A 119206-nucleotide genomic window follows, 5' to 3' on the forward strand; every position below is an offset into this window, starting at 1 on the left:
AAATCCCGCCTCAGGCACTTAATAATTACCTAGCTGTGTGGTCTTGGGCAAGTCACTTAACCCCATTGCCTTGTACAAAGCCTAAAAAAAAAATTGAAGATAACAAGCTTTGTTCTTCATTTAAATTTCCACAGTTCCTTCTCTGGATACAGATGGCATGCTCCAATTGTCCCTGATTATTGCACTGATGGAATAAGCAAGTACATTAAGGTTGATCATCACCCCATGTTATTGTTAGGATGTACAATGTTCTTCTAGTTCTACTCATCTCACTCAGCAGCAATTCATGCAAGTCAGATACTTAAGTCTTACTGAGCAGTGTGACCTTGGGCAAGTCATTTAACCTCATTGCCTTGAGAGAAAATAAAAACTAGAGGATAGAAACAGTAGAAGAAAACTCAATAAGGAACTGAGTCAAAATATCAAAAGGAAACAAGAAAGTTCAGATTTGAAGGACTTTCTGCAGTTATTATTTAAGATAAGGAAAATATAGAAATATATTTGTAGTATGGATTTGAGGCTAGCATAGCAAATTTCTGTCTCTAAAGGACCATTAGAAAGTTATTATGTGAGAAATATAAAATCCTCAAGATTCCTAAAAGAGAGGACTGAGAATATAAAACTACCACTTTAAATATTTGGCAGTAGACTAAATAAAAATAATAGACCCTTTAATTGAAGTACTAGTAGTGGCCCTTGGGAAAATTGAGGTTTTGAATGTTACCTTTAGTGATTGTAAATCCAGATCTAATTTAGTAGAAGTTTGTCCTGAAACTAAATTATAATGTGGTCTCATTTTCAGTGTTCTCCTATTAGGATAATTGCAGGAAATCAGAACTTAATGCAAAATACATCTGATATTTGCCACCAAAGCACTCTTGGAAAATACATGGATCAGAAAAACCCGAGTTCAAATCCAGTGACAGAAATAGATCAACTGGATAAGTTTGGGTAAGTCATTTTACTTATTTTCCTGGTTCATCTTAAAATGGGATAATGAAAACACTTACTTCCCAAGATTGTTGTGAGGATTGAATGTCATAATAATTGCAAAGTGATGAGCACAGCACTTCTCACTTGGTTAGCCTCTATTTCAGTTATCCTAATAGGTGTGATCATTCTATAAACAGTAAAGAAGCCCTGAACTGACCAAATTCAGTGATTTCCTATATGAGATAATTTGGAGATACATAAAACTGAACAGGTGTTGTTTGACATATTGTTTCATGTTTTAAATATGATATATGTCTAAATTTTGTTTCTAAATTTTCTTTTATTGTGAATTTGGGAAACTATTATATAAAAATGCTACTTAAACACATACTGAAGCACATTTATTATTATTATTATTGTTGTTGGCTGGGGGGGGGTTACAGGGCAAATGGGGTTGGGTGACTTGCTGGGCGTCCAAGGCCGGATTTGGGCTTGGGTGGTTGCTCCTGGTTCCAGGACCCATGCTCTGGCCGCCCCTACTATTATTATATTAATATTAATATTATTATTATTATTATTATTACCAATTTCATTTTATTTTGTTTTGGTTTTTGGCTTTTGTGGGGCAATGGCATTGGAGTGGCTTGCCCAGGGCCACATAGCTGGGTGATAGTTGGGCATCTGAGGCCAGATTTGGGCTTGGGTGGTTGCTCCTGGCTCCAGGGCCGGTGCTCTGTCTACTGCACCACCTGGCTGCCCCTCTTCTTATTATTATCTTTTTTATTTTTTTTCTCTTTATTGCTCATGAGGGTCTACATTTTGGGGGGAGTGGTATTATTAAAATTCTTAAACAAGAATATTTTAGTAATGTATAAAAACATCATTTGTACAAAAATAAAAATAAATTTTAAAATGCTACTTAAGAGTAGGATGCAATTATATCATTGGAAAATTTAACTCCTTTTTGAAATTATTCATTATGGTTTTTATAAGTTGTTGTGAAAAGACATCAAGTATTTAATTAGGTACAGTTTAAAAAGGAAAAATCATAATTACTTTGTGGGAAAAGTTTAAAGCAAACAGAGACCTTGTAAAATCTCATCTGTAAACTTGCTAGGTTCCTTGGCACCTTCTTCTTGGGCAAGGTCATAAACCCTTACCAGACCTGTGAAAGAACTTGCTAAATGTTGTGAAATTCAAAAACAATGAATGTTTACTAAGAATCTGGGATTCTCTTCCATCACACTAACCAGAGGTGGGTGGGTGACAGGAGGACTTGTAAGTTTGCTTATAGTATAGAAGTGATTTTATGATCATTTGTTAATATGAAAATTGTGAAATTATACCTAGAATAGTACACGTTGAAGTTATATCTTGAGTTAACATAATCTTAACAGATTCCAGTCTAAAAGATTTTGCCTTATGGGGTTAATATAAAATAACAAGAAATATAGATCTCTCTTAATTTAAAGACTTACAACAAATAACCAATGCTTGCACAGTCCCCTCTCACTTAAATCCAGCTGCCCCAGCCACTGCTGACCAGTTTGGGCAACACAGACCTTTCTTAAGGGGGTTAAGGGTTGGAGTAAACTGTCATATATTCATCTATGTGAATTCCAGAATGGAATTATTTTCTTAATTTTTCATGATTGATTTTTTACACCAGAAGAAAATAAAAGGGAGAAAAAACACATTGAGTGATTTTTTTAAAAGCCTAGTAAACTTTTTATTTTTGACTGTAATTATAATAACATGAGAAAGAACACTCTAGTCTGAAACTGTGATTAGTGAAACTTGCTATTTGAGGGAAAATCTCTTGGCACTGTAATTTGATAGTCTTTTAAATTTAAAATATAATTGAATTAACAAGTTAGTCAATCCACTATTCAAGGAAAATATGTCATGCACAAGGAATTGTGGTCTAAGAACTGCTACAGGTTTATGTCTCGGGCTAGGAATGTGAGGGACAACCATGCATAAGTGAAATTAAGAAACTCTTGGCTCTTCCAAAAATTAGCTATGATTCTTACCTGCAATGAAAAAGAACTAAGGAGATTTGATCCTGTGATATACCTATGGGAAGGCACTCAGGCCTGGGCCTAAATGAACAGTCTAGTCTGGATGTTGTTACAACCATATTCCTCTCCAAATTTTCATAGCAAATCTCTCTAACCACAGCATGTAAAACTTTTTTTATGGTGAATCTTCTTGTTACAATATCCCAGAACCTCTGAACTGTTAAAATTGGATACATGTTACCTTATTGGGTAGCCTACTTTTATGTTCTTTCTCTAGTTTGTTTATAAGCTCTGAACTGGTTTTTGCCATATGAACTAATAACTGGAAGCTCAATCCCAATTGGAATTTTTGGAATTTTACAAAATTATACCATCTTATCATTAGCAGGCTTTAGCAACATTAACTTGAGAATCTCCACAAGATTCCTGGAACCTGGAAATGGTCAAACAAATAACTCCACCACACCTGCCCTGATCCATCCGAAGATGTGTGAGAAACACAGGAAATGCTTGCCAGACATCTGAAGATTATGGACACCCTTATGTCAAGGACTAGATACCCTTAAAGCCTGTTATATTCGATTTCACTTCATCCTATTGTTACTTTGCTTGTTTTATTCGTTCTGTATGTGTTTTACATACTGTGACCAACATAATATTTCTGCTTGGATACTGATTGGGGAATTAAAAAAAAACACAACAAATTATAGACTTTTTTTTTGGTAGGGCAATGGGGTTAAGTGACTTGCCCAAAGTAACTTAGTGAAGTAATTGTTAAGATTTGAACTCCAGTCCTTCTGACTTCTGGGCTAGTGCTCCATCCACTGTGCCACCTAGCTGCTCCAAATTATTAAACTATTAATAGTCTCAAAGAGGGGAACTGGAGATGGAAAAATAATGAAAATTTCTCCATTTTGTGAAGTCCCTCCATCCTGTCCCTCAGGGTCCTGCCCCTTTTAATGGTCCAACAAGTGTGGCAACAGACAAAACTCCTACTAACTTTTATTAGTCACAACTTTTCCCAAAACATTGAGTACATCCTGGAGACATCTTCCTTATCCCTGTATATAAAAAAAACCATTTCCCACTCCCCATAATTGTAGTACCTTGAAGACTGCCTACATATGTGCCTTCCCCAAGTGATTGCTATAATAAGGTTTTTCTAATTTCCCCTCCAATTTTGAGGTCTAGATTTGACCCTACAAAACTAATAAATTGCCCTGTAAATGTCATATAATCCTATAACATAATCATCAGATGTCCTTATCAATTCTTAGAGATATTAACACATGCACACACGTGTAGAAATACATCACATTCAACAGCAAAACAAGATGGAATGGAGGAAGGGGTTAAGAGGGAGAGTAAATGTTGCCTCACCTCCAGGATGTCATGGTCCTCTTCAGAAGGAAGGACAAACAACCTATGTGAATAGTAAGAGCTGCCCCACTACTGACCAGTTTGGGCAACACAGAACGATCTTTCCTTCTTTCTTTCTTTCTTTCTTTCTTTCTTTCTCCCTCTCTCTCCCCTTACCTGCAGGTGCTTGGCCCAAAGGAATGCAAATTTTGATTGCTGAAACCTGGCAAGATACCTTGGGGTTTACGGGTTCCAAATCACTCTGGCCTCTCTTTGATTGGCCAACAATTGGTCTCAGGCCAAAGCCCACTTGGCTACAGTTTGGGCCCTGATTAGCTTAGAGTAAATGTAAGTAGCTTTTGTTTCTGTTTTGCCCAGAAACCCTGGGGGTCTTTCCCTCATAGGTTGATTTTTTTTTTTTTGGACTACACAAAATGGCTATTCTTTGCTTCTTTTCTTTCTCACCTGCCTTATTCACTGAATGGGTGTTTGCCTCAGTCAAACTGAGACTGGTTAAAGATTTTATCTTAAAAAAGGCCAAGGTCTCTCAATGCATCCAGGGCCATGTCCAGTTGTCCTGATCCATATCTGGCCCACTGGACCCAGATGGTTCTAAAAGTGACTTTACACAGCCCCCTCTCACTTAAATCCAATCCACTTGCATACTATGACATGGCATCCCTGATGTCATGGTCCTCTTCAAAAATGAAGAATAGAGACAGCTGGGTAGCCCCATGGATAGAGCACCAACCCTGGAGTCTGAGTTCAAATCCGACCTCAGACACTTAATAATTGCCTAGCTGTGTGACCTTGGGCAAGTCGCTTAACCCTCTTGCCTTAAAGAAATAAAATTTTTTTTAAAATGAAGGACAAACAATATCATGGAAGGAAAAGAAAAACAAACTAGAATCAAAGGATTCAATTAAGGAATAAACATATATATAATTTAATATAACCATTACTTATTATGTATTATATATATATATATAATCATGTTTATAAAATTGTTTAATATAATGTAGTTTTATATATTAATACTTAATAAAATTTATCTATAAATTCAAAACTATCTTTGCTTTCTTCTAAACTCCTATTTGTGGGTTATTTTAAATGTCAATGGTCTTTTTTCTGTTTTTTTAAAACATTATTAGACCACCTTTCCCTTCTACCCCTACCTATTAAAAATAAGGGGAAAATTCCTCTAAACAAACATAGCAAGCAAAATAACTATACTGTAAGCATGTCCAGAAACATGCCTCCTATATTATATATAATTTATTATCATATACATACTTTAAAATAAAATGAAATAGAAAAGATACATGATTTCATATTAAATCTTTTTTGTTCTATTCTGTACACAGAAATGCTCATTTTGGGGGCTCCTAAATTCATAATAAAATGGAATTTGGAAGTGTGTCAGCTTTAGGGGGAAAATGAGTTGTTTTGGAAATGAGATGCCCCTAGGATTTCCAGTCAGTATGAAATGTCCTAATATGCAATTGATGATGCAAGACTGGATCTCAGGGGAGAGACTCTGGTAGGACAGACACATAGATCGAAGTCATCTGCTTTGAAATAAATAAATCTAAGAAACCTGGTGAAGTCACAGAGTGAAGAAAGTTGAAAACCCAAGACAGAACCTTGAGACATACCCAGAGGTGGGGGGGGGGGGGGGAGAGGGGAGAAGGAAGGGAACAACACTGAATATAAATGATGACCCAGTAAAAGAGACTGAGGAACCATCAAATAGATAAAACTGAGAGAGAACAGTGTCTCAAAAAACCTGGATAGTATTCAGGATAGGGTAGTTAAATGCTGCAGGGGAATCAAGAATGAAGAATGAGAAGAGGCCATTAAGATTTGGCAATTAGGAGATCACTGAGAACTTTAAAGAGAATTGTTTTGATTGGAAACAATATAGGAAAAGGTTAGGCTGTGGGGGAGAAGTGGAAACAGAAAGGAAACAATTTTTTCTAGGGATTTGACTTGAAAGAGAAAAGAAATACAAGATAGCTATAAAGAATAGCAGTCCACCTTAGGGTTTTTGTTTGTTTTAAGGATTGAGGAGGCCTGAGTATATTTGTAGGCAGCAGGTAAAAAATCAGCAAGCTGAAGATTGAGGGGATGATTATAGGAATAATCTAATAGAGGAGACAGGAAGGGAAACAATGGGGATGGGATGGGAAGTGGAGAGGGGCTGGCTTTGATGAGGGTTAAGAACTTCATTATAGACTAAAGGATAAAATGGTGATAGGCATTGTAATGTAGAAAAGGAGCTCACAGGGAATGGTGTTTATTTTTTTAAAAATATAAAATATATTAAAATGGCATATATATAAAAAGTGGAAGGAAGGGCTAAGTGGGAGGCCGAGAGCATTATGGGAGGCTTGAGAAAGATTTACTGTGAAGAGTACAATAGAGAATCAAAGAACAAAAAGATTGCCTGCTGGAATGCCCAATTGAGATTAGATAAATCTGTCCAGGGCACTATCAATATAATTGTATGACTTTCTCCATTCAGTGGGATTTAAGTAAAATCAGCTGAGGCAGATGATGAGCTCAATCAAGGTTTGGAAATGGGCAAGGCAGGATCTTCGTCAGAACAAAAGGGCAAGGCATAATGAAGAGTGAAAAACTGAACTGGCTTTGAACAAGGGCCAGAGGAGTAAGGAGCAAAGTGAAGCCAGAGGCTAGCTCAGGAGAGGATGGAGAGGTAGAGGGACTAAGAAGTAACCTGCAAGATGTGGAGGAGACTTGGGCATAGACAGAGATGGAATTAAAATGGGCTACAATCGCATAGTAGAACTTCATTCTTCATTTTAGGAGGAATGGAAGAGAAAGGGTGTGATTTTCCCTTTCAGTTGCTGTGGCAGAGTAGTAGTTGGTCTAGGTCGTAGGAGTTGAGATGGAAAGACCAGGATGTTTAAAGGAAGCATTAACACAATGTTGAAATCCCCTAGGATAATCTCAGGAAAGACTGAACCACAAACTGAACTCAAAGGAGTGAGGAATGACTTGGAGGCCACTAGACAATGTCCACCAGAATCAATACTGGAGTCTGTTTGAATAGTAAACTTCAAAAGTGGGAAGAGAGGAAGAGGGTGAGGTTGGAGAGAAAGCCCCAGAGGGTAAGTCTGGAGGTAGGAACCTTTAGTGTTGAATCCCTCCCTAAGACCAGGGGTAAGAATGAATTAAGATGCAACCAATACTAGAAAGGATTTCGAGGGATCACAGTGGCATGTCTTTCCATAAAGGGGAAAAGATAATCACACTACAAAACAGCTCCCTTGGGCTATTTGGGGGTTAAGAAGATATCTGAGAGGGCTCATGGATCCCATGCATATTACCTGATGAGAAACAGCTTTTCCATGTCAAACAGACCTAATTGGAAGGAGACAAAAACCTCAAGGTGTAATATATCAGTTTTAACACTTATTTTTGGAATTTGGGTACACATTTTTATATTCTACCAAAAAAATGTGTAAAGTGTCTATGACCAGATTAGAAGCTCCACCAATGTTCTGACTGCTTACTGTGCATGATGCTGAAATTTAACTTCCATGTAACACATACAATATAAACTTTCCTAAATTTTCCTAAAGTTTCTGCCCCTACACTATTTTTTTTTATTTATCTAAGGCAATGGGGTTAAGTGACTTGCCCAAGGTCACAAAGCTAGGCAATTGTTAAGTGTCTGAGGTCACATTTGAACTCAGTTCCTCCTGACTTCAAGGTCAGTGCTCTATCCACTATGACACCTAACTGCCTCCCCCATACTAATTTTTACTTCTGTCACATGTGAAATGCATTTAAATTTCAGTTGCTATGGCTAATAACTGTTTTGTAAATAGAGGATTATGATGATAGGGCATAGGAGAAAAAGGGGTATGTCTAAGAACAAAAGAAAAGAATGGAAGACTCTTGGAAATAAATCAAACTGCTTCTGTTTACAAATTTAATTTTAATACTTGTTAATATTGAATAATAATACAGTGAAAATATATCCATTGAAAATAATCATGTAATACAACTGGCTCATAAGAATACAGGTTTTTTTAGCCCTAACTCCCTGAAATGACATGGATGGGAAGGCCTGAACTTCTCCAAGAAAACCCAGAAGTCAGTGGTAATCTCCCAAGGCAAAAAGAACAAAGACAACTTTGTAAGTTTGAAGAAAAATGCTAATGAAATTAGTAAAGAAAGGCATCAGGTGGGGCAAAAATCGAAGTGAATAAGAATACCAAGCCAAAGGGAGAGGTGGCTAGGTGGCAGTGGATAGAGCACCGGCCCTGGAGTCAGGAGTCCCCTAGTTCAAATCCGGCCTCAGACACTTACCTAGCTGTGTGGCCTTGGGCAAGCCACTTAACCCCATTTGCCTTGTAAAAACCTAAAAAAATATTTACCAAGCCAAAGGGAGAAAGAATGGTGGTATTCCCTGCCATCAATGAAACCCAGTCTTTAAATATTAAATTTTATTTTTGATGACTAGAAGAATAGGGCCAGAGTATCAATAAGAAACAGGGTTACCCCCTTATATACATCTCAATCTCACTTCCTCAAAAAAACAAACCAAAAATCCCTCATAACTCTCTTCATATAATTTCAGACCTCTCTAGACTAGAAAACAAATTATGTTTATAGGAAAATCAATCACTCTCTAGTGTTCCCTTTTCCACTGAGTTCCCTTTTCAGATTAAGGGGCAATTCTTTCCTTCTTGCCTGAACATTTCCCAACCCTAGCCCCACTCTCATTGGATTTTGTAATTCTGTGCACTAACCAGTTAAATACTGGTGAGATTTCAGATAGTCTCAAAGTGTAAAGAGTAGAAGACATTTCAAAGGGTCTCAAAGTGTGAAGAGTGCAATAGAGAATGAGATTTCAGATGGTCTCAAAAGTGTGACGAGTGCAATGGAGAATCAGAGAATAAAAGGAATGTCTTTACAAAGTCTAAATGACTGGCCCAGTGTTACACAGAAGAGTCCTAATGGGAGTTTGGAAGACAAATCTTTCTGATTCTAGTAACATATGATCTCTTAGGATTTGCTTCAGCTAAAAGCAGGCTTGAAATCTCTCCCCTAATTTTTACAAACATTGCTCTTGGGACAAGTTTCCTGATAGATGGAGGGAATTCTTGAGCCTGTTTACGAGCATGATGAAAACTCACCTTCAGAAAAGAAAATCTGTCATCAATCTCCCTCTCCACAATCATCAATGACACATTTGAGATCCCCTTAGCCAGATGTCTTTTATAATAATAGCTACAGAACTACAAAATCCATCATTACTTTACAATTTACTCTGCAATGTGGCTTTTCTGGTGTCGAGATAAGTTTGAGCTCCATCTGAACTTTTTCCCACATTTATCACATCTATAGGGTCTCTCTCGGGTATGAAATCTGTCATGCATAAGAAGTTGGGATTTCTTATGAAAGGCTTTCTCACACATGTTACATTTATAGACCCTTTCTCCAATATGAAATTTTTGATTTGAGCTAAGACTTGAGTTCTGAAAAAAAGTTTTTGTATTACCATTTTCATAGCTTTTCTCCCCAGGGTGTATTTTACAATGTAAGCTAAGAATTGAGGCACAGCTGAAGGACTGTCCACATTTATTACAGGTGTAAGGTTTTTCACGATGTCTTTGTTGGTGCTCAACAGATGTAGCGGTTTTACCATCCTGTTGATCTTCAAAGGGTTTCTCCCCACTGTGAATCAACTGATGATCCATTAGTCTGTCTTTTTGACTGAAGACTTTCCCACATTCTTGACATTTATGTTTTATACCAGTGTGATTTCTCTGATGCTGAGTGAAGTTTGATTTCCACCTGAAGGTTTTCCCACAGACACTACATTTATAAGGTTGTTCTCTAGTATGAAGTCTCTGATGTATATTAAGTGATGACTTCTGAGAAAAGGTTTTTCCACATTGACCACATTCATAGCAATTCTTCATAATGTGATTTTTCTGATGAGCTTTAAAAATATGAATCCTCTGATGTACAATAAGGTAAGGCTTACAACTGAAGGCTTTCCCACACTGACTGCACTCATAGGGCTTCTCCCCAGTGTGAATTCTCTGATGATCAATAAGGGTTCTTTTCCGAGTGAAAGCTTTCCCACATTCATTACATGTAAAAGATTTTTTTTCAGAATGGATATTATGATGTTGAATGTCAGTTTTGTGATGAAAAATTTTCTTTTGCTCATTACCTTCACTGTAGTTCTCCTCAGTATGGCTTCTTCGATGTCGAGCAAATCCTGAGCCCCACCTAAAGTCTTTCCCACAAATGTTACATTTATAAGGTTTCTTCTGGTTATGCGTTCTCTCGTGAAGAAAAAGGTATGACTTACGATTAAAAGCTTTCCCACAGTTAACACATTCATAGGGTTTCTCCCCAGTGTGAATTCTCTTGTGCTCAACAAGGCTCCTGTTTCTTGTAAAAGTTTTCCCACAGTCTTTGCATCTATAGGGTTTCTCCCCAGTATGAATTTTCTGGTGATCAAGAAGGGTTCTGTTTCTTGTAAAAGTTTTCCCACAGTCTTTGCATCTATAGGGTTTCTCCCCAGTGTGACTTCTCTGGTGATCAAAAAGGGTTCTGTTTCTTGTAAAAGTTTTCCCACATTCTTTGCACTTATAGCAGTTCTCCCCAGTATGAACTTTCCTAAGCTTATTAAATGCTGAGACATTCCTAAAAGTTCTACTATATCTATTAGTTATGTGACATTTCTTCCCAAAATGACCTCTTTGGTGAAAAATGTACTGGGACATTCCAATGAATTCTTCACCACATTCTTGGCATTCGTAGAGTTTTGTTCTACCATGAATTCTCCTATGTCGAGCAAAGTTTGAGCTCCACCTGAAGGTCTTCCCACACTCTTTACATTTATATGGTCTCTCGCGTGTATGAAGTCTTTGGTGGTGTTCGAGATGTGAGCGATGATTGAAGGATTTGTTACAATCTTTACATATATGCTTACCCTTAATTCTCTGAGCTTGACCAGGTCCTGAAGTATGACTGAACACTTGCTCAACTTCACATTTCAAGGATTTCTCTCCACTATGAATTTTCTGATGATGAAAAAGGTCTGAACTATCTCTAAAGGATTTGCTACACTTATCACATTTGAAGACTTTCCTTAGTTTGGGAATGCTTTGATGACTAACAAAGTTGGAGCTAAAATGTCTCTCAGAATTTTCACCTGTCTCCCCTGTAGTGGTTTTTATATCCTTTCCTTCCATGTACTTGAAATCTCTCTCCTCTTTCCTCATCATCTCCAGAGCTGAATTTCCCCCCTCCTTCTTCCCCTGGCTGCTGTATTCAAAAGACTCTTCAAAATGAGGCTGCTCAGGAACACTGGTCTGGAGACCTCCCAGTGATGATGCTTGAGAATCTTCTTTAGCAATCTCCCGTTTTATCATCAACTTCTTGTTCTCATCATGAGGTTCACCATCTAGCATAAAAGAAAAGTCAAGAATTGTCACTGATACACCAATAAAGGATGGACAAAGTATCAACTGATACAAAAATGTTCTGTATATATGCATGGATTCTTTTTTTGGAGGAGATGAAATCTGGACCTACGATTTTATTGACATAAAGAAACTCCCTCTCCCAAGGCAAATCACCAACTGTTTTGAATTAAATGACTTGCCTTGGGTCACAAAGCCAGTATGTGTCAGAGGCAGGGCTTAAACCCAAGTCTTCTAAATCCAAGGTTAGTTTCTCTAGTTTTTAGATAATACCAAAAAAAATAGCTTTACAATACGGGCAAAGGATAATAAAAACCATAGAAAGTTACCAGAGTTCAAATATTTTGGAAGGAAATTTATCATCAATAAGAATTACTGGGATAAGTAGATACCAGTATGGTAAAAAAATGAGATTCAATCCACATCTTACAAATTCAATTCAATCCAATAAACATTAAGGACCTACTGCATGATAGTCACAGTTACTAAATGCTGAGGATACAAAAGTAGGTAAAAGATAGCCTCTGCCCTCAAAGAGTTTACAATTCAATCATCGTATAAGACCATAAATTTCAAGTGGATATATAAGAGTTATTTATAGAATAATTTAGAAAAGAGAAATCTTATATAGATGTAACCTGGCAGCTTTCTTTTCAAAGGCTATAAGCTCCTGCCTCCCCAGTGGCTACAATTACTGAAGACTCAAAAAAAAAAAAAAGTCCCTGGCACTGGCAAACAGTTCAACATCAGAAATTGAAATGGTTTTCTTAGTGGAAAGAATATTTAAAAAGATATATTTACCACCTAATTGGCTACTGTACCATAAGGACCCCCCCCCCCCATTAGAATTAGCCCTATGAAGCATGGAATGAATTACAGGAATTGATACCCAGTGAAAGGAATAGAATCAAGAGAATGCTGTATACATTAATAACAACATTGTGAGCTGATCAACTTTAATGGATCCTCTCAGCAGTTCAGAGAGCTAGGACAACCCTGGGAGCCCAGCTATGTACAATGCTATCCCCACCCAGAGGAAAACAAAACAGAAACAAAAAAAAAAAAAACAACCCTACAGAATCTGAATGAACACTACATTCACTTTTTTTTTAGGTTTTTGCAAGGCAAATGGGGTTAAGTGGCTTGCCCAAGGCCACACAGCTAGGTAATTATTAAGTGTCTGAAGCTAGAATTGAACTCAGGTCCTTCTGACTCCAGGGTTGATGCTCTATCCACTGTGCCACCTAGCTACCCCACTACATTCACTTTTTTAAAATTTCTCTTATGTTTTTCTTTTCTATCTCATTGTTCTTTCTTTTCCCTTAATCCTAATTCTTCCTACAGAAAATGACTAATCTATAGACATGTTAAACACAAATGTATACATACAATATTTACCAGACTGTCTGCTGTTGAGGGAAGGGGGGAAGAAAGGGAGGGTGGAAGGAAATTATATAACTTAAAAATATGCATATGTATGTGGATATATATTGAAAAACTTTCTATAACATGTAATTGGAAAAACAAAATATCAATTAAAAAAGGACTGAGTTCTATGAGAGCAAGCAGGAATTGTCTTACGTTTTTGTTTATATACCCAGTTTTGCAAATGCTTTTCTTTTAAATTAGGTCAGGACCAAATACTTTTTCATTCTCTTGTTCAGTGGGAAAGGGTCAAGTAATATTAAAAATGGGTAAAAAGAGTTTGGAAAGAACAAGTCATACTCTGTGGTAAAGAGGAAGCACAGAAGACAAAGTGGGAGAAATATATACAGAAAATATGGAACAGGGATAACCAAGAGTTGATAAATAATAACATAAGGTATAATACAAGAATAATGAAAATGAACATTTCTTGATCACTTCAGAATATACAAAAAGTCTTTTATACAACATCTCCAGGTATTGCAATTGAACTGAGAAACTAAACATGAGCAAAGTTATTTATTGCCAGAGGCATCAGTTTGCAAACAAATCAGGGCTTTAACTCCTCAGTAAGCAAGAACACAAGGTGGGACTTAAAAGACTTCTTATAATATAGAGAATTTTTAAAAATAGTACAAAGTGAAGGTAGGACAAAGGATCTAGCCATCTAATGTCTACTGGTGGAAAGGATGAGCTTCTTCCTTGTTGCTAGGGAACACTGATTGGTTGTATCCACCTAATCCTGCCAGGATGGCTAGTGGTAGAGAGATAACAGATTTCCTGGTATCCACCTGTAGCCTGTTAAGAATAGCTAGTGGTGAAGAGATAAGAGGTTTCTTTGATATTAAGATAGCACAGGGATTTTTAGGAACATTGAACTTTTGCCCTTAACTCAGAGACAAAGAAAAATAACTTAGGTAGTTATACAAAAGGTCAAGAGATAACAAAATGAAATTAATTACAAAAAAGAATCAATTCCCCACTCTGAGAATGGAAGACCTACCTGCTTTCCAGCTTTCCCAGCAATCTTTGTCAAAGAGCTCATGAGATCTTTTCCCAAAAGAACTCCAAAGCTGGAATCTTTGTTTTTATGAAACAGTAGATTATTCTGATTATCTACTCCCTTGTGTTTTGTCAAATCACTTACAGTCATGTTAGACTCTTCACAACCCCACAACAACCCAGTAAGGTAGATAGTATAATTATCATTTGAGAGATCAAGAAACTAAATTTCAAAGGGGAACGAACAAGTTAGCCAGGTGTAGGGAGCTGGGTGAGAGCCAGATCTCAACAGCAAGTCCAGTGCTCTTTCCCCTATTGCTTCAGAGGCAAGACAGCAGGACCAATAAAAGAAATCAAGGGGGTTTTCCTTCTCACCTGCAGAAGTATCTCTTGGATGTTTGTGGACCAGGGCTTCCTGAAGGTTCCAAGATGCTTGCTCCAGATTGGAAATCAAAGCAGGTTTGGGAAATGGAATTGCTGCTGAAAGGAAAGGGAATGAAGGAGGATCAAGAAAGGAATTGCATCCCTCTGTCCCAGAGCTCCACTTCAACCCTCATTACCCAGCAAGCCTAAGAAGGCTTCTCAAGGAAAAGAAAGGGACCATGAAAATAGGCTGAACTATGCTACTATAAAGCAGAAGAACAAAAAAAGAACTAGCCAAGTTATACTTTTTCTTCAGATGGAGGAAGAAAATTGAAAATTCTCAGAGTGGGAAAATTTGCACTGGGAACACACAGATAAGTCTAAGAGATTATTAACCCCACAAAAACACCTTCTTTTACAAAAAGACCAAAAAGAATTGGAAAGTCAGGAGCAGGGACACTAAGAATGATATACACTGTAAGCTATAAAGAATTAACCTCTGTGAGAAATGTCTCCAGATTTCTATCTCACTACAAAGGGACCATGGAACAAGCCATGCTTGGCAACCCTGATGGGGGGGGGGGGGTCAGACCATGTGACCTTTGAACAATCTCTGGCAGCTTTAAGCAGAGAATGGTCAAGGGAAAGAGTCTTACCTAGAGAGGTCAAATTCCTGTAATTCTCTAGCATCACGTTCCTGTAGAGGGCCTGCTGATCAGGGGAGAGTTGTGCCCATTCTGTCTTACTGAAGTGGATGGCCACATCCTCAAATGTCACAGAGTCCTGAAACAAATCAATATTGTTGTCCCGTCATCCTCCCATCCACCAAAGGGCATGAGGAACAATATCAGTTTCAAAAGTAGGGAAGAGACACAGAAGAAAAGGTTTGGGATCCCACAAAAGATAACCAGTGCTGAAATGTCAAAAGGCTACTTGTTGTGGACACAGAAGTCTCAGGACAAGGGAAGGAGCTCCAGTGACAATCTCAGAACAAAGCTACAACTGACCTTTAACCTGGTTTCCAGAGATGTGGCCATCACCTGCTCTTCTGTGGTCCCTTCTTCAGGAACCACAGGTATTTGGGGAGCTGGAGGAACTAAAGAGGAAAAAAAGAAGCATGAGGGAGACCCCTTGCTCAGACAATTCCATCCCTCCACTAAAAACCCCAGATCAAAAGACATAAAGAAAAGCAAGAATAGCCTTTATTAAAGGTCTTAATTCTTTCTAAAATCAGAATCAGCTCTCAAGTCTACCCTATGTACATGGGAATGGTCCCTAAATTATGGGGGTGGGACAGTGTTTGGGGGTGGTATGAATCCAAGAAGCAAAAAAAAAAAAATGACCAATACAGCTAGTAACTAGCAAAACTGAGATTGAGACTCAAATCCAAATTCAAGTCCTTTGAACCAAACTAGTGCACAGGACTTACAGCTGGAAGAAGATTTTGAGAAAAAATACTTTTTTTTTTAACTGAGGCCCACAAAATTTAAGAGATTTTCCCCAAATTCACACAGAAACAGGATCCAAGCCCAGACCTTCTAGTGTGCTTCTGGCTCTCCAATATAGTTGAAATAACATACTCAAGAAGCTGAAAAGAAGATGATGAAAAGGCACAGCTATGTTTACATTAGACTCTTCTCTAGTTCAAGACTGTACTCAGGGAAACATTCTGGAAAGAAGTGCAGAAGGTCTGGGACAATGAAAGGCAAGGGGAAAAGAAGGAGCAACAGGTCAGTGGAGGTAGGATGCCAAGGGACATGAGTACCATCTGGGGGGTCCTGGAGGCAGAACATCCCAGTCTCATAAGCAGAATCCAAATGGGTCCTGGATGAGAAGTAACCCCTGAGGGATGGAATAGGAAGGGATTTCTGGGCTGCTCCCAGGGATGTGGTCCCCATCCACAGCACATCTTGAACCTGAACTCCAGCTGGGACCTAGAGACAAAGAGGAACAATTAGGGCTGTGCATTAATCATCATGGGAAGAAGAACCTGAATCTAAGAGAATACATCACCATCCCAGAGGGATACAGGAGAGAAAGGACAGGACTCAGAAATCCAGGAGGGGACATTCCAGATAGCACAGAAAGGAGAGGCATCAACCATGCTTAGGGAGTAATTAGGAGTAATCACATCGGCTTCCACTTCTAAGGCACTTGAAGAGTGGCCACGTGCTTTTTCCACAACCCCCTGGTGAGACTGGAGGCCTAGCCCTACCCTGCAGAGAGAACCAAGACAGCAGGGGACAAAGGACTGCCAGCTCCCCCTCCTCAAGACTGCCAAGCAGAGCTAGAAAAATGGACCAAAAAGCAACCCAAGAAAAAGTCACTACGAGTCCAGATCAGCATAGGGAGACAGAGAAGTCTGGGAATTGGGTCTGGCAGGGAGTATCCTGCACTGGAGCGAGAAGAGGTCCCAGACCCACAGCAGGCTGCCTGGTACCTCTGCCCCTGACCACCCAGGACTGGGTCACACACATCCAGGGCACCCAGAGGTGGCCTTCCAGGCTAAGGAATAGTCACAGCCCCTAAGTCCAGAAACAATTAGTAGCCGTGTGGCTTGACCATTAGGGCAGAATGAGGTTTCAGTTCAGGCTTCAAGTTCAGTCTGAAGTCTACAGAGACAAAACCAGGAATCCCACCCTAAAGTCACTGCCCAACTGGCTAAAAATGACCAAGTCCTGCAATGATCTACTGTCTCTTGAACCCAAACCCAGGTCAGGAACTTGCAGAGCTCATACCAGCAAGGAATGATCTGACTTTTGTCTCTAGATCAGACTACTCTGAAAGCACAGAAAGCTTGGGGGTCCTGGGGTCCTAAGAACACACTGCTTTGAGATTCTAGAAACCACAATACTCATAATCCCCCAAAACTAGCAACAGGACTAGTCTAGACTTTCCCTCCAGAAGTGGGAAAAACCCTGTCCTAACATAAAAAAGCTATTATGATGACTTACAAGAAGTAAATGACTCCCAAACAACTATAAGCAAAACCCTCAAAGAAAAACTAAAACTAAAACAAAAACAAACAACCCCCCCAAAAAAAATAGCATAGGCACAAGTTCAATTAGTATCCCTAGAAGAGATGCAGAATTGAAGAGGTTAAAAAAATGTTTTTATAAATGAAATGACAGCACAAGAGGAAAAAAATTAAGAACTATGGAATAAAGAATTAGAAAGGCTTGGCACAAGAGGTACAAAATCTTTCAAAAGCAACAAACTACTACCTAAAAATTAGAAGGCACCAAAATGAAGCCAATGATTCTGTGAGACAACAAGAAAAATTAAAGTCAAAAGACGCCCTAAAAAAGGAAGAAAATGTAGGTATCTCACAGTAAAAACAATTGACCTGGAAAACAAATTAAGGGAAAAGAAATTTAAGAATAATTAGATTATTTGAAAGCCATGCCAAAAAAAAGAAAAAAAGCCTTAGACACCATATTTCATTGAAAAACTGCCCAGATCCTCCTAGAATCAGAGGGCAAATTCAAAATAAAAAGAATCTGCTGGTCACCTCATGAAAATTTCAAAATGAAACTTCCCAAGAACATTATAGTCAATATTCAGGTTATAGAAAAAATACTGAAAGCAGACAGAAGTTGAATATTGAAGAACTACAGATAAGATCACATACAACTTAGTAGCCACCACTATGAAGAAATATAATTTTCTAGACAGTAAAGGATATAAGCTTACAGCCAAGAATACCTTACCCAGAAAAACTGAATATAATCATAGAGTTAAAAAAAAAGGATCTTCAATAATAAAACCAACAGAAATCATATAATTATCTCAATAGATGCTGAAAAAGCCTTTAACAAAATACGACATCCATTCCAATTAAAAACACTACAGAGTATAGGAATAAATGATCTTTTCCTTAAAATAATAAGCAGTATCTATGTAAAACCATCAACAAATATTATATGTAATAGGGATAAACTAGGAATATCTCCAATAAGATCAGGGGTGAAACAAGGATGCCCATTATTACCATTTCTATTCAATATAGTATCAGAAATGTTAGCTTTAATAATAAGAGAAGAAAAAGAAATTGAAAGAATCAGAATTAGCAATATGGAAGGAAAGCTTTCATTCTTTGCAAATGATAATGCTGCTCTACTTAGAGGACCAGAGAAAATCATCTAAAAAACTACTTAAAACAACAATTAACAAATTCAGCAGAGCAGCGGTAATGGATGAGTGGATTAGGATAGATTCAAAATAAACAGTAGTAAATGACTACAGTAATCTACTGTTTGACAAACCCAAAGATACTAGTTTCTGGGATAAGAACTCACTATCTGACAAAAATTGTTGGGAAAACTGGAAAATAGTTTGGTAAAAACTAGGCACAGACCCACATCTCAGACCTTATATCAAGATAAGGTCAAAATAGGTACAGATTTAGACATAAAGGGTGATAACCATAGATCAATTAACAGATCAAGAAATACTCTGTCAGATCTATGGAAAGGGGAGAAATTTATGCCCAAGCAAGAAATAGAATACATTATAAACTGCGAAGTGGATGATTTTGACTATATTCAATTAAATATGTTTTGCACCAATAAAACTAATGCTGCCAAGATTAGAAGGAAAACAGAAAGCTGGAAAACAATTTTTATAGCTAGGGATTCTGATAAAGGTCTCATTTCTAAAATATATAGAGAACTGAATCGAAATTATAAGGTTACAGGTCATTCCTTAAATGATAAATGGTCAAAGGATAGAAACAGGCAGTTTTCAAATGAAGAAATTAAAGCTATATATAATCATATGAAAAAAATGCTCCATATCATTACTGATTAGAGAAACACAAATTAAAATAAGTATGAGGTTCCATCTCACACCTATCAGATTGACTAAGATGATTAAAAGAAAAAAGCTATCAATGTTGGGAGAGGCTGTGGGAGGATTGGGGACACTAATACATTGTTAGTGAAGTTGTGAACAGATCCAACCATTCTGGAGAACAATATAGAACTATGCCCAAAAGGCAATAAAACTGATCATTCCCTTTGACCCAGTAATACTTATACTAGGCCTATATCCAGAAGAAATCATAAAAAATGGGAAAAGTCTCACATGTTCCAAAATATTTATAGCAGCTCTTTTTGTAGTGGCAAAGAATTGGAAATTAAGGGGATGCCCATCAATTGGGGAATGGCTGAACAAGTTATGGTACATGAATGTTATGAAATACTATTGTTCTATAAGAAACCATGAATGGAGCAGAACCAAGAGAACATTGTGCACATTAACAAAACATTGTGAGCTGGTCAACCTTGATTAGAAGCAGCTCCTTTCAGCAGTTCAGAGAACTAGGACAACTGTATTAGACCAGCTATGGACAATGTTATCCCCATCCAGAGGAAGAAAAATAAACAAAACAAAAAGCCCTACAGAATCTGAATAAACATTATTTTCACTTTTTTTGTTTTTGTTTTTGTTTTTTTGCAAGGCAATGGGGTTAAATGCTAAGGTAACAAAGCTAGGTAATTATTAAGTGTCTGAGGTCGCATTTGAACTCAGGTCCTCCTGATTCAGGGCTGGTACTCTATCCACTGTGCCACCTAACTGCTCCTACATTCACTTTTTAAAAATTTCTCTTATCTTTTTCTTTCCTATCTCATGGTTTTCTTTCTTTTCCCTTGATCCTAATTCCTCGTACAGAAATCTGTAAACATGTTAAATACAAATGTATATGTACAATGTTCACCTGATTGTTGACTGCTGAGGCTGAGGGAAGGCAAGTAAGAAGAGAGGGTGGAAGGAAATTATGTAACATAAAAATACATATATGAATGTGGATGAGTATTGAAAAACTTTCTATAAAGATTGGGGGAAAATTGTAAAACTCAAATAAAATCTTTAATAAAAAAAAGAAAAAGAAAAACTTTCTATAACATATAATTGGAAAAATAAAACATCAATATGAAAAAACCACCACCCTGAGGAGGTTAGCTACAGAACTTAGTAAATATATGTTGAATTTTTTAAAAAAATAGATCTTTAATGGATAAGAGAACTTTGAAGAATACCTAATGAAAAGAGCAGAACTATTCAAACACTGAAGTTCAAAAGAGCTAAAAGAAATATAAAAAGGAAAACAGGAATGGATAATGGACAAAACAATGATAAATTCCTTAAATTCTAATATGGGGAGATAATACATGTGTCTCCTCTGAATGCTAACATCATCAAGGGTTACTGAGTGGAACTGGAGAGAAGACTGAGACTTGGCTCTAATAAGACTTGGTGGTTTTAAAAGGACAGAAAGAGAGAATAGTAATAAATATCTTAGGGAAGGAAGGAAGGTTAGCAAAAATTATTTCCAATAATCAAGAGTAATAATTGCTAGGCAAATGTTAACTATGACTATTATTGGGAAAAATTCAAAAATGCCTCCAAAATTTGGAGGCTGATTATAAAAATGATGCTACTTCTTGGGGTTTTTTGGCAATACAACAGGGTCAAGTGACTTGTCCAAGTGAGGCTGGATTTGAATTCAGATCCTCCTGACTCCAGGGTCAGTAGCCTATCCACTGTGCCACCCAGCTGCCCCAATGATGCTACTTCTGATAGAAATAAGGGTGACATGGAAGATGAGAGGGCAATATATCAAAAGAGGAAGATGATGATGATAGCTGTCTGTTCTTAAAGATGACCATGACATCAGGGAAGTGATGCCATGATAAACAGTGAACTGGATTTGAGTGAGGGGAGCTGTGCTTAAGTCACAGCCTCACTTTCTCCTCCAGAGTCATCTGGGTCCAGTGGTTAGATAAGAATCAGGACAATTGAAGATGACAGTGGATGTGAGGCAATCAAGGTTAAGTGACCTGTCCAAGGTCACACAGATATTATCAAGTGTCTGACTCTAGATTTGAACTCTTGTCCTCCTGACTCCAAGGCCAGTGTTCTACACACTGTGCCACCTAGCTGCCCTGCTAACAATTAAAAAGTTTATAAATATGATGTCCTCACTGAACATGTTCTTATTCTACTCACTTATATTCATGGAGTTGGGATTGGAAATAAAGGCTTACTAACTAAACTGAAACTGTTTTCTTCAAAGTCACTAATGAGCTAGCTCTGCCAAATCTGAAGATCTTTTTTTAGTTCTCATCCATATTAACCTGATTCCTGCATTTGACTTTTCTGACTACCTTATCTGCCTAGATAATCTTTTATCTCTGGGATTCTGTGGCACCATTCTCTCCAGGTTCTTCTTTTTACTACTTTTCCACCTCCTTAACTGGCTTGTCATCTACAGCTCACACCCACAGTAAGGATGTGCTTCTATCCTGAGCTCTCTTCCCTTCTGTTTCTATACTGTTTCTCTTGATGACCTCATCACTTTCAACAGATTTAATTATCAATCTCTTTAGACTATCATCTCTTCAGTTCACAAAATTTTACATCTAGGCCAAGCCCCAGCTCTGGAACTTCAGTCCCATATTACCAAAAACTTGGAATATTTCAAGTTGGATGTTCTAGAGACATCTTAAACTCAACATGAATAAAGTAGAACTTACTATCTTTTCCCAAAACCTTCCCTCTTCAAAACTTCCCTATTTTCAAAGGCCCAGTGGTCTCCTAGGTTTATAAATTTGTTATCATTCTCAACTACTCAGTCTTTCTCACCCCACATAGCTAAATGACAACTGTCTTGTCATTTCAGACTTTGCAACATCTCCTGCATCTAATCTCTTCTCTCTACAATGCTTGGTGAGAAGGCCTCGCTGTCCATCATTTACAAGCTTCATAACCAACGTACTACCCTTGATTCCTCATTCTCCTTTAGTCAATATATCAATTAATTGGCTCAGGTTGACATTTCTACCTCTTCAAAGTCTTTCATATCTAACATTTCTTTGTATTAAAATAGCTATCACCTTAATTCAGACCTCAACCCTTCTTACTTATACTATTTAGCAGTTACCTCACTGATCTGTCACAAGACTTCCTGCATTTCATGCAAGTGTCAAAGCAGGTTTTCATAAGTGCAGATATGACTATGTCTCTTCTACTCAATTCCAGTGGCTCCCTACTTCCTCTAAGATCAAATATAAATCTCTAAGTTGAATTTGTTAAAGTCCTTTTCAATCTGGTCCCAACCTATCTTTTCAGGCTCCTTGAATATGACTCCTTCTCCTATGCTCTGTGATCCAGCCAAAGTGGCCCTTTCTCTGTTCTTTCACAGATGACACTCCACCCCCCCCATCCTCCATCTCTAGTCCCCAGGCATCCCAGAACCAGGAAATTCATGTCTAAAACACAGAATGACAGTGCCTGGGAAGCCAAATACCTAGAGGGATCTATGAAATCAACTGTCAACAATCTGTCTGACTTACAAGTCAGGCTGAACCTGTGAGACTAACAGTAAGAGATAAAGCGAACTAAGGCCAAAACCTAATTTGAGTCATGAAGAGAAAAATGAAAACCTAGTGATTTCTACAGAATATGGAACTTAGCCTGAGCAACCAACCCCTTGGACCAAACAAGAGATTTCCAAGCATTTTAATGAAAAAGCTAAAGTAGTATCTTTAAAATGCAAATCCTTATAGATATAAATTCAAGTTTGTCTATTGGAATGTTATATCCTAAACTTTCCTCTCTTTTAATCATGGTGGCTTCCAAGTGTTGGGTGATAAGAGTTCACTATTTGAGAAAAACTTCTAGAAAAAATGTAAAACAGGATGGCAGAAACTAGGCAAAGACCCATATCTCACACCCTATACTAAGATAGGGTCAAAATGAGTAGAGGATTTAGACTTAAAGGATGATATCATAAGTCAATTAGGAGAACTAGTAATATCTTGTCTATCAGATCTGTGAAAAGGGGAGGAGTTTATGACCCAACAAGAGATAGAGAACTTTAGAAAATGCAAAACAGATAACTTTGAGTAGGGGAAAGGAAGAGCAATAGGAGGTTGGAGGAGAGATAAAAAGGTTTAGAAGAGTTGCTGTGGAGAGTGGGATAGTGAGTTTATTGGAGAGATACAGCAGAATTAAAGTGCAGCAGTGAGGATCCAGTTGGGGATATTTAACATACATGTGTAGTGGACACAGTCAGAATGGTTGTGTGATTTTCTCTACAGGACATATGTTGATACAAAGGAATCTAAGACTGAGGATTGGCTAGGCATAATCACCAATATAAAGGGGTAAGGAATTCAAGAGTGGAACAGTGTGATGTTTTTGTCCTTCATTTTTTTTTTAAGGATTTTGCAAGGCAAATGGGGTTAAGTGGCTTGCCCAAGGCCACACGGCTAGGTAATTATTAAGTATCTGAGACCTGATTTGAACCCAGGTACTCCTGACTCCAGGGCCAGTGCTTTATCCACTGTGCCACCTAGCCGCCCCTTTGTCCTTCATTTTTGAAGAAGACCATGACATCAGGAATGTGATGCCATGACAAGCACATGATTTGAATTTGAGTAAGGGGGTACTATCCTAAGTCACCAGTCTCACTTTCTCCTCCAGAGCCACCTAGATCCAGGGGCCAGATATGAAGCAGGACAATTAGAGATGATCTTGGATGCAAGGCAATCAGGGTTAAGTGACTTGACCAAATTCACACAACTAATTAGTGTCTGAAACTGGATTCAAACTCCAGTCTTATTCCAAGGCCAGTTCTCTATGCAATGCACCCCTAGCTATCACAGGGACAATATAGAATTGAGTTAGTTCACCAAAAAGTCAAAATGGGGAAGAGATAGACTGGCTAGGGCAGGTGAGATGGCCTGAGAGAGAATTGAGTCAAGGGTCTAGAGATTATGCTGAGGATAAAGAATAGGGTTATGTAATGGAAGGTAGGAGGAGGGAAAGAGAAGCAGAATAGTAAGGCACAGGCCATGAAAATGCCCAAACCAAAAGAAAGATCAACAAAGTAAAAACTATGTTTTTGGGTTTTGACAACCTGATGGTAAACTGTCCCACCCGGGATACTTATCAGTTATGTGGGTCAATGCCATGTAGCTCTAGAGCTCTGGCAGAGGCTCCCAAATTTTCGTGTTTTAGTATACCCTTACCCACTCTTAGTGTTTCAGTAATTTTTTCAGTGTCTCTAGGTCAAAATTCTGTCTATTAAGTAGTTTGGTCAGAGATTTAAAATAAGTCTACTACCTGAAATCACCCTTATTGAGAGAAGCCACCATGGTGTTGCTAGTAGACAGAAGTTCTAAAGCTGTTTTTTCAATGTTCATTAAGTATATTTCAAAAGTAATTGCTTTCCTACTGTAATCTTATTTATTTTATGTATTTAAAAACATTATGAGAAGGGGTTCATATGCTTCACTAGACTGTCAACTCTGCTCTAAGATATTAAGAAAGTAGGAGTTTAAAGAAATGGATTTATAAAAAAAGAAACAAAAAAAAAGAAATGGATTTATAGACCACTCATTAAAATTTTCAAACAAGTAGTAAAGATGTAAATATCTTCATGTAAAGATGAAGGAAGGGATTATCCATTAAATTAGGTCATTCTGACAAAGCTGATCCTTCTGGGTAAAAAGATTGCTATTATTTGACTATGCATACTAGGGTTACATACTAGTTACTATGGTTTTGCTTTTTCTTTTCTTTTGGGGGTGAGGGAGTGTGAAAGTGGAAAAATATATGCTTGATAACTTTTTTAAAATAATTTTTAAATTAAAAGATAAATATGAGAGAATAGGTATGGAAATGCAAATTAAAGCATCTCTGAAGTACCACCTCACACCTTTCAGATTGGCTGATATGACCAGCAAGGATAATGATCAAAGTTGGAGGGAATGTGAGAAATCTGGGACACTAATGAATGCATTGTTGGCGAAGCTGTGAATTGATCCAACTTTTCTGAAGAGCATTTGGAATTATGTCCAAAGGGCAATGAAACTGTGCAATACCACTATTAGGTCTGTATCCTGAAGAGATCATGGAAAAGGGTAAAATTCCCATAAGTTATCTTATTATGTAATTTTGCTCTTATATTTTATGTTTTCCTTTAGGATATGATTTCTCTCTCAACACATTCAATTTTGATCAATGTATAGCATGGAAACAATGTAAAGACTATCAGACTGACTTCTGTGGGGGATGGAGGAAGGGAAGCAAGATTAGGGGGAAAGTTGTAAAATTGGGGGGGGGGATAAATAATTATTTTTTGAAAGTCCTGCATGTATAAGAATATTCATTGCAGCTCTGTTTGTGGTGGCAAAGAATCAGAAATTGAGTGAATGTCTATAAACTGGGGAATGGCTGAATAAATTGTGGGATATGTATGTGATGAAGCACCTATGTTCTATAAGAAATCCCAAGGGACAGGATTTCAGAAAAGCCTGTTAAGACTTGTGTGAATTGATACTGAATGAAGTGAGCAGAACCAGAACCAACTACACACTAACAACAACATGGGGTGATCAACCTTAATAGACTTGCTCATTCTATCAGTGCAATAACCAGGGACAATTTAAGGGGTTTTGGATGGAGAATGCCATCTGTATCCAAAGAACTTCGAAATTTAAACAAAGACCAAAGATTATTATCTTCAATTTTTAAAAGTTGTCTTTATGTATTACATAATTTTGCTATCTCTAATATTTTCTTTCTTCCTTTTGGATCCGTTTCTTCTCTCAACACACTCAATTTTGATCTATGCATATCATAAAAGCAAATGTAAAGACTATATCATATTGCCTTCTGTTGGGGGTGGAAGGGAGAGAGGGACAAAAAAAACTGTAAAATTCAAAACCTTGCAAAAAATTGTTTGGTAGAGACTACCTTCGTATGTAATTGGAAAACAAATAAAATATTTACAATAAAATAAAATGAACACTAAAAAAAAAAAGATAGATAATGGAAAATGAATGCTATCTAAGAGGAGCTCACAAAATTCCCCAAGGGAGTCAAATCTGCAACTGAACAAGGCAAATTGAAGGCAAAAAAATAAAAAATAAAATGCCCAAATCCACTAAATTCTTAAGGAACGGATGGAAATTCCTTAATTCTTGCTACTAAACTGGAAAAGTTTTCAGATTGTATCTATTCTTCAAGGCAAACTTCCCTAAGAGAGAGGAGTCATCACAAGTGAATTCTTCACCAGTGGATGAATATTTTTTTGGTCATAGCAATTCAGAGAGCTCAAGATTCATAGAAATAGTAAGCATTTGAGGCAAGGTTCTAGCTCAGATTTTCCTGTCTTCAAGTTCAGTAGACAAACTGGTGTCTCTTGGACTTCAGGCTTTGCAAGATTAGCATGCAAAGAATGGTTTTTATAGTTTTAATTGGTTGGAAAAAAAATCCAAAAAACTTTCACACGAAAATTTTGAGAATTTCAAATTTCAATATCCAAACAATTTATATTGGAACCCATTACTTCATTTGCTAACATAATGTTAGGGCAGCTAGGTGGCTTGGTGGATAGAGCACTGGCTTTGGAGTCAGGAGGATAGGAGTTCGAATCCAGGCTCCTACACTTGCCTACTAACTATGTGACCTTGGGTAAGTCACTTAACCCTGATTGCCTACTATCCAGGGCTATCTCCAGTGATCCTGATTCATATCTGGTTATCAGATGCAGATGGCTCTGGTGGAGAAAGTGAAACTGGTGATTTAGCACAGTACTCCCTCACTCAAATCCAATTCGCAGGCTTGTCATGGCCTCAGCTTCCTAATGTCATAATCTTCCTCAAAAATGAAGGACAAAACATTATTAGTCTATGACTCTTTTTGCACTACAATGGCAGTTTCCACAGAGACAAAGATTAAGAGCACTATAAATTGAAATAATCATTCCCAGATTTGAGAGTATTTCTTATGACTTTTTTTTGGTGAGGTCAATGGGGTTAAGTAGCTTACCCAAGTATTGAGTGTCTGAGGTTGGATTTGAACTCAGATTCTCTTGACTCTAGGGCCAGTGCTCTATCCACTGCCCTACCTTGTTGCCCCCTCTTAATGAATTCAGGTTAAATAGCTGAATTTTTCATAAGAAAAATTTTTACTGGAGGAGAGTCAAGATATAGTCGGTTTTATGACAACTAATGTCAAGCTATTTTATATACTTCCACAATTGTCAAATGCTAAAACAAGAAGCAAGATCTCTATTTCCATACAAATTTTCAGGAGCATATTTTCAGGACTCAAAACTACAAACCCCAGTAATGTTTTTAAACCTGATTACCAGTGCAAAACAAATTTCTGTATTTCAAAATCAATTTAATTGTGCAAACAAAACTAACTTTCAATTAAAGGTGATTAATCTGCAACCTAATAACTTGTTAATGGTGAAATTCTCTAAATGCCCTCCAAAGCTCAAGGAATGACATCAGGATTTGACAGTACCTATCTGGGTGAAGACATTTTCAAAGATGAAATATAATATGTAAAATCTCATTACAGATCAGCATTAACAGATGAATATTTGCAACGAATTTTGATAAGCAACACTAATTTGGAATCTCAATTAAGTGAATTGTAATTTCCCCCCCCCAGAAAAGACCATTTTTTGCATTAGTAGACCATTAGTGCAAAAATTTAAACAATTATCATATTTTAAATTTATCAATAAAAAAATTTGTTGCTTCCTGGCCTGAAAAATCTAAAATATTTAATATCTAACTTTTTATAGTTTGCCAGCATCTGCATTAACCAGGCTTCCTTTCTGAGAAACCTGAAAATCTTTAAAAGAAGGCTAAAACAAATTAAGAACAGCTAATTGAAGAATCACTGGACTCCAATAAAAGCTATGATTTAAAAAGAAAACAATACAAAAACAAAACCATGAATATTATTATACTATTTCAAGGAATCATAAATGAAAATTGTCCTGATTGAGAATAACTAAAGAGTAAGGTAAAGATAGGAAAAAATCCATGAATCATGTCCTGAAAGAAAACCCAAAAGGAAATCACTGGAAACGTGATGGTAAAAATACAGAACTTCTAGGTCAAAGGAAAAAAAAAACTGTCAGAAAAAAAGCAGTTCAAGTACCAAAAGACTACAGGATCACCCAAATCTAGGCAACAGCTTTCACAGACCAAGAGTAGATTCTGAAACAAAATATTCCATAAGGCAAAAGGTACAGGCTTACAGACAAGAGTTACACAGCCTGAAAAGCTGGGGGAAGGGAGGTAAGGGAGAGAGAAGAAGAGAAAATGTACTTTCAATGGAAAGAGATCTTAAAAGCATTCTTGATGAAAAAAAAGACTACAGCTAAGGAAATTTGAAGTACAAATGCAAGAATTAAGAAAAAACCCAGAAGGATAAACTTATTTGAACAATTAGAAGGGGCTCTATGTAGCATTAACATTATAGGAAGGTAAGAAGATAATGTGTATGCCTTTCAGATCTTGAAATAGTTAAAAAGACCAAGGACCTAGGGATGGATTAGTTCTTTTCTGAGGGTTTGAAGGGAGGAGAAAGAAATGAGGGTTAAAAAAAAAAAAGCACTAATAGTGAAAAGAAATAAGGGAAAAATTTACTATTTCTCATAATCAGGTACATGATAACAATAGTTAACATTTATATACTGTTTTAAGCATTACAAACCACTTAACAATTAATTCATTTTATCCTACCTAGACGAAAAGTGCTATTTTTAGCTCATTTTATAGCTAAAGAACTTGAGGCAAACAGAGGTTAAGTGACTCCCCCTAAGGAAAAAGAAAGTGCCCATCAATTGGAGAATGGCAAAATAAATTGTAGTCTATGCATATAATGGCATATTATTGTGCTAGAAGAGATGATTTCAGAGAATCCTGCATAGTTATGAAGTGAGCAGAACTAGTCAATTTATACAAGGATTTACTGCTAAGGAGGTCAATGAAAAGAAAGAAAGAGGAAAAAAAAGGCTCCAAATACATTAAAATACAGCAAAACTTTTTGTAGTAGCAAAAAACTGTGAACAAAATAGATGCAAATTAATTGGGAAAAATCTAAACCAAGGATTCCTAACCTGATATCCAAGAACTTGTTTTAATATTTTGATAACTATATATCAATATAATTAATTTATTTTTGTAATCCTATTGGAACTCTGATAAAAGATACATGGGTTCAGATTGCCAAAAGGGGTCCATGGTACAAAAAAGCTTAAGAACCTCTGTCACTAAATAAATTGCACTACATGTATGTGATGTAATGTTACTATGCTGTAAGAAACAATAAACATATATCAAGAAGTACAGAAAAATACATGAATTGATTTGAACAAAAGTAAACAGATACAATCATATTATGAATACTAGCAAAATAAACAGAAAGAACACCACAAAACAATAAGAAATGAATTTGGCAAAACTACAAAGAACAGAAATGAATTCAGAGTTATCAGAAGACAACTTGTTTCTTCCCCAATTCTTCGCAAAAAATTAAGGGGTTGATGGGGCTGTTAGATGTGCAGTGAATAGAGCACCAGCCCTGGAGTTAGGAGGACCTGAGTTCAAATTCTACCTCAGACACTTAATAATTACCTAACTGTGTGGCCTGGGGCAAATCACTCAACCCCATTGCCTTGCAAAAACAAAAAACAAAAAAATTAAGGTATTGGGTCCACAGGTATGAAATTCTTCATTTTTGGACATGACCGGTATATTCAAGTGTTTTACTTGACTATGTTTATTTGTTAAGCAGTTCTTCTTTGTTTACTCTTTCAGTTTTTAAATGGGGGTAGTGTTGTTAACAATAAGAGGGTCAATAAAAAGGGGGTGCAAAAAAAAAGAGGGTCAATAAAACTTTTTTTTAATATAGAGAAGAAAATTCAGAAGTAAACAAAGGCATGAAGGGCAATTTTGAAAAAATATTTGGAATTCAATGAAGTATACACTTTAAAAAAATAGTCAATAGTACAAAATAGAGCCTGATAATTTCCTATAGAATCCTGTTTGGGGGTTCTGCTATAGGAAGGAAATAGTAGGAATCTTTGGGAATGGATACTGAAAGAAAAGACATAACTCAGAATATTAGTAAAAGGGGGCAAGGCAGAGTAGAGGCCCCAAGTAGAAGAAGGAAAGCAAGGTTTACAGGGAGTAGAAACCCAAATCTTAGGACAGTGAGGACCTTATTTAGGATAACAAATGTGATGGGGCTAGTTTATTCAAAGACCTTTCCCCAAGCAAACTGAGTTCATCCATAATGAACAGTGACTAGATAACATTTTTCTACTGCACTTTGCATTTTATACAATGTTTTCCTTACAACCTGAGGAAAATAATAAGAGTATTCTCCTTATTCCATATATGAGAAAAATGAAGCTCAAAAGAGGCACCATAAAATCCCTGATTCTGAAGTCCAGATATTCTTTCTACCAAGTGCAGTAGGAGGCTTCCTCACTGCTAATGCAATTTGAGGTTGGCAATGGTGTGAGAACAAGATCAATTCTGTCATTTAATACAGTAGTTTGGAGCAAGAAGGGCAAGTTCTATCATGCTCCCAAGACCTGAGGGCTCAGGCTCTGACAGGAAAATAAATGGTATCAGATATGGCAATATCTCCCTCCTCTAGCCCTTCACCTCCTCCCCCTCCTCATGGACCTAGCCACCCTTCTCACCTCCCTTTCTTGTTCACTGAAGTAACTCTCCACATCTTTCACAAGGGCTACAGCCTCCTTCCCATTCTCTGGATGATGCAACAGAACCCAGGTCCGAATGTCCCCTGGCAGGATGGTCAGGAACTGTTCCAGCACCAGTCGCTCCAGAATCTCTTCCTTTGTGAGTATGTCTGGCCTCAGCCACCATCGGGAAAGCTCCTGGAGTCGGACCAGGGCCTCTTGGGGTCCAGAAGTATCTTGGTAGCGAAGCTGCCTAAAGAGCTGGCGGAAGAGTTCCTGGCCGGAGTTGATGTTTCTCTGCGGAGGAGAGTTCTGTCCCCAGTTATCATCTTTTTTCTTTTCTATTCGATGTTTCCCAGGACCCAGGGAAGTTTTCCCTCCTTTGGCAATCATAATCCTTCACAAAGGATGTCTTTCTCCAAAAGGAGATAAAACCCTTTTTCAACTTAAGGTTCCCAGAGCTTTCCCTTCAGTCTTTGATTGACAATGTCACCTACAGGAAACAGAAGTCAATGAACACAAGAAGTTATCAAATGGGAGAACTCAGAGTCAGGCATCACAGTGAAAGAAATGCAACATTCAAGACAATGCCTGACTCCCATTCTCCTCCAACATAGATTCCCTTTCCCACATAGAGACACATCATTCTAGAAAGGGAGAAAATTCTTTTTCCAGACAGAGTGAGAAAAATAGTGGGGGGCAAAACTAATGGATCAAAAGCCAAGAGGACCTGGGTTCAAATCTAACACTTCAGTTTCCTTGTTTGTAAAAAGAGGTGATGTCAGTGAACTTCCAACTTCCAATCTAGCTTTACATTAAATTCTGCTTTTTGGTTAGTGAATGGCTTCCATTAAACTTTTGACAATAACTACACAGGCCTATCTAGGTAAATCTATGGCAGGCACATACCCAGAACTTCAGCAGAAAAAGTCTTCTGATACAAATGTAATCCAATTCAACAAAAATATTTAAGTATCTTTTTACATGACAAGGCCCTCTGCTTGGTGAGGCGGAAGGCATACAAATGTTAAGTAGAATCTTGATCTTCCATTCGGAGCTCACATCCTTTATCTCTTCTGTTCTTTGTAACTAAATTGCTTGAAAAGGTCATTTACACAGATGCCTCCACTTTCCTCTCAATCATTTAATCTCTTTATAATCTGGCTTCCAAGTAAATCATTCCAAGAAACTGCTCTCTCCAAAGTTACTGATGATCTCTTCTTAGTTGCCAATCCAATGACTTTTTCTCAAACCTCATTCTCCTTGACTTTGATACCTTTGCTCACTCTCTCCTCCTAGATCCAGTGACACTGGTTTTCTGACAGTACCGAGAACAAGATACAAGAACAACCTCTCAGCTCCTGGTATCTTCTTGGTCTGTGCTACATGCTCCTAACAACTGATCTCCCTCGGACTTCCTTTAAGTACCAACTAAAATTCCATCTTCTATTTAATTCCAGTGTTGTTCCTCTGCCATTTCCTATGTATGCTGAATTTAGCTTGCTTTGTGAATATTTATTTGCATGTCTTCTATACCAGGAGATTGTAATCTCCTTGAGGGCAGGGACTGTCTTTTGCCTTTTCTTCTATCTATAATGCTTAACAGAATCTTTGGCTTTCGAGCTCTCTCAAGGTTTCATTTAATTTGGTATGAAGACCCAGAAAAATAAGCCACACAAAATTCTTGGAATCACCTGCTATTCTTGAATTAATGATAAATGTGTTTCTTCCACTGCAAAACATCTCATTTGCCAGGTCCATCAGAGATTACCCAAAAAATCTCTGGATCCAATCATAATGATGAATCAAGACCTTGGAAAGACTACAAGGGAGGTCATAATTCAGAGCTGGTAGAGATGCTAAAGATCATCTAAACTCTTAATTTTTAAAATGAGGAAACTGAGGAACAGAAATTAAAGATAACACAGTCAATGGTAGACAAGTTTCAAACTAGGGTATTTTGACTCCAAATCAGGGCTCCTACCATTACCCCATACTGACTCCAGTAGACATTAAACCTTGCTAAGGAAACAACTTATTCAATTCAACAACCATTTATCAAAGGTTTACTATGAAGGAGGCTCTAAGTTGGGCACTGATATCACAGGAAAATTCTAAAGCTCCATTAATTGCTTACTCAAATGAAAATGTACCAATTTATATATTTTACATGTCAAATACCATAATACATACAAATATTTCCTATGATCTCTCCTGTGAGCTTCAAATTTCACCAGTCTCCTGCTTTCTATCGATGGCACTGCCCTCCTGATCTATAAAATGAATACCAATTTCCATAACCTATTTTGAATTCACTTCAAAAGACTTTCTCCCATTACAGAACTATCTGCAGCAAACTCTTTAAAAGAAAAAAAGGCCTTTTTGTGAACCAAGACAAATAGAGAACAATACTTTCTTAGATAATTTATGTTTTCAGGTTTATCGAGTCTAAATGATTTTGATTCTTTGTGGTCTAGCCTGCTGTATTGATCTACTTTTCTATTTATTAACCAGGACCAAACTGTCTTCCCAGTACTTAACACAATGCTTTGCCTCTTTAAGTGTCTTCTCATTTCTTCCTTTATGACACTGGGATCTTAACTTTTTTGCTACCTTTTTTCATTATTTGCCATCACGTTCCATATCACGTGTTTCTCCAAATTTATTACCGTCTAGCTCAATAAAGTATTCCTTTGAAAGTTTGATCGGTGGAGCACTAAGTCTGTAAATTTTGGTGGCTCTTGTACCTCTTATTCTACTGGCAAAGCCCAGCTATGGCCACTGAATGTTCCTCCAGCTGTTTATATTATTCTTTATTACTGGGGGGGGGGGGGTAAAAGGGAGGGATTGGAGCTTACTCCGTCCCGGGGGCCCAAACTCAAGTTTTCAAAAGGGGATCAAACGGCCCCTCCTTGCAGCCCGGTGACCTGGCCCGTCCTCCCAGGCGCCAGCCTCCAGTCGGGGGCACGGGCCAGAGAAGCGCCCCCGGATCTGCTCCCACCGACCCGGCCCAGAACACAAAAAGGGCCCGTTCCCAGGTGCTGGATGTGCCCCCGGGCTGGCACGTGTAATGGGGGGCCCAGCCCAGGCTCACGCTTCACTTTCTTTTCCATTCAACCAGGCTCTGGTGGGGCAAAGTGAAAGGGCGGGGGGGGGGGGGGAGTGGGGCGGGGGGGGGGGGGGAGTGGGGCGAGGGGGGCTGGGGGGAGCCCCCCGCCCCTCGCACACTCACCACGCGACCCAGAGGCCCAGGGAACCGCGGTGCTCGGACCCGAAACCAGGCCCCGGTGCGAAAGCCGAGGCGGCGCCGCCAGAGTCCCCGCCCGGGGGCCTGGGCCGGGCTCACGCGCCGCTGGCCTGGGCCGGGGAGGCCCGAGAGGCCGGGCCGGGCCGGGGCGGGGCGGCGGGGCGGGCCGGGGCGGGGCCCCCTGTGCGGCTGTCCCGCCGAGTTTGGGGAAACTCTCTTCACTAGAAGTCTAGTTGGCAGAAAAACCACTTTTAAATGCGCTTTTCAAAGATGCCGCAGTGACTAGAGCCCCGGCCCTGGAGGCAGGAGGACCTGAGTTCAGATCCGGCCTCAGGCACTTCATTATGGCCTAGCTGTGTGGCCTGGGGCAGCCACTTAACCCCATTGCCTTGCAAAAGAAAAAGTGGAGCAGGGTGTGGAGCTCGCCCCAAACTTTCCATCTCGGGCACACTGAAAACAAGGCTAGTGCCTTCCCTCTCTTGACTCATCAGTGGGAGGAGAAGGATCACCCCAGTATCTTTGCTGGGGTCCCCAAGAGTGGGGGAGGACTCAAAGAGCCTTAAGGAGCACCGCAGCAACCGCTCTATCTGGGCCCTTTGTCTTCCCCTTGGTCGTCCCCGCTGGGCCTGCCCCTGTCTTCTGCCCTTCTCCGTGTTCTCCGTGTCTGTCACATGCATCAGGGCCCACAGTGGGAGACAGGAGGGGCACAGAGCTAGCAGGAGCCCAGGAGGGATGACAAACTTGGGCAAATTAGCCATGGATAAACTTCGTTGTTTGACTTTTTTGCAAGGCACTGGGAGAAAGTGACTTGCCCAAGCTCACACAGCTAAGTGATTATTAAGTATCTGAGGGCGCATTTGAACGCAGGTCCTCGGGCTCTATCCCGCTGTACCACCCAGCCACCCCAAAAACTTTTTTAAAATAAAGTTTATTTTGAACTTGTCAATCAACCAGAAGAGATATTCCCACACTCCAAAAAAAAAAAAAAGGACAGGAAAGAAGGACCGTATATGAAACCATGAAACTACCAAAATCCAATTTTTTTAAACATCTCAAATTTATCCACATTGCCCTTCTTGTATATGTCCCTACTGAACTTCCTTTTTTCAATGTTTTGGTGCTGGTATTTTCTTTCCTCTATCTTTGCTTTATGGGAAAATGGAGAATTCAATAGCTCAAAAGATACATGAGATGCACAGATTTAGAGATATCTATCCCCACTACAAATGTCCATATGGGCTGCTTTTTTTCCTTTAATTTTTTTCCAATTACATGTAAAAATAGTTTTCATCATTCATCTTTTTGTAAGATGGTGAGTTCCACAATTTTTCTCCCTCCCTTCATTCCCTCTCCTCTCCTCTTATCAGAGAATAATCTGATATAGGTTATAAATGTACAGCTATGTTAAACATAATTCCACATTAGTCATGTTGTGAATGAAGAATCAGAATAAAAGTGGGGAAAAATCATGAAGGGGAAAAATGTGATCTACATTTAGACTCCAAAGTTCTTTCTTTGGATGTGGATATTTTCATGTAGACTATTTGTGCCTGACCTATGGATTTAGTCTGATCAATCACAGCTGGATAAACTGTACCTTGACCCCAACATAATGATGTCATTATGGTCTTTTTCATGTACAAAGGACAACAATTATACTCTTTTTCTTTTCTTTTTTTGCAAGACAATGGGGTCAAGTGACTTGCCCAAGGTCACACAACTAAGTAAATATTAAGTGTCTGAGGCCAGACTCAGGTCCTCCTGACTCCAAGGCTGGTGCTCTATCCACTGTATCACCTAGCAGCCCAATATATTTGCTTCATTATCACTGTTCCCCAAAAACATTTTCATTACCCAAGGAAATGTTATCTCTTGTAACAAGAAAAACATGTCCATGTTGTATCAGTTGTGTGTAAAAATATATATCTCAATGCAGTCCTTCACCTGTCAACCAGTAGGAGGGAAGCATGTTTCATCATCAATCTTCTGGAGTAAGATTGGTCATTGCATTGGTCACATACATTCATTAAGTCTTTCAAATTTGTAATTCTGTACATAATAGTCATTCAATAAATTTTTCTCCTAGTCCTCACTTTACTGTACCACTTCCAGGTCTTCTTGCATTTCTCTGACTTTATCCATTTTTGTTATGTTTTACAACACAATAATATTCTATTATTCCACATTCTTTATTTAGCCACTCCCCAAATGATGAGTATTCTCCTATTTAGGGAATTTAGAGAATTTAGGGAATTTATTAATCTTGTTTGTATGAGGGAAGGACCCCTTTCCCTCCATCTCTGATCTCTTTGAAGGACTGATTATAAGACCAGAACTGGTATGACTGGGTCAAGGGTATTGTACAATTTAAAGAAAAGGTTAGATCAGTTCTGATAAATTTTGAAAATCAAGACAGCTTCCACACAGAAGCACAGTTGTTGATTTTTTTTCACACCTTATAAACAGGAACAAAGTAGATACAGAGTCTCTCATCTGGATACTGCAGTTTGTATCAGCAGAAGCCCTACAGGCCCACGAGCTTGTGTACATTCAGAAGGTAAGCAAAGATGCCAAGAGCTACATTCACCTTCCAACTATTGATCTGAGATTTAGCTAGCTGTAATAATAATTCATTCTTCAGGAAATCTCACCAGAATATGCATGAATTCTGCTCTTGGTATTGTGTCCACATTTAGTGGTGTGGGGATAATGATTACCATATAACTATTCATAAATATTCATTTAAAGAGCATTAGCTGATGAGTACTTGGGAATGGGTGACAGAGCCAGCTTATCTTTCCAGCCCTCAGAATTAACCTCATCTGGGGTTGGAGCCTTTTAGAATCCCTGGCTTTCCAGAAGAATTAGTCCAAGCACTTCATGAAGTACTTGTAACCCCATAACCCACTACCTCCAACTCCATACCCTACCTCCAGCTTCTAGTGCTTTCCTCTCAATTAGTGCTTCTGCCCCAGGAACTTTCCTGAGCTAAGATAAATGAGTTTTCTGCTCCTTTTAACTGGCCTTCCCTGCTAACAACTAACCACACAGGGGCAGCTAGGTGGCCCAGTGATCGTACATCGGCCCTGGAGTCAGGAGGACCTGAGTTCAAATTTGACCTCAGACACTTAATAATTACCTAGCTGTGTGATCTTGGGCAAGTCACTTAAGCCCATCACGTTGCATAAAAACAAAAAAACCCCAACTAATCATACAGCCTACTCTCAATTTCAAATTCTCCTCTAGGTGCTACTTTCTTCATGTAGAATGTAACTCCTTGAAGGCAGAGACTATTTTTCTTGTTTGCATCTATATTTAGTGATTTATATATAATAAATTATTTATATTTCTTCATATCTCTAAGGTAGGAGTTTTTATCCTTAGGGTTCAGGGATAAATTTCAGGGGAGGCTGTGAATCTGGATGGAGAAAAATGACATTTTTATTTTCTCTAATTTCTAACAAAAATTAGGCATTTCCTTCTATTACTTTTTTAAAAATCACATTATTTTTACACCCAAAGGGCAACAAAAATGTGCATACCCTTTGATCCAGCAATACCACTATTGGATCTATATCCTGAAGAGATGATGAAAAAGGGTAAAAACATCACTTGTACAAAAATATTCATATCGGCCCTGTTTGTGGTGGCAAAGAATTGGAAATCAAGTAAATGTCCTTCAATTGGGGAATGGCTTAGCAAACTGTGGTATATGAATGTCATGGAACACTATTGTTCTATCAGAAACCAGGAGGGATGGGAATTCAGGGAAGCCTGGAAAGATTTGCAGATGAGCAGAACCAGAAAAACACTGTACACCCTGACAGCAACATGTCCATCCTTGATGGACATGCTCATCCCTTCGGTGCAACAATCAGGGACAATTTGGGGTTATCTGTGAGGGAGAATACCATCTGTATCCAGAGAAAGAATTGTGGAGTTTGAACAAAGACTAAGGACTATTACCTTTAATTGGGGGGGGGGGGGGGGCTTATATCTTATTATGTAATCTTGCTATCTCTTATACCTTATTTTTTCTTCCTTAAGGATATGATTTCTCTCTCATCACATTCAATTTGGATCAGTGTATACCATGGAAACAATGTAAAGACTGGCAAATTGCCTTCTGTGGGGAGTGGGGGGAGGGAAGCAAGATTAGGAGGAAAATTGTAAAACTCAAAATAAATAAAATCTTTAAAAGGAAAAAAAAATCACATTATTTTGAAAGAGGGTTAATAAACTTCAACAAATTGCCAATGTGTCCATGATCTAAAGTTACTCTGAATATCTCTCTCTCCCCTCCCCAAATGATGAGTACTCTTTTTTTACTAACTTGCTAAATCAAAAAATGGCTATTATGAATGATTTTATAAATATGGGAAAAGGATCCTTTCCCACTTGCATTTAAGGAATATATAGCTATTTGACTAGAAAAGTAAATAGCTACTTCCTCTTCTGGATCGTGGGAGAAAGTAACTATTACCTTAGGCATTAACCTCCATTCCTTTCTCTAGAGAGGGAAAGGGGAAGAATACAAGCCTTTTAACAATTTCTAAAGAGAACAAAGACAGAAGGAATTGCTCCAGGCCACTGTTTCCACTAGAAGTTACTCAGATTTCTACTTCTTAAAACCTCTTCCCAGCAGCACTCCACACTGACTCATTCAGTGTCAAATATTCTTTTAAGTCTCAATTCATTTAATCTATTCTCTGCTTCGGGGGGAACTTAAATAATACATATCAATAAAAAATTTTCAATGATTTCTCTTGACCCTACAGATGAAAAATAATCTCCTAGTGTGTAACCCATGATAACTTCTCTCTCAGCCAGTTTCATATAAACAAATGAAATATATACAGACTATTAATGTATTAACTTAACCACAATGGTATCTTAACAATGACTTTTGAAACTAAGTAAACAGTAGTGAAAAAGAGACTAAAAAGAAACAGATAAACTTTGGAATTGATGCATGCTTTTCCCTAGAGGGAGAGGGAAAAGCAATGTTGCTACTATAATTCAAGGCAAAGATAACTACATTTTATGTTCTAAGGTTCAGGGTGGCCCTGAACTTTTCAGCTTCAATCTCTGTCCTTTCCTGAATATCTCACCCCTTGTTGTAGGTAATGGTGACAGTCATTCCAACAGTCCCCCTATTATCTCTTCATCTCAGTCTTACTTCAAAGAGACCTAATATTTTCTTCCTTCTAGTAGTCTTCAAAGTTGAAGTCACTTGGGCACAGAGACAGTGACAGGGACTGACTGCAGCTTCCTTGCCTCCACACACTATCACCTATGATGGGTCAGTCATTCATTGTGGAAGCATAGTGAGCTAGTCATGCTTAAACCCTTGGGGCTTCACTAGAGATTTCAGTTCTTCCCCTTCCTTCCAGTTACAATCACCACTGGTGCTTGGATCAGAATATGGGGCCAGGCTTTAGGTCTGTCATAGCCTTGAGATAAAGAATGAGAGCTTTCAGAAATGGGAAAAAGTCTATGGTCATTGGAATGTTTGGATGGGAGACACAGTTTTGGCTGTATTATCAAAGCAGATGAATGAAAGTAATGTGAAATCAGTTCTTAAAAATGGAACAGAGGAGTGGCTAGATGACTGGTCCTGGAGTCAGGAGAACCTGAGTTCAAATTCAGATTCAGACACTTAATAATTACCTAACTGTGTGACTTTGGGCAAGCCACTTAACCCCATTATCCCATTACCTTGCAAACTGCCCCCCAAAAAATAGAGCAGAACTCAATTGTGCCAGTTATGAGAGCCAATTGAAGCTTTCTTGGCAGATATGTGACTAAAGGAGATACACACACACACACACACACACACACACACACACACAGACTGTATATGTACAAGTGAGAATTATCTGCATAAAGATGACATTTTAACCTAAGATAAAATATGATAATAAAATAAACTGGTCATGTATTTGGTAGAAAGGGAGAAGAGCAATTTTGCTTATTCTAAACATGAAAATACATTTTATGTCTATCTGTTGACATGTCAATTTCATCAGTGGATTCTCTTGTGATATGGTACATTTTTGTTTTAACTGCTTTTTTGTTTCTTTATAGGGCAATCAGATTCATAGTTTTCTGCAATATATCTCTGTAAAGTTTTACAAATGTGTATGGATGCTAGAACAGTATACAAATGCCCTTGGCAGCAATCTCTTCTTGTCTAAGAAAAAAAGTCAAGAAGAAAACTAGATTAGGCAGTTTCCAGGTTCTTGTGACTTGGCAATTCATTGTGATGATCATTTCATATCAGTTAAACTTTTGGGGAATGTATTGATGATCAAGATTTTATTATTAGCCAAAATCAGCCTTCTTCCTACTTCTCTTATTAAAAAATCAATATTTAATAAGTTTTTAATTTCATCAAATAATTTGAATATTCTATTTTAAATGTTATATAAAATACCTTCTTGTCCTTCTATCTTCTAGTATGATGCTGATTTTTCCCTTTACAGACAGCTGATTACATCTCTAACATCAGGAACTAGTCATATCTCAGCTATTAAGGTATGATCAAATTTTTTGTGATGTTTGGTGTTTACCATGTCAATACCTTCTTCCCTTCTTTTGGAAGAGAGCCTTATAAACTTTTTTCAGTTATATTCAATTCTTTGTAACCCATTTTGATTTTGTTTAGTAAAGAAGCTGGATCAGTTTGTCATTTCCATCTTCAGTTCATTTTATATCTGAGGAACTGAGGCACATGTAGTTAAATGACTTGCCCAGAGTTCCATAACCACTAAGTGTCTGAGACCCTATTTGAACTCAGGAAGATGATTCTTCCTTACTTCAGGTTCAATACTCTGTCTACTGTATCATCTAGAATCCCAATATATAAATATGAACCTTCTACTTAATTGAAAGCCTTTTACTTCCTTTATTTTCCAATCCTGAATTATATGTTCCAACATATTATTCACCATCTTGCCATATGTCCAAGGTTGTATTGAAGTAGGTAGGTGTCAAAATACAGTTACACTTGATTTGGATGATGGAATGAGATTTTATATAGTGTTTCTTGGGGCAGCTAGGTGGCACAGAGTTAGGTAGGACCTGAGTTCAAATCCAACCTCAGACACTTAATAATTACTTAGCTGTGTGACCTTGGGTGAGTAACTTCACCCCATTGTCTTGCAGAAACAAAATAGATAGATATAGATATAGTATTTCCTCATTTGTTTGACCTTTGCAATATTTATTGGTACATAAACTGCAGCTTCTCCATAGCAGTCTTGCTTAAGTCATCTTGAGTACTTCAAGATAATATGCCCAAGTGTCCCATGCTGAAACTCATTGGATAAGCAACTTTGCTTTGCCTCTCAAAGGCATTTCCTCCACATAGTTACAATTTACCTTTGCTTTTTTGGTTTTATTGTGGAAATATAAAATAGTATGGTTCAGTTCTTCTAATAATATCTATTCATGTGTCAGAGAACAAAAACTTCACAATTAAGACTATGTGTAGTTAACATAATCTAAGAACTATTCAATTCCTAGCACTTCAGCCCTCTTCCTAGGAAGCAGAATAATGCAAACCCTAAGAACTGGATTTTAATCCTGACCCTGCCACTCTGTGACCCTAGGCAAGTCACTTAACCCAAATGAGGATTCATTTCTGTATCACTTAAAATATAAAACAGTGATGGAGGGAGGGAGAGAGAATTTGGAACTCAAAGCTTTTTTTTTTAACTGAATGTTAAAGGGGGGCTGCTAGGTGGCACAGTGGATAGAACATGGGACCTGGAGTCAGGAGTACCTGGATTCAAATCTGGCCTTAGACATTTAATAATTACCTAGCTGTGTGGCCTTGGGCAAGCCACTTAACCCCACTGCCTTGCAAAAAAAAAAAAAAAAATAACTACTAAAAAAATTGAGTGTTAAAAATGGTTTTTTACAGTTGGGGAATAATAAAATATTACATTTTTGAAAAATGTAAAATCATGAAGTTAGACCAGATAAATGCTTAAATTCCCTTCCACTCCTGGATCTATAATCCCATGTTTCTTTCCACTATTCATTCTGCTCTCAGTATTATAGTGGAAAAAAAAATATATATATATATATATATAGGCAATATTATAGTGGCAACAATCTTATGACCACATAAGATTAAAGACCATTTTGAATTTTTATTTCTTGGGTTGCCATGACCAAGGACTTTATCACTTAGTGACCAGGATACTGGCAGTGAGCCTCTCTGTTCCTAATTGGTTGGTACTCAGAGAATAGACTGTTTTTCACTAGGACCAAACTCATAACTATTGGCCTTTCATCACAGAGCTCAATAAATAATTGGATATGAGGAATGCAATATACTGTGGAGCTTAATCCTCTTAGAGATCACACCTTTTATAAATGTGAATTTCTGACATCCTAGTTTTCTAAGAAGAACTATGAATTTAGGTAACAAAGACTTGAACACTCAGAATAGGTACTGGATAGAAACCAACATACAACTTAAAAATGAACATGAGGGATTTTTTTGAAAGGAGATGTGGGTCATAGAATTTTAAAATGTTATATTAAGAAAAGACCATAGAGATCAACTAATTTTATTGTGGGTTTAGCAAGGATTGATCAACCCACTATTATTAAACCCTTTCTAGGTCCTAGGTATATTAAGACAAATAAATAAATAAAATGAAACAATCCCTACTTTCAAGAACCTTACATCCTATCAGGGAAAACAACATGTATGTTTTTACACATATATACATATATTTGTATATAAATAAAAAATAAATAAAAGGTAGCTAGGGAGGGCAACAATATTTGAGGGGATCAGGAAAAGCTTTGCATAAAAGGTCATCCTTGTATTGCCTCTTAGAGGAAGTGAAGGATTCTATGAAATAAGACTCTTTGAGATGGAAGTAGTGAGGGAGTACATTCTAGGGATGAGGGATGGCCAGGACAAACCCACTGAAACTGATGGAAAAAAAAAATTTCTGGGGTTTAGAGTGGAGTTGTTTTTTTAGTCATTTCAGACTCTTTGTGAGCCTATGTTGACTCCATGTGGGGTTTTCTTGGCAAAGAAATGCTACAATGGTTTGCCATTTCCTTTTCCAGCTCATTTTACAGATGAGGAATTGGAACAAATAAGGTTGCAGGACTTGCCCAGGATCACATTGAGAGCAAGTGTTTGAGGTAGAATTTGAACGCAAGTCTTCCTAACTCCAGGTTAGGCACTCAACCACTTAGCTGCCCCTAAAGTGGAGACTTGGTGTAAATTCCAATTCTGAAAAGTATTGGCAATGTGTTCACAGGCAAGCTACTTCATCTTTCTGACATTTTTTCCGATAAAAGTAATTTGTATTATTTATCCAGCTGGGTTGGTCTGAGAGAACTGAGGCAGCTAGGGAACATAGTAAATAGAGCACCAGCCCTGTAGTCAGGAGGACCTGAGTTCAAATCCAGCCTCAGACACTTAATAATTGCCTAGCTGTGTGAACTTGGGCAAGTCACTCTTAATCTCATTGCCTTAAATTAAAAAAAAAAATAAAGAACTATTGAATTGGAAATTATTGCAAAGGAGTAAATGGAAGCTTAGAGAAGTTCAGTTATAGTCACACAACTAACTATTAAAAGAGAGAGAGTCAAGACTGAATTTTAAGTCTTTTGAACTGAATCCCATGCTTTTTTATTTGCTACCTTTATTTTATTTTAGCTCAATATAAACAATTAGTGAGAAGTAGCAACTAAAAAATGTGAACTAATTCAAGTACATCATGCAGAAGGAAAATGACAGTCAATGCTTAGGCATACAGTATTCCTAACATTATTTTCAGCCCTGGGTATATTTTAGGAAAAACACTGACAAGGTAGAGCACCCTCAAAAATCCAATGAGGGGGTGGCTAGGTGGTGCAGTGGATAAAGTACTGGCCCTGGAGTCAGGTGTACCTGGGTTCAAATCTGGTCTCAAACACTTAATAATTACCTAGCTGTGTGGCCTTGGGCAAGCCACTTAACCCCATTTGCCTTGCAAAAAAAAACAAACAAACAAAAAAAAAAATCCAATGAGGATGGGGAAAGATTAGGAACCTTCCCAGAATGAAGGAATATGACAATTTACTGAAACCAAAAGAGTATAGATATCTCTATCTCTATCTCTATATTTATATAAACATATATATCTATATGATATCTATTTTCAAACATTTTGAAAAGCCATTATATGGATTTTGCTTGCAAATCATAGAGGGGCATATTTTGACTCAATTTTGGGGAAAAGTTCCTCCCACTTTGAGCTGTCCAAAAAATGGAATGGGATACCTTTGAGATAGTTCCCCACCACAAAGGTAATACCAAACTTTGCTAGAGGTGACTTTTTTTTTTTGCTCAGGGTCACACAGCCAGTGAGTGTATCTGAGGTCACATTTGAACTCAGGTCCTCTAACTTTAGAACTAATGCTCTATCCAGACTTTTTTAAATAAAATTTTGAGTTCTAAATTCTTTCTCTCCCTCTCTTTCTCCTCCCCCTTCGCAAAGAGAGTAAGAAATTTATCTATATTATATATGTGCAATCACATAAAATATATTCCTTATTAATGGATACAGGATTTAGACATAAAGGGCAATACCATAGATAAATTAATAGACCAAGAAATACTCTATCTAGCAGATGTATGGAAAGGGGACAAATTTATGACCAAAAAAGAAATAGAGTATATTATAAACCACAAAATGAATGATTTTGATTTATTTTGAATTAAAAAGTTTTTGCACTAATGAAATCAATGCTACCAAATTTAGAAGGAAAGCAAGAAAGCTGGGAAACAATCTTCACAACTAGGAGTTCCGATAAAGGAGTCATTTCTAAAATATATAGAGAACTGCATCAGATTTATAAGGTTGCAAGTCATTCCCCAATTAATAAATGGTCAAAGGATATGAACAGACTATTTTCTAATGAAGAAATTAAAGTTATATATAATCATATGAAAAAGTGCTCCAAATCATTATCGATTAGAGAAATGCAAATTAAAACAATTCTGAGGTATCACTTCACACCTATCAGATTGGCTAAGACAAAAAGGGAAAATGATCAATGTTGGAGAGGTTGTGGGAGGATTGAAGCATTAATGCATTGCTGGTGGAGCTGTGAACTAATCTAACCATTCTCGAGAGCAATATGTAACTATGCCCAAAGAGCAATAAAATTGATCATATCCTTTGATCCAGCAATTCCAATTCTAGGCCTATATCCAGAAGAAATCATAAAAAAATGGGAAAAGTTCCACATGTTCCAAAATATTCATAGGAGCTTTATTTGTAGTGGCAAAGAATTGGAAACTGAGGGGATGCCCATCAATTGGGGAATGGTTGAACAAGTTTTGATATATTAATATTATGTAATATTATTGTTCTATAGAAATCATAAATGGTAGAATTCCAGAGAAGCATGGAATGAATTACAGGATCTGATGCTGAGTGAAGGGAATTGTGAGATGATCACCCTTAAAGGATGGAGCTCCTCTCAACAGTTCAGAGAGCTAGGGCAACCATATTAGATCAGCTATGGGCAATGTTATTCCCATCCAGAGGAAGAAAAACAAAATAAAACAAAACAAAATCCTTCAGAATCTGATGAACATTACATTCATTTTTTAAAATTTATTTTGTATTTCTTTCCTTTAATCCTAATTTCTAATACCAAAAATGAATAATCTGCAAACATGTTTAGCATGTTTATCTAAAATATAACATAAATATAACACAAATGTATATATACAATATTCTCCTGATGGTTTGCTGCTGAGGTAAGGGGGGTGGGAAGGGAATTATGTTACTTAAAAATATATATATATAGACAAATGTATAGACAAAAACACAAAGAAATAGAAAAAATAGTATGCTTCAATCAGCATTCAAATTCCATCAGTTATTTTAAAAATAACTTTCAATTAGACATTCTACAGAAACATAAAGTAGGCAGACAAAAGAACTTTAGTGGTTGCTGTCCTATTTCTAACATTTGTCAATTTGGACATTTGTGTTTCACTGTTGGTGAAGTTGTGAACTGATCCAGCCATCCTGGAGAGCAATCTGGAATTATGTCCAAAGAGTAATAAATTTATCATACCCTTTGACTTAGCAATACCAATGCTAGGACTGGATCCCCAAAAAATCATAAAGAACAGGAAAAGTCTCACATGTTCAAAAATATTTATAGCAGTTCTTTTTGTAGGGGCAAAGAATTGGAAATTGAGGAGATACCCATCAATTGGGGAATGACTCAACAAGTTGTGGTACATGAATGTGATGGAGTACTAATGTTCTTTAAGAAATCATGAGTGGTTGAATTTTCAAGAAACCTGGAAAGACTTGCATGAACTGATGCTGAGTGAAGTGGGAAGGACCAAGAGAACAATGTCCATATTAATAACATTGTGAGATGATCAACTATGATAGATAAACTCCTCTAAGTATCTCTCAGTGATCAAGGACAATTCTGAGAGAAACGCTATGGATAACACATAAAGAACATCTAAAGAAAAAGCTGTGGAGTCTGAGCAAAGTATACTATAGTCACATTTTAAAAATTTCTTTGGGTTTTTCCTTTCTTTCTCACACTTTTTTCTTTCCCTTAGTTCTAATTCTTCTTTTACAATATGACTAACACTATTCCACATGTATAATTTTTACCAGATTGTTTTCTGCCATAGTGAGGGGAGAGGGAAAGGAGGTTGTAGACAAATGTGGAACTCATATACTTGCAAATGGATGAATGTTGAGAATTATCTTTGCATGTAATTGGAAAAATAAAATTGAGATTGAGATTGTATTTGATCATAGAACCTAGGAGTTGGGATTCATGAGATCAACTAGTCCAACTCATACTCAAAATAGGAATCCCCTCCATAATGTCCCTGCAAGAGTTTATTTGGTTTCTGCTTGAAGACATCTACTGAAGGGGAACTTACTACCTGTGAAGCAGGTATCACATTATTTTTTTTTTGACAGCTCTGGGTTCTTCTTAAAGACTATGCCAACAGAGCCCAAGTTCTAGCAGGTCCTACCAAGTTAGAATGGTTAAATATGAGCATGGTTGAAAAACAACAATAAAAACTGAAAATCACCTCAAAATCAGCTTTATATTGAGGTCCATCGTTCTGTAGGATAGCCACCAGATATTTTGGGGCACATTAATTTATAAAATAAATAGAGGAGGAGTAATCTGTAATGGTGGCAGGAAGAGCCATATTGATGATATTTAAATAAAAGGAATAAAATATGGGGAAATCATCACCCTCAGGAGTGATAACTTGAGGACCAACTTTATTATGCATTTGGGATAGTGGGAGAAGATAAGTAATGGAAGGACTGAATTACTTGGGTAAAAAAAGGGAGAATCCTAGTCAAAATTATGTTGGGTTGAGGGACAGGTGAATCAGTGGCTAAATAAGAAACATACACCTGTTCAGGAAAAAAAAATATTAGAGAAGCATAATCTGATGGAGGAGTCAGTATGAAGTGAGGAGCATCAGATTAAGAATTAGACCCCTTTCTATATTGCAAGGGATCATAAAAATAGGAAAGGATCCATATATGCAAAAATTTTATAGCAGCATTTTTTTGTAGTGGAAAAAAACTGGAAATTGAGGGGCTACTTATCAATTAGGGAATAATTGAACAAGTTATGATATATGAATGTGATAGAGCACTATTGTTCTGTAAGAAATTACTTCCAAAAAGCCTGGAAAGACTTGCATGAACTGTTGCTGAGTGAAGTGAGCGGAATCAGGAGAAAATTGTACTCATTAATAGCAACATTGTGAGATGACCAATTATGATGGACTTAGATCCTCTCAGCAATTTAATGATTAAGAACAATTCTAAAAGACTTGTGGTGGAAAATACCATCCATTTCCAGAAGGGAAAAAAACTAAGGAGTTTGAATCTAGAGCAAAGAATACAATGTTCACTTTTTAAAACTTCTTTTATGCTTTTTCTTTCTTTCTCATGTTTATTTTCCCTTTAGTTCTAAATCTTCTTTCCCAACATGTTAATATGGAAACATGTTAAACATGATTGTACATTATAATCTATATAAGATTACTTGACTCCCAGGGGAGAGGGAAGGCAGGATAGTAGAAAAATGTAGAGCTCAAAAGTCTGTAAAAGAGATGAATGTTAAAAGCTCTTTGCATGTAGATGGAAAAAATAAAACAAAATAACCTTAGAAAAAAAGAAGCAGAACCTCTGCTTTGCTACTAACTACCCATTACCTTTAAGCCAGTTATATGACTCCTGCTGAGTTTTCCTGCTGTTAACATGAAGGGGATGTCAAAGGCAATCCTGAAGATACTTCCCAATTGTAAATACTATGGAAAACTGCAGTGAAGAAAGAACTGAATCTTGCCTTGGAAAAGCTGAGTTTTAAGTCCTTCAAATTTCTTCACCTGCCTGGGCTTCAGTTATTTTACCTGTAAATGATAGTGTTGGATCAGATGTTCTCTCAGATCATTTCCAACTCTGTATCTACAATTCCAGAGAGTTTCTTGAATCTCTGTAAAATGAAAAAGACTAGCTAGCAAAGGATTCTGGATTATAATTATAGCATCTCACAAAGATACCCATCTTTGCAACCCTACTGTGGAATTCCATGGAGAATAGTGATTAATTTTTTTTAATTAATTGATAGAAACTCCTGGAAATGTAATGAGAAATGGCAAAAAGAGCTCTGATTCTGAAATCAGAAGGGAGAGGTTTCATTTCTAGATCTAACTTAGCTGCAGTGAGTCTGGGAATCTCACTTTTGGTTGTAAAGTTATCCATCAATCTTCAAATAAAAAGTTTGGGAGTTATTATTAAGTTCAACATAAACTAGGTTTTGTTATCAAGTCACATTGAGTCTACTTATGGGCTAGAAAAGAAGGAATTAAAATCAGCCATTCCACCTTCTATGCTACCTTGGTCATCACCAGTACCTGTGGATTAATTTTCAATTTTTAGCTATGTTAAAAATTTTAATATAAACTAAATTCTTTCCTTACTACCTGGAAATCAGGAGAGCACCCCTGAATCAGGGTCAACTCTTTCACACACAAGCTATGGCTACAGGAGGCAGCCAAGATAAAATTGTCCACTTTTCCCTTCAACCAAGGGTAAAAAGAACAGGGATGGTTTCTGTTGCTACCTAAGAACTTCACTACAATTCCATCTTTGGAATTAAAGTTATAGAAATACCCTATGATTCCTTCCTCTCTTCAGTGAACCTCATAGAATCCTAGGATCAAGCACTAAGGGGTCTGGAGTTTATCTAGTCCAATCCTTTAATGGTATGTTTTAGGAAAAGGGAAGGTTTTAGGGAGGTTCTCATTTATTCAAAGTCACTTAACCTTCATATAACAGAATGCAAAATGAAAACAGCTCTAACTTCTGCTCTGTCAAGGGTAAACTGCATAATGATAGTTCCAATATGGGAAGGGGGAAGCCTTGTCATATAATCTCTTTTGACCTCAAATCTTTCTATCTGTAAAACAAGGTGTTGGATTAGTTTTAAAGGTTTTTTCCTCTTTCTTCTCTAAATCCTATTAGCCAATTACATAGGTAATGTCTTATTTTCAACATTCTGCTCACTTGATGTTATTTAAAAACACCCATAATTCATCTCTGGCACTTTACTCTTTTATCTGCCTATTTCTTTGATAATACCAAATGCCTCTATGTCAGTAAAATATAATCAGGTGGTTTCATGATGATGCAGTTTCTGTCCATTTCCAGGAGAATAACAAGTGGTAAAATCAGGACTTCCAAGGAATAATAATATATACTCCACAGCAGATCATTTATCCCCATTTTACATATAAGAAAATTAAGGTTTATGTCAATTAGACTCATTTATAGCAATAAATTTAGGATTTGAACCTTGGACTCCAGATCTGTGCTATTCAATGTTCTACAAATATTCTCCTGTTAGCTGTAAGCATTATATGTAACGGGGATAAGCTAGAAGATTTCCAATAAGATAAGGTGTGAAACAAGGATGCCTGTTATCACCATTATTATTCAATATTGTACTAGAAATGTTATCTCTTGCAATAAGAGGAGAAAAAGAAATTGAAGGAATTCGAATAGGCAATGAGGAAAAAAAATTCTTACTCTTTGCAGATGATATGATGGTATATGTAGAAAATCCCAGAAAATTAGCTAAAAAACTACTGTAAACAATTTTAGTGATGTTGCAGGATAAAATATAAAGTCACAAAAATCATCATTGTTTCTATATATTACCAAAAAAGTTCATCAGCTAGAGATAGAAAGAGAAATTTCATTTAAAGTAACTGAAGACAATATAAAATACTTGGGAGTTTATTTGCCAAGATATACCCAGGGAATATATGAATACAATTATAAAACACTTCACACAAAGTCAGATGTAAATAACTGGAAAAAATATCAAACTAATATAATAAAAATGACAACTCGACTTAATCTATTTGTTCAGTGCCATACCAATCAAAGCACTAAAAAATGATTTAATAAGTTAGAAAAAATAGTAACAAAATTCATCTGGAAGAACAAAAGGTCAAGACTAATCTAACATCCTTGTTTTACAGATAGAAATATTTGAGGTTAAAAGAGATTATATGACAAGGCTTCCCTTTTCCCATATTGGAACTACTATCATTATAGTGATAATATATCTTGACAGAGCAGAAGTTAGAGCTGTTTTCATTTTGTATCCTGTTATATGAAGGTTAAGTGACTTTGAATAAATCAGAATCTCTCTAGATTCAAAGGAAGGTGGTCTAGCTGTACCAAATCTAAAATTATATTATAAAGAAGCAGTTACCAAAACTATGTGGTACTGGCTAAGAAATAGAGTGTTGGATCAATGGAATAGATTAGGTAAAAAATAAACAGTAGTAAAAATAATCTACTGTTTGATAAACTCCAAGACTTCAGCTTCTAGGATAAGAACTCATTAACTGCTGGAAAAACTGGAAAATAGCAGTATGGCAGAAACTAGAAATGGACCAACATCTCACACCCTATACCAAGATAGTTGAAAATGAGTACATGATTTAGACATAAAGGATGATATCATAAGCAAATTAAGAGAACAAGGTATAATTTATATATCAGAACTCTGGAGAGGGGAGGAGTTTATGACCAAACAAGAGATAGAGAACATTATAAAATGCAAAATGAATAATTTTGATTGCATTGAATTAAAAAGGTTTTGCATAAACAAAACAAATGCAACCAAGATTAGAAGGAATGCAGAAAGCTGGGAAACAAACTTTACAGCTAGAGTTTCTGATAAAGGACTCATTTCTAAAATAAAGAACAGAGTAAAATTTATAAAAAATATAAACCATTCCTCAAAAGGAAAAAATAATCAAAGAATAAGAACAGTTTTTAGATGAAGAAATTTAAGCTATCTATAGTCATATGAAAAAATGCTCTAAATCATTATTAGAGAAATACAGCTATCAGATTTGACCAATATGATAGAAAAGGAAAATAATAAATGTTGGAGAGGATATGGGGAAATTGGGACACTAATGTACTGTTTGGGAGTGTTGCAAACTAATCCAACCATTCTGGTTTGGAACAGTGTCTAAAGGGCATAAAACTGTTCATAACCTTTGATCCAGCAATACTGCTACTAGGTCTGTAATACAAAAAGATCACAAGAAAGGGCAAAAAAACCCACATGTACAAAAAATATTTATAGCGTCTCTTTCTGTAGTGACAAAGAATTAGAAACTGTGAGGATGCCAATTAATTTGGTAATGGCAGAATATATTGTGGCATATGAATGTGAAGGAGCACTATTGTTCTTTTTTATGTTGAAATATATTTATTGAAATACAAATGAAATTACAGAATCCAGGTTAAGTACCTCTGACATAGTTCAACTTCCACCTTTTTCTCCCAATTAATATTTTATTTTTCCAATCACATATTAGGAAAGTTTTTCAACATTCATCCACATGTATATGCATATTTTCAGTTATATAATTCCCTTCCACCCTCCTTTCCCACTCCCCCCGCCCCCAAGAGACAAATAATCTGGTGAATATTGTACATAGACATTTGTGTTTAACATGTTTATAGATTAATCATTTTTTTGTATGAGGAGTTGGGATTAAGGGAAAAGAAAGAAAACCATGAGATAGGAAAGAAAAACATAAGAGAAATTTTTAAAAAGTGAATGTAGTAGTCATTCAGATTCTGTAGGAGTTTTTTGGTTTTGTTTGTCTTCTCTGTATGGGGAGAGCGTTACCCATAGTCAGACTCCTAGGACTGTCCCAGCTCTCTGAACTTCTGAGAGGAGCTGCATCCATCAAGGTTGATCATCTTACAATGTTTTGTTAATGTGTACAATATTCTCTTGGTTCTGCTCCCTTGCCTCAGCATCAATTCCTGTAATATGTTCTATGTTTCTCTAGAGTTCAACTATTCTTAGTTTCTTATAGAACAATAATATTCCATAGCACTCTTATACTATAACTTGTTCAACCATTCCTCAATCAATGGGCATCCCTTCAATTTCCAATTCTTTGACACTACAAAAAGAGCTGCTGTGAATGTATGGGACCTTATAAATTTGATTCAATTTTCTTTATGTTTTAGAAATGAGAACTTTATCAGAATCCCTAGCTATAAAAAATTGTTTCTCAGATTGCTGTTTTCCTTCTAAGTTTTATTGGTTTTTTAATTTAATATAGTCAAAATCATCCATTTTGCAATTTATAATATACTCTATTTCTTGCTTGGTCATTCTCCCCTTTCCATAGATCTGACAGAGTATTTCTTGATCTGTTAACTGATCTATGGTTATCACCCTTTATGTCTAAATCTGTACCCATTTTGACCTTATTGTGGTATAGGGTATGAGATGTGGATCTATACCCAATTTTGCCATACTATTTTCCAATTTTCCCAACAATTTCTATCAAATATTGAATTCTTATCCTAGAAACTAATATCTTTGGGTTTGTCAAACAGTAGATTGCTATAGTTATTTACTACTGTTTCGTTTGAACCTATCCTAATCCACTGATTCATTACTGTATTTCTTAACCAGTACCAGGCAGTTTTGATGATTGCCACTTTATGGTATAGTTTTAGATCTGGTACTAGGCCACCTTCCTTTACATTTTTTTCATCAGTTCCCTTGATATTTTTGATATTTGTTACTCCAAATGAATTCTGTTACTATTTTTCCTTGGTAGTTTTATTGGTATGGTACTGAATAAGTAATTTGAGTAGAATTGTCATTTTTATTAGCTTGACCTAAACATGAGAAATTGACATTTTTCCAATTGTTTAGATCTGACTTTATTTGTGTGAGAAGTGTTTTGCAGGGGGCAGTTAGGTGGCACAGTAGATAGAGCACTATCCCTGGAGTCAGGAGGACCTGAGTTCAAATATGGCCTCAGACACTTAATAATTGCCTAGCTGTGTGGCCTTGGGCAAGTCACTTAGCCCCACTGCCTTGTAAAAAGAAAAAGAAGTGTTTTGTAATTGTGTTTATATGGTTTCTGGGTTTGTCTTAGGAGGTAGATTCCCTAGTATTTAATATCTATAGTTACTTTAAATGGAATTTTTCTATCTCTTGCCCTCGAGCTTTGTTGTTCATATATAGAAATGCTGATAATTTATGTGGGTTTTATTTTATATCCTGCTACTTTGCTGAATTTGTTAGTTGTTTCAAGTAGTTTTTTAGATGATTTTCTTGGATCCTTTAAGTATACCATCATATATCATTTACAAAGAGCAAAAGTGTTGCTTCCTCATTGCCAATTCTGATTTCTTTAATTTCTTTTTTTCCCCTCTTTTTGCTAAAGCTAACATTTCTTTTTTGTTTGTTTTTGCAAGGCAATGAGGTTAAATGACTTGCCCAAGGTCACACTGCCAAGTAATTATTAAGTGTCTGAGATGACATTTGAACTCAGGTCTTCCTGACTCCAGGGCTAGTGCTCTACCCACTGCACCACCTAGCTGCCCCCTAACATTTCTAATACTCTAATGAATAGTAATGGTGATAATGGGCATCCTTATTTTACCTGTGATCATATTGGAAATGCTCCTAATTTATCCCCATTACATAAAATATTTTTATTTTTGTTAAGGCAATGTAGTTAAGTGACTTGCTCAAGGTCACACAGCTAAGTATTAAGTGTGTGTCTGAAACTGGATTTGAACTCAGATCCTCCTGACTCCAGGGCCAGTATTCTATCCAAAGTTTTATCTATTTCATTGTTTTTTTTCCCATAAAAACAACTCTTTGTTTTATTTATTAGATCAATGGTTTTCTTACTCTCAATTTTTTGTTTTAGGTTTTTGCAAGGCAAATGGGGTTAAGTGGTTTGCCCAAGGCCACACAGCTAGGTAATTATTAAGTGTCTGAGACCAGATTTGAACCCAGGAACTCCTGACTCCAAGGCTGGTGCTTTATCCACTACACCACCTAGCTGCCCTCTTGCTCTCAATTTTATTAAACTCCTCTTTGATTTTCAGAATTTCTAATTTTGGTATTTAACTGGGGATCTTTATTTTTTATCTTTTTTAGTTGCATATCCAATTTATTGATTTTCTCTTTCTTATTTCCCCTAAAAACTGCTTTGGCTGCATCCCATAAATTTTGGCATGATGGCTCATTGTAATCATTTTCTTGAATGAAATTATTTCCATGACTTGATCCACTCATTCTTTAAAATTTATTTAGTTTCCAATTAATTTTTGGTTTATCTTTCCATGGTCCTTTATTACATATTGTATTGCATCATGATCTTAAAAGTATGCATTTATTATTTTTTGCCTTTCTGCACTTGATTGTAAGATTGTTATACAATTTTGGTATAGGTGTCATATATTGCATAGAAAAAGGTAAACTTTTCTGTCCTCATTAAGTTGTCTCCAGAGATCTATCACATTTAAATTTTCTATGATTTTGTTCTTAACTTCCTTCTGGCACTAATATTATGTGAGAAATCAAAGAGTAGCTGGACTTCAGAAAACCTGGAAGGACTTACATGAACTTATGCTAATTGAAGTGAGCCAGACCCAAGAGAACATTATGCACATTAACAGCAATATTCTATGATGCTTAGCTATTACCCTTCTCAACAATATAGTGATCAAAGACAATTCCAAAAGACTTGTGATGGAAAATACCATGTACATCCAGAGATAACGATGAACCTGAATGCAGACAAAAGCATGCTATTTTCACTTTTTTCAAATTTGTTTTTTCTTTTTCATGGTTTTTTTCTTTTTTGATTCTTCTTTTTACAAAATGACTAATATGGAAATGTTTAAAATGACTGTACATGCATAACCTTTAACAGATTACTCACTGTCACGAGGAGAGGAATGTGAAGGGAGGGAGGGAGAAAAATGTGGAAATCAAAATCCTACAAAAAGTAAATGCTTTAAACTATCTTTACATGTAACTGGGGAAAATCTTTTTTTTTAAATCTCCTATTGAACATTGTACAGAGTAACAGCAATATTGTATGATGAACTGTGAAAGATCTATTCTCAGCAATGTCCCAAGACAATTCCAAAGGATTTATGATACTTTCTTCCTCCAGAGAAAGAATTGATGTTGTCTGAATACAGATCAAAGCATACTATTTTCAATTTTTTAAAATTCATCTTTTTCTACAAAATTATTTTACATGATTGTATTTGTATAACCTGTATCAGGAGGGGGGAAAGAGAGAATATGGAACTCAAAACTCTTTAAAAAAATACTAAAAATGGTTTTAACATGTAATTGGGGAAAAATAAGAAAAACCTCCTGCTATTGACCAACTAATTTACTAAGCAATTCTTGAGCAAATAATACTTAAGTTGGACATTGTTGGAAAATACACAATATGATGTGCTGGAAAGAAGAGCTCTGTAGTCAGTAGAACTGGGTTCAAATTGCACCTCTAATATTGCCCTGTGTCATTTCAGGGAAGTTACTTATCCTCCCTGGGCTTGTTCCCTTATTTATAAAATGAGAGGCTAAGCTAGATAGCCTCTAAGGTCCATTGTAGCTCTAAACTATATTACTATTAACACCCTCCCTGTCTTCAGGGAGCTTCTCATTTAATGGGAAGATACCGTTCCTACTTTTCAGATTGTAAGGAGGGATTCATTCATGTCCTTATAGAACTGGATGTGGTTATAACAAAGAAGCATTTAGCATGGTCCACTGTCAGAGTAATTGTCCAGGTGTCTCTGGAAAGAGAAGTTTCCTAAACAAGAAACTTACAATCTATTGGGGAAGCAAGATACATAAAATCTAAGAATTACAAAATAAACAATTTAACATATGCACTGAAAATAGAGTACCAATTAAATATACAAATGACTAAGAAATTGAATAAAGGACTGATCAGAGTCCAAATGTGGAGGGTTTTGGGGAAGAAATATATTTTGAGTTAGATCCTGAAAGATGTCATAGATAGACTAGCAGGAATATGGGGAGAAGTGAAGTCATTGAAAGGAGGTGGCACACAAAAAAGCAGAGTTGGAATATAGTCAGTCTAATTTTAAAGATGGCAAATAGGTTGAGTTGAAGGGTGTTGTAACAAAAATTGTTTCAGGAAAATGTTTTGGCAGCTTGGCATAAGATAGAGAATGGAGAGAGGCAAAAGAATGTAATAAGGTGGAAATAGAAGTAAATAGCATTCTGAAAGCAATTAAAGCTAATAGCTATACTAAGACTTTTTTAGAGACCTTGTACATATGTACTTTTGAATGAAGGACAGGTAACTCTGTCTTACTGGTTTGGCCTGTCAGAGGAAAAAGTGTATCAAAAGAAGAAAAATATGGTCCCTGTCTTCAGGAAATACAATCTACTTGGGGATATTCTACACCTTCATGAAAAACTCTCATGAACGTTTACAAAGAAACTTGTGAGGGTTGAGAAATTAATGTTTTGTTTCCAGTAGTGAGGAAGGCTTAGGATGAACCTCTCACTTTGAATGCTTTTTTATCAGAGGTACATATTTGTGACATCTGCCAAAGGGAACTATTCTCTATATGGCTGTGAAAGTTTGCTCCAATGCAAATGTTAACAAGGGATCAATCACATTTCTTGACTTCATTCATTAGACCAATGAATTAAGTGAAATGACTCAAATGATTTCTGATGTGTATGAATTCTCAATGAAGTATGAGCTCTGACTAAAGGGTTTTCCACATTCATGGCATTCCTAGGGTTTCTGCCCACTGTGATGTAGGTTCTCTTATGAACAGTAAAGGTGTAAGTTACAACAAAAGGTTCTCCCACATTCATGACATTTATAGGGCTTCTCTCCAGTATGGATTCTTTGATGGTTAGATAAAGCTTTGACTCTGACTGAAGATTTTCCCACACTCATTACATTCACTGGGTTTCTCATCAGTATGGTTTCTCTGTCAAAAAAGACTTTGGCTCTGACTGAAAGCTTTCTCACAGTCTTTACATTCATAAGGTTTATCCCCAGTATGGATTCTCTGATGAGCAATGAGTAGTGACCTATGACTAAAAGTTTTCCAACAATCATTACATATATAGGACTTTTTCCCCTGTGTGGATTCTTTGATGTTCTATAAGAGATGAACTCTGACCAAAAGATACAGCACAAAAATTATACTTACAAGGTTTTGCTCCAGTATGGAGTCTATGATGGGCAAAAAGGCTCGAGTTATGATTGAAGGCTTTGTCATGCTCATTACATTCATAGGGCTTCTCATCTATATGGATTCTTTGGTGTACAATAAGGTGTGAACTATGACTAAAGGCTTTCCCACAATCATTACACATATAAGGTTTCTCTCCAGTGAGTATTCTACAATGCTGACTAAGGCCTGAACTCTGATTGAAGTTTTTTTCACAATCACTACATTGATAAGGTTTCTCCCTGTGTGAATTCTCTGATGTACAATAACGTGTGAACTATGACTGAATGTTTTTGCACATTCATTATATTCATAGGGTTTCTCCCCAGTATGAATTCTCTGATGCTGAATAAGGGCTTTTGTTTTGATTAAAGGCTTTTCCACATACATTACACTGATACGGTATCTCCCCAGTGTGGATTCTTAGATGTTGAATAAGGTTTGAATTCCAACTGTAGTATTTTTGACATTCACCACATTTATGTGATCTCTATCCTTTAGGATGTCTCTGATATATGAGGAGTTTGAAAATAAGACTTAACCTTTCCTCATACTCCTTATACAACTTGCCTCTCTCCTCTAGATCTTGTCTTGTCCTACAAGAAATTTCTCTCTTCTCTCTTTCCTATTGTGTACTCCCATTGCCTCTGGAACCTGTCTTTCCATTCAGTGGCTTCTTCAAATAAGAGCTCCTGAGTTACATCCTTTTGGATGCATCCTATTATCCTTGGAAGTGATTCTTCTTTGAAAATTTTCCCCTCTGAAGTTTCCTTTGTTCAAGTCCTCATTCTTGACAAGAAACAGAAAATACATATGTCATTTCTTCTAAGTGCTGTAGAAATGCATAACTTGTGTAAGTCAAAATTGACTTTGTAGAGAAAGGTAAGATTAAGCCAGTTAATGAGAAAAAGGGAAAATCAAGGATGGTTAATTTTTTTTTTTAAATTTTATTTATTTAAGGCAATGGGGTTAAGTGATTTGCCAAAGGTCACACAGTGTCTCAGGCTGGATTTGAATCAGGTCCTTCTGACTCCAGGAAGGGTGGATAATTAAGGATTCCAGAAGAAAAATGAAGGAGAGGTAAAGAGAACAGTAAAATAAGGTAATTTGGGTGAGGAAATAGAAAAGGAAATGGGTCAGAGTGAAAAAGGGTAGAAGGAACAGAGAGAAGGAAAAATAAAAGTCTGAAAAGTAAGGGAGGAGTTACAGATGGAGAGGGCAAGAACCCACCTTTCCCCAATATACTAGACTAGGAGAACAGGATTATTGAATTTTGACTAGTTTTACTAAGCTTCAAAAACATATATAAAGTAAGACCAGTGTCCTTGACAAATTTTCAACATGTTCTTTTTAAAATTTAATAAAGGCAACTGTTTGAATTCTCAAAAATGTACTTAGATTCTCAACAGTTTATCAGGACAGAATTTTAAAAGCAAAGTTGGAGGAGAAAGAATAAGGCATCAGTACTACAGAGTCTGAAATATTCATTATGATAGGCTTTTTTGAGTCCTTTTTTGTCCAGAGCTCTATGAAAATCCAGGACCCCATAATTCCTGTCCTCATCCAGGCTGGGAGACCATGGCAGTTTTAGGAAGCAAAAACCCTGCTTTTGAGGAAAAAGAAATAGAAAAGAAACATTAACAGAAATATAAAGCTGGAGATTCATCATATAGTAAGCATTTAACAAGTTCTTAATTTATTAAACCCAGTATTATGCTGGGGGGCAAGGACAAGTATGAGAGAAAGATGCATATAAGACATGCTACCAATTCTTGATACTATACTGAGGAAGAAGAATTAGAAACAAAAAAACAATAATGAAGAAGTCTATAATTGAATGTTAAATAGTGTGGCCCATATACTGAGGATTTTAGGAATATAAAGGTGAGGAATGGAGTAGTCATGGAAGGTATTGGTGGAACAAATAGAATTTAAGTGGTGCCTAGAAGAATAGATAAGTTTGGCTAGAGAGTGAAAAGTAGGAAAGTGCATTCCAGCTGAGGAGAAACAAGAAGTCAAGGAAAGTTTCTAATCAATGCCACCTTGATTAAATAAAAATTAATTGGATCACTGTATGGAAATATGTTTAACATAGCTCATCATCAAGGGGAGGTGGGGGAGGGAAAAGAAGGAGAGAAAAAATGTGGAATTCAAAATTTTACAAAAAATGAATGCTGAAAACTCTATTAATTAAAAAAATGGAAAAATTAGTTGGGCAGCACTATGCAGGAGGAACTGGAGACCTATCTCAGCTCTTATCCTATAGGGAAAAAAATGAGTTAGTAAGAGAAATAAGTTTAGGATAAATCCCTCATAGTCCTAAAAGTGACAAAAGAGTTATTAGTAAGAGAATAAAATATTAGGACTATTCTTCCATGTTGGAAAAGATGGCACAGCAAATTAAAAGTGTGAGGCTGCAAATTCAGAGTAAACATTTTATTTTCTCCTTTGTTCTATGACAGAGAAGTAGGAAGCTCCATATCCAGATAAAAAAATCAAATGAAACCAAAAAAAGCACAGAATCTGAATGAACATTTATGTTCACTTTTAAAAAATTTCTCTTATGTTTTTCCTTCTTTTCCATGATTTTGTTTTCTTTCTGTCCCCTTATTCCTAATTTCTCATACACACAATGATTGATGTGTAACCTTGTCAGAAACAAATGTACATGTACAATGTTCACTAGATTAAGGGTGAAAGAAAAGTGTGTAACTTATAAATATGCAAGTGGATGAATGTTGAAAAATTTCATAACATGTAATTGGAAAAATAAAATAAGATATCAATCAAAAGAAATAAAAAAGAAAAAAAAAAGAAAAGTAGAAAGAGGAGATGGCAGATAACATTTGAAAGAACATAAAAGAATCATTACATCGTGATGAAAGAATCCCATGAGGAATTAGGTACAAATGAGGAGTCCTGAACTGGCAATAATGAGCACCATATAGAGGATCATAAAAGTGAAGCATCATTGAATCACAAAGCAGGCAAGCACAGGCTCCTTGATGAGAAGGTGCCAAAGGATAGAGCAGCAATACAATTCCTGTGAAGCTCTTTCTTTCTCTCTTTCTTTCTTTCTTTTTTTTTTTAAAGAAAGCTCTTTCTTCCCAGAGCTATTCCTGTCCCTGTGCAAGAGCTGAGCCTGGAGACAGAGAATCACAGAATGTTAGAATAGGAAGGAAATTCACAGATCATCTAGCCCACACTTTAAGATGACTAAACTGAGGCCAAGAGAGGGAGAATGACCTACCTAAGGTCATGAAACTAGTGTGTAAAATATATGCAATTAAAAACTAGGTCTTCTGACTCTCTAAGTCCAGAACTTTCCCTTATGCTAGATACTGAGATATTATTAAGTTTGTGTGACAATCAAGGTGGAATTAGAATCTTAAAGCAAAAATTATAAGGAATATACAGGGAAACAGGACAAGAAGGAACCAGAATCTTTTCAAAGTCAGTAAGTTCAGGGTAAGAAGCCTCAAGTTTAGCCTAACTTGGAGGATGACTCTCACACTGACTCTGAAAACCCTACTGTCACAAAAAATACCTAGTCTCACCCTAGATCATTTAGGAGTGGATATGCTAAGGAAACAACTCAGAGACATGAGCATTTCTGAAAATATTCCTGTCTGTTCATCTGAATTTCTACATCTGGAATGCTGCTTCTAATTCTTGTTACTATGCTTTAAAAAAAAAAAGACAAATGAATACATTTTTGATTACAGCAAATTAAAAAAGCTTTTATGCAAATAAAATAATAATTGTAGTTAGAATCAGAAGATCAATTTAAAGTGGGGAAAACATGTTTATATTAAATAACTGATGATGTTTGTCCTTCATTCTCATGCAAGAAATGATGAGAACAAGACTAAGACTCCAGGAGAGATGTGGTTAAAGGATATGAATAGTTTACAAAAGAAGAAATGCAACCTATGAACAACCATATAAAAAAATGCTATAAATCACTAATTGGGCAGGTGAAGGGCAGTGGATAGAGCACTGACTTTGGAATCTTCAAATTCAGCCTCAGACATTTCACACTTACTAGCTGTGTGACCTTGGGCAAGTCACTTCACCCTGATTGCCTTGCATCCAGGGCCATCTCCAGAGGTCTTGATTTATATCTGACCACTGGACCCAGATGGCCTCAGAGAAAGTGAGACTGATGATTTAGCACAACACCCTCTCACTCAAATCCAATTCCCATGCTTGTTATAGCTTAAAGTCTTGGTCTTATTCCAGAAAGGAAGATACACATCATCATCATCATCATCAAATCACTAATAAGAAATGCAAATTAAAAATAGCTCTAATTTTACCTCATATCCAATAAGTAAGTAAAGTCAACAGAAAATCAATGTTGAAAGGGCTATAGGAAGAAAGACACAGTCATACTTTTGATGAAACGATAAAATCCAATTGCTGTTGAAGATTATTTGGAACTGAGAAAATTTACAAACCTAGTCACAGCTTTTTGAACCCAGGATCCCAGTTTGGGAATCATACTCAAAGGAGGTCAAATATAGAAAGGTCCCATATATATCATAATAAATAGTAAATCATTTTTTGGGATAGCAAAAATAAAAGGAACATTTGAGAATCACTTGGGAAAAATGAAAAAATTGTAATAATGTGAATGCAATGAAATAGTATTGTATAGGAAAAAAACAAGTATAACGAAATCAGAAAAAGAATGGCAAGACTGAAAAGGAATAATGCAGAGTACAATCAGCTGAACCCAGCGAGCAAAATATACAATAACTGAAAATAACAAGAAAAGGCACGAATGTTGATACACTTCAAAAACCAATTGAACTAGGGGACAAATAATTAAATACACTTTTCTCTTCTTGGTAGGGGTTGTCTGAGGGGAACAGGGGCTCAGTATAGGGTGCACAAAGGGACTCAGATTTCACTTAACTGTTTTTCTTTGTTTCAAAGGTGGATTCAGTGGAAGTGGTCTTGTATCATGGATATGCCTGATGTATTAAAAAAAAAAACCCAACAAGATATCAATGAAAGGTAGGGAATAGAAAAAAACTGAGAACAACTAAAATTATGAATCAGAGAAATCCCCTAAAGACAAGCAGAAATGCTTAGGAGTCTTCAGCTAGCAAAAAATTATAAATAGAAACTGTAAAAGAATCATCATAGCCTATACGTCTGGGCTGTCTGTACTCTAGGGCTAAAGAGTCCCTTCTTCACGATAGCCCTGTGAAAGTTATTAAAAGTGTTATTAATCTCATTTTTCAGAGGAAGAAACAGACTTGAAATTAAACTAGTTTAATTGCCCAGTTGCCACCAGTACTTCGGCACACATAACTAAATGTCAGAAAATGTAAGCCCAAATTTTCTGATTCAAAGGTCAGTATTCCTTACATTTCATCAAGTTGCCATGATCACAGAAAAATATAGATTTGTTTCTCAACTTGGGAAGAGAAAATGGATTTTCGATAACGGGGGTGGGGGGGGGAGGGGGGAACCTTAAAAAAAAAGGCATTAAAAAGCTGTCCGGCTCTTATTGTGGGAGAGTTACAAGCCTGAGTCTGGAGGCTCCGGGCTGTGCCCGCCAGCGGGGGTGGGGGTGGGGGTGGGGGTGGGGGAGGGGCGGGCCGCAAGGGACAAAGCGCACGTGACCGGGCTGGGCTTCACCCAAACTTGGAGCAGCCCCCCGGGGGGCGCGGGCTCGCCGGGGGGAGCCTTTCACTCAGGCCCCGCGCTCCAGGGGCCGCCGGTGGGAGCCGGGCTCTCGGCAGCTCATTAGCGGCCCCCCGGTGTGCCGCCTGAACCTGGCAGGGGGCGCGGGGAACAAAGCGGGGACTGATGGGGGAGGGGCCAGAGCCCCCCGCGGGCTCCTCCTGCTCGCACCAGTCACTCGGATTATTATCATTATTATTATTGTTGTTGTTGTTATTGCTACTGTTACTGTTACTATTATTGTTACTGTTACTGTTACTGTTATTGTTACTGTTATTGTTATTGTTATTCACAATGTGGCGGGGGGGGGGGGGCTGCCCGCTCTTTCTCCCCCGCTCCCGCCCGAAAGGAGTCACGTGGTGGATGGAAGAGGGGAAGCCGCGCCCCTCCCCCATCCCTCCCAACCCCCCCCCCCAGGAGAGACCTGCGGCCCTCGGCCCGAGACCTCGCCACTTACCGGCTCCAGCGGAGCGAAGGCTGGGAAACGCGGGGGGTCTACAGACCCCCCCCAAGCTCCCCAAGCCACCCCCCCACTCCCGGGAAAGCCCGCGCAGAAGGAACAATGGGCCCGCCGGAAGCGTAGCCGAGGGCCCCGCGGTCTCTTCCGGCTCCTTTCTAGGAACAATTAGATGAACTGCTTGGGGGCGGGGGATCCCCTGCTCTGCAGAGAGCAGCCCAGATGGGGGTGGGGGTGGGGTGAGGGGAGCGCTGCGGGGGGCTAATCATTCAGCTTCTCACCGCCGCTGCATTTGTTATCCTGCTTATTTGTTCCAAGGACTCAAAAAAAGTCATTTGTCTACTCATTGTGAACTAATGCTTTCATTCATTACATTCAATTCTATTTATCCATCTTTCTGCTAGAAAAATAATTATTTTTATAGTTTCAATCTTCCTCATTAAGAACTAATAGATTATATTCTATCATATCCGTCATTATTACGCTATCAGCTAGAAATAATTTACATTATTATTTTTTATTATATATATCATTATTACATTTATTATACTTCATTCTATTAATGATCTTTCGGGGAGAAACATATATTTCAGCATTTTATATTCATCACTATGACATTCAGTATATCCTATTCAGTTATATTCACCATTTTCTTTTAGCCAGAATCATTATTATTATTATCGTTTTTATATTTGGTATTATGAATCAAATACACTCACTGGACCCAGATGGCTCTGCAGGAGAAAGTGAGGCTGGTGACTAAGCACAGCTCCCCTCACTCAAATCCAATTCACGCGCTTGTCTTGGTCTTCTTCAAGAATGAAGGACAAACATCACCCTATTCAGTTATTATTATTGTTGTTTCAGTTGTGTTTGACTCTGATCCCATTTTGAGCTTTCTTGGCAAAGAAATTGGAGTGCTTTGCTATCTCCTTATAGATGAGGAAACCGAGGCAAACAGGTGGATGTGCCTTGCTCAGGGTCTCATAGGTCAAGTTTGAACTCAGAAAGATGAGTCTTCCAGCATCCAAGCATTGTGCTTTTAGACATTGTGCCTCTAGGTTCTACTTTCTTTTTTTCTTTTTACAAGTCAATGGGGTTAAGTGGCTTGCCCAAGGCCACACAGCTAGATAACTAAGTGCCTGAAGACAGATTTGAAGGTACTCCTGACTCCAACGCCAACACTCTATCCACTGCCCTTAGGTTCTACTTTCAATTATTATATCTAATATTTTTCTGTCAACTATAAATTATATATTCATTATTATTTTAACCATTATTTTATATTCATTATTATTCTATTTGTTCATTATATGATATCTGTATTGTTATATTAATAATTCTATTCATAATTTTCTTTTGTGATCTGTAATTGTTTTCATGATTTTATTTTTATCATTATGAATTATTGTGTTCATCCATTATAGTGTTATGTGCATCATTATTTGTTTTTTGGGAAGGAAACACTGACCTTTCAATCAGAATATTTTCCTTTTTGTTGTTGTTTTTTTATTAAAGATATTATTTGAGTTTTACAATTTTCTCCCAATCTTACTTCCCTCCCCCCACCCCCACCCCACAGATAGCACTCCGTCAGTCTTTACTTTGTTTCCATGTTGTGCCTATTTTCATTTTTTTAACCATTTTATATTCACCTTTATGAACTGTTTTTATTCATCATGTTAAACTCAAAAATTACTTTCAACATTTTTCTTTCATCTATAAAGATAATACAGGATGTCCCAAAAGTCTAAGTCTTTTTAAATAATATCACTAATAACTGACATTCATATAGCACCAGATATTATATATATGTATATATATACATATATATATATATATATATATGAAATCTCATTTGATCCTTATATCAACACTGGGAGGTTGTTGACAGTATTATTTACAGGTGGGAAAACAGGTTAAATGATTTGCCCAGGCTCACACAATTATAATCTGAGGCTGGATTTGAACAGATCTTATGTAACAACTAGCTGCTTCTTACACTTTTCTTTGTTCAAGACTCAACCTTAAATGCCAGTTTTTGAATAAGGCATTTCCCACCACCTTCCTCCACTTGATGCCTTAACCTCCAAAGTTACCTTCTATTTAGTTTAAATCTTGAATACTCTGTGAAACCATATAACTCTAAAAAATAATTTTTAAAATTTTCTGAAATGTTTTAGAAAATAATATTTTGATATTTTAGTCTGAAGACTTTAATCTGAATGAAAAACCTTGTCTTTTTTTTTAGCTTTAAATGAAGTTTTTGCTTTTAGACTCAGTCAAGATCTGAAAGGAATTCCTTCTGAATCATCTTAAGGAGTAAATATCTTAGTTTTATCCAATGTGCTCCATTCTGTACCTGATCTTCAAGTTTTCCAGGAAGACTGATCCTCTATAATGGTGTATTTCTCAATTTCAACATTTCTACATTTCTGTTTAGTGAATCTAAAACCCTAAAACTAAACTGTGTACCCTTGTTTAATTGTGAATATCTGGTATATAAAAAGACATTTGTTGTAGGGTAAAGAATTTCAATTGGGAAGGAAACTTCTTTCAAGTATCAATTTTCTCCAGGCAGTAGTGATTGCATATTAAAAATATTTAGAAGGACAATTCCTTACAAGTAGAAATTGCTTACTACTATTACTAGGTCTGTATCCCAAAAGAGATAAAAAACAAAAAGGAGAAGGACCTATATGTATGAGAATATAGCAGCTCTTTTCTGGTTGCAGAGAATTAGAAATTCTATTTGGAGATGGGGAACAGGATAAGCTCTCAAAAGAGAAAACATCTGTGTCAGTGGTTGTGTCCAAGAGGTAGCTGGTAAAAAAGAGACCCTACCTGAGGCAGGGCTATGATGAAAAAGGAGGTACATGGCAGAATGGGAGTTTTAAGAAGGATAGAGTCTTTGGGCTTTAGAAGATCTTTTGCCTTTGAAGGAGTCCCACTTTAATAAAAGTTTTACACGTGTAGCATCCAGTACCTCCCCTCATACTTGAACCCTAGAAAGTGACCCCAACTTTAGAGCACTTTGTGGTTAAGCATCCACTCAAAAAAAAGCATAAAGTTCTACTGTTTCCTTTATTAAACTATGGAAAGGACTTGTGGGGTTCAAAGCAAAAGACATTTAATTAAACAATATGGCAAAATAATTTACAAAAATATTCCCCAGGGGTGGAGGACCTATAAGCAATAGTTTTGGTGGAATCAGGGGTGGGGTGGATAGATACTGGAGGGAGAATACAGGAAAGGATTTATGGACTAGTGTCTATAGCAATCTAGCATCCTGTTATGGTGGAGCTGGAGGAAGAGGTAAAATAGAATTGAGAACCCAATCCCTAACCTCTCTGCCCAAGTTTACATAGCTAGTAAAAAGAAAAAAAAAATCCTAAAGGGGTCATAGACTAAAAAAACTACCTAATAATGGATGTAATCAAGGGAAATTTCTCCAACCTCAATAATTCTGGCTAGACTACAGCTCAAGGGGCACCCCCTTCCCCGATGGGTCACTGGTGTTCTGGCTCAGCAAAAAGACAGGATGCTTTGGTATGATACAGAATTCTTTGGGTGTGCCTTTGATTACAAGGGGTTGGCTGTGTCAGTTGTATCAGAGAGGGCTGCCCCTAAGTCACAAACTTTTAAGGCTTGCTCAGTAAGCCTTAAAGTGCAATGGCTAGCTGATACACAACTTTCTCCCTAGATTTCCAGTGAAAAATTAAACTTTAACCTTTGTAATGCTTGCTGGCCTAGGTGAGTTTAAGGTTAGATTATAATGCTTTAGGTTAGTAATGATTCTGACATGATCATGTCCAGTCTTGGAGACGTCTTTGTAAATCCAAGAGGTTTGGAACTCCGGGGCCCCTCTGTTTGTGCTATTTGCCCTGGGTGTTGGGGGTTGGGTGGTGAGTTCCCAACCACTCTCTAATCACTACTGCCATGATTCCTGGAGGAAAGGTGACTGTCATCAGGAGAGGGACACAAGTACCCAGTGGAGGGGATTGAGTAATGCTTATTAAGAAAAAATGCTTCATGTTTTGATGTTTTAAGCATCAACCTCTTAGGGGAGTTATTAATGATGGTTATTGTAGAATCTGAAAGTTATAATGGGCTTCAGTGGCCACCTAGTCCAACCCATACACAAAGGGAACTTTCTATTATAATCCCCAACAAGTAGTCATTCAGCTTTTGCTTTCAGACTTTCAAGAGGAGGGGGAGGGGAAACCCAGACTCTTTTTGAACAGCTCTGAGAAAAGCTTTAATTAATTACTTTCAATGCAAGGAACAGATGTGCAATTTGAGATTTTACTCCACCTTGCTGTAGTGAAGGCAGAGATTATATAATAAATCACAAGAGGGAAGGGAAATCACAAAACATTTTGGGGATTTGAGTGGTTTTCTTGGAATAAGATGCATTAGCAGGACAGATACAAGAGTCCTTGAGTCCTGTGAAAATGGTTGTTGTTTAGTCTTGGAGGTACACTTTTATTATTTTGCTAGGGTACAGACCGGTTATAGTTTTCTGATACATTTCACTTGACACAGGCAAGCATAGGTCAGGGGAGGTGAGCACAGGTCAGGGAAAGAATGCAGGCTTGTCAGGTTAAATTATTCCAGAAGCTTCCTTCTCTCTGATTCCCAAGCCAGGGTTTGCCAGTGAAATGGGAGCTCTAAGAAACTCAAATGATCAGTATATTCATGATGTTAATGTGAAAATCCTAATTCTCTTCCCACTCTATATAGAGGCTGGTACTGAAACCAAGTCCATGCATGCATGGCTACACCCATTGTAGGGTTCTTGTCTCTCTGTCTCCCCATCTCCCTACCGTGCCACCACTTTTGGGCACAGAGGTGGCACCTGTTTTATTTACTTCTCCTGATGGATGTGTGGACTCTGATAGGAGCATGGATACACCCATTGTAGGGTTCTGTCTGTCTCCCGATTTCCCTATAGTGCCACCACTTTGGGGTCCACACAGAGGTGGCACTGTTTTATTTACCCCCCTTCTGATGTGTGTGGACTCTAATAGGGGCATGGATACACCCATTGTAGGGTTCTGTCTGTCTCCCGATTTCCCTATAGTGCCACCACTTTGGGGTCCACACAGAGGTGGCACCTGTTTTATCTACCCCCCTTCTGATGTGTGCGCGCTCTTTATGGACGAGGCTCAGGGCACTATAAAGGCTGGGTGGCATCGCCTTTATTACTATGGCCCCACCCTCGGGGGTCACAGCGGGGAAGTCGAGGCCGGGGGCGCGCGGGCTCCAGGGCCGGGCCTCCCGCCCCCTCGCCAAACCTCCCCCTCCCTCCCTCCCCCCTTAGCAAACGAGACGCCGCCGCCTCCCGGGCTCCTAGCGCGCAGCCGGAAACCGCCGCGGGGCCGGGGCGGCCGGGCGCCCACTTCCGGTCAGCCATTGTGGTTGTCCTCCCGCGAATGGCGGAGGGGTAACGTCCTGGGCCCTGCCCTTTCCTCTCCCTCCCCGTCGGGACCCTGGAGGTCGCGCAATCGTTCTTCCCCGTAAGTGTGGGCCCGGGGCCCGGGGCCCGGGGAAGGGGGCAGGCTGCGGCCAGGGGGCGTCGGAGGCCCGCGGGGGCCTCCCGGCCGGCCGGCAGGGGGCGGGCCGAGTCGCTCCCTCCTTCCCCTCCCACCCCGCCGCGGGAGGGGCCACCGCGGGGCCTGCCGGGAAGAGCCGCTCTCCAGCCCGCGCCCCGCCCCGCCCTCCTCGGCGCGGGGGGGCCCTCGGTGGAAGCCGGTGCAAACCGGCGTGAGCCGGTTTGGACTGGGTGCGGAGCCGCCCGCTCGGCTCGCCCCTCCCCCCGCCCCCGGACCCCCGAAGCCGACTTTGTCCTCCTTCCCGCCGCCGCCCCCCCGGCCTCGGTGCGGAGGAGGGAGTCTCGGTGACGCGCGTTGGCGGCCTTGACGTCTGTCCCCCCGAGGCGGCGGCGCGCCTGGGCCCGGCCAGCTTCCCCGCCATCGCTGGTCCCTCGGGAAGCGTGCCGGCGCCGTGGGGTTCGGAGAAAAGACAAAAGGATTATAATAATAATAACCATAAATAAAACAAAAAGGCAAACAAAGACGTGGCGGGAGAGAGGCCGCCCCGTACCCACAAGCACCGTAGGCAGGCCACACGGGGCCCCGCCTGGAGCCGGGGCGCGGGAGAAGATGCCAGACTGGGCGGGGCAGGCGAGGCAAAGCTCAGAATGCCCCCTCAAAATGAATATTAAAAATAAGCGAATCATGAATTTACGGTGAAAAGATAAGCGGAATTGAGGAAAGGAACAGCCAGGAGAGCAGCTCACTAACGGGCAGAGTACCCGGGAAAGGGAGGGGGTCCGAAGACTGGAGAGGGAGGAGGGGGCCCCCTGGAGAAGGGCTTTGAATGCTAAACAGGATTTTTTATTTGATTCTGGAGCTGATAGGAAGCCACTGGTGATTACTGAGCGCAGGGGTGACATGGTTAGATTATTATCCTTTTAAAATCAGCCCTCCTCCTCGTCCTGACTGCTCTGTTTTAGTTTAGCATGTCTCCAGCCTCCCTGCATTTTGGGAAGATTAATTTGACAGTTGAGTGGAGGATGGATTGGAGCAGGGAGAGTCTTCAAGCATTTTATAAAATCTGTACTTAGAGGGGACCATTTAATAGAGTTTTTGAACTGTAGAGCCAGAAAAATGTGTTTCCCAGATCACCAAGCTTCAAGTCTCCATGGCAATGTGTTAGCTAAAGACATTTGTAAATGATTAAAAAAAACAACAACAACAGGATTAAATAAATGCAGCAAATAACATTTTCTAGGAAGATAAGTTGAGAGAGACAGGTCCTAGTTTTGAATTCTTAGTATTGGATATTCTTGGGTTCCCTCTGCCTGGATCTCCCAAATAATCTCAAACTACCTAAGGGAACTTAATTCAGTAGATATTTATGGAGCATCTATTCCATGTAAGCAATTGGTAGGCTGTGATGAAGAAAAGGAAGAGATGACAAGATTTCTGCTTCAAAGAACTTAATTTTCTGGGGGATTTAAGCTTTGTACACAAATAAATATAAAAGGGCAGAATGTAATAACTCTAAGAGATTACAAGGTATAATGAGAATCTAGAAGTCGTAGAGATAATTTCCCACTGGAATGAACTGAGAAATCCTCAAGGAAGAAGTAGCATTTGAGTTTCAGTTTGAAGAATAGTAGTGGACTTGAGTTGTAGTGGCATGGGAATGGAATTGGAAAACATTTGGTTAATTCTTGCACACTAAGCCCTAGGAATACAAATAAAAAAATTGAGACTCTCAAGGAGCTCACTTTCTAATTTGAGGGGACAGTCCCGAAGGATGCTTGATGTTCAGTTCAAGGCAGATGGAATAGTCAGATAGTGCTTAGGTTTGAGGTGAAGAATCTGGGCAGTAACTGGGGAAGAGAGTGGGAATGAGTGGTAAAGGACATTTCTAGAAGAGGTGAGAATGTACATATACTGAGCACTGAGTTCATGCAAAGAACTCAGGTGAATGTCATTATAAAGGGCCTTGGCTGCCCAGAAGAGCAATCTGGACTTGGCTGTTGCAAATTGTATGGAGTCATAGCAGAATTGAGCAGGGGATCAAACTAATCATCAGAGTACATTAGACTTTGGGAGAGAATATTGAGATTGACAAATCTGAATATTGTAATGCTAGAGAGTTTGCAGAGATAAATTCAACAGAAATTGGTAATTGATTGGATGTGGAAGGTGAAAGATGAGTTGAAGAGGTTTAAAGTTTGTAGAGCTAGAGATACTAATAACTGAAACAGTAGGCAGGATGATCAAGATTTTTGTTTTGGATCTTTGGTCAGAGAAGTTCCCAGGTCCAGGAAACCAGTAACTGCAGGATGTGAGGATCTACCTCTTTTAAACCCTCTATGTGTAATTGAAGGGGGAATTGGATGGTGCTACCAGAGATCAGGGCTCTTGAAGTGAAGAACTCATGGTTCTGACCCCAAGGTGAAAAAAGCTCAGATTCTATTCACAGGCCTGCAAAGTTTATCACAGGTCTGCAAAGTTCAAACACTTTCTCAGATTAAACTTTTTCTAGAGAAACAAGTTGCTTAAGGACAGACTGAATAACAGAGGTCTAGGTGAGAATGCCTGAGGGAAAGAGAGAAAGAAAAACAGCTGTAAGAAGTCCAGTCTTGGAGCTGGGCCAATATTGTTAGTTATAATGGTCGTCCTTCATTCTTGAAAAAGATCATGACCTCAGGAAGGTGATGCTGTGACAGGCACATGACCTGAATTTGAGTGAAGGGGTGCTGTGCTAATTCACCAGTCTCACTGTCTCCTCCAAAGTGGCTAGATATAAATCAGGATGACTGGAGATGGGCCTGGATTTGAGGCAGTCAGGGTTAAGTAACCTACTCAAGGTCATACAGCTAGGTGGCCCCCTGGATAGAGCACTGGCCTTGGAGTTAGGAGAGTGGAAGATTGAATCAAAGAACAAAGACCTAAGAAAGAACTTAGAGGAAGGAAGAGAGAAGGAAGTGGCAGGGAGCCCAAGAGAGGAGAAGAAAAGGGTTAGATCAACACAAATCTGACCATATTGAAAGAGAGAAATGTGGCAGAGATGCCAGGAATCCATAGAGGAAAGAGACTCCTCCAGAGGACTTTGCTTTAAATGCCCTTGCTTTTCCATTGTGGGTAAGACAAGGGTGGTATTTGGGGATTGATTTAGCACCTCACTCCAGGTATTCTCCAATGTGTATGCCACAAGGGCAATGCCCAAGGATTGGCCAAAGCATGAGTGGTGTTCTACATACTAGTCTCTCCTGTCCTAAAGATCGTGACTTCAAGTCCACTGTAGCATTTTCCTGTGCCCTACTTCATAATTACATTGATGAATATCTACTACACATAATTTTAGAAGTATAGCACTTAGATGAGCAACATCTTATTATAGAAAGATCATAGGACTTAGAATCAGAAAAATTTAGTTTGGGTACTTGTTTAATTAATACTTAGCTGTATGCCCCTGGACCTCTTTGAATTCATTTCTCATTTTTAAAGTGGGGATTTACTTCATAGAGTCATGAGAAAAGCATTATGCACCATGTAAATGTGAAATATGATTTCTGATTTTAGAATTATCTTGTGTAGTATTTTATATTTTCTCACACATTTTTTTATTTAGCTACATGAAATTCCAGGAGGTAGAAAGAACTTCTGTCAGTTGCTAACTTCATTTTACAAATGGGGAAGCAGATTCAGGGAAGTCGAAGTACGTTATTCAAAATCATACATCAGCTAAATCTAGGTCTTCTGAATTTTGTCCAGAGTTCTCATCCTACCATCTCTTTCTGGTGGCCTCTTAAAATATCATATAAAAAGTGTCAGATAACTTTATTTTTTACTATTTGATTTCAAAATATATGAAGCAAGAGGAAAGTCTACGGGTTAAAGAATTAAAAAAAAGGACAGTGGAAAAAATTCCTGTTTCAGGTTTAGAGTCAATGATGGGAATAAAAATGGAAGTTATTGTCATTTCCTGTGTAAGCACTCAAGACAAACGAGTTCATGTCCTACCAAAACTACAAAAACTGAAAAGAACTCAGAGACAAAAAACCCTAAGCACCTAACAGAAGCTTATATACTCCCCTTGCAAAAGAACTGAATTTAGAGTTGCTATCAAGTCACATTAGATTGAAATCCTTTTCTCCCCCAGCGATATACCAAGTTATTCACAGATTTATGTTGCTAATCTGTGGTTTGGCCAGTGGTATTGAAGCAGGGCACAGGAAATGGCCATGTTGAACTTGAGGGTCACAACTTTTGGGACAGGAAAGGCTAGTGCCTAGAACCAAAGATTACCTGTCTTAGCCACTCCTTGAGGGACTGGCCCTGTGGCATTAACTATCAGAGAATACCTGGAGCCAGGTGCTAAACCACTCCCCAAACAACACTCTTGTCCAACCCACTATTCTTTCTTCTTTGCAGGATGGCCATGATCTTTCTCTGAGCTAGAACCAAGTGCTCTGGGCCTAGGCCAGGGCACTGCAGCCTCAGCTCCCCGTGACAGACTCACTGGAGTCTGTTTCCAGTCAGATCTTGGGGGGTTTTCTTTCTCTCTTTCCCTTCGTTATTCAGCCTGTCCTTAAACAACTTATTGCCTCTCCAAGAAAAAAGTTAAATCTGTGAACTTTGCAGGTTTGCATAATAAAAATCCTGAACTTTTCCATCTTTGGGGCTGGTTGTGAGGTTTTCACTTTCAAGAACTCTCATCTTTATATGAAGGCAACACCCACTTTCACTGACTCAGTGTCAACATAGAGAATGTCAATTTTATAAGTCTATGTGTGACTGCAGGAATCCATTTTTATTTGAGTTTGACACTACTAGTTTATATTTCTTTCCAAAAGGAAAATAGCTGAGGCTGCTGGACAAGCATTCTAGTGAATTCCTCCTAACTTTTCAGGAACCAGTACATTTAGCTTTCAGTACTATTTGTAGGTCTTGAACTCTTGGGGAAGGGAAATACTTGAGACTGTCAGCATCCTCTAATATTTTCAGCTTGTAATAGTAGAAATGACAAGATTTTTTAAAAAATTGATATTTTATTTTTTTATTTTTCTAGTTATATATTATAAAAGGTTTTCAATATTCATCCACTTGCATATTTATAAGGTACAAAAATTTTCTTCTGCCCTCCTCTCAGTGGCAAACAGTCTATTGAACATTGCACATGTACATTTGTGTATGGAGAATTAGGACTAAAGAAAACCATGGGATAATAAGGAAAAACATAAGGAAATTAAAAAAAGTGTACATCATGTTCATTCAGATTCTGTGGATTTTTGTTTTTGTTTTTTTTCCCCCCTATCTGGATGTAGATATCGAGATGACAAGATCTTAATCTCTTTTACCTTTCCCTCTTCCATTACATCTATGTGACTTTACCCCTTCTTGCACCTCTGATTTCAGGGGCCATGTGAACAATCCTTAAGTTTTTTTAAGGGAGATATTTCTTAAGAGCTTCCTGCCTGGGGGCAACTAGGTGTTCTACATGTCCTAGTGGATAGAGCATGGGCCCTGGAGTCAGGAGGACCTGAGTTCGAATCCAGCCTCAGACATTTAATAATTACGTAGCTGTGTGACCTTGGGCAAGTAACTTTTAACCCCCTTTGCCTTAAATAAAGAATTTTTAAAAAGAGCTTTCTGCCTTTCTCTAGAAGGCCATCATTCTGAACTCTTGAACTTGGTAACCTCTAAGACTTCTCTTTTCCCCAGAATCTCCCTTCTTTTTCTAAAATGCAGCCTAGAAGGCGGAAATCCTTTCTTCCCTACACAGAATGGTGGAATCAGAGAACATTGTACATGAAATCTTCTTGAAAAGAGTGGGTAAATACTAGACTTATTCTATGGAAAATATCATTACTTCTGCTGCTCCATAGTTAAGGCAGGGAAAGTCACACTCAAAAATTCTTGGTTCAGCCAAATAAATACTGGAAGAAACACATGTACTGCCTTTGTACTTTTGCCCCAAGTCAGTTCTTATGAGTTTGGGAGTGGGGGAAGGATTCCCTCCCCCCCCCCCCAGGCTCTTCAAGAACTCAAGTGTTTCAAATTCAGTCATTCAGGGTGTTAGGGATCCCTGTCAGTGTTAAGATAGATAATTTTTATTTGCGAATCAGATGAATATGCCATCCATGCCTTTTTCCAGGTTAATGGCTTAAAATGTAATACTACACAAAACCAGGTATAAGTCCCTGGGGCAATTTTCTGGAGAACTACCAAGTTGACAATGGAAAACCACTAATCATTCACTGTCTGAATTAATCTAATTGTACTGACATCTTACCTACCTCTCTCTGCAGATACTTTAACAAAAGCTTTATTGGCATCTAGGTATACTATACATACCTTCCATATTCTCCCAATCTACTAGTTCAGTAACCCTGTCAAAAAGGTAATGATGTTACTGTGGAATGAGCTGTCCTTGATGAAGCCAACTAGACATATACATATATATGTATACATATGTATGTATGTATGTATGTAGCAATGGGGTTAAGTGACTTGCCTGAGGTCACACAGCTAGGCAAGTATTTTTTTTCCTCTAATTTATTTATTTATTTTTGAATTTTACAATTTTTCCCCTAATCTCTCTTCCTTCCCCTCCACACTTTCCCCCCACAGAAGGCAGTCTGATAGTCTTTGCATTGTTTCCATGCATACATTGATCAAAACTGAATGTGTTGAGAGAGAAATCATCTCCTTAAGGAAAAAACAAAATACAAGATAGCAAGATTATATAATTTTTTTATTAGTTTTTTTTTTTTTGCGAGGCAAATGGGGTTAAGTGGCTTGCCCAAGACTACACACAGCTAAGTGATTATTAAGTGTCTGAGGCAAGATTTGAACTCAGGTACTCCTGACTCAGGGCCAGTGCTCTATCTACTGCTCCACCTAGCCACCCCATAATAACTAAAAAAAAAATAAAGGTAATAAATAGTCTTTGGTCTTTGTTCAAACTCTACAATTCTTTCTCTGGATACAGATGGTATTCTCCATTGCAGAGAGCCCCAAATTGTCCCGGACTGATGGAATGAATAAGTCCATCAAGGTTGATCATCATCACCCCCATGTTGCTATTAGGGTGTACAGTGTTCTTCTGATTCTGCTCATCTCACTCAGGATCAGTTCATGCAAATCCTTCCAGGGTTCCCTGAATTCCCAACCTTCCTGGTTTCTAATAGAACAGTAGTGTTCCATAACATACATATACCACAGTTTGTTAAGTCATTCCCCAATTGATGGACATTTATTCAATTTCCAATTCTTTGCCACCACAAACAGAGCTTCTATGAATATTTTTGTACAAGTAATGTTTTTACCCTTTATCATGATCTTTTCAGGGTATCCACCCAGTAGTGGTATTACAGCTAGGCAATTATTAAGCTATGAGTCTCATTTGAACTCAGGTCCTCCTCACTCCAGGCCCAATGCTCTATCCACTGTGCTACCTAGCTGCCCACCTTTAATGAATTGTTCTGGAATTTTTTTTCCCAGGAATTAAAATCAATTTCACATGCTTATGGTTTACAGTTTTTTCTTTCCCCTTTTGAAAATTTGAGCATTTGCCCTTCTCAAGTTTTGTTATCTTTCAATGACTCAGTGATCTAAGCAATCACATTAGGTTTTTATTTGTCTTTAAATTTTGTATCTTTCTTCCTTTCTTTCTTCCTTCCATTCTTTCTTTCTTTCTTTCTTTCTTTCTTTCTTTCTTTCTTTCTTTCTTTCTTTCTTTCTTTCTTTCTTTCTTTCTTTCTTTTTGCAAGGCACTGGGGTGTTAAGTGACTTGCCCAGGTTCACACAGCAAGGTAATTATTAAGTGTCCAAGACCAGATTTGAATTCAGGTCCTCCTGACTCCAGGCCCAGTGTGCCACTTCAATTTTGTATTTTTCAAAAAACAAATCTATCTTTTCCCCATTAAAAAAAAAGAACAACTATGTAAAGTCAAGCAAAAATATTTGCTAGTTCTTTTAGTGCCTGATGGTGCATAGTTAGTTCATTGGACTTGAATACATCTTGAATCCATCAAAAGCAGCTAGGTCCTTTCCTAACTATGTCTTATCTTGAGTATCAACTCCTCATTAGCCCTTTTGCCTTGTTTTCATTTCTAGTATAAAAGTCATTCTCCTTGGCAAAGAAAATAGAAACAAAATTATAACTGAATAACTTGGCCTTCTTCTATCTGTTGTCAGTTATCATTCTCTCATCCATTTGAAGTAGTAGTCCTAACCCTTCTTTGATCTTTTTTCCCCCTGAAATAGCTAAGCAAAACTTTTTTCTCATCTCCTTCTTTTTTCTGCATCAATATCAGTTTACCTTTTTATCAGACCATGCCATACTTTGATATTTGATCTTTGACTTGTCCTTGCTTTTCATCTTCTCCATCTTTTTTTTTTTTAGGATTTTTTTGCAAGGCAAATGGGGTTAAGTAGCTTTGCCCAAGGCCACAAAGCTAGGTAATTATTGTCTGAGGCCAGATTTGAACTCAGGTACTCCTGACTCCAGGGCCAGTGCTCTATCCACCTAGCCACCCCTATCTTCTCTATCTTCTAAAAAACCTGAGTTGGTTAGTAAGTTAGCTGTATAGCCACATTGATCTCTTTATGTAACTCCTGTTTTTCTTTCTTTGTTTCTTATGTCATCAAAATTATATTCTCAAGAATTCTGCAACCCTATTGAGACATCTCCTATAGAATTTTAGTCTATGAAATTTTTGTAGCTTTGTTCTAAACTTTATGAAATGTCTTTTCTTCCACATTTAGGTAGGACTTTTTTTTTTAAAGGGGGTAGCTAGGTGGTGCAATGGAGAGAGCACTGGCCCTGGAGTCAGTAGGACCTGAGTTCAAATCCAACTCCAGACACTTAGTAATTACCTGTGTGGCCTTGGGCAAGTCACTTAACCCCATTGCCTTGCAAAAAAAGCTAAAAACAAAAAAAAAAAGAGTACCAAAAATTTTATTTAAGGCAGTGGGTTTAAGTGACTTGTCCAAAGTTACACAGCTAAGCAATTATTAAATGTCTGAGGCTGGATTTGAACTCAGGACTTTCTGACTCCAGGGCCAGTGCTCTCTCCATTGCACCACCTAGCTGCCCCTAAATAGGGTTTTAATCATGTTATACTCTGCTTTTCTTTCTAATATCACAGTCTGGGGCGGGGGGGGAGGGGAGGTCAGACCCAATCAGGAACCTTTTTCTGGCCTCTTTACAAGTTACCAGTGGGCATGCCTTCACTCCAAAGGAAAAGATAGACTTATCAAATTGAACTCCATTGATTACTGCATTTATAGTATATTTTATAAGAATATGTTAGATGATTCCATAATAAAGTGACCACAGTTGAGACACTGTGAATAATGTCCAAAAAAAGATTTACTTTTGCAAGCAAATGGATTATTTCATTGGCAGAGACTAGGTAGTATGACTGTCCTTTTGTAAGTTATGAGCATTGTGAGAACCAGCATGGCTTAGTAGAGAACTAACTGGTCCTGTACTCAAGAAAACTGTGTTATAACCTGTCTTGGACTCTTCCTGCCATTAAAAGGGCTGGTCTCTGCCCCTTAGTTTTCTCATCTGTAAAATTGAGGGAATTTGACTAAATAGTGTTGTAAGGTCTCTTCCAGTTCCAAATCCATGATCTTATGGGAAACATTTTCTTTCCAGTGAAGATGACTTTGTTAGCCTGAACCTGAACTCTTTGTCACTTGGTTATTTCTCAAGGATAACAGTGATTTCTGATATCTCTGTAGGTGACATCATCCCAGGTTTGAGACATTCAAGACAAGGTTCTGAGACTAGAAGTCCAATCAGGGACTTTGGCTGATCAAGTTTCAACTATAGCCAGGTTCTGGTAAGAGGCTGTGATGACTGCAGAGGTGAGGAAAGCCCTTTGTCTGACCCCTCAGCTCTTGGGTTTCCAGGAGAAGAGGGACCACTCCTGGGGACCAGGATCAAGCCTGCAACCAGACAGTCAGATCAGCTGTGAAGTCTTTCGGCAACACTTTCGGCAGTTGTGTTACCATGAGACCTCTGGGCCACAGGAGGCCCTGAACCAATTGCGTGAACTTTGTAGCCAGTGGTTGAGGCCAGACATGAATACAAAGATGCAGATTCTGGAGCTGCTTGTGCTGGAGCAGTTCATCACCATCCTGCCTGGGAAGATCCGCACCTGGGTGCAACTGCATCATCCAGAAAATGGAGAGGAGGCAGTGGCCATGGTCAAGGATTTCCAGAGACATCTTGATGGACCAGGACAGAAGGTGAGAAGTAGGATCATTTATGGCAGAGTTAGGATGGCGTCCAGAACTCCTTTCTTTGCAGATGGAGTGGGTTTAAAAACAGGTTCTTCAAGTAAATACAACCTGAAGACATTTTACCTTCAGGTTTTCTGGATCTGCTGTGTGCCTTAGTCATAAAACCTATATTTGAGTCCCAGCTCTGTCACATGGTTGTGTGTGTGTACCTTTGAGCAAACTACAATTCATTTTTCCTCTTATTTATCTGTTTGTATTGTATTATAGTTTTATTTATTTTGTTAAACCATTTCTTAATTATATTTGTAAACATTTTAGATACTATTAATTTTTTGTTGTTGTTTTTGCAAGGCAATGCCAATAAGTGATGTGCCCAAGGTCACACAGCTAGGTAATTATTAAATTACCTAGGCAGGATTTGAATTCAGGTCCTCCTGACTCCATACCGTTAATTTTTTAAAACTTATTTTCAGTTACAAATTTTCTCCCTCCTTTCATTCCTCCTCCCCTCAATGAGAAAGTAAGAAATATGATACCCATTATACATATGAAATAATGCAAAACATATTCCACATTAGCCATTTCCCCTCATTTTTAAAATGAGAGTAATACTTTTTTTACCTACATTGTACTTTTGATATGAGAAATAAAGTTGTAACTATCAAAAATTCTTCACAATATAAGCAATAGTTATTTTGCATAGGAAATGGTTCTTATAGTAACTGAAATTTCTAGACTCATAGCTACAGAAGAGCATCATATGGCAGGTTTGGGTTAAATATGGTCATTTCCAAAATAGGAGATTTCAATCTGTCTGAAAAATGGAGATCCTTGCCTCTATCCAATACAGGTCTGAATAGATAGCATTACCACCTTACATTTGCATTGGAATTTATTTTCACTGAAGACAATGTAGTGTTTTGAAAAGAATTGTGATAATAATTAAAAACATTTGGGTTCTTGTCTGTGCTATTAATAATGGCTAGTTGTGTAATCTTTAACAAGTCAATTCTTCTGAGCCTCCATTTTTTGATTTGTAAAATGGCAAAATATTGTTCTACTTTTATAGCTGGAGGAATTTTAAGAATTATCTATTCCAAGTCTTTTGTGCTATAATGGAGGACACCAAGGCTCAGAAAGAGTTTGACTCATGAGGAAAGTGATTGGTAAGGAAGTAGTAAAAAATGTTACAGTCTTATTTTATTCTAATCAAAACACTGAGGTGGACAGGAGTAGTATTTTATTTCCATTTTGTATTAGTAGCTGAGAGTTGGGTTGCCAAAGTCTTTAAAACTGGGAGTGAAAATAACAACTGGCTTTTATGTAGAACTTTAAATTTGGAAAGTGCTTTATAAATATTAGTTCATTTGACCCATAGTTTTAGTTTATAAGGGGAAAACAGGATCAAAGAAGGAAAAGGACATTTGTTTGGACTGAGCTGACAACAGGGAGAGACACATTACTGCTTCATTCTTATTTTACTTGTTTTCTCTGTCAAGGAGAATGACCTTTGCACTAGAGGTGACAAAACAGAAATGGTTGGCCAAGACTTGATGCCCAAGATAAGTAAGAACACCATAAGAAAACCTCCAGTTGCCCTTGAGTTGCAGTTGAATTGTTGAAATCAAGATGAACTATGTCCTTGGATACTGAAAGAACTGGCAGATGTGATTGCTGAACCACTGTCAGTAATATTTGAAAGATCGTGGGCAATGGGAGACACACCACAAGGTTGAGAAGGGCAAATTTCCTCATTTTCAAAAAAAAGTGAAGAAAACAGACTGCAAATTATAGGTCAGTGAGCTTGACTTTGATTCCTAGGAAAAATCTAGAATGAATCATTAAATCCTGATAATTGGCAAACATCTGAAAAGAAAAACAATTATTTCAGAGAGCTAGCTAAGCATAGCTTTTTCCAGAACAACATACTAGACTAATTTCATTTTCTTTTTTGACCAGATTACAAAACTAGTAGATAAGAATATGCTGTGCATATCTGAGTTCCATTTTATTAAAGCTTTTGATAATTATTTCATCCTATTCTTGTGGAGAGGCAGATGTGTATGGGTAGGCCTGGTTGGTATGAATAATGAATCCCCTGAAGTGTTTACATGAATTCTAATTAGCATTATTTGATGTTATGATTATGTAAAATATGGTAATTGGTACTAGCTTAATGGAAACATACAGTGTGAATTTGAATAATGCCACCACTTCAAGGGGTTCATTATTCCTGCTAAACATAGCCCTTAGCAGTAGTAGATGATAATGCAGTTTGATAATTTCAGAGTTGGTTGAATGACTGGCCTCAGACTAGTTGGTTGTAATCATGTCATCATGGCAGGAGGTCCCCAGTGAAATACCCCAGCCAATGACCTTGGGCTCTGTGACATTTTAATCAATAACTTGGATGCAGTCTTAAGAGGCTTATCAAGTTTACTGATGATACAAAAGCTAAGAAAGATAGTTGAATGAGTTAGGATTCAGAAAAATCATGAAAGGCTAAAGCATTGGGCTGAATCTAACAGTGATTCATTGGGTATACTTATAAAGTCTTGCCCTTGAATATAGATGTTAAATTTCATAAATACATGAGGGCAAAGGCATAGTTAGAAGCTGAAAAAGATTTCTATATTTAAGTGGACCTGATGCTCAATAGGAGCCAGCAGTGTGTAATATAGCAATCAGAATTTGGGACCTGGTTAAGAGAGGCCTAGCCTTCAGGAATAGAGAACTAACAGTCCACTGGATACTTCATCTCCATTCTTGTATTCAGGTTTGGGTGCCACAATTTAAGAAGGCTGTTGATAATCAGGGAAGGCAGAATGGTGAAGGGCCAAAGGAGCAGAGGGCCACCAGGAGGGCCTCCATAGGAGGAGTGAATTGGTCCAGAGCAGATGGCCTGTGTCCTAGGAGAATCAGTTGGAGACGATGGACATGTTTAACATGGTAGAGAAGACTTAAGTTTATATAACATGCCAGTCTTAGAGTCAAGAGGACCTGGTTTCAAATCCTGCCTTTAATGCTAACTGTATCACTTAATATTTTAGTCATACTTCCTCATCTGTAAAATTAGTGTCTGTTAGATAGAGTCCCAAGCCTGGTGTCAGAAGACTCAAGTTCAAATCTGAACTCATATACTTCCTAGCTGGGTGACCCTGGGCAAGTCACTTCAATTGTTTGTTTTAGTTTTTTTTTTTATCTTAGTTTCTTAATCTGTAAAATGCAGATAATTCTAGCACTCAGATCCTAAGGTTATGGTAAAGATCAAATGAGATAATAATTGTAAAGTGTTTAGGACAGTATCTGGCACATAGTAAGCATAAAATTAATATGAGTTATTATTACCATTATATAATTTCTCTTCCATCCCCAGATCTATGATCTTAGCTATCTTCAGGCATATTTAGAGATGCAGTAGAAAAGACTTTACACTTGTTCAGTCTAGCCTCAGAGGATAGAATCAAAGATAATGGGGAGAAGTTACAAAGAGGCAATTTAGACTTAATGTTAGGCAAAATTTGAGCTGTCCAAAAAGTGGAATAGAGGCAGAGGCTGGAAGACCATTCATTGGGTATGTTCTCACTGGGATTCCTTTCACATATAAGTTGAGCTTGATTACTCCTGAGGTCCTTTCCAGTTCTTAGATTTTGTGATATATGTAATTCTGTGAAGATAGTTATTAAAGAATTATTCCTATTTTTCAGATCAAGAAACTGAGGCTCAAAGAGATTAAGGAACTTTAAAAGGAAAAATATGAAAGTAGGTTTCCAGACTCAAGAAGTGTTCATTGGATGACATTATTGCTGAAAATCAGATTTTCTGACTCAAAATTTTTTTCCATTCTAGAAAACCAGTATGTAATAAGAAATATTCTTGACTTACCAATGCAAAAATTTGTTAAAACATTAAAGAAAATTTTAATATTACATTCAAATTTAATATTACTGTTCAAATAGTTTAGTACCATGGAAAGAACTTACTCCCCCTTTTTTGTCAGGACCATGCTCTCTCATTTGTTATTGCTAAAGTTTTCCCAGACATATCTGTTGTTCAGTCATTTTCAGTCTTTCTGATTCTTCAGGACTCCGTTTGGTAAAGATACTAGAATGGTTTGTTGTTCTTTCTCCAACTTATTTTACAGATGAGTAATGGAGGCAAACAGGGGTAAGTGGCGTAAGTGGCTTGCCCAGAGGCACACAGCCAGTGAGTGTTTGAGCCTAGATTTGAACTCAGATTTTTTTTTTTTAGGTTTTTGCAAGGCAACCAGGGTTAAGTGGCTTGCCCAAGGCCACACAGCTAGGTAATTATTAAGTGTCTGAGGCCAGATTTGAACCCAGGTACTCCTGACTCCAGGGCCGGTGCTTTATCCACTGCACCACCTAGCCTCCCTGAACTCAGATTTTTCCAGGCCTGGTGCTCTATTCTCTGCACCACCAAATGTATATAGTAATGTAAGTAGAGCAAGGTTCCCAGAAGTAACTAGATCCAGGCTAAGAAGATAGAAGAAGGTGTTTAGTTTGTTTGTATTTAAGTGTACAGTAAGTATGAGATAGAGAAGAGATAAGATATATATAAGCATATACACATTTACATGTAATAACAAAATTTGATAAATTCTCATCTGGTTTGATGGTTAGCCTCTAAATAGTTGATTATGGTTTGGACTGATTGATAGAAATATAGATAGTTATAAATATTCATTCATTCATTTATTTATAAGTAGCTAAGTGGCACAATATTTAGAGCCCTGGATCTGGAGTCAGAAAGACCTAAATTCAAATCTCAGCTCAGATATTAAAACCTTTGCTGTTTCGGTTTTTTCATTTGTAAAATGGGATAATAGTCTGTTTTGTTATTTTAAAAAATGAGATGTTTGTAAAGCACTTTGCAAACTTGTGCTATCCTTATTGTCATTATTATTTCTTTTATTATATTAAAGGCAAGTTGAGGCAAAAACACTATTGATGGGTAGTTTCTTGCATAAGGCAGGCAATTAAGGAATGTTTGTTGAAACATGAGGTGATCAACATGACTTGCTCACTCCATCAGTGCAATGATCAGGGACAATTTTAGGGGATCCATGGTGGAGAATACCATCTGTATCCAGAAAAGGATCTATGGAGTCTAAATGAAGATCCAAGATTATGATCTTTAATTCTTAAAAAAGTTGTCTTATGTAATTATATTATTTTGCTATCTCTAATATTTTCTTTTTTCCTTAAAGGCATGTTTTTTTTCTCTCAACATATTCAGTTTTGATCTATGCATATCATGGAAACAAAATAAAGATTATCAGACTTCCTTCTGTTGGGGGGAGGGGGAGGAGAGGGAAGGGGAAAAATTGTAAAATTCAAAACCTTGCAAAAAATTGATTGGTAGAAACTACTATTGTATATAATTGGAAAACAAATAAAATATTTATATTTAAAAAAATAAATGTTTGTTGACATACTTTGAATTAAATTACAGTGTAGGGCAGAGACTAGATTGTAGTTGCCTGACACCAAAAGTCTAGTCTGTAGGACTAGAAGAGAGGAAAGACCACAGTCAGAGCTACCTAACAAGGTTCCAGGGAACTGTCAGACCCAGAGTAGAAAAATCACTGGGCTAAAAATCTAGAGAATCTGGAGGCAAGACCTTGTCATCTGACATTACTCCTATACTAGGGTCTTCAGTAGTTGTGAGTATTGTCCTCTTGCATTTTGTGGATGAGGAAACTGAGTCAGAATTGCTTAGGGTCACCTAATTAGTGACAAAAGTAAAATTTGAACCCTTCTCCTGCCATAAGGGCATGTTCCACTTTGATGTCTTAGGACTTAGAAACATTATTTGATTCTCACAGCAAAAATTACAAGTTCACCATATACCCTACCTCCCCTCACAGGATTGCTATGAGGGCAGAATGAGAAAATTTATGTGAAAATTTTGTGAAACACTGGTCCTGGAGTCAAGAGGACTTGTATAACCTTGGACAACTCACTTAACCCCATTACCTTGCAAAAAACAAAAAAAAATGCTTTGAAAAACTGGAAATCTATGAATATAAAAATAAAAATTTGCATCTACCCCCAGAAAAAGTAGTTTTCATGGCAGTTTCCTAAAGAAATTGGTAGGAAGGAATTAAAAAGGAATCCTGATAGGTCATCACCTGGATGCACCTATTGACTTTAAGATGCTCTTAAGCCTGCTGGGTATTGCAACCCATAGTCCTAGCTGCTGGGGAGGCCAAGGCTGATGGTTCTATTGGAGGGCTAAGCAGATAAAGTGACTGCACTATCTAATATCAAGAGGTCGAGCCCCCAGAAACACAGGACTACCAGGCTGCCTAAGGTGGGGTGAACTTGTTCTGGGCAGAAAAACAACAGGTTTAAACTTCTTCACAGATCAATATTGAGAAAGGACCTATAATGGCTGATAAACTTACGGTGTAGGTGAGATAGGGAGACTCAGCCTTCAAAAGACAAAATTCAATTTAATAAGCATTTATTAATTGCCAATTATATCCAAAGCACCCTCTTAGGGACTAAAGACGATACTAAGTTGACATAAGACAGAAACTTTTGTGAGCTACAGTCTAGTAGAATATTAATAGCTTATTTATTTGGCACATAATGATATGTATTTGTTTCTTTTAACCTCTAACATTCTTTGACTTGGCCTGGTCACAAATAGTTCATTCAGCTATCTGTCAGCAGTCTATTCCTTCTCTATGGGTTTGCTGAAAAACACTACGTGAACCTGATCTTCTATATCTCTTCCACACCCTCTTATAATTTCCAGCAGCAGATGTGCCACACACCCCCTTTCCTCCTCCCTGATGATGATGTAGGCCATTAGAAAGAAGCCCAGAAATAATACTTAGAATATCAAGAATTTATTGTTTCAGGATTTGGTGACATTTGAGGATATGTCTGTGGACTTCACTGGGAAGGAGTGGAAGAGTTCAGCACCTGTTCAGAGGGCCTTCTTTCGAGATTTGATGCTGGAGAATTATCAGGATGTAGTATCACTGGGTAATGATGCTATTGGCCCACTTTTAAATCTTTATTTAGGGCATTTCCTTTTGTTTCATGCATATTGCTAAATAGTTTCTGTTAATACTTCGAAGGGTTATTTTAATAAGAATCAGAAAGTTCTAAACTATTTTCAAGATTTTCTAGGTTCATAAAGAAGTAATGTCTCAGAAAATTATTTCTTAAAGTTTTTGGTATGTAAAAGTTTATTGATCCTTTGGAAACTTTACTTTATATCTAAATGGGCTAACATTCTCTACTCTTCTCTTTTCCTAAAGACCTTATTAGGGTACCCTTTCTCAGCTTTCCTAAGCCAACTATTTGCTTTTAGAATTTCCAGATAGTTTGCTATTGATTTTTCCTGCCTAACTAGGAAGGAGAGAATAAAAAAAGCTAATTTTGAATCTGGTTCTAAATCACTAGATTCTACATCAGCCTTCTTGGTTTCCAAGTCCCCTATCTCGGGGCTTGTACACCTCCCTCTTGCTTTCTCTGAGCATTTAATTGCCTTCTCTATATGTTCTTTCCAGACTTAGGGCATAAATAAATATCTGTGTTACCAATAATTATTCAGTCTCATTTTTCTTCTGTACAAATAGGATGTCTATTTTTGAAATCTATAGGGGTCTCCCAGAGAGAGGAAAAACCTTGGGGTCTAAGTCATCAGGAACCTCTGGACTTAGAAGATGGTAAAAGCACCTGTACAGGTGAGTGAGAGCGGACTCTCCTAGTCTTACTCCTTTATATCTTCACATTTATTTAGTTAATGGGATTTTTTATTTTTCTGGATTAGATGTGATTTCATTAGTATAAAGAACTCCCAATTAGGAAAGTCTACTATTACAAATTAATACCTTTGCTCAGAATCTTAAGAGAGTTGCCTGTGGCATTGAGAGTTCGTGGCTTGTCCATTCCCACAATCGTTAGGGGTCAGAAATGGAACTTGAATCCATGTCTTATTAACTCAAAAATCAGCTGCTATATCCACAATGCCTCAATGCTTATCATAAACTTAACCAACAACAACAAAAAAACCCACAAATAAATGTGTGTGTGTGTGTGTGTGTGTAAATAAATTAGACATAAAACTATTCAACTCTTTTCATTTAACAAAATGGAATTAAATTAACAGTCAAAAACGTGTCTGGTGCCTTTTTGAAAGTTCATTTCAAATTCATATTATTTTTGTGTGTGAGCCCATATGAGGCATATAATGAGACCTTAGCTTAATAATAGACCTGACTTTGTAGTTAAAAAAGTAAGCTCTGGCTCAGGCTGTGTTCAGGGTTAGGACTGGGTTTAAGGCCATATGAAAGGCATCACCCCATTAGGTTTGGAGTGTCTACCTCAAAGTCAGGAGGACCTAGGTTCAAGGCCCTCTTTGGACACATTCTGACTGTGGGCTTATCAAGACATTTCAACCACTTAATGTCCCATACAGTTCACTTATACCGTAGAAGTTGTAGAATAATTGCTGATCTTCAACGGTTGGGAGAAAGTTTCTTCACCAAGGAAGAAAGGCTTCCTGCCTCAATGAAATCATAGGTGTGGGTATAAATATATCATGTATGCCAATATATAATTATGTCTCTATAGAAAGAGATTTGTGAATTTAGAACTAATTCTAATGATTTTCCTTTTTTGTTTTGCATCACTTAATGTAGATCTTTCTATGCTTCTTTTCTGCCTCATTTATATCATTCTTTATGACATTTTAATATTCTATTACATTAACACATCATAATTTACTCAGTCATTATCCACTTAGTACAATTGTTTTCAAGTTTTACTATTACAAATAGAGAAATTGTAAATTTTTTTTACAGATAGGACCTTTCTGTGGTATAGATGAGAATAAAGTTCAGTTTTTAAAGTCATTGACTCAAAAGACAAGGTTAACCTGGATTTAGTGCTAGAAAGGACTTGAAGACTGTCTAATCTAGGCCCTCGTTTAGGAGACTGAAGCTCAGAGCAGTTAGTGATTGACCTACAGTCACCTAAATGTGATTGACCCATATTCCTTGGACTTGGAATCAAGTGAGACCTGGATTTGGACCCTGTCTCCAGGACATCTATGCTTGGTCATTTGTCTCTGAGCCTGAGTTTTCTCATAAATAATAATAGGGACAATAGTATTTGAAAGTCTAACTCACCAGGGGTATTTAAAGACAAATGAATTAACATATATAAAGCATTTTGCAAACCTCTATATATGCCAGCTATGGAGAGCATTGATTTTAGGATGACATACATGGCCACACTCTATGATGTTTGCCTTAATCTGCGGTTCAACCCAAAACTGGTCAAAAGCAGCTTGGGGCTGGGCAGAGGGCACTTGACTTGAGTTAGAGATGCTGGGTTCAAGACAACCTACAAGACAACCTCTTAGATTACTCACCTCATCACAAGGTTCTTGTGATGATTTGTGAAGTCCCTTTCAATTCCTCAGACTGTGATCCATCGTATTATTGGTGCCTCTTCCCCTATTGCTACTCTTCATGGAATTTTTTTTAATTTTATAATTTTTCCCTTAATTTTGCTTCCCCCCCCCCCACAGAAGGCAGTCTGATAGCCTTCACATTGTTTCCATGTTATACATTGATCAAATTTGAATGTGTTGAGAGAGAAATCATATCCTCAAGGAAAAAACAAAGCATAAGAGATAGCAAGATTACATAATAAGATAATTTTTTTTAATTAAAGGTAATATAGTCTTTGGTTGTTCAAACTCCACAATTCTTTCTCTGGATTCAGATGGTATTCTCCATTGCAGATACCCTAAAAGTGTCCCTGATTGTTGCACTGATGAAATGAGCAAGTCCATTAAGATTGATCATGTCCCCCATGGCTTCTAATAGAACAATATGTTCCATAACATACATATACCACAATTTATTTAGCTATTCCCCAATTGATAGACATTCACCCAATTTCTAATCCTTTGCCACCACAAACAGAGCTTCTATGAATATTTTTGTATGAAAGTTTTTCAATGACTATTTTCTTCCTTTGTTAAAATGTTGAAAATATTTAACTGAAAAATGTCATAGAATCTTAGAATCTGACAACTGGAAGATAGTTTGGTGTAGTAGGATGAGTAGCTTGACTAGGAGATAAAGGACTGATTGTTTCTTAGGCAAGAAACTATGTTTCTTAGGCAAGTCATTCTCCCTATATCTCAAGAATCTCATCTATAACAAGGATTTGAATCTTATTCCTTCAGCTGTGCTTAATTATGATATAGATTTGAGTACCCTCACTGAATTGTTCTTCCTTTAGAAAACTCTGGTTAAAATCCTGCCTTGGGGGTTATCTAGATGGTCCAGTGGATAGAGCACCAGCCCTGAGTCAGGAGTACCTGAGTTCAAATCCAGATGCAGACACTTAATAATTACCTGGCTGTGTGACCTTAGGCAATTCGCTTAACCCCATTGCCTTGGGGTGGGGGGGGAACCCTTGCCTTGGTACAGAGGAAAATAGTTGAGTAAAACCAACCAAAGGAGTGCCAGTGTCTGATAGTGCATTCAGTAGTTCACACCTAGAGTTTACTAGCTCTCTACTGAAAGAAGGAGGTATATGTCATCCTTTATCTTTCTTGAGGAACCAGTATTAGTAATTGCTTTTAATCTTGAGTTCAGATGCCTTTTAATGTTGTCTTTACTTTATTGTAGCCATTGTGTACTGCATATCATTCTCCTAGTTCTGCTTTTCCCATGTCCCATCAGTTCCTATAGGTATTCCCACATTTTAAAAAATTCCTTGTTGTCTCTTTTCCCTCTACAATACAATAATATGACATTACATGCATAAGCCACAATTTGTTTAGCCATTCTCAAATTGATAAAAACTGACTTCTTTCTCTTCTAAATATTTTGCTTTCCCAGAAAATGCTACCATGATATTAGGAACGTATGAGATCTTTCTTTTTGTCTTTGATCTCTTGGGAGTTTGTTCAGGATATGGGAATATTGGATCAGAAGGTTATGACTAGGTTTTTTTTTTTTTAGGTTTTTGCAAGGCAAATGGGGTTAAGTGGCTTGCCCAAGGCCACACAGCTAGGTAATTATTAAGTGTCTGAGACTGGATTTGAACCCAGGTACTCCTGACTCCAAGGCCGGTGCTTTATCCACTATGCCACCTAGCCGCCCCCTGATTTATAGCATTTTAAACATTTGATAGTTTATGATTTTTGTTTTGAAAATTATTTGTTCATAACCCTTAACCATTTATTTTTGGGGCAATGGTTCTTTGTCATATATTTGCATCAATTCCCAATCTATCTTGAGCATCAGACTTTTGTTAGAGATATTAGCAGAAAATACTTTGGAGGACAATAAAAGCTCCTCATTCGGGGGCGGAGCCAAGATGGCAACATGAAGGGATCGAGTCTTAGGAGCTCTCTGATAAAACTCATAAGCTAAGGACTCTAACTAAACTTTCGAGAGACAGAACCCACAAAGGGACCCAGTGAGGCAGTTCTCCTAGTCAAGGTAACCTGGAAAAGAGCAGAAAGGCTCTGTTCCCCTGGGTCAGAGGGGGTGGCCCGCCAGAAGTGTGGCCCGCCAGAGCCAAAGAACTTCAGCCTCCCAGAGGCAGCCCCAGTGCGCTGGGAGCCACTGCTCACAGCAGTGGGGGATTCTCCTGAGCTGCACCCCGGGGAGCACTGGGCACAAAGTGGGGGAACAGCAGGGGGACCTCTGCCAGAGGGAGCACATGGAGCCCAGCCCTCAGGGCACACAGCCAGCAGCTTGGTCTTTGGCAGCCCGGAAACAGAAGCAGGCAGAGCAGGTAAGCAGGAGCCCCCAGGGCATGAGCCCATTGAGCTGAGGGAGGCGAGTGAAGAGAGAGAGAGACTGCCAAGCTCTGTCCTCTGCCCTGGAACAGGACTCTGGGGCTCTGACCACATTCAGATCCTGATCCCAGTCTAGGCCCCCCCATAGAACAGCAGGGCCCCCCCACCTCAGCCCCATGGCAGAGGGGGGCGCTTATGATCATTCACAGAGCAGGAGGGAGGACAGAGCCTCACACACTGAGACCCTTGTGGGAGTGTCCCAAAAGCTCAGGAAGCACCCCCAAAACCAGGCCCAGGCTGGGAAAATGAGAAAGCAGAGAAATAAGAGGAAGACTATTGAGAAATATTTTGCAAATGAACCCTAGAAGGATAAAAATACTCAGTCTGAAAAAAAATAAAAAAAACACCTAAAAAAACCCCACCTAAAATACTCAGTCTGAAGATGAGGAAGCACAAGCTCCTGTATCTTAAGACTCCAAGAAAAACAGAAATTGGGCTCAGACTATGACAGAGCTCAAAAAAGACTTTGAAAATCAAATAAGGGAGCTGGAAGAAAAACTGGGAAAAGAAAGGAGAGAGATGCAGGAAAAACATAAAAATGAAGTCAGCAGTTTAGTCAAGGAAATCCAAAAAATGCTGAAGAAAATAGCATGCTAAAAACCAGCTTAGGTCAAATGGATAAAACAGTTCAAAAAAATTATTGAGGAGAAGAATGCTTTAAAAGCAAAATTGGCCAGATGGAAAAAGAGATAAGAAAACTCTCTGAGGAGAACAAATCCTTCAGACAAAGAATAGAATTCAGGGAGACTGATGAATTTACCAGAAATCAGGAATCAATACTTCAAAACCAAAAAAATGAAAAATTAGAAGAAAATGTGAAATATCTCATTGAAAAAACTGATATGGAAAACAGACTTAGGAAAGATAATTTAAAAATTATTGGAATACCTGAAAGTCATGATCAGGAAAAGAGCCTTGACATCATTTTCAAAGAATTACTACAGGAAAATTGCCCTGATATTCTAGAAGCAGGGCAAAATAGAAATGGAGAGAATCCACCGATCCCCCTGAGAAAGAGATCCCAAAAAACCAACCCCTAGGAATATTATAGCCAAGTTCCAGAACTCCCAAGTCAAAGAGAAAATATTACAAGCAGCCAGAAGGACACAGTTCAAATATCATGGAGCTGCGGTCAGGATCACACAGGACTTAGCAGCAACTACATTGGAAGCTCGTAGGGCTTGGAATACAATATACTGGAAGGCAAAAGAGCTTAGAATGCAGCCAAGAATGAACTACCCAGCAAGGCTGAATGTCCTCTTCCAGGGAAAAAGATGGACTTTCAATGAACCAGGGGAATTTCAAAGGTTCCTTTTGGAATGGCCAGAGCTGAACAGAAGGTTTGATCTTCAGATACAGGACTCAGGTGAAGCATGGAGATTGGAGGAGAGGGGAGAAATATGAGGGACTTAATGAGGATGAACTGCATGTATAGAAAAATGATACTGATAATATTCATATGGACCTTCTCAGTTAATAGAGCAAGTAGAGGGAGCTTTTATAGTTGAAGTACAGGAGAAAGCTGAATTCGAAGATAAAATATGGTGTAAAAATGGAGTCAATAGAAAAAAGGGAAATGGAATGGGAGAAAGAAAAAGGAGAGGGGGAATAGTCCAAGATATTTCACATAATAAGATTTTTTTTTATTACAATGAGCTATTGCAATGATATGGAAGGGGGGAGGCAAAGGGGAATGAGGGAACCTTTGCTCTCATCAGAGATGGCTAGGAGAGGAAACAGCAAATATACTCAATGGGGTATAGACAACTGGAGTAAGAAGGAGGGGGGAGCAGGGGGAAGGGGTGGGGATGTGAATAAAGGAGGAGAGAATGGGGGGAGAGTGGTCAGATATAACACATTTTCTTTTACTTCTTGCAAGGGGCTGGGATTGGATGGCCTGCCCAGGACCATAGGGCCAGGTGGATTCTGGGCCTAAGGGGTGATATGGGGGCTCAGGGCTTCTTGGCCCCAGGACCAGGGATCTGTCTGCTGCGCCACTCAGTGACCCTACAGCAGAGTCAGAGTGAAAGGAGAGAGAAAATACAGTACATGGTAGTGGAGAAATAAGGAGGGAGTTGCAATCAGCAATGGCAACATTGGAAAAATATGGAAGTAACTTTTGTGATGGACTTATAAAGAATGTGGAATGTGATCCACCCGTGACAGTTGTTGGTGTTGGAACAAAGACTGAAGCACATTTTTTGTTGTTATTATTTGGGGGAGGGTGCAGGGCAGGTGGGTCTGGGTGGCCTGCCTGGGGCCACATAGCAGGGTGATCTTTGGGTGTCTCTGTCTAATCTCTTCAGTTTCTTCTGCCCCACCATTGACTCTTATTCCTTCAGCTGTGCCTAATTATGATATAGATTTGAGTACCTTCACTGAATTGTTCTTCCTTTAGAAAACTCTGGTTTAAAACCCTGCCTTGGGGGCATCTAGATGGTCCAGTGAATAGAGCACCAGCCCTGAGTCAGGAGTAGGGTCTAAAGGGTCTAAACCTGATTCTGGCATTTCTAATTGTGAACAAATTCCTGCCCTATTTTTCATTGTTTCTATGGAGTCATCTCATTCCCTGCCATACCATCAATATACATCCTTTTTTCAGACCTATTCAATTCATAAATTCCTAGAGTTCTTTAATATTATGTGAATATAATTCTCTTCCTATTCCCAGACTGAAAATGGTAACATTTCCTATCACATTTTCTATTTTTCAGAAGGTGATAATGTTACTGAGAATGAGGAATCCACTTCAAAGCAAGAAATTTTTGGTGTGTTAGAATCACATAATAGTTCATCAGAAGATCTGCAGAAGGATCTTTTCCAGACTTCTGAAGCTGGAGAAGCCTGTGAAAGGGAAAGTATGTTAAAGCAACAACAAGGAAATCTCCCAGAGGAAGAAATTGGGAGAATTAACAGTGATTTTATGGAAGTGATAGTCCAGAATAAGAAAATTCCTATTGAAGAGAGAGGTGAGAAATGTAAAGAATTTTGGAAAAGTTTTAGGCTTGTCTCAAACACTGTTACACCTCAGAAAATTCCTAGAGGACAGAAATCATATCAATGCAATGAATGTGGCAAATATTTTAGTAGGAATTCACACCTTATTGGACACCAAAGAATTCACACTGGAGAGAAACCTTATGAATGTAATGAATGTGGGAAAAGCTTCAGACAGACTTCTCAGCTTGTTGTACATTTGAGAATCCACACAGGTGAAAAACCCTATGAATGTAATGAGTGTGGAAAAGCTTACCGTCACAGCTCACACCTTATTCATCACCAGAGACTTCACAATGGTGAAAAACCTTATAAATGTAATGCATGTGTGAAAGCCTTTACTCAGAGTTCTCAACTTATTGATCATCAGAGAATTCATACTGGTGAGAAACCCTATGAGTGTAACATGTGTGGTGAAGCCTTTAGTCGGAGTAAAAGCCTTATTCGACATCAGATACTTCACACTGGGGAAAAGCCTTATAAATGTAATGAATGTGGGAAAGGTTTCTGTTCTAACAGGAATCTTATTGATCATCAGAGAACTCACACCGGGGAGAAACCTTTTCAGTGTAATGAGTGTGGTAAGGCCTTTAGCAGGAGCAAATGCCTTATTCGACATCAGAGCCTCCACACTGGGGAAAAACCTTACAAATGCAATGAGTGTGGGAAGACCTTCGGTCAAGGTTCTCAGCTGATTGACCATGAGAGGATCCACACTGGAGAGAAACCGTTTGCATGTAGTGAGTGTGGCAAAGCATTTAGCCTGAGCAAGAGTCTTATTCGGCACCAGAGACTTCATACTGGAGAGAGACCTTATAAGTGCAGTGACTGTGGGAAATCCTTCAATCAGAACTCACACCTTATTATCCACCAGAGAATCCACACTGGGGAGAAACCCTATGAATGCAATGAATGTGGGAAGGTCTTCAGTTATAGCTCAAGTCTTTTGGTACATAAGAGAACTCACACTGGGGAGAAGCCTTATGAATGTCATGATTGTGGGAAAGCTTTTAGTGATAGCTCACAACTAATTGTGCATCAGAGAATCCACACTGGAGAGAAACCCTATGAATGTAAGGAATGTGGCAAAGCCTTCAGTCAGCGTTCAACCTTTAACCATCATCAGAGAACTCACTCTGGAGAGAAATACTCAGCTTTGGATACTTCTGTCTTTTAGACTGGTGCTCATAATGAAGAACAACAGATGATTTCAATTTTCTAAGGAAAAAACCTTATCCTTGTTTTCAGATGAAAATCCTAGTTGATCCAAAATTTAAAAAAATGATTGCTTTTGTTTCACTGAGAAATCAGGTCTTAGAATGTGGATGGTTTGGTCTCACTAATGAAAAATGAACAACACAACTTTATCATTCATGCATTGCCTTGTAAATATCTCAAAACCATTGTTTCTATTTTATCTTGTCTCAGCTATATGTTTGTTTCTCTCTTAGTGTATTTAATTAAACGTTATTAAAATGGGTGATCCCTGAAGGTGGGCCTTTCTTCTGTATCAGACTGGGAGGTGCCCAAGAGTTGGGGCGATATCTCATTTCCTTCCTCCCCCCCAAATATTTATTCTTCTTTACATTCCCCAGTCTTTAGCTTCTTTAAAATGGAGGCCCAAACCTATTATTTAGGGAGAAATACTTTCAATTTTCTTTCTCTCACTAGTGGATCTTCAGTGTTTTGAAGTCTATATTTTTGTGTCACTACATTCAAAGATCTGTGATTTTGACTGTGATGCTCACAGATTGCAACTTAGCTGAAACTATTTTAAAGAATTTTGTGATAGAGATTAAGTGACTTGTCTGAGAGCACACAGTATTCAAGAGGTAGGATTTGAACCAGGTTTTCCTAACCCCAAGTCCAGCACTGTTCACCATACCATGCTAGTTATATGACCCAACAAATACTAATTTGCCATGTGATTATATTTTTTTATCCTATATGGAGTGTAGGTTCTTTGATGGCATGAACTACCCCTTTCCCATACTACTTAGGCAATGAATGACAATAAAGATTCTCAGTAAACATTTTAACCTTTGAAATAACCAGTAGAATGATTATCCAATGGTGGGCTCCACATCTGCATTATACTGGGAGCTTTCTAAGGGTGAATATTTCCTTCTTTCTCTTCCAGCATGTGTTTATGAATGGAATGGCCACAGGGAATAGGCTGGCCTTTATGAAAAAAAACCTTACTTTATTTTATTGTTATTATTTTAGTTTTTGCAAGACAGTGGGGTTAAGTGACTTGCCAAAGGTCACACAACTAGGTAATTCTTAAGCGTCTGAGTTCAAATTTGAACTCAGGTCCTCCTGACTCCAGAGCTGGTGCTTTATCCACTGCACCACTTAGCTTCCCCTTATTGTTATTATTTTAAAATTTATTTACCTTATTTTTATTATCTTATTGTCCTTTATTTTATAGAACACTGTCTGGATTTCCAGTGTCATTGTTCATCTTTATAACCTCTTAATGATATAACCACTTAATGATATTTGAATTGACTAGATAAAACATGGGCCCTATTTTGATAGAAGTTATATTTGTAGAGGGATAAGAGACATAAAAAGAACTATAATAACTAATACTTCCTGACTGGTGCTTTAGAAAAGTGGACAAAATTATTTTAGCCAAAGCTGTCAAACTGGCTAGTAGGCTTGTGAAATTTCCAAGTGCCTCAGACCTAAAGTATAATATATTTAGGAAAAGTTTAACAAGATAAATAAAATACAACATAATGGTAAAAAAATGGCTTTCCAGGTCAATATGTGTGGCCCACGGACAGGGATCTAATCTATTTGGGTTTGACAGCCCTACTTTTAGACAGTAGGCAAAGTCAATTAAATTTACATTTACAAATAATTAAGCTTACAAATCTTTTCTTTTTTGTGGATGAAACATGAAATAATGAAAAGGGAACAAAGTAAACCCAGGATCAGCATTTGCATATAACAGGAGTCATTGACAAAAACAGAAGACAATATCTGAAAAATAATACTTATCCACAAGGTTTATAGGTTTATATATCCATAGGTTTATATTCCTCAGGGAAATAGGCAATATTTTTCTCCTGTTTCCATGGCAATATTTTCTGTTCTTGTGGTGCTATGTGCATATCTGTTTGCCCAGTTGGATACAAATAACATATTTATGGACAGAACAAGTTAAATCACAGACAAAACCCTTTTTCCCCACTCTGAAAGCTTAAGGAGAATGGTTATTTTGCATATTGATACTGTTTCTATATTGCCAATGTGGGAATTAGTTTTGCTTGATTATACCTGTTTGTAATGGTGTGGAGAAGGATGAGGAGAAAATATATTGTTACATTAACTACTGCTGAGGCTCTAGCTTCTACCACACTATGATGGCTGAAAATATTGATGAATAGATATAAAATAGATTTGGACTCAATAGAACATAAGACTGAACCTGTACCAAATCATAATATTTCTTGATTGGCAGCAATACCCTTTTGATCTGTGGTATTTGTTACCAAAACAGAATATATACTAAAACTTTTTTTAAGCTTTCTTTTCATTTTACCATAGAAAACCAAACAAAGCCTTTGGGTAAATATTTCAAACTGTCAAATTTTGGAATAAAATTGATGTCAGAAAAAGCTTCCTAATAAAGTTTCCTAAAAATGTAATCCTAAAGTTAGGAAGAGGTTCACCCCTTTTGGAGATATTCAGATGGAGGCTGGAAACTTTATTTGTTGAATATGATGAAATAGTTTTCCACTTGCAACTAAATTAAAAGACTGTTTTTGTCTTATATTCCTCCCTCTATCCCACCTCCTCTCTCTGATGGCTTTACCTAAGTTTTATTATTGTGCTTGGTGAAGCATAATCATTTTCTAAATCTAAAATCAGGTTTATCAGCTGTCAATGCAATAAATGTTGGAATCATGTTAGCTTAATATTTTTGGTTTCATTTCTACCTGCAAATAGTAACATATATAAGTCAACTAGGTGGTGCTGTGGATAGAGTCAGGTGGACCTGAGTTCAAATCCAATCTCAGACAATAATTACTTAGCTGTGTGACCTTAGGCAAGTCACTTAACCTCATTGCTTTGCAAAAACAAAAACCAAAAAACCCCATCAATATACTTATCTCTAGATGTAGAGAGTAGTACATCCTTATTTATGTGAGAAATTTGTTGTCCAGTCTATGACTTTACATACTTTGTGACTCTATCTTAATGTCTGACTTGAATAACTCAAAAAAGCCAGTGTTAATGTTTGTTAGATCCATTTACTTCTTTAAAGTATGTCTTTTATAAAATAGTACAGGCTCACTTTGACATGGATACAAAATGGCTCCCAGCCCTTCATAAAACAGATTCTTTGGCATTTCTGTTCTTTCACTCATTGCTCCTGATTCCACCTTTCTGGGAAACATTTCTTACATTAGCTTGACTAATTACTTGAAGACTGCTAGTGTCAAAAGCTGATAGAGTTTGAGCTCAACACCCCACCCCACCCCTTTTATTTTTAACAGTTTATCTTCTCATTGAATGACATCATCATTAAGACTGAATTGGAACAAACTAATCCCAAAATATATTTGGGTCCCAGAAACATATTTATCCAACTTCTGAACTCATGTTAATCTGAGTCTCTAGACAATTTCATTATTTAAAAAAACTTGATTTTTTTTCCCTCTTCACTGCATATATAAAAGTGAATCATAAGTAATCAAGTACCCGGTTAACTTAAGGTAGTTTTGTGTATTCAATAGGAACAAAAAAAAATTAGGTTCAAGTGTCAGCTCTCTGCACTAGCACTTACTTGTTTGATGTAAAATGTTTAATCAATAAACATGTTCTATTCTTAACTTTCAATAAGGACTTCTTCACAGAATAAAGATAAAGTCATTCCATTTTTATAATCAATTCCCTTATGGTAGGTAGCACTTAAGCAACATGCAGTTTATAAACTTCAGGCCAAATGTCTGATGGCCATAAAAATACCCCATTTCTATTACAAGATATTCAAAGTCCAGAACAATGACCCTTTATTCTCCAAAATTAATTTCTGATTTTGCTTTTTAGACCTTTTTCTTTTAAAGTGCCAATTTAAAATATATTCTTAAAATAATCTGTGATTTCTGGGCCAATTATTCTGTGTTCCTAAGTTCCTAAGACTAGCAGGGATACCAACAGTAAAGCACAACAATCTCCAATAATTATTACATTCCCCTCACAAGTATTGCTTTTCTATAATTCAGTATTACCTATAGGTCATTGCTGTAATAAAAAGTTTATTGAGATTTTCACCCCTAGCTAAGTTTTATTTAGCTTATTACAGATTTTACATTATACATATTGGTTCTCTAATTTTCAAATTTGACAAGTTATTATCCTGGTTAAATTTTTTTTCATGGGGCAAGTGGAACTCCCTTCAAGTACTATTATCCTTGTAAAATTCATTCTAAGGGAATAAAATCTAGTTTAAGGAACAGTATACCATCAGCAAAATACTGCAAATCATAGTAAGACAAAATCCAATAGGTGTCAAAAAAAAATTCTCACAAGAAATAAAAAGCACATGGTTCAGTATACCTTGCTGTCTTTTAATATAAGAGAATGGCTAAAGTAATTCCTTAAAATTCTTTGTTTTTCTACATGGTTTGTCTAGCAAACCTACTGGCAGTGCTTGGAGTTAGTCACAATAAATATTTAGTTCTTTGCAGTGGGGTTAGGGTACTGGAGAAGTATGCCCTTTGGTAGGAGCCATGTTCACCAGACCTTCCCCACATCTCTCCTATGCAGTGATGGTACCTTAAACCTTGTTCACTCTGTAGCTGTCAGAGGACAGAAGCAGTACACATACTGGGAAGTGGGGATGGGAGTAAGGGGCAGACAGGCCAACACATTATTCAGGCTTATATAAAATATAGTTTTAGGGTAACTCTGTGGAGAAAAGTACTACATACCCAAACATTTATAAGGAAAAGGAAGGAAGGGGGCCTCGGGAAAGGGAGGATTCTGCACAGGTGCCATCTTGGGGTCTCCCTGCTGAATTCTAAAGAAGCTCCTGAATAGGAATTTATGGGTGTGGGGAGATTTGTTTTACTGTTTAAAGACATCTTGCTGAGAGCTAAGTAAACAAGTGAGTAAGCAAGTAAGTAAATGAGTAAAGGTAAGGGGCCATTTTCTTGTTGGACAGACCTGACATTGAATTCAAGGAAACAAAAGGGATTCCTTCCCAAATAGAATATTCCCAAATAAACCTTCTTAGGGTTAATATTCCTAGTGAAGTCCTCTCAGGGTTAAGAAATATTAAGAAAAAGGGCAACAAAAATATGCATACCCTTTGATCTAGCAATGCCACTACTGGATCTATACCCTGAAAAGATGATGAAAAAAGAAAACATCACTTATACAAAAATATTCATAGTAGCCCTGTTTGTGGTGGCAAAGAACTGGAAATCAGGTAAATGCCCTTCAGTTGGGGAATGGCTTAGCAAACTCTGGTATATATATATCATGGAACACTATTGTTCTCTTATAAACCAGGAGGGATGGGAATTCAGGGAAGCCTGGAGGGATTTGCATAGACTGATCCTGAGTGAGATGAGCAGAGCCAGGCAAACATTGTATACCCTAACAGCAACATGGGGGTGATGATCAACCTTGACAGACTTGCTCATTCCATCAGTGCAACAATCAGGGGCAATTTGGGTCTGTCTGTGATGGAGAATGACATCTGTATCCAGAGAAAGAGCTGTAGAGTTTGAACAAAGACCAAGGATTATTATTTTTTTTAGAGATTTAATTTCTATTTATTTTTATTTTTGTACAAATGATTTTTATACATTACTAAAATATTCTTGTTTAAGAGTAAACATAATATCCCCTTCCCCAAAAAATATAGACCACACAAGTGATAAAGTAAAGAGAAAAAAATTAAAATGAAAATAATAATGATAATGATGATGATGATGATAATAATAATAAATAGGTGCAGCCAGGTGGCACAGTGGACAGAGCAACAGCCCTGAAGTCAGGAGCACCTGAACCCAAATCTGGCCCCAGACACCCAACAATCACACAGCTGTGTGACCCTGGGCAAGCCACCCCAACCCCATTGCCCTGCAAAAAACAAAAGACCCAAAATAAAATAATAATAATAATAATAATAATAATAATAATAATAATAATAAGGGTGGCCAAGTGGCACAGTGGACAGAGCACTGGCCCTGGAGCCAGGAGCACCCAGGTCCAAATACAGGCCCAGATACCCAACAGTCACCCAGCTGTGCATCCCCAGGCAAGCCACTCAACCCCATTTGCCTTGCAACCCCTCTAAAATAATAATAGTAATAATAATAATAATAATAATAATAATAATAAATGTGCTTCAGTCTGTGTTCCAACATCTCCAGCTCTGTAACAGGTGGATCACATTTTTTATGATAAATCCATCACAAAAGCTACTTCCACATTTTTCCACCGTTGCCATTGCTGATCACAACTCCCTCCATTCGTACTTCCCCACTACCATATACTATATTTTCTCTCTCCTTTCACACTGTCCCTCTTCTTAAATGTGCTGTAGGGTAGCTGAGTGGCACAGCAGACAGATCCCTGGCCCTGGGGCCAAGAGCCCACATACCACCCCTTAGGCCCAGCATCTACCCAGCCCTATGGGTCTCAGACAGGCCATCCAAACCCAGCCCTTTGCAAGAAGTAAAAGAAAAATGTATTATATCTGACCACTCTTCCATCATGGTCCATTCTCTCTATCACTCACATCCATCCTCTTCCCCCATCCCCCTTCTCTCCTTCTTACTCTAGATGTCTATACCTCAGGTTACCTTTAATTTTGGGGGAAAAAACCCTGCTGTGTTTTTGTCTGATCTTGCTATCTCTTATACTTTGTTTCTTCCTTAAGGATATGATTTCTCTCTCATCACATTCGATTTGGAAACAATGTAAAGACTGGCAAATTGCCTTCTGTGTGGGATGGGGGGAGGGAAGTAAGATTAGAGGAAAATTGTAAAACTCAAAATAAATAAAATCTTTATTAAAAAAAGAAACATTAAGAAAACCAAACCATTATTCTTAGAAGAAAGACCTTGCATCCAAATGAGACTTGTAATGCCAACCTGTTTTCTCAATAAGGATATTTTTTTTTAAATGTTTTTATGTTTTTTTTGGCAAGGCAATGGGCTTATGTGGCTTGCCCAAGGCCACACAGCTAGGTAATTATTAAGTGTCTGAGGCCGAATTTGAACTCAGGTCCTCCTGACTCCAGGGCTAGTGCTCTATCCACTGCACCACCTAGCCGCCCCTCAATGAGGATATTTTTACTAACTGGAAGGTTAGTACACTGCTTCTAGACCTTGTGTTCCAAGACAAGTTCATAACTTTATGATAAACCTATTTCTACTAGACTTAGATATTACTTCAATTAAGATAGCTATAATCCTGGAGGTTATTCTTATCATCTGGATGGTAAGGTAATATTTTTATGAAAACCTTTCATTTTTTCCTTGCTGGGGTAGATTTTCATGATTAGAATATAACTCTGAAAACTAACCAAAGAATCAACAGAGAGAGGATAGAGAGGAGGAGGGGATTACAATAGGCCACATGATCTTTTTATTGACTTTTTTAAAAAAAATTTTTAATTTTTTTGACTTTTTAAAATTTTTATTTATTTTCATCCATTTGTATATACCTATCCCCCCCCCCCCAGTTGGGAACAGTCAGGTTAGCATTTTAGAAACAAATTTTGTTAAACATATTTACAAATTAGGAATTAGGGATTAGGATTAAGGGAAAGAGATACATAAGAGATAATTTTTATAAAGTATTCATCAGATTCAGTAGGGGTATTTTTGTGTGTGTGTGTTTTGTTTTTCTTCCTCTGGTTGGGGATAAATAGTCCATAATCTGTCAAATGCAGATGTTCTAACTCTCTGGACTGCCAAGAGGGGTTGCTTCCATCAAGGTTGTTCATCTCATAATGCTGATATGTAAATTGTTCTCTTGGCTCTACTCCCTTTGTTCAGCATCAGATCCCACAAGTCATTCCATGTTTCTCTAGAGTCCAAACATTTATTGTTTCTTATGGAAAAATAATATTTCACTTCTGGCCAAGATGGCAGAGAGAAGACAGGCACAGTTCTAAAGTCTCCTGATCTCTTCCCCATCTATCACATGAAATAAACCTCTTAAAAGAAATCTGACCCACAAAACCCAAAACCAGGAGAAAGAACATCTAGCTCGGGATTTGTCTCCAGCAACAACTTTTGCCAAATTCGGGCGGGTGAGTCTGGGCTCAGAGGGAGGATCAACCCTGGATCAGCCAGATTAACAGCTGAATTGGAGCCGGGAGTCTGAGGGCTGGAGAGCCGGACCTGATGGATCAGGGTGGGGCTGTACCTTGGGGGTGTGAGTCAGCCGGGAGTGGAGCCCTGGTATTGGAGCTGTCCCCTGGGAGATCCAGGACAGGGCTGGGGGGAGAGTTCTGGAGCAGGAAGGCTTTGGACACCATCCCTGGGCTCCTCTGGTCTGAGTCCCATTACAACTCAGACTTCTTCCCTAACAAACAAATGCAAACTACTTCTGACTCAGGCCCAGGTGTGTGAGCAGAACCAGCCCAACTGAAGAATGACCTCAGGCCAGGGTAAAGCCCACCATTGACTGAAGGCAAAAGAATGCAATAGCTCCAACTCCTCCCTTCAAGCAAAGGGAGAAGGCCTCAACCAAGGTCACAGACACTCCAGAGAAAGCAACCAGCACCTCTTACTGGCCAGCCAGAGGAACTGCACTCAGTGAGTAAAGCCTTTAGCAATCCCAAGCCCCTGAACCAGCCCCCCCAACTCAGGTCTTAGCAAAATGAAGAAGGGTCAGCGGAAAGGTGGATCCATAGAAAAATTCTTGGAAGGGAAAGACCCTAACTCAGAGAGACCTGGAACCTCTGAGGAGAATACAATCTGGTCTTCAGCACAGAAAGACTTCCTTGACGAAATAAGGAAGGAGCTTAAAAATTTGGGAGAGACAATACCTTGCAACAAGAAAACAAAACCTTAGAAAGTACAATTGGACAAATACAAAATGAGAATAAATCTCTCAGATCTTCAAATGGGCAAATGCAAAAAGAAATTAATTCTCTAAAAACCTCAATTGGTCAAATGGAAAGCTCTTTCAAAAGTAGAATTGACCAATTGGAAAAGGAGTTGCAAAAGGTTAATGAAGAAAACTCCTCCCCGCAAAAAATAATGGACTCTACAGAAACTAATGACTCCATGAGACAGCAAGAGTCAGTTAAACAAAATCAAAAAATAGAAAAAATAGAAGTAAATGTAAAATGCCTCATCAACAAAACCACTGACCTCGAGAATAGATCAAGGAGGGGCAACCTGAAAATTATAAGACTTCCTGAAAACATTGAAGAGAAAAAAAGCCTGGACTTAATATTACAGGATCTAGTGATGGAAAACTGCCCTGATGTCACGGAATTGGAGGGCAAAGTAGTTACTGAAAGAGTACATCGTTCCCCACCAGATAAAGATCCTAAAATGAAAACACCAAGGAATGTTGTGGCCAAACTCCAGAACTATCAGATAAAGGAGCAAATCCTGCAAGCAGCCAGAAAGAAACAATTTAAATATCAAGGAGCCACAGTAAGGATCATGCAGGACCTGGCTGCATCAACATTAAGGGATTGAAGGGCCTGGAATGAGCTATTCGGAGAGCAAGGGAGCTTGGAATACAGCCAAGAATCTACTTTCCCACAAAGCTGAGCCTTCTCTTCCAGCGAAAAAGATGGACATTTAACGAAATGGAAGAATTCCAAAAATTTCTGATGAAAAGACGAGAGCTAAACAGAAAATTTGGACATCAAACAGGAGGTTCAAGGGATACATGAAAAGGTAAAAAAAAAAGGTGGTGGTAAAAGGAAAAAAATGCAATCCAGTACATTGAAACTGGCTATATCCCAGCATGGGGGGGAAAAAGATTCTCATAAATCTTAAGAATTGTAACCCTAACAGAGAGAATATACCTAGCCAGAAATGATGGACATTCATGACCTATCCATGAGACTCCTATCTAAAGAGATGTAACTGGCTTTAACCCCACTTGGGAGAAAGACCCTAATAACTCTCAGGAATTTTGACTCTATTCGATAGAATATATTGAATTAGAAGGGATAGACACTCAGAATTTTCTATGACTTAGATAGAATGATCTAAAAAACACTACCTCCTTAAAAAGGGGGACAGGAAAGAGCCTGGAGGAGGGAGGGGAGTGAATGGGGTAAATTTTATTACACTAAGAGGTACAAAAAACCTATGGTAATAGAGGGGAAGAAGGGAGCAGATGAGAAACACCTGAATCTTCTTCTCATCAGACTTAGCTTAAAGTCAACCTACACATACTCAGTTAACTTATAAAACATCTAACCTTTCAAGTAGTAAAAGGGGAAAAGGGGAGGGGGGCTGGAGAAAGGGAAGGGGAGTGAGGGGAAAAAAGGCAAAATAACAAAAAGAAGGGAAGGGAAAAGGGAAAAAGGGAAAGAGGAAAGAAAGAGGAGGGTATGATATAGGAGGGCAAACACGCTGAAGGGGGTGGTATTCAGAAACAAAATACTGGGGAATATGGATAAAGAGGGGAGAAAGGGGGAAAAATACAAACGGAGGGAAGATAGAACAGAGGGCAATAAAGAATTAGTAATCATAACCTTGAATGTGAATGGGATGAACTCTCCCTTAAAAATGTAAGTGAATAGCAGAGTGGATTAAAAACCAGAATCCTACAATATGCTGCTTACAAGAAACTCATTTGAAGCAGAGAGATACATATAGAGTAAAGGTAAAAGGTTGGAGCAAAATATATTTTACTTCAGCTGAAGTAAAAAAAAGCAGGGGTAGCAATCCTTATCTCAGACAAAGCAGCAGAAAAAATAGATAGCGTTAAAAGAGATAAGGAAGGAAACTTTATCCTCCTAAAAGGTACCATAGACAATAAAGTCATTTCAATATTGAATATATATGCACCCAGTGGGACAGCACCCAAATTCTTAGAGGAGAAGCTGAAAGAACTACAGGAAGACATAGACAGCAAAACTCTACTAGTGGGAGACCTCAACCTCCCGCTATCAGATCTAGATAAATAGAATCATAAAATAAACAAGAAAGAAGTTAAGGAGGTGAATAGATTGTTAGAAAAATTAGATATGGTAGACTTATGGAGGAAACTGAATGGGGTTAGAAAGAAATATACCTTTTTCTCTGCAGTGCATGGAACTTATACAAAAATTGACCATGTACTAGGACATAAAAACCTAATGATCAACTGCAGAAAGGCAGAAATAGTGAATACATCTTTCTCAGATCACAATGCAATAAAAGTCATATACAATACTGAGCCAAGGAGATATAGACCCAGAACAAATTGGAAACTGAATAACCTCATTTTAAAAAATGAGTGGACCAAAAAACAAATTATAGAAAGAATTAACCATTTTATCCTAGATAATGATAATAATGAAACAACATACCAAAATCTATGGGATTCATTCAAAGCGACTCTCAGGGGATATAGCTCTAAATGCTTACATTAATAAAATGTAGAAAGAGGAAATCAATGAACTAAACATGCAACTAAAAGAATTAGAGAAAGAACAAATCAAAAATCCCCAATTAAATACTAAATTAGAAATTCAAAAAATTAAAGGAGAAATTAATAAAATCAAAAGCAAAAAACTATTGAATTAATAAATAAAACCAAAAGTTGATATTATGAAAAAAACCAATAAAATTGATAAACCTCTGGTCAATTTGATTAAAAAAAAGAAGAAAATGAAATTGCTAGTATCATAAATGAAAAAGGTGAACTCACCACCAATGAGGAGGAAATTAAAGTAATAATTTGAAATTATTTTGCCCAACTCTATGCCAATAAATTTGATAATCTAAGTGAAATGGATGAATATTTACAAAAATATAAGTTGCCCAGGTTAAATGAAGAAGAGATTAAATACCTAAACAACCCTATCTCAGAAAAAAGAAATTCAACAAGCCATTATTGAACTCCCTAAAAAAAAATCTCCAGGGCCTGATGGATTCACAAGTGAATTCTACCAAACATTTAAGGAACAATTGGTTCCAGTTCTATATAAACTGTTTGTAAAAATAGGGAAAGATGGAACTCTGCCTAACTCTTTCTATGAAACCAATATGGTGCTGTTACCTAAACCAGGAAGAGTTAAAACAGAGAAAGAAAATTATAGACCTATTTCCCTGATGAATATAGATGCAAAAAATCTTAAATAAAATCTTAGCAAAACGATTGCAACAAGTTATCACTAGGATAATACATTATGATCAAGTAGGATTTATTCCAGGAATTCAGGGTTAGTTCAATATTAGGAAAACTGTTAGTATACTCAATTATATCAACAACAAACCCATCAGAAGTCATATGATCATATCAATAGATGCTGAAAAAAGCTTTTGACAAAATACAGCATCCATTCCTATTAAAAATACTAGAGAGTGTAGGAATAAATGGACTGTTCCTTAAAATAATTAGCAGTATCTATCTGAAACCATCAACAAGCATTATACTCAATGGGGAGAGGCTAGAGGCATTCCCAATAAGATCAGGGCAGAAACAAGGGTGCCCATTATCACCACTATTATTCAATATTGTATTAGAAATGTTAGCATCAGCAATTAGAGAAGTAAAAGAAATTGAAGGAATTAGAATTGGGAAGGAAGAGACAAAACTCTCACTCTTTGCAGATGACATGATGGTCTACCTAGAGAATCCCAAGAAATCATACAAAAAACTACTGGAACAATTAGCAATTTTAGCAAAGTTGCAAGTTATAAAATAAACCCTCATAAATCCTCAACTTTTCTATATATGTGTAGCAAGATACAGCAGGAAGAGCTAGAAAGAGAAATCCCGTTCAAAGTAACCTCAGACAATATAAAATACTTAGTAGTCTATTTGCCAAGACAGACTCAGGATCTTTTTGAAAACAATTATAAAACACTTCTCACACAAATTAAATCAGATTTTAAATAACTAAGCAAATATCAACTACTCATGGATAGGTAGAGCTCATATAATAAAAATGACAATTCTACCAAAACTAAACTATCTGTTTAGTGCCCTACCAATCAAAATTCCAAAAAATTACTTTAACGAGTTAGAAAAAATTGTAAGTAAATTCATATGGAGAAATAAAAAGTCAAGAATTGCCAGGAGCTTAATGAAAAAAATTGCAAAAGAAGGTAGCTTAGCCCTACCTGATCTAAAATTATATTATAAAGCATCAGTCATCAAAACTGTTTGGTGTTGGCTAAGAAATAGAGTGGTAGATCAGTGGAATAGACTAGGTGTAAAAGCAGGAGATGATTACAGCAATCTGCTGTTTGATAAACCCAAAGAGTCCAGTCATTGGGATAAAAACTCCCTCTTTGATAAAAACTGCTAGGATAATTAGAATTTAGTATGGAAGAAACTTAGATTAGACCAACACCTCACACCCTTTACCAAGATAAGATCCAAATGGTTAAAGGACTTGGACATAAAAAAAGCACTATAAGCAAATTAGAAGATCAAGGATTAGTTTACCTGTCAGATCTATGGAAAGGGGAGCAGTTTATGACTAAGGAAGTGTTGGAGAACATCAGCAAAAACCAATTAGATGATTTTGATTACATTAAATTAAAAAGATTTTGCACAGATACCACTGTAACCAAGATCAAAAGAAATGTAGTAAATTGGGAAACAATCTTTACAACTAATGATTCTGACAAAGGACTCATTTCTAAAATATACAGAGAACTGAGTCATATTTTTAAAACAAAAAGCCATTCCCCAATTGACAAATGGTCAAAGGATATGCAGAGGCAATTTACAGATGAGGAGATCAAAGCAATCCATAGCCATATGAAAATATGCTCTAAATCATTAATTGTTAGAGAAATGCAAATTAAAGCTTCTCTGAGGTACCACCTCACACCTCTCAGATTGGCCAATATGACCAGGAAGGATAATAATCATTGTTGGAAGGGTTGTGGGAAATCTGGGACACTATTACACTGTTGGTGGAGCTGTGAACTCATCCAACCCTTCTGGAGAGATATTTGGAACTATGCCCAAAGGGCAACAAAAATGTGCATACCCTTTGACCCAGCAATACCACTACTGGGTATATACCCTGAAGAGATGAGGAAGAAGGGTAAAAAGATTACTTGTACAAAAATATTTATGGCAGCCCTGTTTGTGGTGGCAAAGAATTGGAAATCAAATAAATGTCCTTCAATTGGGGAATGGCTTAGCAAACTGCTGTATATCTATGTCATGGAACACTATTGTTCTATTAGAAACCAGGAGGGATGGGATTTCAGGGAAGCCTGGAGGGATTTGCATGAATTGATGCTGAGTGAGATGAGCAGAACCAGAAAAACACTGTACACCCTAACAGCAACTTGGGAGTGATGTTCAACCTTGAAGGACTCGCTCATTCCATCAGTGCAACAATTGGGAACAATTTTGGGCTGTCTGCAAAGGAGAGTGCCATCTTTATCCAGATAAGGAGCTGTGGAGTTTGAACAAAGTTCAAGGACTATTCCCTTTAATTTAGAGGAAAAACAGATATCTTATTATCTGATTTTGTCACCTCTTAGACTTCTCTTCTTTAAGGATATGATTTCTCTCTCATCACACCCAATTTGGATCAAGGTACAACATGGAAACAAAGTAAAGACTGACAGATTGCTTTCTGTGGGGGGGGGGAAGCAAGATGGGGGAAAATTGTAAAACTCAAATAATATCTTTAATAAAAATTAATTTAAAAAAAAGAAAAATAATATTCTATAGTATTCATGTACCGTAACTTTTTTAGCCATTCCTCAACTGATGGGCAATCCCTTAATTTCCAATTCTTTGCCACTACAAAAAGAGCCGTTATGAATATTTTGGAACATGTAGGACTTTTTCCATTTTTTTACAATTTCTTCTGGATATAGTCCTATGCAGGGGTCCAGCCTCCGCGGGGTCCTTGGAACCTGACAGGAGGGATAGAGTCGGCGAAATGAGTTGAATCAACAAGTGGGTAAAGGCAGGAGCAGTTTGACTGTCAGCTGCTTGGATTTATTTTTATAGTTTCAGAATCATGTATGTTTCAAGCATGCAAGCTGAGATCATTTCCTTGGTTACAAAAGTGTACAATTTTCATCATCAATCATATAGTTCATATGGTTACAAGTTTTAATCATGTGATTACAAGTTTAAGTAATAATCATATAGTTAATTGATTTCTTATCCCTACTCAGACCATGATGACCTTAACCTGTCTGTTACCATATTTATTACTGCACTGTATAATTGTTAATTCATTTAAAGTTATTAAGCAATTCTTTTAATGGAAAGTTTTTTATATATTTTGTGTAAGTAATATTTTTCGATACACTTCCTTAACAATCTATAGTGAGGGTCTTTATGCTTGTCCATCCATCTGTTAACTCTTACAATAACCAATTTTTCTTTCAGGCCTTGTTGGTAGAAACCACAGTTTCTGTGACTTTTTTTATTCTTTCCCATGAAACTAAGGCTGCTGGAGTTCACATATCGGTCACCTGTACTATTTTCTCACCATCTTTTTCATATATTCCTGTGTATGGTAAGGGGGGCAAAACTATTAATTTCCCTGGAATTCTATCTTGACCCATCTTATATCTGTTTTCCCTGTGTATATTCTGGCATCTCCTTGGAATTCCCAGTGTTTGGTTTTCCAGAGATTTCATAATGCTGAAGCCTTTTGTATGCCTCAGGGAGAGGCAGTCTTGTTAAATTTGGACAGAGTTTACAATCTATTTTATTCAAGGAATTTTTCTGAAATCCTTCCTTTATAGCCATTCCAGTATTAGGGTGAGTAAATATTGTAATCAATAATAAACCTATAAAAATTGGTATGCATGAAATCCTTATATATATTGAAGAAGGAAATGTTGTTCCATCAGGCAGTGTGACTGCCTTGAGTCTTCTTGCTGCAACTGTGTCAAACAGCTTAGAGACCCTGGCTCCCAACAGTCCTAGAAATGGAATTGCTGAGTCAAAGGGTATGAACAGTTTTATTGCTCTTTGGTCATAGTTCCATATTTAGGCTATATAATCTTGACTGTCAATTCAGGGCATCTCCTTGATCTTCACTACCTTTGTGAGATTTGGAGTGTTGCCCTTCTCTCAAGAAAAGCAAATAACTTTCTTTTGTTCAGACTAGTCCCTGAAGATTTTATTTAGTGAATTTTATCACACACATTCCTTTAGTCTGGAATTAGTCTACCAGAGTTCTCACATTCAGTTCGCTTCTACAAGTATTTATTAAGTGCTTTTTGTGTGCCAATCGTTGCAGGAGAACAGCTATCTTCAAGTATCCTCCTTCAGACACTGGCTAATCATAAGCTTTATAGCATAGGAAAGGATCCAAATGACCATTAATCCATCCCACCCTCCTTATTTAGAGAAATAGAATGAGAAAACACATGTTTGGCTCAGATCTCCTGCCCAGGCCTGGGAGGCACAACCTTGTGCCTTGCTTAGTGTCCATTCTAGACCACGGGGCAGAACGCCACACTGTCTCCCCTTCAGAAACCCAGGAGGAGCCAGCCCTTCAACCTCTCTGATATTTTATAGCTTATGTAGTTTCCTACATATTATCATGTCAGACCCATTCTCCATAAGAATGTGAGTTCCTTGAGGACACGGGACTTCGTTTTTTTAATCTCTAGCATTTAGCATAATTCCTGATTCATACTGAGGGTTTAATACATCCTTGTTGATTGATTGCCGTATTACTCAATTCATCTGTCATTTACTACTGTCCCTACAGCTAACAATATAGAACCATGTTTTCTTTTCCTTTCCTTTTATTATTAATTATTTACTGTGGTAATATAGGAACCTTTATCCTCAGTCCTTAATCATAACCACAGGTCTCTTCACATCTTCTTCCCCAACTTTTGAGAGTTCACCAAGATTCTGTTGGAGTTACTGTATTTTTTCTTTCTACAGTTTTTGATAACCTCATCAACTCCTATGGGTTTAATCTCTGGTTAACAATGTTTTCCTTAGCTCAAGAAGAAATGAGTTAAGATAAAATATTTGGGGGTATAAAATTCATCTAAGTTGTAAAATTATGCTTAAAAGAATCTTACATGTAAAATAATGTCTTTAACCATTTAATTATGTGTTCATATCAGTCCAAATTCCTGCCTTAAATTAATGGTCAGTTTAAAATAGGATTGTTCTGGTTAAGTAGCTTGTATTTGCTTTAGTCTCAAAAACATATCAGTTGGGGCGGCTAGGTGGTGGTGGATAGAGCACTGGCCCTGGAGTCAGGAGTACCTGAGTTCAAATCCGACTTCAGACACTTAATAATGACCTAGCTGTGTGGCCTTGGGCAAGCCACTGAACCCCATTGCCTTGCAAAAACCTAAAAACAAACAAAAAACCACATACCAGTTTAAGTTGCGTAGTTCCCAATAACTATAGTTGGTATTTATGTATTTTTAATTTCAACAGTATTATGGCTAGGAAATTCTGGGAAGAGAAATACTGTGATCTTTTTGTATTGGGAACAAAACTTATGGCTTTTTCAGTAATGTATTGTTTTGCATTGACTTGATAGGTGGCAGTAAGATATGCAATACTTAGAAGGGAATAATATAATGCTTATCCTTCATTTTTTAAGAAGACCATGACAATCAGGGAGGTGATGCTGTGACAAGCACCTGAAATGGATTTGAGTGAGGAGGACTGTGCTAAGTCACCAGCCTCACTTTCTCCTCCAGAGTGATCTGGGTCCAGTGACTATATATCAACTGGAGATGGCCCTGGAGGCAAGGCCATCCAGGTTAAGTGACTTGCCCAAGGTCACACAGTAAGAGTCAAGTCAGACATGGACTCCCATCCTCTTGACTCATGGTCAGTGCTCTATCCACTGCACCAATTTGGGAATAAATACTAATCAAGCACAGACATTAAGCCAATCCTGAAAGACTAGCCCTGTAGCAAAACCATACCTACACCAGGTGTTAAACCACTCCTCAAGCAGTCCCTTGCTCCTCCCATCACAGAAAATATACTTTGGGGCCTCACTTCCTCATCAGTCTCTTTTTCTTATGTGACTCTACCAGGCAACTGTTGACTGGCTTCTTTTCCCCTACTCTTCTCCAGGCTGGACCTATGCAGTCTCAGCTCATGCATCTGGATTTATGTTGATCTAAACCTAGTCACTGACTCCTGGCTGTTTCCTTTCCCTTTCCCTTTCCTTCTCCCCCCCCCTTTCTTAAACTGACCATCCTCTTTGCCATTTTCTCTCAACTGAATCTTACCTTGCTAAAGTACCTAAATTTCATTCCTATGGGACCTGCTCTCCTTCCTTAGGGATCAGTGGTTTCTTGCCTTCATTTTTTTAGCCTTGGTCTCAACTTCTGCTTGTCTATCTCTCTTTCCCTTTAGCTCACAGAAATACTGATACTCACTATCTTGCTGCTTCTCCAAAGAAACTAATTTGTGGACTTTTGTAGTAACTTACAAACTTTTGTGGAACCTTTGAATTAAAGTCTAAGCCCTTCTTATCTCCCTGAGTCAGAGAGATTATTGAGTTCATCACCCAAACATTTTGATATGTAAAATTGGTCAATTTTTTTCATTCCCATAAATACAAAAAATGTAACACTAGTCTTTGGTTGCATAAAACCAGTTTGAAATATTACATTTACTTTTTTTTTGCAAGGTAAATGGGGTTCAGTGGCTTGCCCAAGGCCACACAGCTAGGTAATTATTAAGTGTCTGAGGTCGGATTTGAACCCAGGTACTCCTGACTCCAAGGCTGGTGCTTTATCCACTACGCCACCTAGCCACCTAGTCACCCCTTACATTTACTTTTAAGATGACACTTTAGCTTCCTTTCAGTTGAATGCAGTAAAAGCAATTAATGTGCTTTCTGATTGTGGTTTTATGTATATATTTATAATTATCACAAATAAAATTATGGGAAACATAAGTCAACATTTGGGAATACTGAAAAGATATTTCTTGCATCAAATTTTAGTTAAAATTTTAAGGCCTGCTTAAAAATTAATACTTTTTTATTCCCTTTCAAAAAAGCAAAGTGTTTTTAGGTAGGCCTGAATGAAGTGGCTTAGCAAAACAGTAATACTGACAAACAGTATCTTATACCATTAGCTAAATATTGACATAAAAGCAGTGAATATCTACAATATGTGAGACCACATGATGTCAACATCATGAGAGATGGCTTACATCAGTCTAATTTCTTAAAAAAAACACTATATAGTGTTTCTACTTCCTCTTAGAGCAGATTTATCTGTTCATTGGGTTTAAGTACATTTTTCTTGCATGTTTCCTGAACTTCTCCCAAAAGAAATTCATCCAGAATAAAATAACCTTTCAGTAGCAAGGAACATTCCGCTGCCTCCATTCATATTCTGAATCTACCCAACAACATAGTACTCTGGGGACTTTCCATCTTTCTCATTCCAATCATCCTGGATATCTCTGCTGACTAAGTGGTCATAAGCTGGGCAAAAGAGGGTGGTCCAGAGATACAAAAAAAAAATTGGGGAACTTACCATATTATGCCAAAGTTTCCCACAAATGATAGACTTAGTCATCAGCATTCTTGTAATTAGGCAGACTTCATAAGTGGTCATTCAGAGCTCTGGGGCCTAATACCTTAAAATCATTGCCACTATGGAATCATTAAAAAAAAAAAAACCATGGACTTTGAAAAGATTTTAGAAGAGGAGAGTTCTGAATCCCCCCAAATTATTGGTTATTAATAATCATTTCTCACACATATCTTACACATGGATATAATCTAAGTTGACAAGTCTAGTCATAAAATTTTCCACTTGGAATATGCCCACACTGAAAACTGAACTGAAATTGTACTTTTAGCGCTCAATTCAAATCAAATATTGGCTTTTCTCCAATGAGGGAAATACCTCATGCCTTTTATGAAACTATTGAAATCATTATATGTTGAAGAACTTTTTGTGTTTGGTCTTAAAAATAATAAATTTCAATATATATTAACCATCAAAGTTTGTCCTAATAAAGGACAAACATTAGCCACCAGAGTTTGGCCTCAAGAGCAAAATAGAATGTTTACCATATTCATTTATTAATATTTTTCCAAGTTTACTGGTTATGCAGGTATGTATGAGGGATCCAACTAGATTACCAGACCCTCAAAATGGAGTTTTGGAATGTGATTCTTTTATATTCCACAATCAAAAGATAGGATCTGAAAAGCTACTTTCTAGCTTGGTTCAAGAGAGTGGCCTTTAATTTAGGAGGGGGTTGGATATCAGATTATCTCCTAGGAGGACACATGTCCTCCAGGAGGCCATACCAGGAAGAATGGTCCTTCCCAACCTAGAATCTTTGTGCCTTATCATTTATGCTAAGACCTCCAATAAAACAATGTGAATTTTCTCCCTTCCAGGATGTCAGTATTACTTGGGAAGGTTAATGAAGATTAGAAGTCATCAATCATCATTTGTGTATATCCATTTCTATTAAATTGTAAACTAATTGAAGGCAGGGATCATATTTCATTTTATGTACATTAGATCTGAATATAAGTATTTAATAAATGCTTGCCAAATTGGAGTTTGTCCCATTTATTTTATTCTTGTAAACAAAAGACCCCAGGGACCAAAATGAGGGACCCTAAGTGAAACTGAGTCCAATAACAAATTTCAGTGTTTATTGCCTAAGAAAAGCTTGCAAAAGAAAACTTGCGGGGGAGGAAGGGGAAATAAACAGGAGAGAGACAGAGTTCTCAGCTGCTCAGAGAGTGGAAAAAGGATGAGATAAAATATGGATTTAAGAGGTTTCAGTCAGGGTAGGTGGGTGGCAGTTAAGAGAGAAGACATCTGAAGACACAATAAGCCAGACAGCAGGATATTTAGAAAGACCAAGTTTCCTCAACTGTAAAATGAAGTAGTTGGCTTAGAGAAGCTCTGAGAATCTTTCTAGCTCTAGATCAATGAATCTCTGATCCTATGAAATTCTGTATTCAGTCCAATTCAACAAATATTAAACATCTACATTGTATAAGACACTATTCCAGGAAGTGGCAGAGTTTCTGATCTGCCTTTTTAGCCATATTATACATCGTTCTCTTTCATGGATACAATGATCTAGTCAAGTGAATTTTCATATTGTTTCTTCTACTTGGCTTTCCATTTCCCATCTCTGTGGTTTTGTACTGACTGGTCCCCATGCTGGAATGCCCTCTTTTCCTTTCTGCTTCTTAGTAATTCTATTTTCCTTCAAGGTTCTACTTCTCAGTCAATTTATTAAATGCCTACTGTATGGAAATTGCTAGGAAAGTAAAAAAAATCATTATTGCTCTCAAGGAGTTTATGATGCAAACAAAATTTGTGATAATAGATGGGAGACATGAGCATTAAGGGGGATCAGGAAAAGCTTGTTGCAGAAGGTGAGAACTTCAACAAATCTTTAAGAAAGGCAAGAGGCAGAAATGAGGATGATATGCCACCTCCTACATGAAGCCTTTTCTGATCTCCCATTTGCTATTGTCTTCTCCTCAAATCATCTTATATTCATTTTATATATACAAATAGACAAAATATATAGATGTCTATTTCTCCATTTTATAGGTCATAAGCTCCTTAAGGGCAAAGACTAATTCTTTTTTGTTTCCCTAGTATTCAGCACATAGAAGGGATTGGGTTAGGGACCAGTGATTTCACTGGTATCAGAAACTTTCATGAGAGGAAACTCCAATATAGGTTGACATTTCTATATACCTTATAGTCTTTATAGAGGTGTTTAGATTGCTATGAGATTAAGGAACTAATTCAGGGTCACACAGTATGTGTCAGAGGCAGGATTCAAATTTAGATCTTCCTTATTCCACAAACAACTTTCTATCCACTATTTCAAGGTGCCTCTAACTGCAAATGGCAGGCATTTAATAAATACTAAAAGTCAGGATTTGATTTATTGTTTTGTTGATTTTCTAGCCTTAAGAGCATATTTGGAGAAAATGTTAATAGAACTTAAAAGTGTGTCAAGTGTATAATTTTCTCCCCAGAGAGCCAGTTCCTATTAACATTTCTGACTAGAGGTATAAAAAGCATAGCCTTTGGGGAGTAAGTGTTATTGGGATCTGGCAGAGTTCCCCTGTCCTTTGGGAAGTCTTTCTGATTCAGTGTGGCTGCTCTGGCAAATGTGGAAATAAGCAAAGGGGAGCAGATTCTGTTTTTAATAATTATATACTTTAACTGTTATGTAATGCAATTTTCTTTTATTCTCATTTTTCTTTTTCAGATTTTTAAAAAATTAATTTATTTTTCCAACTACATGCAAATAGTTTTCAACAATCATAATTTTTTAAGTTTTGAGTTTCACATTTTTCTTCCTCCCTCCCTTCTCTCCCCCTCCTCCTGAAAGACAGAAAACTAATATAGGTTATACATATATAACCATGATAAACATATTTCCATATTTATCATGCTGTGAAAGAAGAATCAGAATAAAAAGAAAAAAGTCATGGGGGGGGAAGCCATAACACACAAAACAAATTATAAAAATTGAAAGTAGTAAGCTTTGATCTGCATTCAGACTCCATAGTTCTTTCTCTAAATATGGATGGTAATTTCCATTACAAGTCCTTTATAATTGGTCATCTCACACAGTGTTAATGTGTACAGTATTCTTCTGGCTCTGCTCATTTCACTCAGCACCAATTCATGCAAATTTTCCCAAGCTATTCTAAAGTTCAGTCCCTCATGATTTTTTAAAATTTATTTTTATTAAAGATATTATTTAAGTTTTACAATTTTCCCCCCAATCTTACTTACCTCCCCCCACCATGGAAAGCACTCTGTCAGTCTTTACTTTGTTTCCATGTTGTACCTTGATCCAAATTGAGTGTGATGAGAGAGAAATCATATCCTTAAAGAAGAGACAAGAAGTCTAAGAGGTAACAAGATCAGACAATAAGATATCTGTTTTTTTTTCTAAATTAAAGGGAATAGTCCTTCAACTTTGTTCAAACTCCACATCTCCTTATCTGAATACAGATAGCACTCTCCTTTGCAGACAGCCCAAAATTGTTCTGGATTGTTGCACTGATGGAATGAGCAAGTCCATCAAGGTGGATCATCACCCCCATGTTGCTGTTAGGGTATACAGTGTTTTTCTGGTTCTGCTCATCTCACTCAGCATCAGTTCATGCAAATCTCTCCAGGCTTCCCTGAATTCCCATCCCTCCTTGTTTCTAATAGAACAATAGTGTTCCATGACATACATATACCACAGTTTGCTAAGCCATTCCCCAATCGAAGGACATT

General features: G+C 37.7%; 2 protein-coding genes across 5 annotated transcripts; one reads left to right on the forward strand and one right to left on the reverse strand.

Annotated features, from left to right (window-relative positions):
• Positions 1-5999: 5999 nt before the first annotated feature.
• On the reverse strand, positions 6000-64176 carry LOC141495917 (uncharacterized). Of its 4 annotated transcripts, none has more exons than XM_074197820.1 (7): positions 64159-64176; positions 31110-31602; positions 16344-16512; positions 15586-15674; positions 15235-15361; positions 14591-14695; positions 6000-11769 (listed from the first exon to the last, which is right to left on the reverse strand). In XM_074197820.1, the coding sequence occupies exons 2-7, from the start codon at positions 31500-31502 to the stop codon at positions 9611-9613; spliced, it is 3042 nt and encodes a 1013-aa protein (XP_074053921.1). In that variant the 5' UTR covers positions 31503-31602; positions 64159-64176; the 3' UTR covers positions 6000-9610. The 4 variants fall into 4 exon arrangements, with proteins under 4 accessions (XP_074053921.1, XP_074053920.1, XP_074053922.1 ...); XM_074197819.1 differs by lacking the exon at positions 64159-64176 and adding an exon at positions 48614-49318; XM_074197821.1 differs by lacking the exon at positions 64159-64176 and adding an exon at positions 34342-34442 and having other exon boundaries at positions 14591-14692.
• Positions 64177-69550: 5374 nt separating this feature from the next.
• Positions 69551-100544, forward strand: LOC141495918 (uncharacterized). Its single transcript, XM_074197823.1, has 5 exons — positions 69551-69677; positions 79437-79946; positions 86830-86956; positions 87580-87663; positions 94523-100544. Exons 2-5 carry the CDS (start codon positions 79551-79553, stop codon positions 95980-95982), a joined length of 2067 nt encoding a protein of 688 aa, XP_074053924.1. The 5' UTR covers positions 69551-69677; positions 79437-79550; the 3' UTR covers positions 95983-100544.
• The last annotated feature ends 18662 nt before the right edge of the window (positions 100545-119206 follow it).

This window comes from Macrotis lagotis, chromosome 8 (genome assembly GCF_037893015.1).
Source record: "Macrotis lagotis isolate mMagLag1 chromosome 8, bilby.v1.9.chrom.fasta, whole genome shotgun sequence".
NCBI lineage: Eukaryota > Metazoa > Chordata > Mammalia > Peramelemorphia > Peramelidae > Macrotis > Macrotis lagotis.

Excerpts from the sequence above, each read along its gene's own strand:
- LOC141495917 (XM_074197820.1), bottom strand. The coding sequence starts at position 31,502 with ATGATTGCCAAAGGAGGGAAAACTTCCCTGGGTCCTGGGAAACATCGA. Across the intron at positions 15,675-16,343 it reads CCTCCAGGACCCCCCAGATG|TTCCTCCAGCTCCCCAAATA; the intron begins GTACTCATGTCC and ends TTTCCTCTTTAG. Across the intron at positions 14,696-15,234 it reads CAGGAATTTGACCTCTCTAG|CAGCAATTCCATTTCCCAAA; the intron begins GTAAGACTCTTT and ends CTTTCCTTTCAG.
- LOC141495918 (XM_074197823.1), top strand. The coding sequence starts at position 79,551 with ATGACTGCAGAGGTGAGGAAAGCCCTTTGTCTGACCCCTCAGCTCTTG. Across the intron at positions 86,957-87,579 it reads TCAGGATGTAGTATCACTGG|GGGTCTCCCAGAGAGAGGAA; the intron begins GTAATGATGCTA and ends TGAAATCTATAG. Across the intron at positions 87,664-94,522 it reads TGGTAAAAGCACCTGTACAG|AAGGTGATAATGTTACTGAG; the intron begins GTGAGTGAGAGC and ends TCTATTTTTCAG.